Below are 143,282 nucleotides of genomic sequence, written 5' to 3' on the forward strand. Positions count from 1 at the left end.
ATAGCAAGAGGCTATAGGGCTACACTTAGTGAGTGCACTTTCTAGAAAAGTGCACGTCACCCGGATTACACTTGTTTTTACTCAGCAAGACTAGGAGAAACAATAAGGCTTCTGAGTTCAACCATGACACGCTTGGGGGCTTGATGGACTAGGGTCTTAGGGGTTCCCCATAGGAGTTCTACTCGGATGGGACCTAGGATGGCCCACAGTTTGTTGAAGGGCACGAGACAAGGTGCATGGACTTCAAGCTATTATAGATCAACTTAGTTGGCTTACTATAAAAGCTAGATTCTATAATAGGACTAGGACTCTTCTCTTATAACCGACTAGAACTAGATACGTGCCCTTACCCTCTTCTCTATATAAAGAGAGGTATGACACACCCCCTTGTAACCCTAACAATCATACAATCAATCCAATGCAAAAGGCAATATGCGTAACTGGACGTAAAGGCTATTACTCGACAAGAGAGCCCAAACCAGTATAAATTGTTCGTCTCTTATGTTTATTATCGAGTTCTATGTACATTGAAGCCCACTGAACACTATCTCGGGTACCCCCATGATGGGTTGTCGATCATCAAACACCGACACTTAGGAGCGTCCGGTCATGTTCTAAAGGCGCGTGCATGAGCTAGCCATTGGAGATTGACGGCTGCCTTCATACACAGGAGGCATGTGGTAGCCAATCTATGACTAGACCCTAGCACCTGCATGTCCGATCATTATGTGCAGTGAGTCCGATCGCCTCGTAGAATTCTCAGTGAAGGGGTATAACGGCTCTATTTTCATGGGGGCTATAAAACCAAGCATTGGTCGGCCTTGGACTGGTAGCTGAGCACCCTTGAACCTTGGTGGCTTATGTAGGTGTGCTTAGGAGCCCTCTAACTCACTTGTGCTTAATAGTGATCATTCGATCGAGTGAGTGAGTGATTCTAGTGCGTTGTATCATGAGGTTACATCGAGTGGCACTAGATGATTAAGTTGTAAGCCGGTGGTGCTTGTTACTCTTGAATGTTGTCACCTCCTAGATGGCTTGGTGGCTTGTGACTTTGTTGAAGCACGTGAGAAGATTGTGTGGTGCTCCAGAAGAGGATTTGTGAGGAGGATTGTGCTCACTCCGTGGGGATCGCGAAGTGAAACTCTAGTAGAGCGTGCTATTGAGCTACCCTCACTTTTGGGGTTGGTTCTTGTGGTGTTCGACGTGCGAATTTGATGGGTTATGCCAATTTATCATCGAACCACCAAGTGAGCGGTCGACATAACAGGGACTAGCATATTGGTAAGCACATTAATCTCAAGATAAAATCATCGTGTCATCCTTGTCTTTCCGTTGGTTTGTATTCCCTTTACACAAGCTTGTATTTACTTTCATATATATATTGTGCTTGTGTAGTCGCTCTAGTAATTAGTTAGCTTGTGTAGCTTGCTAGTCACCTTCTTGCTTGTGTAGTATAGTAGTAGCTCCTTTGCGTGACTAATTTAGTTTGAATAACCTTATTAGTCACTTTGCTTAGTTTGTGTAGCTAAGTAATTTATGCTCTCTAATTCGATATTAGTTGCCTTGTCATTAAGCATTGCTAGTGAGCTTAAATGGCTATGCATTTTTGCTTACTAGATCGTGTAGGAGCTCCCTCGGTTGTGTGAAATACTAGTGGCATAGGTTTGTGTGACCTTGCTCCTATAATTAATTAGGTGAGCTCTAGCTAGCCTGACATCTTTGTTGCCTTATTAGGATCTTTATAAGGTGTCTGTGAACTTAGATAGAGGGGTGTAGTCTTGGTTAGACCGTTAGTTGTAATTTCGCATTTGTTTCGGTTAGCCGGTGCGATTAATTTTTAAAAAAAGACTATTTATCCCTCTCTAGTCTACCATCTCGACCCTACACACACCCCATAAATTGCTCAATCAGCCAGATCGAGAGGGCCATCTAAGAACATAACTAAATCGCTGTATTTTTATTAGAAATTGTACTCTCTTCGTTCTAAATTATAATTCATTTTGATATTTTTGTATATAGAATTTGCTATGTACTCCATCCGTTCTAAATTATAAGTTGCTTTGATTTTTTTGGTACATCAATTTTGCTATGCATTTAGATATAATATGTCTAGATACATAGCAAAATAGATGAGCATCAGATACATACAAAAAAATCAAAGCGATTTATAATTTGGAACGGATGGAGTATTATTGTTTAGATACATAATAACAAAATAAATGTACTAAAAAGTCAAATCAACTTATAATTTAGAATAGAGTGAGTATCTGATATCGTTACATCGCAAAACCAAACGAAGACCATTTGTGTTATCATAGGTTGAACCAGACACGTTACTATCTTAGAGCTTAGAGCAACTCTGATAAATTTAGTAGCCAAATTTCATAGCATACCCATTTTGTAAAATAGAAAACTACTTAAAAAAGAAAAGGTCCACAATAACCTTGCTATTTCTTGTATTCAGATAATTGACGCCCGTGGTTGACTTTATATGGCCATCGAGGATAGCCAGCTTCCTATTTTACAAAGCCAGATAGCACATCTGTTGAGCATTTCTAACAATTTTCTAAATCCCTTTCTAACCCTTGGTTTTTAGCAAGATGAAAAAAAATCCATCTTCAATAACTCCTAATGCATCCTCCTAATCTTTTAGAACTTGGGAAAAGTCACCATGTTTCACGTAAAGTTAGAGCATCTCCAAAAGTACCCAATATTTTTTCCTAAAAATATAAAGTTTTATGACTTCTAAAAAATATTGAAAGAAATAAAAAGGCTATCTCCAAAAGTTTCAAATAATCTACTCCTAAAATATAGAAGACAATTTTACATCAGGAATCATATACTATTTCTAAATTATCCTAACCACTTTTATATATTATCTCTCATACATTTAGATCAGGAACTGTCGACAGAATATTGTCGGTAGTCCTTCGAGGGGTATCTCACGAAGGTAGATTGATCGGTAGAGGAGCATGAGATCAAGAACAAGAAGGCAACAGAGACACATGTGTTAGACAGGTTCAGGTCGTTAGTATGACGTAATACCCTACTCCCATGGTCTGTTGGTTTGTATTAGCTATCGTCTGATATTGCGTGTGTTTGGAGGGGGTCCCTACCTGCCTTATATAGTCCGGGGAGCAGGGTTACAAGTTGGTTAGATTCGAGAGATAACCGAAAAGTATTAACTGATTATAGGAATCTTGTGATCATACATATCCTAACAGATCTCATAGTATCTTTGGGATATCATCCAGATGTCTTGTGGAAGGCACCGACTAGAGTCGTGCCCCGTAAGGCTTTGTCTTGTGGGCTGGGCCTCCCCTAAGGGCGTAGTCCATGTGGTCTGCCATAGGTATCCGAGGTCATACCCCCACAGCTAGTCCCCGAGCACCTTGTACCCGTTGTGCAACACCGTCTTGAGCTTGTCCAAGCAGGTACGAACAAAGCCGAGCAGTCGAACTCATGGTCCAACCACCGTGATGAGTTACCGAGCAGTTGTGAGCAGCTGCTGAGCAGCATGTACTATTTCTAAGCAACAAGAACCGTAGCCGAGCAGCATAACCCAAGCACGGCTTACCATAAGGGTGTAAGGAGCTCAAGTTCAGAATCAAAAATTTCTTCATAGTGGATCAAGTGTGCCCACTTAGAGTCCGACCACGAGAAAAGGAGATAATCTTCCTCAGCTTCAAGAGGCGTAGGGTCTTCTAGAATAAAGCAAGCACATTCACCGCGAGGTAAAGTGTGCCCACTTAGTCTCCGAACCTAACAGTAGATGATGTAGTCATATGGTGCCAGGGTCCAAAGTAGAAGAATAGTAAAACACTAGCCGAGCAGGCAGCCAGTCCTCGAGCATAGCCCTAAAATGAGAGAGAGAGCACATTCATCGCAAGGTGAAGTGTGCCCACTGAGTCCCTAAGCCTGACAATAGGTGATGTAGTCATATGGTGCCAGGGTCAGAAACAAAAAAATTTAAAAAGACCGACCGAGCAGGTAGCCAGTCCTTGAGTCGTTTATGGAGATATCTGAAAAACTCCACCATGGAGAAAAAACTGGAGTAATGGTTGTACAGTTACTGTTACTGAGCCTCAATAAATGGTGGAGAAGTCGGCGATAATTCGACGAGTAATAACCAATGGCAGCGATAAATGAGCGACATGGGCTGTAGTTACACAAAAGCCTAGGCTGCGACCCATTAATCCGTGTCGAAGAATTCAGAGGGGCGCAAATTGTGGGCATGGTTTCCCAAAAACCCTTGAATGCGAGAGGGTGGGGAAAGTGCTTTATAACTACACCGTCGCATCCCGCGTTTATACCTTTGCCACTCTGCCATTCCGTCTTCATCCTCAAACCTCACGTTTCTAGATTCGCTTCCACATTCGCTTCCACTGCCAAACCCCAATCACATCGGAGAGATGGCGCCAAAGAAAGGAGCTGCCAAATTGAAGAAAACAAGCCCTAAGAAGGCAAGTGCCGGCGTTCGGTAGGACGAAGAGTGGGTGCCATCACGAACAAGAGAGGCGGAGCTTAACAGATTGGTGGAGGCTGGCATTCTTCCTGACCATGCTACCACCGGATGGTGGCTGTCCCTCGGTGAGTCCTTCCTAGCACCTCATACCAATGAAGTGGTGGTATTCAAGGATTATTTCTAGCGCGGGTTGGGATTTCCTGTTCATCCATTCCTAAGGGATCTATTGGAGCTTTGGGTGGTTAGTCTGTGCAACCTCCATCCCAATACCATTCTGCACATCTCAATCTTCATCCATTTTTGTGAGGCATATCTCAGAATCCTCCCCCATTTCAACCTCTTCTGCTACCTGTTCTGGCTGAAAAAGAGAGGCAACGGTGGTTCCAAAGTGGTCGGTGGGGTCTACCTTCAGCTGCGCGATGGGATGGTGGATGAGTACCTTACTGTGCCGCTAAACACATCATTAAAGGGGTGGAACAGCAGGTGGTTCTACATTAAACAGAGCCACCCAGCCGTCCGCTGTGATGCCGACCACATCCCGGAGAGTCAGAGGAGCTGGTCGGAGATGCCGAACAGCGCTGACATGGAGCAAGTGAGGGAGCTTCTTGCCTTAATAAGGGGCGTGAGAACCAATGGTGGATTAGTAGCCGCAAGCTTTATAGTACGCCGCGTGCAGCCCTGTAAAGAGAGAGTGCATCCAGCCTTCGAGTTCAAGGGGGAGACCGACAGTACTTGGGAGAGGCCAGAGATGCTGTCGAGGAACATTTGTGAAGAGCGGGCTGTAGAGCTATTCGCTCCATTTTCCTCTTTCAACATGTCAGGGTATACGAAGCCCTTCAACTGCAAAAATCTACGTCCTCAGGTAAATATCTCAGTTGTGTATTCTTGATGCTTTTTATCCTTATTCATTGCCGAGCAGTGGACTGATTTACCTATGCGAAGATCCACTCATAGGATAGGGTAGTGTACTTTTCAAGTGTGCCAAAGGGCAATTGGCCACTAGCTGTGGATGCATGACCACCAACTCAACCTGAAGGAAGTGCCATCGGCGTCTCGTCGGATTCCAGCGGCACGGATGTTGGTCGAACGAAGAGTTCTCCCCTGGTGTCGGAGAAAGCCTAGGGAAGAGGGTAGTGGCAGACAAGCCAGCCTAGAAGAGGAGGAAGATGGTGGGTGCTGCTCCTATCAAGCCAGGTGGCATCTCGCTTGGCGATGATTAGACCAGTCGAACATGAAGGACCGTTGTGTTCGACTGGTCTAATGATGATGAAGTTCTGATGGATCCTCCACTGAGCACGAAGGAGCCTCCAAGTAGCACTCCCATGGGGGAATCAATCAAGGGAAGGCAAAGAAGTCCCTGAGCCACAGACAAGGGAAGTCCCCGAGCAGTGGACGAGGAAAGTTCCCGCACAGCATACGATGGGAGTCCCAACGGGGCAAATGACGGGAGTTCCCGAGCAACAGGCAAAGGCAAACCCAGAGCAGCAGGCGGAGAGGGCCCCAAAGCATCAGGTAGAACAGAGGTCAACTATGGAGGTGCTGAGACCTCCTCCACAGAGTAGAGGAGTTGACCCTATGGCTGCACCTAGGGGCTCGGGTAGGCACCGCCGGTTCAACAAATTAAACTGGCAGACCAAACCATAAGTATCCTTGTCTTGGAGTTAATTTGTTGTAGTTTCTTAACTTTTGTGATGACTAATGAGCTGACTTGATGTAGAGCAAGGTGTACGATGGATCTAGTCCCACCCATCTAGACTAATGAGCAGCCAAAGGCTGGCTTTAGGACGAAGGGAATGTCAGTGGACCCCATCCTGGAGTCCCCGGGTGCGTGTTAGCACGCAGCGGAGCTAATTGCCGCCATTGGCGGACTTGGCAGCGGCGAACAACTACCGTTGATGGCAAACGAGTTGGTGACTGCACCCTCGGCGATGGTAGGAACCGCCAGGTCTTTTGGAGTAGAAACTGTAGTTACCAGCATCGCATTAGAATCTAGAGCAGACAATCTTGTGGTGCCGAAGAAGCAGATGGCGCTCCTCGAGGCATCGGAGGGCATGGTCAGACCCGGTATCCGGCCACCGAGCCCCAGGTGGTGCCTTCGGCTACAGCAATGGAGGACGAGGTAGAGAAGATCGAGCGTGAGGAACCTTGACCCCAAGCTGTCTGAATCCTCTGAAAGCACAGCGATGACATAGTAATTGTCGAAGAGGAGGACACCACTAGGGAGTTTAGGAGACTGGAAATCGCCATTACCAAGGTGACGAAACATATCAAGGTTAGTACTACGTCTGGAATGCTCCGCTTTGACATTGGGAATTGGATTTCAACATTGTCATTGTGCATTTGCAAGAGATAACTCAGACTACCAAGCAGCATCGCCAGCTGATAAAGAGGATGGAGCCCCTCATTGAGGAGAACGAAAAACTCAAAGAGGCGGTGAATGTCTCAAAGAGAAACATCTAGAGGGCCCGACATGAACGAGACCTTGCATAGTCCAATGCGTAGGACCTAGAATACCAAAGGGGGGTCCTATCTGAGCAGCTGGCGGCTATGTCTGAGCAGCTATAGAGCCAATCCAAGCAGCTATGGAGCCAGTCCGAGCAGCTGGCTGCTATCTCCGAACAACTGAGGAGTGCCTCCGAGCAGTTGGAACAGAAATCCAAAGAGCTCAGAAGTGTATCCGAGCAGAAAGCAGGTACAATATATCGGCAAATGCACTTGGTATTGCTGAACAACCATATTTTTGGTGGTAACTATTGTGCTTGTAGAGCAAGATGCAGAGCTCGGCCAACTATGCCAGGCCATCGAACAACTTCGATAGAAGGTGAAAGAGTCTAAGTGAGCAGACAAACTGGCCGAGGAGCTGAAAGGTGAATACCTCCTAGTCAGAATTACTGTCGAAGTAGTTTCCTTATATGATGGAACATTGTAACGCTTGCAGGCTACCGTCATAAAGCCAAGGCACAGTTTGATGTGCTGGTATAGGAGGCCAGGACCCAAAGGGATAACTTTGATGCTGTAGTCACCGCAATTAAACCGGTGCTTGATTATGTCGACCTGGAACCGGGTATTTAGCTCGACGGCAGGCAGCAACATTCGGACACCATCATCTAGAGGTGCAAGGCAGCGTGGGAGAACTTCAAGAGCTTCAACCGCGATGCCATTGTGTTCATTGCTACTCATGCCCTTGCGGTGGTTCGGTCCCATTACCCAACCATCGACCTTTAGGCGATAGGGGTGGGTTCACCGAAGGAATGAGCGATGTGGAGACCCAGCAGTTGGAGGATTAGGTGGAGGACACTTTGAAGAAGCTGGTCGCCAATATAGACCTATTCGGTGAGATAGATGGTTATGGTGGAGCTCGGTGATCTGTTCAGAGATTGTCATCTATAATATCTTAATAGTGTAGTTAGAATGCGCAAAAGCGCAAAAAACAATTATATATGTGAGGAATGTTACAAGGTGCATGTGTATGCAGTTTGCTTGTATTTTCGGTGAAAAAAATCCTTGTAGTGTTGACCATGATGTATTTATATGGAGTATAAGTAGAGTCCGAGCAGTTAGTTCGATATTGACCCCTATGGCCTCAGCTAGCCCATAGTCCATAACGTCGAGCGCGGAGCCCATGCACGTGTAGGAGGAACAGGCGTGACCAAGGAACCGCAGTCGACCACCCATAACACAGAGCTCGGAGCCCGTAGCATGTGTAGGGAGAGATCGAAGACTGGGTCTTATCCATAGAGAACAGAGCGAAACATGTGCTGCTCGGCGATTATTGAAATAACTTGGAGATATAGATAGTATAAGCGGCGTCTGAGCAATTAGTTCTATGCTGAGCTCTTGGCCTTGGCTAGCCCAAAGTCCATAACATCGAGCGTGGAGCCCGTGGACGTGTAGGATGAACTGGCGTGACCAAGGAACCACAGCCGACCACCCATAACACAGAGCGTGGAGCCCGTGGCAAGTGTAGGGAGAGATCAGAAACTGGGTCTTCTCTGAAGAGAACAGAAAAGAAAGTTTGTTGCTCGCTAATCGGTGAAATATCTTGGAGATTTGGAGCAAAGTGTTCGATGATTTGGAGAAGACTTATTTGGCAATTTTTGGCAAAAATATGTCGATGATTTGGAGAAACCGTTCGGCGACATTGGAGAGAACCGTTCAACAATAACATTGGAGATTTAGAGAAACATGGTCGGCGTAGTTATGTCTATTTCATATTGGAGTTAATTATGGAGTAGCATAGAGCTTGGTGACTGTAAGTGGGGGTTAAACCACAATGCAAAAAAAGTGGAGACAGGTTATGGAGACCAAAACTTTATTCAACATAAAGTGGAGAGTACATATCTGGAGCATTTCAATGATAGAAACATATAAGGTGCTCGGTGTGCCACAAATTGGGAACATCAATTCTATCTAAGTCACATAGGCGATAAGACCCTAGTCGGGTGACCTCTTTGATAATGTAAGGCCCTTCCCAAGGGGAAGCGAGCTTGTGCATCCCTTTGGTTTTTTGTTTTCTGTGAAGAACGAGGTCACCGACAGCAAATGAATGACCTTTAACATTGTGGTTGTAGTACCTCCGCAAGCCTTCCAAATATTTGGCTGTGTGGACGTAGGTTATTAGGTGTTTCTCCTTGGCCCTGTTGATGTCCTCTATTCGAACAGTTGTGGCATGCTCTTCATCAAAGTTTTCCACCCTAGGTGCTCGGAAGGCAATGTATGCTGGTAGGATGGCTTCTGAGCCATAGACTAAGAAGTATGGAGACACATTAGTGCTGTGACTAGCTTGAGTGCGCAGTCCCCAAACTACAGCTGGTAGCTCCTTGAGCCATCTGCCCAGGTGCTTTTCTCCTTTCTTATATAGTCTCTTTTTAAGGGCATCAAGGATCATGTTGTTCGCCTGTTTGACCCGTCCGTTGGCTCTAGGATGAGCAACAGAGGCGTATTTGATGGAGATGCAATGGTCTTCATAGAAGTTCCAAAAGTGATGGCCAGTAAATGTAGTTCCGAGGTTGGTGATAATGCTATTCGGGAGATCGAATCTATGGATGATATCTTCAAAGAGCTCGAATGCTTTCTTTGCAGTAGCCAAGATGAGCAGTTTATACTTAATCCACTTAGAGAACTTATCAATAGCGATGTATACATACCAGAAGCCACCTAACATTGGCTTGAAAGGTCCAATCATATCTAGTCCCTAGCATGCGAAGGGCTAGGAAACTGGGATGGTTTGTAGCTCTTGTGCCGGCACGTGTATTTGCTTGGCAAAAAATTGACATCCTTCACAACGTCATATAAGGTCTTCTGCATCGGAGATAGCTGTGGGCCAGTAGAAACCCACTCAGAAAGCCTTGCCGACCAGTGTTCTCAAGGCCACGTGATTGCCGCAGGAACCAGAGTGAATTTTGAGAAGTAGCTTCACTCCCTCTTCTTAGGTGATGCATTTCTGTTGAATCCCTCCCTTGGTACTTTTCCTCATCAAATTGCCGTCTACTAGCACGTAATGCTTACTTCGATGAATTAGGCATTCGGTTTCAGTCTTGTTGGCGGGTACTGGTGAGGTACTTGATGAATTGTTCCTTCCAATCAGCGGCTGACAAAGGTATCGATAGTACAAGCTGCTCGGTGGGGGAACTTTCTATACTTCCTTATCTTCCTTAATGGATGGCGCTAGGAGATCTTGAACAAAGACCCCCGATGAACTCGTGGCGTGAGAAGAGCCCAACTTGGATAAATGGTCGGTGAGCTGATTTGGTCGCATTCCACATGGTGGTACTCGATGCCATAGAATTTTCCTTCAAGTTTCCTAACTTCGACGCAATATGCACCCATCTTCTCGCTGGAGCAAGACCAGTCTTTGTTAAGCTGGTTGATGACCAGCGCGGAGTCCTCGTATACCATGAGGCATTTGATGCCGAGCTCAACGGCTATACAGAGTCCATGGAGACATGCTTCATATTCTATGGCGCTGTTGGAGGCCAGAAAGTGTATCTAGAGAATATATCGGAGCTTATCCTTTGTTGGTGTAATGAACACAATGCCCGCACCAGCACCGTTGATGTTAAGGGCGCTGTTGAAGTACATCACCCAGTGCTCGAGGCAAGTGGCGGCGATGGGCTCTTAGATCTCGGTCCACTTAGTGACGAAATCAACAAGCGCCTAAGACTTGATGGTAGGCCTGCTTCTGAATTCAATGGAGTAAGTGCCGAGCTCGACAACCCACTTAATGATATGGTCGTTGGCCTCTTTGTTATGGAGGATGTCCCCTAGAGGGAACTCGGAGACCACGGTGACCTTGTAATATTCAAAGTAGTGGCGGAGCTTACACGATGTGTGGGGGATATACCCCCGGGTACCACAAGATGGTATATGGGCCGCACCATCCGAGGTGGCCCGGCCCATAAGATCGAGGCATGCACAGCAAGATTACAAGTTGTATTAGATATTGTAATAGTACCAAATAGGATACTTTACTTATAACCCTCCTCCTCTAGACTATATAAGGAGAGGTAGGGGTCTCCCTCAGGGAGGACAATCCATCTACACCTCAATCAATACAGAATAATGAGACACAAGACATAGGTATTACGCCAACACGACGGCCGAACCTGTATAAATCTTGTGTCTTGTGCCTCCGTAACCATCTGGTTCCTGATTACACGCACCGTCTACCGATAATCTACCATCATGGGCATGCCCCTAGATGGACTGCCGACCATATTTCGTTGACAGTGGTGCGCTAGGTAGGGGGTGTGCGTGCTGATCCATGGTGAACTAGATGGCAGACCTTGATTCCACCGTATGGCGACAACTTGGCGACGGAATCAATCTACTACGGATACAACTTAGCGACCTCCATTACATACCGACGTCCATCTGATCCTCTCCTCGGCTGAACTACATGGCGGCGCTTCGTTGAGATCCCATCAGGCTCATGATGGGCACGCAGGGCTCCAGTATGTATGCATCTGCACGGCAAGCAAACATGCATGGCTTCAGGATCCAATTCCAAGAGATCGACACAGATACGTTTGCTGGCCAGGCCTATGATCTACAGCAACATGCAAGGCTAACTTGCATGTACGGGCGTATGCACATATACAGCATATGCATATACGAAGGATGCAAGCCAATACAAAACAAGCAAGCTGGTGACGCGTGCAAGCCAACTTGCACCTATGTATGCACCATACACGCAAGGCGATTAATCAACCAGTTAGCAATCAAGAGCACATACGCATCTACAAGATCCAACCGGCTAGGAGTCATACTGCATGCTTTCACGTACAAGCTAGCAAGCAAGGTCTTGATCAGGATTCGGTGGCCACGTCTCTCTATCTATCTCGCTCATCACTGTGTTTCTGACACGTCGTCTGGAGGACTTGCAACGATGGCCGAGCACTAGCATGTGCAGTCTCACGGTGCAAAGGCCGTATCCGAGGAGTGCCACACTATCACCGACATCATAGTCTGGCTCAGGATCATGGTCATGGTGGGCGTGTGGGACTATACGCTATAGGACTCTATTTGACTATGTCCATTCTACTCCAACATGAGATCAACTCTGTTCCAGCCATCAAGCGAGCTGCTAACCGAGCTCTGGCCATGTCAACCACCGACCATGTCGACCATGTCTCGAGCGGCTCCGCTGAGCTCCGACCACGTCAACCACGTCTTGAGCGGCTCCACTGAGCTCCGACCACATCGACCACGAACCACGTCGACCATGTCCCGAGCGGCTCTACCGAGCTTCGACCACCTCAACCACCAGACCACGTCGCAATGATGATCGCCGTGAAGAACGGTGCTATGACAACTGCGACCACCGTCATGACGACAGGTCAGAAAGCTTAAGCACCGGACAACTTCATCACCGCCAACCATATTTCTATCCAAAGATAAGTACACTTCTAATATTTATATTTAATACAATTTTCATTACGATGTTTCTCCACAAACGTCCTCGTCATGATTATTCTTCAAATAACGTTTGTCCATGTATACAATCTTAAATATAACATACAACTATACTTAATGCAAATCCTTGACCAGTCATGTTGACGCTCGATGTCTCTAGAAATGGCCCTGTGGCAGAACCGCCTAATTTAATACCTCACAGGAGCGCTTGTCTTCCATTAGACACTAAGCACTCGAGGGAGAATAATAAATTACTCGGTTCCATCGGGCACACCCCAGGGGAGAACCCGAAAATCCACATTTTTGCCATCAGGATCACAAATGAGAGAATAAAGCTTACATCATTTGTAACCAATTCTTATATCACTTTACATGTACATCAGAGTATAACATTTATTATTATAATAGCGGAATGTAATCATATTATGAGAGTTATAAACAATTTAATTAAACAGCGGAATAGAAACATGTGAACAGAGTTACAGCGGAAATAAACATCTATTAATGACATGATAAAGTATTGATATATAGACTACGGCAACAGATTATGAAACTTTCATTTATAAAAGTATTTGGTGAGAGTTATAAATAACAACTATGATCGCAACGTAAAGAAAATCCTCTCTGAGCCCACGAGGAGGAATCCACACACAAAGGTCAGCTCAAGCGTCCACCTGTCACCTGCAACAGGGGAAAATAAAACCCTGAGTACTCAATTGTACTCAGCAAGACTTACCTGATAGGAGAAAAGAAAAGACTCTAAGGATATGCAAAGCTATTTGGCTTGTGGGTTCATTGCATTTGCAGGAAGCATTACTAAACGTGAGTCCTTATATTCGATTTTTATTAAAAGCTGCATTGGTTCATTAACTAACCATTCTATATAAGCACCTGTGCTACTTTCAAGCAGGTGGTAAGCAATCAAATTTCCTTTGTCCACCTTCCTTCTTCCAGTTCTTACTATGATGCTAAACCGTAGACAAGCCGTACTGGATCGCCCGGTGATTCGTGAATCAATGCCCCCAGCTAGGTACCCCGAAAATACACGCCCCGCTTGCACCCCAGGCACAAGCAGGATCGACCCATCACTCTCCTGTCCCGGGTGTCCAGGTCCCCGTCCAAACTGGGACTCTAAGCCCCCGCCCCTGAGTTCCGGACTCAGTGCGGTGCAAGGACCTCCTCCACCAAAAACAAACCCTAACAGTCGGTCCAAAAAGAGCCAGATCCGCGACAAGAGAGCAACAAGTCTTCCAAGCGTCCATACACAAGTATGTGCTTGGGATAATAAGTCTGTGACCTGCCTAGAGTCATATGCACGATCGGTCCTTAATTGACCAGACAGGGAGAAACGGTGTAACCAAGCTATGACCCGCCTCCGCGGCGACACAACTTTTTACACCCACCAATACCCAAACCACATCCCTGTCTGGTCACCATTTTTCTTTCCACCATTTTATATATTCCAAGTGATAATCATATAGTAACATATTTCCTATATCTCGCGAATGACAGGCAATCACTCGACTTCTACCGGAGTCCTATAGCATAGCAATCTACACGATCCTGTTATACTAGTAAGACTCATAGGGTAAAGATATATATGCAAGTGGTCTCATTCAACTCCTTAAAACTTATTGCACAAATATAATTTAAACTATAGAAAGTAGGGGTTATGCACTGGGGCTTGCCTGGGAAAAATATAATCAGAAGTTAGCTTTTCACCATGGCAACATGATCTTCAAAAGCACCATTCCTCCAGCAACTCCCGAGGACTCCGTGATCCATCCATGTACCTATATGATATGCATGTGATGCAATGCAAAGATGTAATTAATCAACTGCAATCGTGACTCGTAAAATACGAGGTACACCTCCCGAGTTAACGGGCTAGTTCTAACGATGACCGTACTTAGGCTACATATACACTTTGTCGGATAAGACGCTATTTCCCAACGATTAGTGTAGTTATATAAACCAACGGTGTTTCTCTATTCCATTCTTTCCATTTGATCTTTATTCGGAATCATTATCTACCTAGCAAACTAATTATTATTGAGCTACCAAAAATTACAGTGAGTAGATAATAATATTAGTGGTTTACCGTCAAATTTTTAGAGTCAACACTATTACCGATTTATCCCGGAAATTCCTACAAGTTCATCTTTTAACAATATTAAGCATTTTAAAATACTTATATAGCTCCCAAAAATATTGCCAAACTTTGTGAACAAAATATCCTAACAGATAGAGCATAATTTTAGGAGACTAACAAAACTGGTTTCTCAATTTTTGGATACTTACACAATTTTATCTTGCTTTTACAAGTTAGCTAGAAACATATATTAGCAAAACATTTATAAAAATAGAGAGCCGGCGGCCACGCCCTTCAGCCCAGCAGCGCAAGAGCAGCCCAGGCGCTGTAGTCCTCGGTAGACCGGCCCAGCGCGCGCATAGCCGATGGCCCAGGCGGGGCACGCGGACAATGGCCCAACGGCCGGGAGTGGGGCAGCGGCCCAGCACAGGCAGCGGCCTAGGCGTAGGTCACAGCGTGGGCGGCCCAGCGGAGACCGGCGGGGCGCGAACGGCCCAGAGCTCAGCAGCGGCCTAGGCATTGCATTTTTGCAGAAAACCCCTTCTACGATTGTCCAGTCGCCAGAACCCGATTTGCACTATTCAAATGAGTCGAGTACTTCATAGAAAACACCCTACGTATTTCTATTTCTTGGATTTCTCACCTTCTCACCTTCCTTCTTCCCAGGGATAGAGCACATGGAACAGAGGAGGGAGGCCAGCCGCCGGCCTCGGAAATGGCTCACCGACGACGGCACAGTCGTGGGGCGGCCCACAGAAACATCCACAGCTCCGGCCACATCCAAGAACGGCAACCGCACAGCCAGGCGGGATCGGTGGAGCGCTCAGCAGCGGATGCGATGTCCACACCATCGTGGACACCGCCCGCATGAAGCGAGGCGCCAAGGGAGAGGCGCGGGGCACCATATGAGACGCCTGAGCAGATGTCTCCACCGTGCGGTCTTCGTGCGCTAAGTGCGCCTACGCAGTCGAGTCATGAGCTCCAGGATAGGGTGTCTGCCACTGGAATGAATAGCCACGCGGAGCTCGCCTAGGAACCTTCCGCCCTACACCTCCGGGATGCCCCTAGAATAGCGCATTGTGAGGACGACGCTATTGGCGGTGAGCAGGCAGACCAAGCCCGGTACGTGGCGGAGCTCCCATGGGATGAACGCACCGCCTCCTGCGGCGTGAAGGGGGAGACATGGAGGCGGGGTGGCCAGGCGAGCGCTTCGGCTATGGCTGTCGAGACTGGATTCCTAGGCACAGCGAACCAGGCGCGCGGGACATAGGAAGGGAGCGGCTCGGACTGCGGTGCAGGAGCAGGGAAAGGAGGCACAGCGCGGCGGTGGTGTGGCCTACCCACGCAAAGGATGGTAGGCACGGTCGAGGAGCTCTGCGAGGCTCGGCGCTAGGAGGTGTGCGGATGCGGGCATAGACGGGCTAGCGGCCGAGGAGCAGCGCTCGCAGCGCGGCTGACGACGATGGGCGTAGCCCTGGCGGCAAGATCGTGGAGGAGCCGAGGAAGGCACGGCTGCGGCTCAGGCGCTGCGGCATGGCCGAGCGCGGGTGGCCGTACCAGGGCGTGCATGGGGAGGAAATGAGAAGGAGCAGCGCTCATGGCCTAGTTCAGAACGGTGTGGCTACCGGCGGACGCTGCAGGGAGCGGTGGAAAATGACTTCCATTAACAATGCAGACTGGTCACAGCAGCACGGGCACCCGAGTACAGACGATGCGACCGGGGGACCTGGCATGACATGCTGGATTAGAGCGGTCAACCCCGAGCAGTCCCTCCGACATTGGCTAGCGGGGGCAAGCGAGGTAGGGGCATCCCATCGCCATTGATACCGGGCCCCAGGGGCCAAGCGGCCGGAACAGTGACCAACACGACTTTTAAAACGTCGACCAAAGCCAAACAAGTAAGACAACTTATTATATGTTTCCTATTAGGATCTCATTAGCATGTTTTCTCCTAACATAAACTCACCTACAATGTTCGTTTAGTTTTTCTTAACCGTAAAAGCGACTCATGTAAGGTTAGCTTTATCATTGCATGTGAGTTTAAAATTTAAAATCCATGGAACTCGTGTTGATAATTTCTCTTAAGCCTAGATCACGGTGCTAAGTAAACTCATAACACCAGAGGTGTTACAACCAACTCCCCTTAAAAAAAATCTCATCCTGAGATTTGAAACTGGAAGCAGAAAAGGGGAAACACGATTACATTCCGTAGATCAGGGACTACACGAAATATTACATGACGTCGAATACTAAACCACACGGAGATCTAGGGATACATGGTGAAGAGCAACTTGGTACAACCGAGACTTAATCTAGAAGTCAAGATAGATGAGGACAATGGAGAAACAACAAGATAATGATTATCCAAAACATGGCGTAGCACCAACAGATACAGAAATAGTCGACTGAGAAGTAAAACATCGTGAATCCTAAGGCCAACTAACCAAGGGAACTTGAACTTCTTTGACAAACTGGATCCCTTCTTCTTCTCAGATCACACCATCACCTCAGACAGACGAACTTAGCTTCAAAATGACGGCCGGATCTCGTAGCTATGCGTCGGAACGCGAGGGGAATGGGGATGAAGAAGAAGAGCAAGGACCAAGGGTTACTTATAGTGGAGAATGGAGGTGGGGAGCAACACATCGGAGTGGAGATAAGATTGGACATGTTGCGCTCCCTGCGTGAGCGACGGAGGGGGGAAATAAAAGGAGAGTAGGGGAGGTCTGCACGACGAGGCAGGCGTGCGGGCGGTTGTGTCACCAAAAGAAGAAGGAAAAGAGAGGGAAATGGAGGGGGTCCGGTATGGTGAACGATGGTGTAGGGTAGAGAGCCGACCAGATGCTGGGAAAGGAGAAGTGCATAGTGCACAAAGATGGCGAGCACTGCACGATGCCGCGGCCACGCAAAAATGGGATGCTACCGATCCCGACACAGACGGCGTTCACAGGGCACGCAGCGAAATGACCCAGCATGCGAAGCACGGTCAACTAAAAACAGGGTTGGGACATGACGTCCACTCTGACTTTTGCAACTACTCCCGACTATCCACTGCTAACCTTCCTCGACCACATCCGTATTTTCTGTAAACCTAGATCATGTCATACTTTCTTTCTCCAAACCATCTCCTATTTACCTTGAAAGACACTTTTGCATCCCCATTATGGATTTCCCGTTTGAACACCTGAACATTTTCAAGGAGAAAACTTTTAAACAAAATGGTACGGTAGTGTAACTTGGTAAAGGTACTTGGTTAACAACCTCGATACCAGCGCGTGCCGAGCAGCGTCACATGTGGCAACTGTTCTACACGGAGCCCTCAGTTTCGTCGCGGCACCATAAGCTTTTAACCAGGCAACTATCACCAACTTACACGCCATGAAGGCGGTGGGGTCATAGACCACAGAGTAAGGGAAGTATTGCAAGGAAAAATTCAAACAACAAAAGTTCCCTTCACAACAAGGGACAAGGAGTTCAAATCCAACAATGGATTTATTTTAAAGAAATTCAAGTGTTCTGCTGGGGGCATCCACAGTTAGCCGATACAGTGTCCTATATTATCCAATCACGGCTGATCTGCTAGTATCTGAATGTCAACTTCTCTTGTAACCTGCTTTAATATCGCCCATAAAACTCTTTAAGCACCTCCAACGAACTTAAGGTAGCTGAACGCAGTAAACACAGCAAACTAAATAAAATGCATGTTCCAATGGTCTCATACGGGTACATCATACAGGCATTCAGGCTCCCATTCATGACACGACATTCACCTATGGTCGGGCGAGCTCAACAACTACGGACGATGAACAATAGGCAAGAGTACAATACTGGGGGAAACAGGGACAGCAAGCACTACTACTATGGGTACAGCATCCCAAGGCAACTAGTCTACATCCTCGCGGGGCAGCGGCTGAGTGAGAGGAACCAAGGGCTCTTCATCTGACACTTCCGAGGGTGGAGGTGCGGGCGGTGCTATAACACCCATTCTTGTTCTTTTTGGCGGGTGGATAGGGATCCCTTCAAAGATCGGGGCATCCTGCCTTCCAGCAGCCAACGTCCTCCGTTCGGCCCTAGTGACAAGATAGGCCACCCATAGCTGATGGACATGCCAATCTTTAGCCTCCTTCAGAGCTTCTGACATGGTAGTCTCCTGGCTCTCCATAGCTGCAGCACTGGCATGCGCTTCGGCGAGCTACACCTAGAGCATCCGGTTGAAGATCTTGGCTTCCTCAGCACGTCGAAGGCACGCCCTCAGCTCCAAGGCTTGACGGTCGTACTGCTCATCCAGAGCGAGCAGGTACGTGGTCAAGTGCACCATGGTGGGACTATCCTCTTGCACATCTCGTCCTTGCAAAGCCTCTATGCGGGCCCTCCACGCCCGCCGATTCTTGTCCAAAGGAGGAAAGAACCACATGGGGGTACAGACAATGGGCTCCTCATAGATCTAGCAGAAGTACCGCAAGGCTTTGTGGCCCACAACTTGGTAGGTGTTGACAAAGCGAAACCCAGTTGTGGTCACACTCCAGGCTTCAGTGAGGTCGGGGAACTCTTCACTCTTCCCGATGTAGACGGTAACCTCACACCGCTCAGTGCCATGTTCCTCATACTCACGGCCCTCATACTCGGGGCGATCATTGACTCCAAGCTTTTGCAGGGTGGCATGCAGGATTCTAGGAAAACTCTCAACGTTCAGGTAGTAGGTACTAACCCAGACTCCTGCCATCTTGGGCGGTGGTTGCAAGGAAGGCTGAGCGAAAAGCTGGCTCAAAGGAAAAGCTAAGTGAGCTAAAGTGCGCCAAGTGGTGGTACCAACGGCTAAGCTAGGCTCTACTTATAAAGGCGGAGCGTTCAGTGGTCCTGGTGTGGTTCACTAGGGTTCCCGCGCGGGGTCACTACGATGAATCGACCAAATTCCGCACGTTCGAGGCGAGCGATGTGTGGTGCCATTACTGACTAGTATGACTGCAGGGCAAGGGTCCGATAAGAGCATAGAAAAGGGGTACAGAGAGACATGGGTCGCGACCGGCGTGAACCATGGTGAACACGAAACACGAAGCCATAGTGCAGACCTAACTCAGGAACAGGAACGGCTAGCCACGCGCAACATGACACGCGTGACACCTATGGATGTCGTATCTACAAGCAATACGAGCGCTATAATGCATAATCAGGATATGCATGAATGCACGGCCTATATGTCCTTGCACTGTTGCCAACATATAGGGCAACCGTTCTCAAATTTGTTGGCACATCGTTCTCTCCTTGTAACTAGTCGATACTATCGAACTATGCTCGAGTCAGTGTACCTACAGAAAACTTGATCAATCCTATCTAAGTTAGCTGAGTGCCATCTATCCTGGATACATAACCATAGTAATAGGGCTACTCATATAACATTGCATGTAAACGTCCTAACTTTTTGCAACAATGGGTTGTCAAATTTTAGTTTAGAAAAGGTTTTCGAAGCTTTATTTCCTCATTTATGCTCTGATACCACCTATGGTAGAACCGCCTAATTTAATACCTCACAGGAGCGCTTGTCTTCCATTAGACACTAAGCACTCGAGGGAGAACAATAAATTACTCAGTTTCGTCGAGCACACCCTAGGGGAGAACCCAAAAATCCATATTTTTGCCATAAGGATCACAAATGAGAGAATAAAGCTTACATCATTTGTAACCAATTCTTACATCACTTTACATGTACATCAGAGTATAACATTTATTATTATAATAGCAGAATGTAATCATATTATCAGAGTTATAAACAATTTAATTAAACAGCGGAATAGAAACATGTGAACAGAGTTACAGTGGAAATAAACATCTATTAATGACATAATAAAGTATTGATATATAGACTATGGCAACAGATTATGAAACTTTCATTTATAAAAGTATTTGGTGAGAGTTATAAATAACAACTACGATCGCAGCATAAAGGAAATCCTCTCTGAGCTCACCAGGAGGAATCCACACACAAAGGTCAGCTCAAGCGTCCACCTGTCACCTGCAACAGGGGAAAATAAAACCCTGAGTACTCAATTATACTTAGCAAGACTTACCCGATAGGAGAAAAAAAGACTCTAAGGATATGCAAAGCTATTTGGCTTGTGGGTTTATTGCATTTGTAGGAAGCATTACTAAACGTGAGTCCTTATATTCGATTTTTATTAAAAACCGCATTGGTTCATTAACTAACCATTCTATGTAAGCACCTATGCTACTTTAAAGCAGGTGGTAAGCAATCAGATTTCCTTTGTCCACCTTCCATCTTTCAGTTCTTACTACGATGCTAAACCGTAGACAAGCCATACCGGATCGCCCGGTGATTCGTGAATCAATGCCCCCAGCTGGGTACCCTGAAAATACATGCCCCGCTTGCACCCCAGGCACAAGCAGGACCGACCCATCACTCTCCTGTCCCGAGTGTCCAGGTCCCCGTCCAAACTGGGACTCTAAGCCCCCGCCCCTGAGTCCCGGACTCAGTGCGGTGCAAGGACCTCCTCCACCAAAAACAAACCCTAACAGTCGGTTCGGAAAGAGCCGGATCTGTGACAAGAGAGCAACAAGTCTTCCAAATGTCCATACACAAGTATGTGCTCGGGATAATAAGTCTATGACCTGCCTAGAGTCATATGCACGATCGGTCCTTAATCGACCAGACAGGGAGAAACGGTGTAACCAAGTTATGACCCGCCTCCGCGGCGACACAACTTCTTACACCCACCAATACCCAAACCACATCCCTGTCCGGTCACCATTTTTCTTTCCACCATTTTATATATTCCAAGTGATAATCATATAGTAACATATTTCCTATATCTCGCGAATGACAGGCAATCACTCGACTTCTACCGGAGTCCTGTAGCATAGCAATCTACACGATCCTGTCATACTAGTAAGACTCATAGGGTAAAGATATATATGCAAGTGGTCTCATTCAACTCCTTAAAACTTATTGCACAAATATAATTTAAACTGCAAAAAGTAGGGGTTATGCACCGGGGCTTGCCTGGGAAAAATATAATCAGAAGTTAGCTTTCCACCATGGCAACATGATCTTCAAAAGCACCATTCCTCCAGCAACTCCCGAGGACTCCGTGATCCATCCACGTACCTATATGATATGCATGCAATGCAATGCAAAGATGTAATTAATCAACTGCAATCGTGACTCATAAAATACGAGGTACACCTCCCGAGTTAATGGGCTAGTTCTAACGATGACCGTACTTAGGCTACATATACACTTTGTCGGATAAGACGTTATTTCCCAACGATTAGTGTAGTTATATAAACCAACGGTGTTTCTCTATTCCATTCTTTCCATTTGATCTTTATTCGGAATCATTATCTACCTAGCAAACTAATTATTATTGAGCTACCAAAAATTACAGTGAGTAGATAATAATATCAGTGGTTTACCATCAAATTTTTAGAGTCAACACTATTACCGATTTTTGCAGAAAACCCCTTCTATGATTGTCCAGTCGCCCGAACCCAATTTGCACTATTCAAATGAGTCGAGTACTTCATAGAAAACACCCTACGTATTTCTATTTCTTGGATTTCTCACCTTCTCACCTTCCTTCTTCCCAGGGATAGAGCGCATGGAACAGAGGAGGGAGGCCAGCCGCCGGCCTCGGAAACAGCTCACCGATGACGGCACAGTCGCGGGGTGGCCCACAAAAACATCCACGGCTCCGGCCGCACCCAAGAATGGCAACCGCACGGCTAGGCGGGATTGGTGGAACGCTCAGCAGCGGATGCGATGCCTGTGCCATCGCGGACGCCGCCCGCACGAAGCGAGGTGCCAAGTGAGAGGCGCGGGGCGCCATACGAGACGCCTGAGTGGACGTCTCCGCCGTGCGGTCTTCGTGCGCTGAGTGCGCCTACGCAGTCGAGTCACGAGCTCCAGGATAGGGTGTATGCCACTAGAATGAATAGCCACACGGAGCTCGCCTGGGAACCTTCCACCCTGCGCCTCCGGGGCGCCCCTAGAACAGCACGTTGCGAGGACGACGCTGTTGGCGGCGAGTAGGCGGACCGAGCCCGGTGCGTGGTGGAGCTCCCGCGGGATGAACGCACCGCCTCCTACGGCGTGAAGGGGGAGACATGGAGGTGGGGCGGCCAGGCGAGCGCTTCGGCTATGGCTGTCAAGACCGGATTCCCAGGCATAGTGAACTAGGCGCGCGGGACATGGTAAGGGAGTGGCTCGGACTACGGTGCAGGAGCAGGGAAAGGAGGCACGATGCGGCGGTGGTGTGGCCTGCCCGCGCAGAGGATGGCAGGTACGGTCGAGGAGCTCCACGAGGCTCGGCGCTGGGAGGTGCGCAGATGCGGGCATAGACAGGCCAGTGGCCGAGGAGCAGTGCTCGCAGCACGGCTGACGATGATGGGCGCAGCCCTAGCGGCAAGATCGTGGAGGAGCTGAGGAAGGCATGGCTGTGGCTCGGGCGCTGCGGCATGGCCGAGCGCGGGCGGCCGTACCAGGGCACGCGTGGGGAGGAAATGAGAAGGAGCAGCGCTCATGGCCTGGTTCAGCACGGCGTGGCTACCGGCGGACGCTGCGGGGAGCAGTGGAAAATGACTTCCATTAACAATGTGGACTGGTCACAGCAGCACGAGCACCCGAGTACAGACGATGCGACCGGGGGACCTGGCGTGACATGCTGGATTAGAGCGGTCAACCCCAAGCAGTCCCTCCGACATTGGCTAGCGGGGACAAGCGAGGCAGAGGCATCCCATCGCCATTGATACCGGGCCCCAGGGGCCAAGCGGCCGGAACAGTGACCAACACGACTTTTAAAACGTCGACCAAAGCCAAACAAGTAAGACAACTTATTATATGTTTCCTATTAGGATCTCATTAGCATGTTTTCTCCTAACATAAACTCACCTACAATGTTCGTTTAGTTTTTCTTAACCGCAAAAGCGACTCATGTAAGGTTAGCTTTATCATTGCATGTGAGTTTAAAATTTAAAATCCATGGAACTCGTGTTGATAATTTCTCTTAAGCCTAGATCGCGGTGCTAAGTAAACTCGTAACACCAGAGGTGTTACAGGCCCTGTCTTCGGCTCCTCCCTACATGTGCACGAGCGTCTGCCCTCTATGTTATGGGTGGTCGGCAGTGGCTCCTTAGCGACGCTTTGTTCTTCCTACACGTGCACGGGCTCCGCGCCCCGTGTTATGGTTAACGGGCTAGCCAGGGCTGAAGACTCAGCTACTAACTAATCGGGCAGTTTATATTAAGTATAAACACAAACTTCACATTAACACTGATGTTTACAAAGCACCAACTGCTTTATCACATCATGCTCATTTGCAAATGACTGCTGAGCGTCATACGCTATTTCTTCACCGCTGATTTTTTCTCCATAATTTATTATTTTATACATCATGTACTACCATTCTACATATTTATATTGCAGGAATTTTGAGCTATGCTCGGGGGCTTCGTCGCTCGCTTCTCGACCTACGCTCGGGGACTACCTCGATCACTCTCCAACCGTAGCTTGGGGACTTCGTCGCTCGCTCCTCGACCTGTGCTCGGGGACTGCCTCGATCACTCTCCGACCATGGCTTGGGGACTTTGCGTCTCGACTACATGTGACTGGCAACTCGCATATAGTTGGGATCTTTTTTCTCCTTTAGACCTTGCTACAAGGCTCATACCTCGCCTTCTAGCAAGCTTGGGGACTACATTGGTACGATGCACCTATCGGTGCATCTCGTATCGCCTGTATGATGATTGGATTCTCAACTTAACTGGGAATTCTTTTTAGACCCTAGCACCACGTGCCTACATCACCTACTACCAGGCTTGGGGACTAAGTGGGCATACTTCACCTTGCAGTGAATGTGTTTGTTTTTCTTTGATGATCAAAGATGCTACGCTTCAAGACACCCTTATGTTTCTTCAAAGAAACCCAAGTGGGCACACTTCCCAGGACAGAATTTTTTTTCTTTCTTCTTAAGAGCACCATACATTCTTCGGACAACCTACTTCTCCGGCGACAACGGTGGTCGGAGATGTCAAGAACTCAAGCCTCACTATTCGGAGAAGGTTAAAATAGCATGTCACATCAGAATACATGGTGCTCGGGGACTAGCTGTGGGGGATATACCCCTGAGTACTACAAGTTGATACATGGGTTGCACCATCCGAGGTGGTTCGGCCTGTAAAATCGAGGCGTGCACAGCAAGATTAAAAGTTGTACTAGATATTGTAATAGTACCAAATAGGATACTTTACTTATAACCCTCCTTCTCCAGACTATATAAGGAGAGGTAGGGGTCCCACTCAGGGAGGACAATCCATCTACACCTCAATCAATACAGAATAATGAGACACAGGACATAGGTATTATGCCAACACAGCGGCCGAACCTGTATAAATCTTATATCTTATGCCTCTGTAACTATCTGGTTCCTGATTACACGCACCGTCTACCGACAATCTACCATCATGGGCATACCCCTAGATGGACTACCAACCATATTTCGTTGACACGATGTAATCAAGATGGCATATAGTAGCTTTTGGACCTGAGGATAATGAGTTTTGGGCTCGTTAAGGACCTCGCTGATGAAGTATACCAGACGTTGCACCTTATAGGCATGCTTGGCCTCCTCGCGTTCGACCATGATGGCTATGCTGACGACGCGGGAAGTAGCGGCGATTTAGATCAGGAGAGTTTCATCTGGCCATGGCACCGTCATGATTAGAGGCTTTGTTAGGAACACCTTGAGGTGCTCAAAAGCTATATCTGCCTCTTCCGACCAGTAAAAGTGCTCAGAGGCCTTGAGGAGTTTGAAGAATGGTAGCCCTTTTTCGTCGAGGCATGATATGAAGTGACTTAAAGCAGCCATGCAGCTTGTAAGTTTCTGTATATCCTTGACGCATGTTGGCTGTTTCATGTTGGTGATGGCGGAGACCTTGTCAGGGTTGGGTTCTGAAGGGACCGTGATGCCTAAGAGGGGGGTGAATTAGGTAACTTAAAAATTCTAACTCTAAACTATGGCCTATTTTTCTTACCCTAGCAAAACCTATGCAATAGATAAGCTATCTAGATGTGCAACTATGGTTTTGCTAGTGTGTTGCTATCTCTACCGTAAACGTAATAAAGTAATCAATGTAAATGTGGAAGCTAACGAGCAAGGTAGAGATATGCAAACTCCCGTCGACGACTCTAATATTTTTACTGAGGTATCGAGAAGTGCGCAAGCTTCCCCCTAGTCCTCATTGGAGCCCCTCGCAAGGAATCCCTCACAAAGGCCAAGCTCCCAGTTGGGTAACTCTGTGGATAGCCTCAGGCCTTCCCCACACGCAAGTGGCTCTCCGATGTGCCTCTCAGCAAGCCTCTCCCAGATGCTCCCTACCGTCTTCACTATCAAGCTTCCGGCCAAAACGCCGCAGGCCTTGTTCCCTCCGGTACACGGTGGCGGCCACACCACAAACGCAGTTGGTGTGATCTCGCAAGACTTCAAGCCCCTCTAATGTACAATATTTGTGCTCGCAAGCATGGGGTGGCAAAAGGTATGCAAACCTCACTAAACACTAGGCAAACACCTAGAGCAAGCGCATAGGCGGTGGTCTAATCAACCTAAGCACTTCGCAAAGCACTTATGCTAATCACCTAATAAAACACTAAGCACTATGCATGTGGAGATCACTCAAATGGTGTATCAACACTCTTAGTATGTTTCCTCAGCTCCACACCACTCAAATGGCCAGTTGGGGGTTGTATTTATAAGCCCCACTAAGAAAGTAGCCGTTGGGGTCGAATTCTCGCAAAACTGCTACTAATCGAACGCTGAATCGTCCTGACCAGACATGTCCGGTCATCCCGACCATTAAACTGGCAAAACATTGATCAGACGCTGGCTAGCGTCTGGTCGCCTGCCATTGGACGCGTCCGGTCATAGATATGCTGCTCTAGAACCTTTCTGTACTCGATCAAACGCTACGTTCCTATGTCCAGTCGGTTGCCGCCAGTGTCTGGTCCTCACGTCTGGTCGCCTGTCTGCTGAGCCATCGGTCCAGCGTCCGATCGTGCTTCCAGCATCTAGTCCTTATGTCCGGTCGTGTCTGCGAGCTCGTTTCTTCATGATCTTGCATACGACTTGGTTCCTATCTTCATGCTTGGACTTTGCTTGATATCTTGGGTCTTTTCTTGTGCTCCTAAGGTCTTGCTTAAGGTGTTGATCATCGGATCATCACGTCGCCTTCATCCAAGTTACGTCTTGCACCCTGTTGGACTACAAAACAAATACTTGCAAATTCATTAGTCCAATTTGGTTGTGTTGGTCATCAAAAACCAAAATCCAAAGTAAATGGACTTAGGGTCCATTTTCCTTATAGGTTCGATGCCACAAGTGCTAACAATGTAGCCCAGCAGTATATCGGATGGAACTCCAAAGATGCACTCTGAAGGGTTCAACTTCTATCGGTACTTTTTTAGGTTGGTGAACGTGTCTTTAAGGTCGGTAATAAGATTGTCGGTGGTACTGGACTTGACGACCACATTGTCGATGTAAGCCTCGACATTGCGGCTGATTTGTTGATTGAGGCACATCTAAATGGCCCTTTGATAGGTCGTCCTAGCATTCTTGAGTCCGAAGGACATGGTGGTGCAGCAGTATGCACCGAAGGGCATGATGAATGATGTCTTGATCTGGTCTTCTTCCTTGAGGGAGATCTAGTGATAGCTAGAGTAGCAGTCAAGGAAGGAGAGCAGTTCACAGCTAGCAGTGGAGTCTACAACCTCGTCTATCCGAGGCAAACCGAAGGAGTCTTTAGGGCAGTGTTTGTTAAGATTAGTATAATCAACGCACATTCTTCATTCCTTATTCTTTTTTCGAATGAGAATAGGGTTTGCTAACTACTTAGGATGATACACTTCTTTTATAAATCCGGCAGCTAAGAGCCATTTTATTTCTACCCTAATAGCCTCCTTCTTGTCTAGCGTGAATCGGTAGAGTTTCTGCTTGATCGGTTTGGCGGTAGGCGAGACATTCAAGGAGTGCTCGATCTTCTTCCGTGGTACCCCCGGCATGTCTATAGGTTTCCAAGCAAACACGTCGGCGTTGGCATGTAGGAAGGAGATGAGCGCGCCTTCCTATTTGGGGTCAAGGTGAGCCCTAATCTTCACGGTCTTGGAAGGGTCATTGAGGCCGAGGCTGACCTCCTTTATTTCCTTGGACTTAGTGAAGGCACGAGGAGGCTCTAGCTCTGGGATCTCCATGTCGTCGGCGGGCAACGTCTTGGCTTCGGTGACCACGCTGGCCATCTAGATGGAGAGGTTGGTGGCTTTGGCGAGAGCGAGACTCTCTATCTCACAGGCGTAGGTGATAGAGAGGTTGGCCCGTAGGGCCAGAACTCTTGTAGGCGAAGGCATCTTTAGCACCAGATACGCATAGTGCGATACAGCCATGAACTTGGCCAAAGCTGGCCAACCAAGTATGGTGTGGTAGGCAGTGTTGAAGTCAGCAACATAGAAGTTGATGTGTTCGATGCGGTAGTTGCTTACCGTGCCAAACTGTACTAGTAGGGTGATCTCCCAAGCAATTTAGAGGCCCTACCAGGTACCACACCCCAAAAGGAGGAGTCAGAGGGTGTGAGATCTAATAACCCAAGGCCTAGCTCCTTTAGGGCTTCAGCGAAGAGGAGATTCAAGGCGCTCCCACCATCCACGAGCACCTTTCTGAAAAGCACCTTCTTGGATGGTTGCATTGAGGACAAGGGGGAACACCCTATTTAGGGGATGTCCGCCCACTGGTCGACCTTGCTGAAGGTGATGGGTACCTCGGACCATGGGTGATAACTGGGGTTGGCGGTGTCGTCTTCCGTAGTGATGGAGAGCACCCGTCGTGCGGCGAGCTTCCATTCTCTTCTGCTTTCGGTGGAGACGAGGCCTCCGAAGATGGTGGTAACCACCTTGTCATGGTCCTAGAAGGCATTGTTGTTGCCCCCAGGTGGTCGTCGGCCTCTGGCTCCATTGTTGGCGTCATCTTCCAGCTTTTTGTCCTAAAATTCCTTAACCAAGCCAAGGTAGTTCTTCATCTTGTGTTTGGCGTTCTTGTGAAGAGGGCACGGGCCATTGAGGATCTTTTGGTACTGCTTGTCATAGTTGCGCTTGGCGCGAGGTTGATTGATGGCGACGATGATGTGGTCTGGCCAGCGGCGATGATTTTGGCTAGGCTTAGGTCCTTCTGTTCGACCATGACTGTTGTCATGATGGTAACTGCGGTCGTCGAAGTGGTGGTCATTGTGGCATCGGTCATCGGGGCGGTTGTCGTAGCGGCGTGGTGGGCGATGGGTGCTCGCATCCTCGTTGAAGCGCACATTGACTTCCTTGGTGTTGGCATACTAGTTAGTAGTAGTGATCATCTCGCCAATGCCTATGGGTGGCTTATGGTTGAACTTGGAGTGAAGCTCACGATGGTGGAGTCCTCGGGTGAAGGCGGTGATGACCTCAGCTTCCGTGATGTTGGGAATAGAATTCCTCATCTTGGAAAAACATCGAATGTAGCTGCGGAGGAGCTCAGATGGCTTCTGGTTGATGCGGTTGAGATCATGCTTGGTGCCCGATCGAGTATATGTAGCCATATAATTGTCAGTGAAGACTTTTTTAGCTCCTCCTAGGATTTGATGGAGTCCGAGGCAAGGCTAGTAAACCAGCTCATGGCAGGTGGCGTGAGCATGATGGGGAGGTAGTTCACCATGACACTGGTGTCTCCTCCGGCAGCGTGGACAGCAGTGGCGTAAGCCTGTAGCCACTGTGTTGGATTCATCCTTCCCTCGTAGGGCTCGACCCCAGTGATTTTGAAACCATAGGGCCATTGGAGTGTTTGGAGCGTCCTCGTAAACGCTGGAGGCCCTCTGGGGTTGTGGTCGACATCGGTTGCAGCGTTGCCGGCATCAATCTGCTCGAGAGTTGAGTCTAGGTTTCTGTACTCCTGTTCGTACTCCTGGCAGTGGCGTACTTTGTCTTCATGGCGACCGAAGCGACGTTGCTTGATACGTCGTCATGCACTCGAGCGTCCTATTCGACCTCCTGGTCATGTTGGCGATGGTGTTTGGCGTGGTGGCCCCTGGCTCCCCCCTAGAGAGGTAGTGACTGGTCGGCAAAATGGCTTTGACTAGGGCGGTGATTGGATCTTGATATAGTTGATCGGTGAATCATGCTCATGTAGCACGAAGGTCTCTGATCCTCGTGAATCTCATTAACCTGACAGTGTGCCGCTTTAAGCATGGCGGTGACTTTGGCGAGCTCGGGCGTCTGCGAGAGGTGGATGAGCTCGTTGGCGGCCACTGTCAGATTTGTGCTTGGAGTCTTGAAGATGTTGTGGCCGTCAACATGGAGAAACTCTTCGTTGAGGTCGTGGTGGAGTGGAAGTGGCCTTCCTTGTGAGTCGAGCCGATTATTTCGAGTAGCCTCGGTCCACGCAATAGTTGCCTTGTTTTCTCGATGCTACGCGTGGTTGACGTTCTGGTTCTCATGAGCGACACGTTCCTCCTTGGTTTCACTATTTCAAGGAGGGCTATTGATGCTAACGTTGAAGATCGTGCCACCCCGGAAGGGTAGGAAAAGGAGCTGCTCGGTGAAGGTTTCGATGAGGGTCTCCGTAGAGCCCTGAGACTCGGAGCTCGAATTTTCCTCCGAGATGGTCTAGAGGGACGCTCCGGGGCACCGGCCTATGTGTAGCATGTTGATGGCTGGCGGAGGCTAGACGGCGAGCTGGTCGATGAGTGGATGGACATTTCCCACCTGGTCGGCGAATTTTCCCCTCAGGGCGTCTTGGTAAGTAGCGGCGATGTTGGTGAACCTGAAGGGCAGAGCCGCAACTCCTAGAGTTTTTCGAGCAACCTCCGATAGATCTGGATCGGAGGGTGGTCGGTGCTGAACCAAAGTGTCCAGGGCCAACTCAGCGACGGATAGGCAATTGACGAGCTTCAAACCGACCTGATCGATGGATTCGATCAGATCGTCATTATTGATCTACCTCCTCTGGTAGCAAAGAAGTGGGCGTCGGGTCATTGATGAAGGCGACCTCAGAAGTGGATCCAAGATCGGATCTGTAGTTGCAGGCGCGAGGGTGGTCGGCGTAGAAATGATCTGCATCGGCTCAAGGAGCTTTCCGACTCCGTCAGCATTAATGACCCACGAGATGGATCTGACCATGAAGATCTAGTCGGGCTGTGGAAGGAACGAAGAGCCTATAGAAAAAATCATCTTGTTCTATAAGGAAACAGCACGCACAACCTCTACCTGGTGTGCCAACTATCGATAGAATATCGTCGGTAGTCCTCCGAAGGGTATCTCATGAAGGTAGATTGATCGGCAGAGGAGCGTGAGATCAAGAACAAGAAGGCAATATAGACACACGGGTTAAACAGGTTCAGGCCGTCAGTATGACATAATACCCTACTCCCGTGGTCTGTTGGTTTGTATTAGCTATCGTCTGATATTGCGTGTGTTTGGAGTGGGTCCCTGCCCGCCTTATATAGTCTGGGGAGCAGGGTTACAAGTCGGTTAGATCTGAGAGATAACCGTAAAGTAATAACTGATTATAGGAATCTTGGGATCATATATATCCTAACAAATCTCGTAGTATCTTTGGGATATCTTCCAGATATCTTGTGGAAGACGTCGACCAGAGTCGTGCCCCGCAAGGCTTCGTCTTATGGGCTAGGCCGTCCCTGAGGGCGTAGCCCATGTGGTTTGCCGTGGGTATCCAGGGTCATACCCCCACAAAAACTCTTTCGTACTTTTTAATCTTTCTATGCTCTTTCACCTTTAAATTGGCCGATAAACATGCACGGGAGAGAAGATACACACAACTCGGAAGTGCGTAACTTTACGCGGAACAAGGTGACTTTTCTCAAGTTCTAAAAGACTAGGAGGATAGATTTAGAGTTGTTGGAGAGAGATTTTTTCTCATCTTCCTAAAAATCAAGGATTAGGACTGGATTTAGGAAACTCTTAGAGATGCTCTTACATGTTTCCGAGTCACGCGTATCTTCTCTCTCCAGCACGGGTTTGTCGGCCAATCTAAAGGTAAAAGGGCATAGAAATAATAAAGAATAGAAAATGGTTCCTAATGCAAATGTACAAGAGAAAAATATATAAAAGTGGTTAGAATAATTGAGAAATAATATAGAATTTCTGATATAAAATTGTCTTCTATATTTTATAGAGTGGATTATAAAAAAACTCTTGAAAATAGCCTTCTTTATTTCTTCTAATACATCTTTATTTCTTCTAATACATTTTTAGAGTTGTAAAATTTTATGTTCTTAGAAAGAAAATATTAGATACTCTCGGAGATACTCTAAACCTACTTTTTATTATATAAATTCTAAAATAGTCTTCAAAATAAAAATAGTCTAGCCGTTGAAGTTGCTCTTATATACGAGCGAGCTGTAGTTCTCCTAAGTTTATGCTGTAGTCTTTTTTTTTTCTTTTTAACTTTAGGTACCGTGAATTCACGGTAGACACCTTCACTTTTTTTTTCTTTTTTCATTCAGCTTGCGCCTGGCCGGCTTGTAAATGGACTGTCGGCACAGCAAACCGGCCCAAAAACCACTAGAAAACAATGTCACGTAGAATACAAGAGCTATTTCATATTTACGTACAGACAAAAAGTAAAAAATTCAATATATATTTTTATCTTCTCTGATGACATGACTAAAAGAAAAAGATCAAATGAGTGTATAAGAGAGATAATGACCCTAACTCAATATAGGTCTCGCAAAACCTATTTTTAGATTTGAGTGTCCGTATAGTTATCATCGGAGATAGTCTAACCCTTAGCGCACCAGGATCCTACTGTTCGCACGCCCGGACGCCCCGCCGCCGCCGCCATCCCCCTCGCCGTTGCCGGTCGCCACCCCCGAGTTCTTTTTCTTCCTCCTCGCTCTTCGAGCATTCGTCTCCCAGTCTCCCGCAACTCAGCTCAGGTACGTTGCCCGCCCGCCGCACACCCTCGTCGCTGTTCATCGTTGCACGCTGGTGCTTCCCTCATTTCCCCAGAACCTCGGATTTCGCTAGTTGAGTTCCTCTCGGACGCTGGTCGTCTCCTTCCGACTTCCGTTTCCCTGTCCCATCTCTGTCCCCGACTGCAGCCGCGCTCCCGCCGCCTCTATCCATGGCAGAGCCGACCTCCAAGTCGAAGCGCACCAAGAAAGCGAAGAAGACCTCGGCCCGGGGAGGTGATGGTGAGGACATGGACGCGCTCAAGTCTGACGTCGCCACATTCGCCTCCTCCCTCGGCCTCCTCCCTGGCGCCGGCGACTCCAACGGCGGCTTCGATGACTCCGACTTCCGCAAGTCCGGCCCCATGAATAAATCCTCAAACCCACCTTCCAAACAACCCCATCAAACCCCTGATAACACCGCAAACCCCCGTCTAAACCCTAGACCTACCAAGAAGCCACACCCTCTCGAGCTACGTGACCCCTATGCTGCCACCAAACCTGGTGCTGTCAACACGAATTACCCGCTGATGAAGGCGGCAGCACTCTCAGGGCAGTGGTACACTGATGCCAATGAGCTGGAGGCGAGGGTCCTGGGCGGTCGTAAGCAGGTGCCTCCAGCTGTGGGGCTTCAGGAGATGCAGGGAATAGTGGAGAGGAAACGAGAGCTGGCGGAGAAGCTCATGGCACAGTATGCGAGGGAATATGATGCCGTGAGGCGGGGGCATGGTGACCTGAAGCTCCTGGAGATATCAGCAAAGTCTGGTACATCAGCTGACAAGGTGTCAGCGTTTACATGTCTTGTCGAGGACAATCCAATTGCAAACATGAAGGCACTTGATTCCCTCCTTGGTGAGTTGCACTACTGAAATGCTATTGGCTCTAAAAATAAAAGGCTGTAAAGAGAGTACAAATTGACTATACTGTTTGGCAATTTGCAGTGATTGCAAATTATTTAACTTCATCGCAATGCATATTGAACAAATTGTAGTTAGTATGACCTTTTATACTAGAAAAACATTAACTAGATGTTGTGAAAGGTTTTGGAACTAGATTCATCAAGCCAAGATTTGCTTTGTATGGATCCATCATACTATTTGGTTTCTCAGTATAGCAAGGCTTTCACATCCTAACAGTTTTGATGATATCACTTATTTTGTGCTCTCATGAACATGCTAAGAAAATCATTTTATTTGTTGAAAAAAATCACAACAGGTATGGTAACATCAAAAGTTGGTAAGAGGTATGCATTCACAGGATTCGATGCAATTAAGGAGTTATTTCTCATGAGGTTAGCATCTTCTCGTGTTTTCTGAAATTTCGTTGTGCTTTTGCCAGTACCCAAAATTTATTTGTTCTTTACAGCATTTTATACCAATCTTCATGGTGTTTGCTGTTTGAGTGATGCAAACTATGTATTACAGTTAATTACCCTTTGTATGCATTGGTTTCTTTTCTTACTGTGCCATTTCATGTGAAGCTCTGCAATCCTGTATATCATCCCAAACAACATGTGAACCACCCAATTGTAAGTTATAATATTGTTTGACGGCGCCATAGTAATTTGTTTGTTCCTGAAATTTTGGTTACACTAGGCCATCTTGCACCATTCATTTCTCTGCCCCTCTTCTGGGTGGATTTTTTTTTCCTCTCATCTGATTCGTATTCTATGTTATTATTACACACATTGTGCTCAGAGCTTGATTGTGCGATAGGAAAAATGTAGGATTGAAATGCTCCTGTCAACAACAATCTACTACTTTATTTTTAGGACTGTGCATGGGTGGGTTTAGATGGATTTTTGACCCACCCGTGATTACATGTATTAGCTGGGTTTGGACTGGGGGGATATGTTGGGTTATGTGGATCTGATGCAAAGTGGTGGCGGGGAACGACGATCTTTGCAAAGAGCACGATTTAGGTCCATAGAGAGCATTACAAGCTAGCTACAGAGCGACGTCAATGATGACGACGTCGTCAGAGCTCACCGTGCACTCATTTGCTGTGTAGCGGCCTTCCTCACTGTCTCCAACAAGCCTAGACCTAAGGCCGCTGACTTGGTGTCCTAGATGTGCGCGAACGCGACGAGCGACTTCTTTCACTTGCGCCTGGCCAAGGAGCGTGTCGATGCTCTGATCAAACAGGTGAAGCACGACGACGGGAGGCTTGTGCGACCTGGCGCTGGTGGCCATCTACCTTTCTAGGCTCCCTGAGGTGGCCAGAGATGTTAGTATTGTTTGCGCTTCGCGACAACGCGGTGAGCATGGGCGACGTGGCTGTGGCGTGCTGCCTTCGGTACTGCTGGGTGGACTATGACGGTTGACGGCATGGTGCACATCATGCCTGAGTGCCGTGGCATGATGGGGCACTACAATCTTGACAGAGGGTGAGTTGAGGCCCATGATGTGTTTGTGTACTTTTGGTGTGTGGAAAGTGGACAAACTGGTGGACGTGGCCCATGATGGACATCTTGGCGCTGATGTCGATCACGTTGGTGTAGTCCGGGTGGTAGGTCTGGCTGACCACGTCGATGTCATCCTTGTCAGACCATGGAACTTGTAGAAGATGTTTAGGTGCATTAGGGAGCCCTTTTGTGTCTTGTCGTAGCTGTGGACATGGGAGTCTTCGTCGGTGATGGGCACGGCGTTGGCAGAGATGCCGAACGCGCCATTGAGCTCCACGGTGACGGGGTTGACAGCATCAATGCGGGTGACTGACAGCCCAGACACGGCTCTATACACCCACCATGCGTTCTTGGTAGCATCGACGTTGACGGTCTCGCCGTCGAGCACGATCTTGACATGGTCCTTGTCCTCGTCCTTGTCCCACTCTTCCCATTAGGCCGATGGCTGCATCATGCTCGATGTTGGCGACTTCAATGGTGATATGTGTGGAAGGTAGGTGACCCATGGATCTAACGGGTCTAACCCATTCCAATCCAACCCATGTATTAATCTTTCTCGTGGATTGGATTGGGTTTTGGTCGTGTGGGTTGCTCAACCCATGCATAGGAATTTTTATGTCACACAAGCAACTTCAGTTATATGTTGGGCCCGCCCCATGATGCTTCTTGAATCTGGTCCATGTACCAAGCTAAATGTGAATTGAATAATTTTGTGAGAATGGTGTGCAGTTGGGTGTGGCAATACCTATTCCCAGAAAGGTTTTGCAATAAGACAGTTTTAGTTGAATGTAAATGATCCATTCATATGTTTATTTTGCACATTTCAATAATGCTAGTAGTGATGTTATTTTAGTGAATTTAGTGAATTCAGACAAAAGTGTTAACATGCAACACATATGCTGAGAACTACACTAAAAGTTTTTTTATGTACTTTGTAATATGCATTAGAAGCTGCTTAAATAATCTTGTAGTTTATATGATGAAAAGTTTGCAGAACCAAAGTACTAAAAGGTTACAGACAGAAATGTTACAGAATAAATTGCTGGTGGGTTACAAGGATAAACCTAGCTGCCTAGGTATAGATAAGAACGGAAAAGGTTTTTTTATTCTAGTTGCTTTATAATCTTTTCTCTACCTTTTCAGGTTGCGATACATGAAATTTCATCTGCATAAACTATGCTGCATGTGAATAAGTGACTGAGTGATGGTCGATGGATATTATGTCATAAATTACTGTTTAGAACATTAGCTACACTATTTTTTCATATAAACGTCTAGTTCTTATTTACTGTATTGTTATTTTTGTGTGTCATATTAGTTATTTGTTCATTTGCCTGATAGGTTATTGCCTGATCGTAAGCTAAAAAATCTTATCCAACGCCCGCTAGACATTTTACCTGAAACAAAAGATGGGTACTCACTTCTGCTCTTCTGGCATTGGGAGGACTGCTTAAAACAGAGGTATTTCTCACTGCACTACACCTTACTAGTTAACATGCATTTCAGGTAAATGCTTTGTTGTATTGACTCTAGACGTAAGTGTCAAGTCTACCAAGAGTGTGATGTACATCTGCAAAGAACACCGCTCACCAGGAACTAAGAACAGTTTGGTAACATATACATCAACAGAAAGAAATATGTAATTTAGCAATTGTTTCTGCTTAAAAAAACATTTTGTAGGAAAAAAGTTTGGCTTAGTTTAACACTGTTATGCAATGAAGATGTTGCCCTTCTATATATGTTTTCGAAATTCAATTGCCAGTGTTATACATGCCCCAGTCATTGGTGTGTTGATGTTTTGTTCTAATATACCAAGATGCTTTTGGTATTTTTTGCACAAGAAAATGTTTAACTGGATTAATTGGTAACTTATACTATGAATATGTGGCCTTGGTGGAACCAAATATTGAATATACGGATTGAGAAAGGGAAAAGATTCATTATTAGACACTCATCTGCATGAACTTTTGAATGCATCAAGATAAAATAATCTTTTATGTTCTTGATGATTTTATCATTATCATGCTTGGTTTCAACTCTAATGCTCATATTAATATTAATTGCAGATACGAAAGGTTTGTTATGGCACTGGAGGATGCGGTAAAAGATATGCTGCCAAATCTTAAAGACAAAGCAATGAAGGTTAGCTCAAGTTGTGTAATCTTTTATCTTTGTGAAAACTTTGTACCATAGTCGCATAGTTCCCGAATCGATGGGGATGAGGAACAGGGTTAAGGAACGTGGTACACTACTTGAGAGAGGTTTTTACATGGGTGGGTTGAAAATGTCCCCGCATACTCGGGTCAGGGATGTGAGGGTCAATGCCTTCAACCCCGTTTTCTGTGACTATGCACTGTACGTTGTCTTAAGGTAAAACTATATTTCAGCATACCGTATAACAAAGTTGATTGGGCAACTTGTGCATGTACAATTGCACAAAAACGCAGGAGAGCTGCGTATCATTATTGGTGCATGTACAATTGTTTCTTGTAACCAGTTGGCAAACTTTGAAGATTGAACACAAGATACTAGTTCTAGGAAGTATATAATATAAATTAAAGGTACATGGAAATTGCCGTACCTTTAAATTACTTAGGCTTAGTTTCTAAGATGTAGGACTTGCATACCATTCAACTACTACTGATTTTTCTTCTTTACAACTTCAGATTATTTTCCTTGACATGAATGGACACGTTTTTATTAACATATATGCAGCTGGGGATACCCTGCCATAGGAAGTTGTGGGACTGCAGGGTTGCACTGGTGTGGGTGGCAGAAATAACAAAGGGACTTCTTGTGTTCCTTCTCAATTAAGCAAAATTAGCCTATGGTCTCTATGACAGTAAGACTCAATTTAGAGATAGAACAAGCTAACAACCTTATCTTTAACCTGGCACATGCTCAAGAGGCTGGGCCCCACCATTTTACACCCATTAAAACTATCACAAGCTTAAGGTCGGAGCTTGTGACAGTAAGACTTCTTGAACTTGAGGTTGGCATACCCCTGCTTCAGCAGTTGGGCCGTCGCCTTCTTTGTGCGGTTGGAGCTGACGCGCATCGGTGCAATGGCCTCCCACGCCTACTTAGCAGAGTTCTTCGCCCCCAACGGCTCCCTGTACTCCACTGGCACAGCAGCGAGGATAGCCTCCAACGATGACATGTCTTCTTCGTTGTCGGTGCTCTTGTCAATGGCATTTCAGAGCCGTCGGGCCCACTCGTCATAGTTGGTGCGAGTCAGCGTCGGCCAACTGGTGCCGCTGACCTCCCGCACCGTGCGCACGACGACCTCCTGTCGTGGCTGGGCAGCCACAGCAGTGCCGCTGTTGTCGCCCATCTCTGAACCGTCCGTCATCGTCGGCGGTTAGTCCGGCTACAGCGCCTGTACGGCTCCGATACCACTTGTTGGTCCCTCGGCTGCCCTGCACAGGTAAGCAGTAAGCTTACCAGCACACTCACTCACTATGGCTAAAGGTAGAAGAAGATATTGGGAATAGCTCACACACAACACAAGCCCAGCGCTGGCTGAAAGCTCTGCTTCTGGATGTGGCAAACTAAACTGCTCTTTTGCATTGCCTTAGGTGTGATATATATACAAGTGCTAGTACCTCTACCAGGTACATAGTTGTTGGTGAGTACACCAACTACCTACTCCTAAGGTACACCAATTACTCCTAGTACTAGCAGTACAAAGCTTAGATCAGCCCACTAACAAGACATGGCTGATGTAATAGCTACCAACTAATGTACTAGAGGTGGCCTATTGCCATACTGCTACAGCAGTAGAGACTGGACAGCCGAGCTGACCAAATGCCAACTCTGCTGCAGCAAGAGAGAGAGATTAGTAGCAGATTATGTCTTACACCTGCCTGAACAACATTAGGAGCAGTAGTGAGGAGGCTTGTTCATTGATTTACATGCTGATGCCTGATAACATCCTCTCTTTATACAGAGAGGTGTACTTCGTCTCTGAAACATCCAGGGAGATCTAATCTAATAACAAACCATATGTAGAAGATAGTAATGGAAATCCCTCAGTTTCTTAACTTACTAATCTGCTAAGGGGCAAACAACATAATATGGCATGTGCTATAGCAATCTTGGGACCTTGATGCAAATGCTCTAGCCTTTTCTGTTGTGGGTGCTAGGCGGTGGAGGTGTGATGGCAGTGGTGAAGCTTGACAGAACAGCAAATTCCTTGCCTTGCTGACCTCACCTCCCCGGATCCTATAGAAACAGGGCACATTGAGAGATAGAGAGAGGTAGATTAGGATTTCATTCTTGCCTGGCTTATTCCTTCATCCTTGCTCCCTTTTATAGAGGAGCTTACAATCAGTGACAACATAACTTCAAAGCGAGTGTAAATGGCAAGCTGTAAATCATGCATGGCACTTTCCTTTCCTGTGCCAATTCTCTTGATCAAGCTGATGTTCCTGCCTGTCTCTTCTTCTTGCAACATTCAAATATGCGGCCCTATATAACATTTCCATTTTCTCCATAGTTATGTAATGATGAATCTGGTTTTGATCATGCTTATTTTATATTTTTGTTTATTGCAGACGGTTTTCATGCTTTTGAAAAGTAAGTCAGAACAGGAACGTCGTTTGCTCACAGCTCTTGTTAACAAAGTGAGTTACCTTTTTTCTACACTATGTAACTCCATTTTCTCTCTCTTCCTTTTTTTTTCAATTTCAATATATGCAGAACTGTTATGATCTAGATTGAAAACAACGAAAAATAAAATACATTATATTATTTATGAGCAACATTGCCTAAAGTCTTACTAGGAGTGACATAATTTTGCTCATTTTTGTTGCAAAATATCTATTGCAGCTTGGTGATCCTGAAAGGAGAGCAGCATCGAGTGCTGCATATCTGTTAACATGTCTCCTGGCTGCTCATCCTAATATGAAGGTAAATGCTGTGGGATTCTGGTATGGCACAGATTGTTTGTTTTAATCTAATTATGTAATATTTTGCATGCAAAGCTGCACATAAAATTCATATTCCTTTTGATCTCATTGAACTCTTTCAATTTGCAGATGGTCGTGATAGATGAGGTGGATTCTTTTCTCTTCAGACCACATGTTGGGCTTAGGGCCAAGTACCAGGCTGTATGTAATTGTTAATAGCACTTTCTATGCCAGTATTGTTTCAGAAATTTCATAGACAACATCTTCATTAGTATTGGATTTTACTGAATTATCTACCAAAACTGCTGTCTAATTATTAGAAATATGATTTATATCATGATTTTTAGCCTTTTAATTGGTGGCATCTCAACAGGTCAATTTCTTGAGCCAGATTCTTCTTACAAACAAGGGAGATGGGCCTAAAATTGCAAAACGTTTGGTGGATGTCTACATTGCGCTGTTCAAGGTTTGGATGCCTTTAAGCTTTGTATAGTTGTTTATGCTTACTGTGTGAATAATTTGTTACCCTTTGTCTTCCATTATTTAAGTTTTATTACCCATCACATGGGCATCTCTTGTAAGAATTACCTTCAGGAGCATTTTGTGGTTTGGTCAATGGGGAAGTCTGTGTAGCACATGGAAGGTGCTATTGTGGCACTTCAAGTTTGTACAGAGATGGGTGTGATCATCTAGGGAGGGGAACACACTGGTAAAAAGCATCACTCAGGTCTGGTGGGGGTAGTGACATATTATATTGTAATCTTTGAGCATCTGGTCGTGCTTTGTTTTGGTGCTTGGAACATTGCAAACCATCAAGTTGATGTGTTTCACTAGTAATTATTGCTGTCCAGCCATCATATGTAATTTGGGCTTGATCTTGTCATCTTTTGGTTTTATTGCTTTTTGGTCACATCTATTTGCCATGTACTATTTCTCTAACTACTGAAGTATGCAAAAACACATGTTATTTTTTGTTAAGATGTTTTTTTCCTGGAACAAACCCAGCTGTACTTCATTTCTTTTTTGCCATTTGGTTTGTCTCATTTTGACATCTTTTACTGTACTACTTCTAAGGTTTGACAGAAAGGATAACTCAAGTTATCTTGTTCTGTTGCACAATTATGCTAGGTACTAATGAGCTCTGGTGATACCAAAGGAGATATATATAGCAAGGACAGCAAGAAAAAGGTAGAAAATGGAAAAATAGAGGGAGGAAATAACAAGATGAAGGACTCCAGATCCCATGGAAACAATGAAGTGGGTTCAACAGCAGGATCAGATTTGGAGCTGGACTCCAGAATCCTCTCTGCACTTTTATCTGTATGTAACCACTCTACAGATCCCTGTATCAGTTTCTTATTTATGTCCCATCAGCACCTTGCTCGTACACCTTGTCTTTGTTTATTTTTGTTCAAACTGGTGCTTGATTTGTTTCTGCAGTTCATTTATTAATTCTTTCATCACATGCAGGGTGTAAATAGGGCATTACCATATGTTGTGAGCTCAGAAGTTGACGATATTGTGGAAGTGCAGACACCTATTCTTTTCAGATTGGTGAGTTTTTTAGATAATGTTATGAAGTACCTTGCTAAGTTTGTATTTTTTGGACAAAGCTTTCCCAAACTAATCATTTTGGTTTCATGTAGGTGCACGCTGAGAATTTCAATGTTGGTGTTCAGGCACTGATGCTTTTGTTCCAAATATCTACAAAGAATCAGATAGCAAGTGACCGTTTCTACCGTGCATTATACGCAAAACTCTTGAGTCCTGCTGCTGTTACTTCCTCAAAGGTTCCTTTCTTATGTGCATTCTGAAGTATTCCTGGTTTTACTTTCTTAAGAATTTGAGTTGGCTGTGTTCCATCACAACTATGTTTGATTACCCAAAGGTGCCCTTACCTAGACAATAGCTTTGAACTCTGCATCCTTGTACATTTAAGTGTCTCACTATATTTTATCTGATTCATTATGTCTTAAATATTTCAGCCGGAGTTATTTCTTGGGCTGTTGGTGAAAGCGATGAAGAATGATGTAATGTTGAAGAGAGTTGCTGCTTTCTCGAAGCGGCTGCTGCAGGTATGTTGTTTTCTAGTATGATAGCTAATCTTCATGATGAGCTCTTACATATAGATATGCTGTTTGAGTTTCTAATTACTGAATACTGATACACATACCACTACCACTATAAAACAGCTAGCTGTTCTAGTATACTAAGGAGGCATGGAATGCAATTTCTGTGCTGCAAACAGTTATGTGATTGTAAAATATTGAGCTTCTGTATGCAAAACATGGGTTGTTCTACAGTGGCATGCCTGCAAATGGATGGAATTATACTCGTCTTTTTCGAATTGACAGTGTCATGCTGTTAATTTTCTGCAAAGTAGTACAACAACAGCAACACAACCAGATACTTTTGCCCAACCAAGTCTGGCTAGGCTATAGATGAAACCTACAAAGAGCAACAAAGGAGATATAGATGTGTATAATGTATGTAAATTGAAACTAATGATGATAATAATAAACGTAAAAGGAGATTGATTTTCTAGATGTTCAAGTATATGAATGTTAATTTTCACATGCTCCTGTTCAAAACTAAACTTGGATGTTCTTCCTTCAAGTCTCCTTTATTGCTTTATCTGACCTTGGATTCGGTGGACCCTGCTTCTCCTTGCATTGCCTTGTCATCATGCCCTAAAGTTACGCTACAAGCTGGTTTTACTCTGTTGAATGTCCAAAGCATCTATTTGACTATATATCGGTATTGGACTAGCTTTTCTTCAATCGGTGCCACACTAACCCTATCATGTATAGCGTAGCTTTTGAAAGTGTATACCATCATTTTGAATTCAATCTGTTCATGTATGATCACATATCCTCTGCAATATATTCATTTCGTACCATGTAGCTGTTGGATGTGCATTTAGTAAGATATCATTCTGCATCATAATGCTCAGCAAATCTAATTGCTGTACCGTATAACCCACCTTTTAACTTTTGTGGTCCTTTTTTTCCACAAATGATGTGATATGCTTGACGCATTATCGCCCATGTCGCTTTGAGTCTATGGCTATTAGGGAGGGCAATGTGGAACAGCAGCCCACCAATTCATGGTGAATTCACATATTATTAGGGGATCTGGACTGGGAAGTTTTATTCTTGTTGGCCATCCTCACTAACAGATATAGCACTTACTCTCGCAAGAACCCTCATTGTGCTATACTTGGTTCATGATTTTATGGTCTTTTTTACAATGCTATATTTGATACTTTGAAATGAATGTAGGAGTGAAAATGTTATTCGTTTTTGCATTGTGTGCTTTTTATATAGCCCTTTTGACCACTATTCGAGGTTTGTTTTAGCTTCGTTTTGGGATTTGGCCCTCAAGATCTGAAACAAACAAACAAACCATATGATTCTAGCAGTCAATTGTCAGAACCTAAGGCTACCTCTGCAACTAGAATACACAATCTGGTATCGTGATGCTTCTGTGATTGAGCAGTTGTCACTAACGGTATTATGGACCCCAAGACCTCACCACATCAAACCTAATCCAAAAGCTAGTATAACAGGTGACAGCTCTAGAGAATTATCTTTTCCAAAGCCACAGTCCAGAAGAATTTACCATGATATGAGAAGAATTTACTGAAGAGGATGAATAGGAAAAGTAGTTTGAGATCAATTTTCATGTTTTGCTCGTTCTTGCTCTGGACCCTCCACCTGGGTTCCATGGTTGTTGAACATACTTGTCAGTCAAAGCAGTGCGCTCTCCATCACGGGTGTTAAAGTACAGTTGAGAGCAGTTTAGTTCTAGGTGTCAATGAAACCATAGAATAAGACAAATAACAGACACTGAATATTCTAATTTTACCGATGCTATGTTTATTACATATTTAGATATTTTTACCATTACTTATGTAATTGCTTTTGGCAGGTGGCTCTTCAACGGCCTCCTCAATATGCTTGTGGATGCCTTTTCATTCTGTCAGAAGTTCTTAAGGCAAAGTCGCCATTATGGTATGTGACTAGTCGTTTTAATCAAAACATGTCATTTATCTTTCATGATGATATAATTTTCATCTAAATCTTCAGGGGGATTGTGCTTCAGAATGAATCTGTTGATGATGGTGATGAACACTTTGAAGACATTTTAGAGAGTCCCGAGGACTCTTCTATTGCCTCAGCAGTGCTAGATAAACATAATGAAAAAGTAGCTGATCATGAGAAACACAACCTTGATGCTGCTGGTGGAATTGATAGTGTAAAACAAGTAAAATTGGTAGATGAGAACAATGCATCAATTGACGCGTCCAGACAACATGCATCATATGATCCACGACACAGAGAGCCTTCTTACTGGTATTGTCTATTTAATCTCATTTTTGTGCATGGATCCTAAATTTAAATATTAGTTCTTTATTTTGTTGAGGCTTGAAATATGTGATTGTTATTCACAAGTACCCCCCCCCCCCCCCCCCCCCTACCCTGTTTAAAAATATGGGTATGCATGCATAAAGCATTTTTTTTGTTATTGGATGAATTGAGTCGGCCTCTTCTGTTTTATGAACTATTTCTGTTTGGTAGTGTATTTGGTTGTTTTTCTTCATGTTTGTTACAAAAAATGCAAGAGTTGGTTGAACATATGTACCTTTTGCTTTGTCAGCAATGCAGATCGTGTCAGTTGGTGGGAGCTAACAGTATTGGCTTCACATGTGCACCCTTCAGTTTCTACTATGGCCAGAACATTGCTATCTGGCAACAATATTGTTTATAGTGGTGATCCACTGACAGACCTATCACTTCCTGCTTTCCTTGACAAATTCATGGAAAAGAAACCAAAAGGGAACCGCATAGCTGAAGGAAGATGGCATGGTGGATCACAAATTGCCCCAGCTAAAAAGGTTAGCCCTTTTTACTTGGATTCTCTTTGTTGACTCTTAGGCTATCTCCAACAACACCACCCAAAATACAAGACTCATTCGTCCTTTAGGTAGCGCTACAGGCAAAAAGTTCAATACATATTCGGCATCTTCTCCAACAACAAGACCCAAAAGAGAATCCTTTCTGCAAATGGGTTTCTAGGAGAGAGGATGCCCATATTTGGGTTGTGCCTCTCAGGCAACTCAAAATAGGTCTCCCGTATAGGGACTCTGTTGGAGGCTGATTTTGGGTCTCTTGCTACCCATTTTTTGTTTGAGTGCCCATATGGGTTCCTTGTTGGAGACAGTCTTAGAGTTGTTTCTCTACATCTAGATTACAGATGACCTGTTCACCATTCCCTCCAATCACACGTGATGCTTTTGAGAAGATATGCTCAAAACTTCGACTTAAAATTTTAGTTTCAAAATTTGAATGTATGTGTGTAGATTGTCTTAAATACTGAATGCTGTCAAACACATTTTTTTATCCCTTGCTGACCTATGCCTTTGTCTTCAGCTTAACCTGAATCATCATCTCATCGGAGAAGAGCTTCTAGAATTGGCAGAAAATGAAGTGCCTCCTGAAGATATTGTTTTCCACCGTTTCTATTTGAACAAGACTGGCCCTGTTAAACCTAAGGCGAAGCGGAAGGACTCAGTTCTTGATGAAGATGCGAGGGAACTCTTAGCTGACAATAACGCTGATGATGCTAGTGACGAGAGTGGAGATGAGATGCAGGATCTGGGAGATGGGTGGACAGATGACGGAGAATATGACTATGATGACCTTGACTCAGATGCATTTGAAGAGGAAAAGGATTTACTTAGAGATGATAGTGATGTGGAATTGGATGACATTTCAGATGATGCTGCATCTAGGGACGAAGGATCAGAGGATGACGATGACATTTCTAGTCTTGCGGGCTTAGATGCTGAAGCCCTTGAGAGTGCAGGCGATTCAGATGGCAACTTAAGTGATGACGAGGTGGTTGATGCTGGTAAGGGTGGTGGCTCTTATGCAGAGAAAAAGGGGGCAGGGAGGAAGCATAAACGTGGTGTGAAGAGTGGGTCGTCTCCATTCGCAAGCCTGGAGGACTATGAACATCTAATGGGTGGGGATGCTGATGCAACAACAGCGAAGCGGAAGCGCAAGGCAACAGGGAGAGCTGGTGGTGAGAATAAACCAAAGTTGAGATCACGAAAGAAAAGGTCGAGGAGTTCAAAATGAGAAACAAGCCTTTTTCCCTAAACATTTTTAAAATGTTCACCACGATGGTGTTCATTACATTTTTGTACTTCTGGAAGGCACATGATTGGGTAATGCTAATTTTGAGCCGAGAATGTATTGAGATTAAACTATACAGGTGCTCTCATATAGTAGATCTCATCACACGCATAACGCATTTATACGGGCTTAAAAAGGGTACTATTTTGCTCCGTTGTATGTTGCGTTGTTTTAGAAAGAAAACTAGCCAAATCCGGGGGCGTTGCAATAGATCCAAAACGAAGGATCACTATATGACCAATGCTACACCCGCGCCGCCGGATCCAAAACGATGTAACACTTTATATAGTTACATGTAGGAGACCAATGCTGCACCTGCGCCGCCGTAGCCTTACAAGGGGATCGGTGCTGCTGCGAACAGGCAGCTGAGATCGGCAAGTATGGCAACAAATATTAGTGTTTTGCTGCAAACATGCGGCTGAGAAGGGCACATTCCAACAAACATTTTATGCCAAAACGAAAGTTGAATAGGGTAAGGATGGGCAAATGTTACTCCCTCCGTCTAAAAATATATTATTGCTCAAGAGAAATTACCTATTATGTACCTAAGGTGAACCTTACTAATCTCAAGCTGATATAAGCCCAATCTATTGTCCAAGAGCTAAAACATAAGTTTTCTAAAACATTTTTAAAAAATCATAGAACATCAAATGGTAGTAGTAGTAAAGTTTTAGTCCTTTATAGACAAGCGTTTCAAACGGAAATGGGTTAACCTGGGAGAAACAATCCACAGCCAGGAAAAAGTGGCAAAAATGCAGAAGGGTACAAATAAGCTTATATACAAAGGCATAGATGAAGGGGCAAAAAAAAAACTCATACAAAGGCGAAGGCTTGGCAGTCTGCGCTTGTCTAGCAGTTGCAAGGTGCACAGGAAAACCAGTCTTTACAGCCATTACACTGAATAATCTTTCATCCAGGCTCCAGTAACAAGGAACTAACGCGGAACTCTTGCACTCAACCATCTGAAATGTCAACAATTTCACCTCTAATTGGTGAATCCATTGGAGAAGACATAGGTTCATGACCAGTTTGATTTCCAGCAACTCCGTTGCTAGCCACAGGATTAATTGAGCAGGATCTTTCTTCAGGTTGAGAAGCTGGCACAATTTCAAGTTTGCCATTGTCCTTGGGAGCTAGTGCGCAAGAACCAACCGTATGAGAAGTTGAGCTGCCAAACTCAACAACATCGTTGGATTCCCTGGCTAGAGACATTTCAAGTAATCTTTGCCGGCGCCTTCTTTCTGTTCGCTTATTGATCAATGGCACCTCATCTTCATCCGACTCACTAAGACAATAGTAATTCAACCATTCAATTATTACCGAGTAGGAACCATACCGCTTGCTTTGTTTCCTTTTCTTCCGTCTGCTGCATTCTTGGTTATCTAGTACAGCTGTTCTAGGGCGTTTTGGTGCTTCCTGAACAGTTTCTGTCCTTCGAAGGTCAGAGCTAACATCCTTTGAAAATTTGATTTTCTTATTAGACCCGTCTTTTGAAGAGGAATCCAGTCCTGAACAGCCAACTGCATTATCAGCAACATGAAGGAACTCCGTAGAGGCATCTTCCCGCTTGTTTCTATTGCTTCTTCTGCTCTTATTTGATGTGTGTGTGGGGTGCCAACTTGTACAGGCAGGTTCTTCGACCTTGACCTCATTGAATGCTTCTACAGCTGAGATTATCAAGAACAATGAGCAATCTCATAACTCTGTACAAGGTACATGTAGCATACTAGATATGTCTGCAGACTCCGCATTAGAGAGCCATCCCCAGGCATTTGTAGAAAGAAAATGGTCTACTTTATAATATAATATATAATTTGAACTGGTAGGTCTTTAGTTAATTACCTTCCGAACATTTTAGTTCTAGACCTCCTGGTGATGATTCTTGAACTCTACAATAATTACCCGAGCACCGCTGCTTGTGTCTACAACCAAACATCCAAATACATTAATCTGGGTAGTCTTAAACATTCAAAGCATGAATCCAACACGTGCTCATTTGGTAAGATGTTCTATCCAAAGAGTTATTATGCTTTGGATTTGGAGTAATCCAAATATAATCTTTGGAGTTGAATATGAATAAGGCACAAAATATGTAGTTAAATTGGCATATCTATACCTAATATTAAAGAGAGAAGTGATTCTTCTGTCCGTATTTTTTTACTTCCCATAATGCCCTCATGACCCTCCCTCTCCCGTATGTGACGCCGAGTTAGAACAATGTGCGTCCAGCGACAGTACAAAATGTGATCCACGTGTCAAGCAACGATTGGAACAGATGACAGTCAACGAATAAACCTTCAAGCCGCAAATCGCCCATGTGACCGCGCAACAAGTTATATGTTCCGTTGCAATGCATGGACACATTTGCTAATCTATTATAATTACTACAGCTGAAATTATTAGACTTAAACCAAAAACTTCATACATGTCATCAGCTCAATCATGTTGCTTCTCTTTCATAACAAAATCCGGAGAGACCATGACTTCAGATCCATTGATATCCAACTAAGTTCTGATGGCATACCTGCTATACATCCAAACCCACAAGCTTCTTTTTTCAAGGACACATCAACTTCCTTTTTGAATACGTGACTTAAAAAATGGTTTGACAACTACCAAATTTGAACTTAACTATCTGTGCCCCTAAATTGTACATCAGCAATGGCTTAATTGCATGTATAAACCATAATTCAAACGTGTGCTGATGTGTGCCTGTCATTGTTGGAATCAAGGCAATGATCTTTGCTGAAAAGTTTCACTATTATCTTAGATTTCTGCAATCAAAGAGTTGTACTCTTATTTTTTACAGACTAGACAAGAAACGCCAAATATTGCAATGAAGTGCATAACCATACCTATGCCAGTGACAGTTAGAATTATGACATGGGTCATCTAGACCTTTTCTCTCAATGCAGTCATCACCAGAAGGTCCTCTCATATTGGTTGACTTGATAAAATCTGCACAAATTTGACACTGCACAGGTTGCCAGATGTTAATGTGAAAAATATAGGTTAAAGTGTGCTTATTGCAGTCCTGATTCTTACTTTGTAGTGATAATATTTCTTATGGGTCTCATGGAGCAGAGTTATGCTGTAGCCATCAACTGGTCGCTGAATGTAATTAATCAATGATGTTAAAAAGAAATTGATCATGGAGCAGAGAATAGCTGATAGTTGATGCAGGACTTCAACTCACATGGGGATCAGCTACAGAACTCAAATTGATCGTATTCATCAGTTTCTGAAATTTTGCACCATGATCACTGCTTGTTCATAATTTCAAAATCAATCAAAAAGAAATTATAATCTCATAAGCGTATTAAAAAAAAATAAAGTCCTATTGAACAATTACCTATGGTTACTGTTGTTGTCTTTGATGCAAATATAGGCATGAATCATCTCATGAAGCAAAGCATTCTTCAGATCAGATCCATTATGAGATCCACATAAGGATTTCGAAAGAAGTATTATACAGCCACCGCCTCCAGGATAATAGTCGCATGTACTTACATCACTGCAGGAAGATAATTAAGAAACAAAAAACATCAATCTTCTGCTAAAGTCAGCTAACGGGTACTTCAATGACATACTTGGGGGTGGCAAACAATATACAATTATTTCAGATTATAATACACAAGTTGCACTTCAGAAATTCATTTAGCTGTAGTGCAGAATTAGTAGTCTGATGCTAAGATCATTCACCCTACGTATGCATTAATGTTCTGCATTTTATGCGGTGACTTTAAAATGTACCATAAGCAAATTATCCAGCTACAGCACATGTATCAAGGGGCAGGCCATGCAGAAACATTTTGGAAACAAATACTGGAAGTGGTCAATGTTATTCATCATAATCACACATGTACACCACTGAAATATGCAAGGAGAAGATGTAAAGTTGTAAACGATCAATGTGCAATAGAAGGGAAAATGCCCGGTGTTTATAACAAACCTAATGCAAAGATCACATAACCGTGTCTCAAAAGAAAATTCAATGAGAATAAATAATTGTTTATGGTAGATGATTCCTAAATTACCACCGGGGATATTCGAGAGACCTTCACTATATAGCATGACAGGACAAATCTCAACCCCCACACCCACCCCTCCACACACAGAGCCAAAAAAAAAATTTGACTTCCCAAGCAATCAAGATCCAGCATCAAAATCATAGTTTTGGGGCTCAGAGCTGTCTGAGCTTAGTTTAAATGCTTCGATCAAACCACGAACACAACCACAAAATATAATAAATGCAGGTCATAAAACAAGCATATTAGAATGTGTTGGCAATATAAACAGTCGGTAAGTTGTTTGGTCCCGAACCTTTTGATCCATTCAAATAGTGCCATCGATGGCTCATATCTTGTGTAACTGACAAGCACCATTTACCATGTGTGCAGCTCTGAGAAAAGGTATCGATGCAATTGACCTAACACTGTTTTCTCTATTGTCCCTTTCCTCTCCAAAGTTCAAAAAGGCGACGCCTTGGCTCCGCCTAGGCGCGACTAGTCGCTAGTCGAAGGGTGCCCGCCTGGCCTATGGGGGTAGGCAGACATCTGGGCGCTAGGCGGCGCGGAGGGCGAGCGCGCGAAAAATTGCCGCAGCGGGCAAGCGCGTGAAGACTTCCCTCGCAGAGGCGGACGCCGCGGCCGAGCACGCGCGCAGCTGGCTTCGGCCGCGCGAAAACAGGCGGGAAGGATAAGAGGGAGAGGACGCACTTCCCGCCTGCCATTTGCTCATCCCCGCCGGGCGCTCCCCTCCCCGCCAGACGTGCTCCTCCCGCCGGGCGCTCCCCTCCCGCCGGACGACCTCCTCCCCGCCGGCGCCGGTCGTGCTCGTCCCCGCCTGGAAGGTCGTCCCCACCGGTCGTGCTCGTCCCCGTCTGGAAGCTCGTCCCCGCCGGCGCACCCCTCCCGCCCCGGCCCCCAAGGTCAGTCCCCCTGCTCCTCTCCCCTGCTCGAAGCTCCCCTCCCCTGCTCCTCTCCCCTGCATACTGAATGAATGGATGGATACTGAATATATTCTCTTCTGTGAATAATGAATGAATGGATGGATACTGAATCTGTCTTTTGTGATTGCCTGAATATATTTTGTGATTGCCTGAATGTATTATTGATTGACTGGATGTATTATCGATTTCGATTGACTGAATGTCTGATATATAGGTCACTGAAATCTGAATGTTTGCTCACTGAACTCTGAAACCTAAATGTATGCTCTGAACTCTGAACTCTTGAATGTAGAATGTTGTGCGCTAAATTGGCAAAACGCCTAGAAAACGCCTTGAAACGCCTAGGCTGGCCTAGGCTAGCCTAGGCGCTAGGCTTGGGGTCAGCGCCTAGAAAGCGCCTTCTTAAACTTTGTTCCTCTGATAAAAAAAAATCATCTACCTATGCCATCATGGCAACACTCCAGCAAAAGAATTCAGTAAATGAACAAGTAAATCGATGAAATCTTCAGAGGCGAGCAATGTTGGCCACGTGCAGAGCTTAGGTCACATACTATGTTCAGGGTGCAATTATTTTGAAAACTGAGTATTCCAAATATTCTAATGAGCAATAAGGTGTTATCCTGAATCCTGACTTTTCCAGATGTGAAGCTGAGATTGGTAGATTGACGAGACGAAGGGACTAGCCCGTCTTGGTCAATTTCCAGAGGGGCCAAATAAAAATCATTCACGGCAAGGTTCTCCCCAATTTGTATCGCAATGTATCAAATCTAGTTATAAGAAATATGAAACAAGGGATAGCTTGCAACCAATCATCCGAACCCTCAATTTTGTACCCCGGAATTTGAACCCCTATGCCATTCGAATGTGTGAAAGGGGGGGGCGGCACTCACCAATTGGGTAGTGGGTCCTCGGTCCATGAGACGGCGCACGAGCCGAGGGAATCGCGGAAGTAGAGGGAGTTGTAGTGGCAGAAAAGCTCGGAGACGTCCGGCGTGCCTCCGCTCCCGTCCGGATCCGAGCTCACCATGGCCGGATTAGGGTGAGGTTAAGGGGACCGTCGACGAAGACGGTGGACGAGGGTTTAGGCAAAGCCACCACCCTCCGAGGTCACGGGGTCAGTCAGGGTTCTGGAAGTGTGTTTAGCCATTTGCTGATTTGCATAATTGCAGGGGTGGTTCCGGTGACGATGCTGGGCGGATTGTCGGGAAAGATGGGAACGCCCCTGGATACCTGACGGGAATTTGATCTATCAGGACATGCAATAGGCTCATATCTTTATCTATGAGCATTTAAATAGACAAAAATCTATCCCCGACGGATATAGTGGATACGGGAACGTTTTCTGTTTATCCGTCCCTGTTACCCGTTGGGGAACCCGACTATTTGAGCTGTCATGCGAGTATTAGGCCTAAAGAAACTCAACATAGGTATTTTAACCCAAATCTGAACAATTATATATATAGTTTGTGTGTTCTAGGAACTCTAGTTCAATTTTTCCTCACCATCTCTACCAGCAACACAAGCACGCCTGTCTCACGAGTGCTCGTGCCCCTCGCTTCCTCAGTTCGGTCTCTCTACCATCTTTGCTCGTCCTACCCGCAACCTCGCTCCTTCTCCTCGGCATCTCCGAGACTCCGACACTTTATACCCGGGTGAAAAAGAAACGTCTTCGATTGCAAAGCTACGTCCCCAAGTGTCCTTGTTTATCGGGTATGCGGTACTCGTCGGGTATCTGTTACCCGACCGATGTCCGACGGGTACGGAGATGAACAAAAATCTATACCCGAGACAGTTAACGGGGACGGGGACAGAATAAATTCTCCTTAGCGGGGAAGAGAACGTTCCGACGATACCCGACGGGTATATCCCCGTTGCCATCCCTTAGTCGGGCCGCGCCCCTAGGAGGCCGTCGATAAATGCAAGACGAGAGATGGGATGAGTAAAGAGAGGAGAATAGAAAAAAATATTGAGGCACTGAGACATAGGTCCCATATATTATTGGATAGAAAGTAGATGAAATTTCTCTTAATCTGCTACAGCACACTTCCTCGCCAACTTCAATCTTATTTTCTTAATTTTTGTATCAGTGTTTTAGACTTCAAAGGAGATGTTCAATTTAGTGAAGTTGCTTTAAGGAAGATAATAATCGATCATGTATGAACATAATGCTCATTTCCCTACAATTTAGCAATATGAGCTAGAAAATAGAAGACATTGCATTATGGGGTTAGTATCAGCGCCAAGTGATGTAAATCTTCTTACAAAGGATGAAGTACACGTAAAAAATGTATAAAAATGATACTGTAAATAGCACCAACAATAATTCTTCCCTAATATATTAGGGGACTATTGGGACGCACTAAGGCCTCGTTTAGATCCGGAGCTAAAGTTTAGGAGTGTCACATCGGGTGTTATATGGGAGTGTTTGGATAGTAATAATAAAACAAATTACACAAGTCCTCAGTAATACGCAAGACGAATTTATTAAGCCTAATTAATCCATCATTAGCACATATGTCCACTGATGCATACAGGTTCCATGAGCACCCCTTCACAAATGGCATGGTACCTCTTCTTCTCATTCCTTGACATCTTCAGCTATACTCTCTTCCTCAAACTGTATTGTGACTGCTCTTCTAAGTACCTCCACTGACTCAAACAACATTCCAACCTTGAAGATAGGATTGTGCATATCTTCGGATCTAAAAGACCTGAATCTAAGCCTGTCTTGGCCTCCTCCATCTGAATCAGGCAGTTGTAATTCATCATCAGTGGACACATCACTTCCATCATCACCATTCACCAGCAATGCCTTCACTGGACATCCTTGCCCTGCCTCTGTTTTCAGTACATACCTTCTTCCCTTTCACTACTACTTCATCTATCACCTCTTCATCAACATTGTCCATGAATAAGTTGTCATCATCAATTTCAACCTCATAGTCTGAATCCACAAAGTCACCGTCTTGCTCACTGTCAGTCCCACCAAAATAATCTGGTTCACTTCCACTTGGCCCAGGACCACCTTGTACATTAGGAGGTCCTGTTTTGGGTATGTCAGCATAAAAAGATGACAACTTCTCACCTTCCTTTCTTGGAATGTATGTCTCCTTCTGGGGGCTAATTACCTTAGGCGGTGGGTTAATTGGTTTGGCTACAACATCATCACAATTTAGACTATCCAGGTTGTTTTCATGATCTAGATACACCACAAAGTTCTTCACTCTATGCAGTAAAGAAGCCATTACTAGTGTGTCTGAGTCTTCAAAAACCAACCTGAGCCCATTTGATAGTCTTGCCAGGAAGCAACCAATGAAACTTCAGATCTTGATTCCTTGGATAATTAAGCTAAAAAGCAAAATCCTCTAAACATATCACAGACCATGTATCCACCTCACAATGATCAAATCAATTCACTTGCTCATTGAGATACGCTTTGTTGGATCCATGCCCAACAAAAAACCCACCAGGTGGACTTCAACTGTGAACTCGTCATCAGTATTGCCTATATTACGCAACCAATCATCAGAAAACCCCAAATCAGCCGCCTAAAATCAAACAAACCAAGAAACCCTAGTCAGACACTACAACACATTCTAAAACAAACAGACATCTACAACCAGATTGGTTCATCCTACGATAATCTAAATAAAAGATTATGACTTCCATACACAAACTGTATTTTGGAGGTGGCTCCCTTTTCTAGCACAACCTAGCCACCATCGTCGAAATTCAGCGCGATCAGAACTGGACCCCAAGGTCTAGCACCACCCCGCACCTGTCTTCTCCCGCATTGGCTTTCGTGTTGCTGTCGATCCTCAAAGGCCGCGGACCGCAGGCTCCTTCCTCCGCTCACATCCTTCTCTTCTAGACAGCGCGCTCGAGAGATTAGGTGTGGAGGGGAATGAGACGGAGAGACACAACCAGAGGGTGAAGTGCAAAATTTACCCCCACTCATTGCGGGCAAGGTGTATGGGCAGCCACCATGGACAGCCACGTAGGCTACAAACCTGGTTCCCACTTAGAATGGACCCTCGATGTTTTACCACCGATAGCCTACCACGGGGGTACCTAGGACAGTTGTTCGGGCTTCGACGAATAGTGGAACTTGGTGGTTACACAAAGAGACTTATGATTTATACTGGTTCAGGCCCTCGACTTGGTCGAGTAATAAACTTACGTCCAGTTCGGCGTTAGCCTGTTTGTGTTGTATTGCTTTGAGTATTGGGTGTATTCAGTCGTTTACAAGGGATATCCTCACCAGCCCTTTATAATCCAGGCGCTGAGAGGAGTTGTTTGTGTTCTACTCGGATACGAGGTCAGAGTCCTAAGCTATGCTTCGGGCGCCTTTCCTTGTATAGTCCGAATTGGAGTTTTTATCTTGCACGTTGCTTTGCTCCGTGCTCTTCTTGGCGATTAGGCTGTGGGCCTTATTACCAAGGCCCACTTCCCTATAGTACGGTCTATGGGGGGCTCGTAGGGTTCCCCATCGATAAGCCCCCGAGCATTTTATGATTAAGCTTCAAGGGCCGAGTTATTGTAGACTTGATCCGGGTTCTTCTTGAAGTGAAATCTTGAGATGGTCTTCTTTGATTCTTCTTCTGATTGATGTGCACTTTTGCTAAAAAAAAGTGCACTCAGTGAGTGCAGCCCCCGAGCCTTAGCTGTTTGGCACAAAAAACTGGAGGGTCTTTCTATCTCGATGTCCTCCGAGTTCTTTTCCTTAGAGTGCAGCGAGTGCAATTTTTCATTGAGTGTAGCCTCCGAGCCTCTTGTTTTTTGGTTCAAAAAGCTGGAGGGTCAAAAAATTAAAAATGTACTTTTCTGTGGCGGATACTTGCAGCCCCCGAGCCTTCTGCGGGTTCTTTTCTTTCAAAAAGAAATCGGATGAAGGGTCTTGATGTGTTGTCGTTTGTTGTGGTCTTGAGTTCTTGTATTCTTGGTCCTTCGTCTTTAAATCCGAGCCCCCGGGCATAGTTGAAGCGAATGCCGAACCCCCAAGCTTAGTGTTTGACTAAGCCGTGATGTTCTTCTGAGTTGTTTTTATTCATCCAGGTTGTTTTTAGACTTCTCTGGTTCTTGATATACCTCTTCCAGGTTGTTTGCACTTCGTCCAGGTTCTTTCTAAACTTGTATGTACCTCATTCGGGTTGTTTTCTGATCACTCCAAGTTCTTTTTTGTCTTGATTTCTGTTCCCAACTTGTTTGGGTTGTTTTCCTTCGATATGGATTCTTTTTTATCTTGACTTGATCTCTATCTCTCCTTGTTGGGGTTCTTTTCTGATCAATCCGGGTTCTTTCTAAGCTTGTCTTGGTTCTTGTCGCACCTTGTTGGAGTTCTTTTTTTTATCAATCTGGGCTCTTTTTAAGCTTGTCTTGGTTCTTGCTGTACCTCATCAGGGTTCTTTTTTATCAAACTAGGTTGTTTCTTGACTTATCTGAGTAAAGTAGCTCTCAGGAGCGTGTTTTTCCTGATCTCATGGTACAGATGTAGCTTTCCTTCTTTGTTGGTTGTGGTTCCGCCTTGAGTAGAAAATTCTTTCTTCAATTCTTTCCTCATTCATAGATATGCTACTGTGTGAGGTTGAGCAGCCGCCGGGCTTTTGTATACTTGATAACTTTTGCGTTGGCAGTTAGAAGAGTTCTTGTGATGTGGCTTCCATGCTTGCTCTATCTGCCTGCGGAGGGTTGCAACCTCGAATTTCACTGGGTTCTTTGCTGCCACTCTAGAATGATCTCCTTTGCTTTCTTTGTTGAATTTATCAGATCTTGTACCCTGTTGTAATCCCAGTATCTTCTTGATCAGAGGAGTAAAAGATTATATTGTCTGAGTTGTTGTCCGACTTGTTTAGAGATGTGTCCGTGCTCTTTTTGTTTCGGTTGCCTCTGTGTAAACGTACCCGACTTGTAGTATATTATTTTTTCAATAACTTTCTTGTGAACGGATTGATAGTCATTGTGGTATGAACGGACCGTTGCTCTTCTTTGGTGCGCACTATAATTATTGCTGTAACGGTAATTTTTTGTGACCGTTTTCACTTGGGTCGCGTGGGCCGTGTATTTTTCCCTTTATAAAAATGACTACCCTATTACTGTTGCTCCACTTGCCTTTGCAGTGAAAGATTCCTTAATCCTCGTTGCTGAGAAAACCCTAGCATTGCATCCACCGCTTCAAATCTCTTGCTACTACTGCTACTACATCTGGCCCTTGCTTTCGATTAATGGTGAAGAACAAGGGCAAGGGTGAGTTTGTTGACGAGGAGAAAACTCTTAGGCAAATTGACAATCCCGAATTCATGGCTATGAGGTGGATACAGAAGCAGTTCCTAAAGCCGACAACGCAGGAGGCGGAGCTGGACTTGTTGGTTGCCAACGGGCTCATCTAGGAGATATTTCTTTCTAATTTCTCTTCCCCTGGTGAGCATTTGATTTTGTCTCATTCTCCTGATCAGTCTGTTCTTTTTATTCCTTTTGTGCGGGCGGGGCTCTGTTATCCCCCCGTCTGACTTCTTGTTAGAGTTTCTTGGATCTTATCAGATTCAAGTTCATCATCTTACCCCAAACAGGGTTCTTTTTCTATCTGCTTTCACACATTTTTGTGAAGTTTTTCTTATAATTCCACCTTGTCTTCTTCTTTTCCGCTACTTCTTTCATATGCGGCTCTCTGATTCTAAGAACCCTTCCCTCTTTGGTTGCTGCCTTATTCAAACCCATCAAGGGGTGACTTTTCCTTCTCTTACTCTTTCTGATTCTGTTAAAGATTAGGCTGAAAAATGGTTTTATGTCCCAAAACCAGCTCCTTCTTTTTCTTCTGATCTTTCTGTGACTCCGAGTGCTTTACCTATTTGGAAGGATAAGCTTTCTGCTGCTGAAACTGCTACTCTCAAGCCTGTACTCGCCCGAGTTAAGGTTTTGTAGCAGTTGAGCTTAACTGGTAACTGCATAGTTGTCAGCTTTCTGCGTCGCCGGGTGCAACCTCTCATGCAGAGGGTGCACTTTGGTTTTGAGTACATTGGTTCCCTAGATCCTTCTCGGCTTATTCTGGACACCGAGTTGTCTGAAGAAATCGTCCTTGAATGGTTGGGGCAGATTCTTAGTGGTGTCTCGGTGATGCCCGCCCATGTGGACGAGTATGATGCTGCTCACCCTCCTCCTGAGGTATGCGTATGCCTTCCCAAGTTCTTTTATATCGGGTCTTTTTGATCTTATACAGATTTTGTCTCTTTTATGCAGGACTATGGCTGGGCTTTTAAGCTCGTTGTCCCTACTGCTGCTGCTGATGATGTGGCCGAGGAGGAGGCTGAAGAAGATGAAGATGATGCTGTCGCTGCTGCTGGCAACGTGGTTAAAATTGTTGTTTTAGGGCCGGGTTCTTCTTCTGTCAGGTTGTCTATTGGCTTATTTGAAGGTCAACACCCATATGTTGAGTATGCTCTTGATCCTCGGACTGCTTGATATATCCTATTATCTAGGAAGCGACGGACTGAGGCTGCTTCTAAGCAGTCTTTGCCCAAGAGGCGTCGTTCAGCTCGTCAACACCCTCCAATAGGTAATATTCTCGTAGGTGAGCTTGTGCTGAGCCTTTCCCGAGTTGTTTTCCTAGTTTTGTTTTGATTTATCTCGCTAATCCGAGCTCTGTTTGTTGCTTTGATAGATGGTCACTCTGTTATTGTTCATGAGGAGGAGTCTGATGATAACGTTCCCCTTACTCCTCGCCCGTAAGTTTTCTGCTGTAAATTTCCTTGTGCTTGTCTTTTTGCTCATTTTCTAAATAACTGAATTGCTTTTTTCAATATAGTCGTAAACCGACACCATGTGCCCCTTTTGTGACAGTTGTATCTGCTTCTGTTCTGGAGGCCATCCCAATCTTTTCCTTTGAGGTGGTTGAAGATGATTTGTTTGATGTGCCACTCCCGAATCTTGGCTTCTCGGGGGTGGCAGGTAGCTTCAAGAAGGTTATCAAGTAAGCTCTAGCTTCTTTTCTCTTTGTCCTGATAATTTTTGCTTCTGTCTTTGATTAATCCAGGTTCTTTTTCAAATGCAGGCCTTCAGAAGGTATTTCTTCCTCCTTGGCTCTTGATGCTGGGGATAATTTGCAAGATTCTATTGCTGGTCAGCTTCTTTTTTGTTTTGTGCTTTTACCTTTTGTTTAGTCTCATTTTTGCTAAACAAATTCTCTTTTTTGTAGCTTCTCCTCCTCGTGCCCCTTCTCCTGTAGCACGAGTTGAGGAGGAGGCTAATGCTACTCCAGCAACTCCCCCCGCAGGGCATCGGGTTGAAGAAAGCTTGAGTAGCCCATTTGCTGCCCCCTGGCTGCCGGTTGTGTTGTCCTTGTTGGACATCCCGGAGTCATCTGATCGTAATGATCGAGTGGAGGAGCCCGTCGGGAACAACCCTTTTTCCACTGCTGCTGTTGGAACCGTTGATGCTGGTCAGCTTTCTTCTCCCTCGCCGAGCACTCTTATGCTGACTCAAAGCAGAGAGGAAGTCACTCAGCTGGGCCGTGTTGAGCGGTTGGCTGAGGTGCTCTCTTTATGGGAGAACTTTTCAGGCGCATATGACGCCAAACTCAAGGTATCCAAGTTCTTTTTGACTTTTGATATTGGTTTCTTCTGCTTCTGTCTCACATATTTTTGCTTTGCAGTCTTTACTTCAAGATCAGGATGTCTTGTTTGGTCCTCATGAGGCGCAATTTACTACCATTACTGAGGCTAATTTGAAAAGAAAGGAGGATGAGCTGGCTTAGGCTAAAGTTGGCCTAACTTATGAGAAGGAGCAGCGTGCTCTAACGGAGGCCGCCCTTAATGTCAAGGTGCTTGATACTGAGAAGGCACGTGATACCGCTTAGGCTGAGAATTCTGACTTGAAGAAGAAGCTGGCTGGTAAGTTAATCTTTTGTTGATTGGCTGCTTTCCCTTGTTTTTGCTCTTTTTTCTTTTCTGAGTTGTTGATTTGCTTTCTTTCAGCTCTTGCTCATGAAAAAGAAAACTGGTTGAAAGATAGGGAGGCGATGACTGACACCCTCCATACTTCACAAAATCAGGCTGAGTCTGTAAGTACCCTTGCTGATTTAAAACTGAAAGAAACCCAAGATATTCTTGCTCAAGCAAAATTGATATGATCTGGCGCTGACCAAGATCTTGTTCAGGCCATAAAATCTATTTAAGATCTGTAGGCGAAGTTGAAGGCTGCCCATGAGCAATTCTGGGCTCTTTATGCTACGGTCGCTCCAATCATTGCTTCAGTCTGTCAGCGAGAAGATAGAGATCTAGGCCTTGGAGGCATAATACCGGTGCTTTCTTCCTGGTTTTATGATTTTGTAAGGGGCGGCTTTCATCGATGCATCAACAATGTGGTTTCATATGTCCGGGTTGTTGCTCCTGCTGCCCCTCCTGGGCGGATTACTGAAGCTTCTATAATGGTTGAGTTTTCAAGATAGTGGGAGGAGGCCAAAGTAGAGCTTAGTGGTCTATCAGACCAAATCTTGGATCAGATGAATGTGCTTCCTGCTGTGCCTTTAGCTCCTTAGACATTTAGTGTAATGAACTTATGGTTTCTTGTAATATATACTTTTTTCTGTGCATATGACCAGGCTTTGCCCTGCTTTTGAATTTGTCTTTGACTGCTATGAGCAGGCTTTGACCTATCTTTCTTTTACCGCATTTGTGTAATTTTTGAGTAGTCCTTCCATTTTGTGTGACTGGTTTTGTCGCTCTTCGGATAACAATAATCGACTACATGTTGATATCCGGTTTGTAGAGTTGTTTTTTTGCCACTCTTTTGGACGTGGGATTTGATCATACTGCTTTCTTGAGTAGATAGCCATCCTTGTAGGGTTGTTTCCTGCCACTTCTGGGGCGAGTTGGTCGGCCATTCTTGCCAGATTGTACAATTGTTTCGGCTGCTCTTGGGCCGAGGCAGTTGGTCATGCTGTTCTTGGAATATGTAGCCAAGTTGACTTTGATCATGCTGCTTGTTGGGCGAAGTTTATCGATCATACCGCTCTTGGGGTAGGCGACCGAGATGTAAATTTGTAGATGCTGCTTGCTAGGCGAAGTAGTCGATCGTATTGCTCTTGAGGTAGGTGACCGAGTTGTTGTAGTGATTGTGCCGCTCTTGGGGCAAAGTAGTCGATCGTACCGCTCTTGGGGTAGGCGATCAAGTTGTATATTTGTAGATGCCTGCTTGTTGGGCGAGGTAGTCGATCGTACCGCTCTAGGGGTAGGTGACTGAGTTGTTTTTGTAGATTGCGCCGCTTTTTGGGTGAAGTTGTTGATCGTACCACTCTTGGGGTAGGTGACTGGGTTGTTGGAGTGCTTGTATCGCTCCTTAGGCGAAGTAGTCGATCGTACCGCTCTTGGGGTAAGTGACCAAGTTGTTGGAGTGTTTGTGCCCCTCCTTGGGCGAAGTAGTCGATCGTATCGCTCTTGGGGTAGGCGACCGAGTTGTTGGGGTGCTCGTGCCCCTCCTTGGGTGAAGTAGTCGATCGTACCGCTCTTGGGGTAGGTGACCGAGTTGTTTTTGTAGATAGCGCCGCTTGTTGGGCGTAGTAAACGATCATACCAGCTCTTGGGGTAAGCGATCGGACCCATATAGCACAACCGTTTCTGAGTTGGCTATTTGCAGGGTAAGTAAGCAATCGTACTAGCTCTTGGGGTAAGCGATTGCGCCTGTTTAGCAACAACTGTTTCTGGGTTGAGCTATTGCAGGGCTGCCCCTTTTTCCCCAACCTGATTATGGGTTGGTTCAGTCCATTGGATAGGGCTGTCAGTCAAACCATCTCTATATGGTTGAGTGACAAAAATTGCTCATGTAGCGCAACCATTTCTGGGTTGGCTGTTAACAAGAAAGCCCCTTTTTCCCCAACCTAATTACGGGTTGGTTCTGTCCTATTGGACATGGCTTATATTTTGAAGTCGTTCTTCTTGAAGAATTTCTGCTTTATTTCTCTTGAAGCTTGAGTATAATATGTTGTACTAATTGTAGATTCTTTTGAGTTGGCTGATATGCCTAGTATTCTTCATTGGTATTTCATCTGGAGTCATCAACTCGTATGTGCCGGGTCCTGTTGTGTTTTTCACGATGAAGGGTCCTTCCCATGGACTGAGCAGTTTGTGTCATCCATCTTTCTTCTAGATTAGTCGTAATACTGAGTCCCCTGGCTTTAGTGATCGGGGTTGAGTACTTTTGTCATAATGTCTTCGTAACCCTTGCTGATATCTTGCATTTTGGATTATTGCACTGTCTCTTATTTCTTCTATTGAGTCAATTTCTAACCATCTTGTTTCTTCTGCTTCGCCTTCTTTATATTGTTCTATTCTTGGAGATAGCCATATCAAGTTGGCTGGAAGCACTGCCTCTGATCCGTAGACTAGAAAGAAGGGTGAATAGCCGGTGGCTCTGTTGATCTGGGTTCTTAAACCCCATACTATTTTTGGTAGTTCGTCGATCTATTTTCCACCATAATCTTTCAAATCTTCATATAATCTTGGTTTTAAGCCTTGTAATATGAGTCCATTTGTTTTTTTTGACTTGTCCATTGGCCTACGGGTGTGCTATTGAAGCAAAGTCGATTTCTATCCCATAATCTTTTGCCCAATATTGAAATTCTCTTGCTGTAAATGGTGAACCAAGATCCGTGATTATTCTGTTGGGCATGCCGAACCTATGCATGATGTCTTGTATGAATTCCACTGCCTTTTCTGCACTGTATTTGACCAAAGGTTTATATTCAATCCACTTTGTAAATTTATCGATTGCCACAAATACGTATCCGAAGCCTCCTTTTGCCTTTTTGAGTGGTCCTACTTGATCCAGCCCCCAGCATGAGAACGACCAAGCTGGTGGTATGCATATCAAATTATGAGCAGGCACGTGTGATTGCCTGGCGAACATTTGGCAATTCTTGCATGTTTTGACGAGCTCTTCTGCATCTTTGAGTGCCGTTGGCCAATAAAACCTGGTTCTGAATGCTTTGCCGACCAGTGTCCTAGAGGCTGCATGATTTCCACAACATCCTGAATGGATTTCATCCAAAATTTCCTTTCCTTTATCTGTTGGAACACATTTAAGTAGCACTCCAGATGATGCTGCTCTTTTGTATAGTTTGTCTCCCACCATAATGTAGTTTTTGCTTCTTCGTATAACCCGGGTTGCTTCTGCTTTTTCTTCGGGTAGTTTCTTCTCTTTGATAAAATCAATGTATGTTTGTCTCTAATCATTTTGTATGACCATGATCTGTCTTGATTGGTCTGGTTCTTCTGCTTGATCTATTTCCATTGGATCTGTTGTCTCCTCCTTTTCTGTGTTCCCGGGTTGTTTGATAGATGGGGCTGTGAGTTCTTCTACAAATATACCAGGTGGTACTTTTGCTCTATCTGATCCTAGTTTGGCTAGCACATCTACTGCAACATTGGAATCCCTTAGTACATGATGGATTTCGAGCCCTTGGAATTTTTTCTCTAATTTTCTGACTTCTGCACAGTATGCATCCATATTGTCTTTTGTACAATCCCAATCCTTATTGACTTGATTGGTTACTATAGCTGAATCACCGTAGACAAGTAGCCTTTTGATCCCAAGTGAGCTTACAACTCTTAGACCATGTATTAATGCTTCATATTCTGCTTCATTGTTAGTTGCTTGTCAAAGTATTTGTAGCACATACTTTAACTGTCTTCCTTCTGGTGATATGAATAGCACTCCTGCTCCAGCTCCTCCTAACTTTAGGGAACCATCAAAATACATTTTCCAATGATCAAGTATTGGTTCGGGTTCTTTTTGACTGATTTCTATCCATTCAGCAATGAAGTCGGATAATGCTTGAGATTTGATTGCTGTTCTTAGTTTGAAGTCTAGGTTGAGAGCACCGAGTTCTACTGCCCATTTTGATATCCGACCTGTTGCATCTTTATTGCGTAGAATGTCTTGAAGTAGAAAATTGGTTACCACTGTAATCTTGTGTTCATGGAAATAATGTCTTAGCTTTGTTGATGATATCAACACTGCATAAAGTAGTTTTTGCACATGTGGGTATCTCACTTTTGATTCTGTTAGTACTTCGCTTATGTAATAGACTGGTCTCTGCACTTTGTAAGCGTGTCCGGGTTCTTCTCTCTCAACCACAATTGCTGTGCTAACAACGTTCTTAGTTGCTGTAATATATAGCATCACGTCCTCTTTGCCTTTTGGTGGTATCATTACTGGTGATGATGCTAGGTATTCTTTTAACTTTTGGAATGCTTCTTCTGCCTCTTCTGTCCATTCAAATTTTCCTGCCTTTTTCAATAATTTGAAAAAAGGTAGCCCTTTTTCTCCTAGTCGGGAGATGAATCTGTTGAGTGCTGCCATGCATCCTGTAAGCTTCTATATGTCTTTAACTTTCTTTGGAGGTTTCATATCCATGATGGCTTTAACCTGCTTTGTACTTGCTTCAATTCCTCGGTTGCTGACTAGAAATCCGAGTAGTTGTCCTGATGGGACCCCAAAAACACACTTTGTGGGGTTTAGCTTCCACTGCCATGCTTTTAGATTCTTGAAAGTCTCCTCTAGGTCTTCTATCAATGACCTGGGTTCTTTTGTCTTGATTACTACATCGTCAATGTATGCTTCTGCGTTCCTTCTGACTTGATTTCCCAAACAAGTTTGAATTGCTCTTTGATATGTTGCTCCTGCATTCTTTAGCCCAAAAGGCATTGATTTGTAGCAATATGCCATAAATGGTGTATTGAACAATGTCTTGCTTTGGTGTTCTTCTCTTAGAGATATTTGATGATAGCCTGAATAGCAATCCAGAAAGGATAATAGAGCTGATCCTGCTGTTGAGTCGATGATTTGATCAATCCTTGGTGGAACATATGGATCTTTTGAGCAATGTTTGTTGAGGTCTGTGTAGTCAATGCACACGCGCCATTCTTTTGAATTCTTCTTCTCAACTAGTACCGGGTTGGCAAGCCAATCCGGGTTGATTATTTCTCTAATGAATCTCGCTGTCATGAGCTTGGTGATCTTTTTTTTGACTGCTGCTTTTCTGTCTAGAGCAAATCTTCATAGTTTCTGCTTAATGGGTTTGGACCCTTTGTTCACATTAATTATGTGCTTAGCCAACTTTCTTGGGACCCCTGGCATGTTGGCCGGCTTCTAAGCGAAGATATCTTTGTTGTTCCGAAGAAAGTTGGTGAGCGTGAGTTCCTATTTGGGATCGAGATTTGCACTGATGATTGCCGTCTTCTCCGGGTCACCAGTCAATAAGTCAATAGTCTTGGTAGCGGCTTCTTTTGGTGGTGCAAAGTTGCTTGGCTTCTTAGCTGGTATTTGAATCTCATCCGGGTTCATTTCTTTGGCTAGTATTGCAATCTCCTTTCCTTCCTTTATGTCTTGTAATCTTTCGGATATTTGTACTGCTTGTACGTCGCAGTCATATGCTTTCTTTAGATCTCCTTTTAATGATAATACGCCCTTTGTTGTTGGCATCTTGAGTAGTAGGTATGGATAGTGTGGCACTGCCATGTATTTTGTTAAAGCTGGTCTCCCAAGTATTGCGTGGTAGCATGATTCAAAGTCTGTAACTTTGAATTTGATGAATTCCATCCGGTATTTGTCTGATGTGCCAAAGGTGACTGGTAGGGTTATCTGTCCGAGTGGCATAGCTGCTCTGCCAGGTACTATTCCATAGAATGGTGTGCTTGTTAGTGTCATTAGCCCTTCACAATCCAGATTCATCCTTCTGAGAGTATCTGCGAAAATTATGTTGAGCCCGGCTCCTCCGTCGATGAGTACTTTAGTTACTGCCACTCCTGTGATAGTTGGACCTAGTATCAGCAGGTAGCATCCTGCGTTTGCTGCACTGGTCCATTGGTCTTCTCTTGTGAAGTGGATGGGATACTCTGACCAATCTAGATATCTTGGTGTGGCTGGTTCAGCTGCCATGATGGCTCTATGAGCTAGTTTTTCTTGCCTTTTGCTTCGTGTGTTAGGAACACCTAAAAATATAACTGCTAATTGGTGTTTGGGTTCTTGATAATCTCCTTCAGCTTTCTTTTCCTCCTTCTTGGATTCTTCTTGTTTTTGCTCCGAGTTGTTTTGATTCCTATTTTCTCTCTTTATGAATTGCCGCTGAAAAGTGCTGCATTCAACTAACTTGTGTCTGGTTCCTGGGTGTATGTGACATGGCATGTTCTCTATGTTTTTTGGTGCTCTTCCTCGGTAGTTATTACTCCAATAGTTGCTATTACTGTTGTACCCGCTGTTGTTACTGTTGTTGTAGTTGCCATTGTAATTGCCACCGTTGCTGTTGTCATTGTATCTTCTCTTGTTGCTTGTGGTTGCCACCATGTTGTCTTGCCTCGGCCTTTTGTCTTGCTGTCTATAATCAGGTCTCCTATTTTCTAGGTTGTCCCTAGCAAACCGATGCCGAGTTCTTTCTTCTGATGAAATCAACTTTTCAACAACCCTCTTGAAATCTTCATTTGTTCTTGGGTTGTCATTGAAATAGTCTTTGTATTGCCAGTTTGCTGAGATTCCTTCCGCAAAGGCTTCTATCACTTCTCTATCGGTAATGTCGTGGACTTGAGCCCTGAATTCTCTGAATCTTCTATAGTATTCCCTTAGACTTTCTCCTCTCCTTTGTCTTACTCCTTTCAACTCGGCTGCGGTCATTGGATGGGTAATAATGCATGTAAAGTTATTGCAGAAAGCTTCTTGCAAGTCTTCCCAATATCTGATTGATCTTGGTCTCAATTTGTCAAACCATTGTAGTGGCATTGCTTCGAGGGCCATTGGAAAAAATAGAGCCTTGATGTCGTCATCTTCTCCGGCTAACTCAATAGATTGGGAATAAACTCTTAGCCATTGTCTTGGTTCTACTTTGCCATCGTACTTGGAATGATTTGCTGGTTTAAATTTGTGTGGTAGTTTCAATGTTTGTAGTCTTCCTGCGAAACAAGGGAATCTGTCGTATGGTTCTATTCTTCCGTAGTCTGGCGATCTTGCCCTTCTGTAATAAGACCTGTCTTCTTTAAACTCGGATTCTCTGTAGTCATCTTCTTTGTCAAATCTTCTTGATATTTCTTGGTAGCGTTGGCTCAATTCTGGTTTGCCTCTTTCTTGTTGCTTTGAGTAATGTTCCTGCCTTCCATTAGCATCGACACTTTCTGTTTGTCCTAGCCTTTGAAAATTTGATTTTTTGGGTGGTTGCTCTCCTTGTGGCTCTTGTGGAACTTCTTCGCTGAGTTGTTCTTCTGATCCCCCGACTTCTTTCTTCTGATCTTCCTTTGTTCTTCCGTTGTTCGTGAGAGTGTACAACTCCTTTGTTAATTCTTCAATTCTTTCCCTTTTTGTACTTTTTGCGGCTTCTCTTTCCGCCTTCTTTCTGTTGTATCCCGTTAGTTTCGCCTTGTACTTATTCTAGATTTGCTTCCTTTGTTTAGCCCTGTTCCTTCTTCTAGCCTTCAATTTATTCTTCTTTAGTCTTGCTAGCCTTTGCTCATCATTTTCGTTGCTGTCGCTTTTCTCATCCGGCAAGATGTTGCCTTCTGATTCGTCTGAAGATTTTATATCTGGTATTTGTGGTGGTTGCAAAGATTGTTCTAACTGCTCCACCATGTATACAGTGTACCTCTTCCGAGCTCTTCTTGTACGGTACTTCATCCTTCGTTTGGTTGAGCTGTCGGTAGTTTCTGAGCTGAATCCGAGTTCTTTTCCCTCTTGATAAGGTAGTTCTTCAATGTACGTGCTAGTCTAGGCTTTGCTTGAGGTGAAAGAACCCGACCAATGCACCACACAGTCTTGTGGGGTAACTGTCATGATCATCCCTTCTTGTGCTCCTTCCAGGAGTATTTTTCTTGCTGAGTTCATCTTGCCTTGGGTAAAGTGCTGGTAGATTGACGTCGTATTGTATAGTTCGTACGTTACTGAGTTCTTTTTGGAGTCGTACGGGTTGTATTCCTTCACGATTGTTGTTGTGTCTTCGAGTCCAATTAAGTGTGGCTCCTTTGTTTTGAAAATTGCATCCGAATTGGGGTTGTGCTCCATCTCCTTATCCGAGTTGGAGTCATGCTCCATCTTCTTGTTCGAGTCGGAGTCGTACTCCATCTCCTTCTCAGAATCAGTTTCGTATCCGCTTTCTTCTCCTTTCCGAGTTGGATTCGAAGTCGAAAGTTTCATCATTTTTTCGATGAGTTCTTGCTCGACGGGATTGTTCTTGTCGTCGAATTCTTTTTCTTCTCGGAGATGGGTACGCAGCTTGCCGTCGCCGCCTGCCTCGCAGATCCAGGATCCGAAGATGAAGGTTGTTCCCGCCGAATAAGTCATCTTGAGGTCAAGGTCCGCCGAGCTCTCGAGAAAAAAATTCGTCGAAAGCCCCTACCTAGCACGCCAGTTGTCGATGTTTTACCACCGATAGCCTGCCACAGGGGTACCAGGGACAGTTGTTCGGGCTTCGACGAATAGTGGAACTTGGCGGTTACGCAAAGAGACTCACGATTTATACTGGTTCAGGCCCTCGACTTGGTCGAGTAATAACCTTACGTCCAGTTCGGCGGTAGCCTGTTTGCGTTGTATTGCTTTGAGTATTGGGTGTATTCAGTCTGTTTACAAGGGATATCCTCAGTTCCTCACCAGCCCTTTATAATCCAGGCGCTGAGAGGAGTTGTTTATGTTCTACTCGGATACAAGGTCAGAGTCCTAAGCTATGCTTCGGGCGCCTTTCCTTGTATAGTCTGAATTGAAGTTTTGGTCTTGCATGTTGCTTTACTCCGTGCTCTTCTTGGCGATTGGGCTGTGGGCCTTGTTATCAAAACCCACTTCCCTATAGTACGGTCTATGGGGAGCCCGTAGGGTTCCCCATCGACAGGGTCTCACTCAGCGACCGCGGAGCAAAGGGAGAAGCGGCGCGGCGCAGAAGAGCTTTTTGCTCGCAGGGGTAGCAGGGGTAGGAGGAAGAAGGATAAAAGTGTCTTTGTTCAATAATATTTATTGCTTTTAGTTAATTTTAGGAGGTGTAACTAAACACTCTTTTAGAAAATTTTAAAAGGTTATCTAAAATTTTTAGGAACTAAGTTTAAGGAGGAGGACGGGACCGAACCGGGCCGTAGCCCAGAACAACAGTATTTCAGATCCACATGTTGCGGATAGCGCCAACGACCACTCGCTCACTCTGAGCGGAGTACAAACACGCTCAAGAAAGTCAAAGCCAGATCTGGAGTTCTGCAGTCTGCACCGCTCTCTCTCACTCATCGTCATCGACCCCCACCACCGTAGTCGTATAGACGTGAGACGCCAAAATCCCAAATCTGCTGCGAACTTCCTAAACCTCAGCGATGGCGGCATCGCCGTATTTCCTCCTCCTGCTCTTCCTCTTCCATCCATTAGCTGCACTCGCCTCCCTCGCGCCGGCGCGTTCTCAGGCACCGCCGCCGCGGGTGCCTCAGAAAGTGCAGGTGTGGCCCAAACCGGTGTCCATCTCGTGGCCGCTGGCGGCATACACGCCGATCTCCCCGTCGTTCAGCATCCGCGCCTCCCCGTCGCACCCGTCGCTCCGTCACGCCATCGCGCACTACACCCGCCTCATCCGCACCGAGCGGCACGCGCCGATTATGGCCCCCGTCAACTACACCATCGTCGGCGTCCCCATCCGCCTGCTCGCGCTCTCCGTCTCCGACCCCGACGTCCCGCTCGGCCCCGGCGTTGACGAGTCCTACACGCTCTCGGTGCCACCCAATTCCAGCTCCGCTGACATCTCCTCCGCCACGCCCTGGGGCGCCATCCGCGGTCTCGAGACCTTCTCCCAGCTCGCCTGGAGCAGCGGCGCCGCCGCCGCGGGCGGCCAGCCGATCGTCCCCAGCGACATCCAAATCTCCGACCACCCCCTCTTCACCCACCGCGGCATCCTCCTCGACACCGCACGGAACTACTACCCCGTCCGTGACATCCTCCGCACCATCCGCGCCATGGCCGCCAACAAGCTCAATGTGTTCCACTGGCACATCACCGACTCCCAGTCCTTTCCCATCGTCCTCCCCTCCGTCCCTAACCTCGCCAACTTCGGCTCCTACTCCCCCGCCATGCGCTACACCGACCAGGACGTCCGCCGCATCGTCCGATTCGCCGAGGCCTTCGGCATCCGCGTCATCCCTGAGATCGACATGCCCGGTGAGTGAGACCTGATTCCAAAATACTGTACTGGATCCTGCATTTGCTCTTTTCTATGGTTGCAATCTTCAACGCAAAGACTTCAGGGCACGCGGGGTCGTGGGCGGGCGCGTACCCGGAGATCGTGACCTGCGCGAACAAGTTCTGGGCGCCGACGGCGAAGCCGGCGCTGGCAGCGGAGCCCTGCACGGGGCAGCTGAACCCGCTCAATCCCAAGACGTACCGCGTGGCGCAGGACGTGCTGCGCGACCTGGCGGCCTTGTTCCCGGACCCGTACCTCCACGCGGGCGCCGACGAGGTGAACACGGCGTGCTGGGAGGACGACCCCGTGGTGCGGGGCTTCCTGGCGGACGGCGGCTCCCACGACCGCCTGCTGGAGCTGTTCCTGAACGCGACGCGGCCGTTCCTGGTGCACGAGCTGAACCGCACGTCGGTGTACTGGGAGGACGTCCTCCTGGGGCCCAAGGTGTCGGTCGGGCAGACGGTGCTGCCCCACGACACCACCGTGCTGCAGACGTGGAACAACGGCGCCGAGAACACCAAGCGCATCGTGGCGGCCGGGTACCGCGCCATCGTGTCCTCCGCGTCCTACTACTACCTGGACTGCGGGCACGGCGGCTGGGTGGGCAACGACAGCCGGTACGACGTGCAGGAGAAGGAGCACGACGGCATGCCGCTGTTCAACGACCCCGGCGGCACGGGCGGGTCCTGGTGCGCGCCCTTCAAGACGTGGCAGCGCATCTACGACTACGACATCCTGCACGGGCTGACGGAGGACGAGGCGAGGAGGGTGCTGGGCGGCGAGGTGGCGCTGTGGTCGGAGCAGTCGGACGCCACAGTGCTGGACGGCAGGCTCTGGCCCAGGGCCTCCGCCGCCGCCGAGACGCTCTGGTCCGGGAACAAGGGCTCCAACGGCAGGAAGCGGTACGCCAACGCCACAGTCCGGCTCAACGAGTGGAGACACCGCATGGTGGCGCGCGGCATCCGCGCCGAGCCAATCCAGCCGCTGTGGTGCCCGATGCACCCGCGCATGTGCCACCTGTCGCAGTAGCAGCATCGTAGAGATAGCTTTGCTGCTTCCTGCAATGGACTGAAACTGGATATGCAGTGCAGGGAGTGATACAGGGGCAGACAGGGAGTCGGAACTTGGTGCAAGAACCTTCGGCATCGATCTTCGGATCGAGGTCCGAATGAATCAAGAACACAATAAAACCAACGCATCCCCAATGTGACATGACCATCTTTTGGTTTCATCTTGGTCTGCTCATTCGTGTCACGAAGTAACAGGTGCATCATTGGCTCTGCACCAAAAACGTCCCAACTCCCAAGTTAAACGAAATTGGAAAAAAAGAATCATTAGTAGATTTTCTGTTGGCTTGTCCAATAATACATGAGTGGCACACATGTACTTGATACTCGACTTGATGATTTGTATGCAAGTACTGACGTAAAGTAGGGGGGAAATTAGGACTCAGAAGTCTACATTCTTTCGTCTAGCTATTTGATTGTGATGTTGAAATCCAACGTCTCTGGAGATGAATTTATGGTGCAAAACAGAAATGACGATGCTGTCCCTGGTAGCTTCACGAAGTTTCCTACTCTTCCCGCAGTTTACACCTCAGTACCTCATTGTCCAGCCAGCATAACAGCACTCGAAAATGCATGATGCCCCTCGTTGTCGTTGTTCGATCAGATATCAGAAGATTTGGGACCCTAATTAGTGGCAAACCATTCATTCAGTCGTTTGGTTGCAGAATGAGTAGTCATGAAGATTGACGAAACAGTATTTCTTCAAGAGATCATCAGCATGGCAGGACCCGGCCCCTGTTGTTTGTGCTCATTGGCGGCGTGGCCATCGTAATAGCGTCCTGTCATGGATTACCATGAAGGCAGTGTCCTGCTGGTTATGATGATGGCACTTGATTTGGAATGGATGGTGAAAACGAAGTGCGGTCATTTTTTATTACCAAATATTGTGGTCTAGACAAGAGATATCAGATCAGCAGCTCAATTTCCACATTCGACATAGACCTTTGGACCAGTACACGAAAGAAGAAACCCAAACAGGCAAGGATATAACTTATGTGTCAGACAGAATGTGAATTTTCCCCCCAACAAGGATATGCGACAATACAGATTTCACCGAAAACAGTCATTCTCCACTTAAACGGGAAAAAAATCCAGCGCCACAAAAACGTGGAATTCTTGCACTTGTTTAACCCTGTCGCAGCAAAAAACTATGACAAGATTGCCAGGAAATAATTCCAACACTGCTGCCATTTTGCCACCATAGCATAGCAGACAGATTGGAGTAGACGATGATCATCTCCAGTGCCGTAGGCCCTATACAGTAGTCATCGCAGCAGTAGTTGTTCACAGCTCCACCTAGTGATTTTTGTCCCTCCGGGTCGATTTCCGTCCGACGTGTGTAGTGTAGCGCAATCCATCGGTCGCTGTCTGCTTTCTGAAGAATGTTCCGGTTGACGCCGCTACGCTGCCTTGTCCTCTTTTCTTCCCTTCTACCCTGCCGCACGCCCTGATTCCGTGTGCAGTGGTTCAGACCTTTTCGGTCCTCAGGCTTCTTCCCTGCGCAGAGATAACTGCTTCGGAACTCCAGAGGTAGAGCGAGAGGGCGTCAGGAAGGGAGGGAGATGAGAGAGACCATCAGCATCCATATCGGGCAGGCGGGCATCCAGGTAGGGAATTCTTGCTGGGAGCTCTACTGCCTCGAGCACGGTATCCAGCCTGATGGCCTCATGCCCAGGTGAGGTCCTTTTCCGTTCCAATTTCCGCACTTTCTGTTTATCTCATCCATCCTTCAGAATTCTGTCGATTTTTGATCTATTTGAGATAATTCTAGCTCAGATAATTATTTCAGATAGGGTTACCTTCTGGGTTCTTGTAGCACTAGACTCAAAAAGGTTGTATTTTTTGGAGATAATCCTGGAATATTCATAATCCTGAGGACAATCTTTACTCGTGGATAACAGCCCGAAGTAAAAGCTAGAGAAACTTTGTTTGATGCTCTGACCTCTAAAAATATTTTCTTACGAGTTGATGACACCCCTGCGTTCAAAACCACTTTCTTAAAAAGTTAAAAAGGGACGTGATCGGATAAAAAAAAACTGCATATTAAAGAAGCTCATGTTTTCTGAAACAAGGAGGATAAGCATGTGACATGCTAGTATGCTACCGATTTCTGTGTCCAACTCACCTATTTTACAGCATCCAGTTTCTCAACCTAGGCTGTTTGCTTGCAGTGACACTTCTGTTGGGGTTGCGAGGGATGCATTCAACACGTTCTTCAGTGAAACGAGCGCAGGGAAGCACGTTCCAAGGGCCTTGTTCGTCGACTTGGAGCCCACTGTGATTGACGAGGTGAAAACCGGGAAGTACCGCCAGCTTTTCCATCCTGAGCAGCTCATCTCACACAAGGAAGATGCTGCAAACAACTTTGCCCGTGGACATTACACAGGTGTGACATGTCCCTCACCCTGAGCCATTTCCTGGAGAACGGAAAATGTTTTTTGCAATTTAAAATGCAATATTGAATTGAGTACAATAATTATTGGGGTTTGAAAGCCCTATCTTGAATTTTGGTGCATTGCAAATGCGCTAACCTGTTCGCTTGAACTTTATCAGCCGGCTTATTAGCTAGAATCTACAGTATTTTTTTCTCACAACAAATCAGCTTCAGCCGGCTTTAATACCAGCCGAACAGGCCAAATTTGTGTGTTTGAATAGTACTAGCAAGTGGCAGGTAGAACTAATCCACTACAGTTTGGATATTATATAGGGGCAGGATCTTATAATTTAAACATTCAAGATTCAACCATCCTATGACATGATTTCTGTAGTATTGTCCATGACTTCATATCATACAAGAAACATCACTTCCTTTACCTGGGGCACTTATTTTTAAAAAGATCACAATGCTTTGGAACTGTTCTCTGCTCTTTATTAATAATAACTATCCTGTTTAGGGATCGAGTAATATCTGAAGTTTTACAATATGTTTTTCTGCTGCAGTTGGAAGAGAAGTAGTAGATCTTTGCCTTGATCGGATAAGAAAATTGGCAGACAACTGCACTGGTCTTCAAGGTTTTCTGGTTTTCAATGCTGTTGGTGGTGGAACTGGCTCTGGCCTTGGTTCGCTACTTTTAGAGCGTCTATCAGTAGATTATGGTAGGAAGTCAAAGCTCGGTTTCACCATCTATCCTTCCCCACAGGTATCAAAATGATAATTTGTGACCATTTATCTATGCATCATTTGGTCATCATAGTTACTTATGCAGTCAACAAGCCCGCTCGTTTTAACTGGCTGCGGCTGCACTAGCACTGTACTACAGTAGTTTGTAGTTTTGAAGCCGCAGCCGAAAGTAGCTCATGTTTCATTGTGGGCAATTAATTACAGATTGAATTACCGTCTCAAGAAAAGAATTGTAGTATTCAATGTGAAATATTAAAAAGAAATCACTTCAATGGTAGATCTGAATCGTGATTTGGCAAGACTACCGATACAAAAAAAGTCCATCTTGTCATCAGTTTTGATATACAAAAAAAGTTCAATGGTGTGAGCGAAGAACATTCATATCAATGTTTATGCCCTGTCAGGCTGTCACCATGAACAGTCATTCTTGTTATTGCCCACATAGTGGTTAATAGTACAATATCTAAATCTGTATGTTTGGGACAAGGGTGAGTAAAAAAAGAGTTAATTTGCAACATTACTATTTACGTATACCTAGCTAAAGGCATAGACTTGCCTTCTCAATCAGATAACAAAAGCTTGCAAAGGAGGTTTACCTGTCATTGTAACGTACAAGAACTCTGTACTGAAACCATTTCCTGTTGCAGATCTCAACTGCTGTGGTCGAGCCTTATAACAGCGTGCTCTCCACACATTCCCTGATTGAACACACCGATGTTGTTGTGCTTCTTGACAACGAAGCTATCTATGACATATGCAAGAGGTCCCTTGACATTGAGCGTCCAACATACACCAATCTGAACAGGCTTATATCTCAAGTTATATCATCTCTTACCACGTCGTTGAGGTTTGACGGAGCCATTAATGTTGACATAACTGAGTTCCAGACCAACCTTGTGCCTTATCCCCGGATACACTTCATGCTCTCTTCGTATGCTCCAATTATCTCAGTGGAGAAGGCCTACCATGAACAACACTCTGTTCCTGAGATCACAAATTCTGTGTTTGAGCCATCGAGTGTGATGGCAAAATGTGATCCCAGGCATGGTAAGTACATGGCATGCTGTTTGATGTACCGCGGCGATGTTGTGCCAAAAGATGTGAATGCTGCTATCCATTCAATCAAGACCAAGAGAGCAGTGCAGTTTGTTGACTGGTATATGCTCACAACTCTTACCAATTTATATAAGATTATAGATTGTCTTCTAGCAAAAAGATAGCTGCACGAGACATGAACATCTTTCTCTGTTGCCTTATTCACAGGTGCCCTACTGGCTTCAAGTGCGGGATAAACTACCAACCGCCGACTGTAGTCCCTGGAGGGGACCTGGCCAAAGTGCAACGAGCAGTCTGCATGATCAGCAACAACACAGCCGTGGCTGAGGTCTTCTCCCGTATTGACCGCAAGTTTGATCTCATGTTTGCGAAGCGTGCGTTTGTTCATTGGTATGTCGGTGAAGGGATGGAAGAAGGGGAGTTCTCCGAGGCAAGGGAGGATCTTGCGGCACTGGAGAAGGATTATGAGGAAGTCGGAGCTGAAGTTGAAGACGATGAGGAGGAAGCTGAGTATTGAGTCATCCCGTCTAGATGCATGGTTATTTTCCTTTGGTACCAGTCAACAAGGCATGCTTGGGTTGCATGGTTGTACCTCCCATTTCTTTCCTTGTTTGTTATTGCATTACACCTGTTCATGGTTGGCAGAGTAGAAGTGTGAAGATTGGTTGAACTGGTATGATGGTTTGAGATCAAATAAAATAAGTCTTAAAAATGTCACATTAAAAATATATTAGTAGAATTAGTCACAAGAAACATACTTCCATATCGTTATACTATACTCACAACAAATTATGTTATAAACGCTAAAGTCATAAGAGACCGTTTTGATAACTTCATATCCTAAACGATAAACAGAAAAAAGAAGGGTCCCTTGTTGTGCAATGCATCGGAAGACATGAGGACCCCTTGGCAATGGGTGAGGATGGATGGCATAGAAGATGCATTTCTTGGTCAATGGGCAACTTATTTCAGTGAGCATATTGACAACAAGACACACCGTGATACTGTGGTATTAATATGAGATGACCATAGGAACAGCACACAACGAAAAGCTAGTTCAGGACATTTATAGGAAATCCACAAGGTATCCATGGAGGCGTTTGGTTCTGTTCACTGAATCTCTTGGTTCAATGGATCAACGGGTGTACAGTTCTTCTTGACTCTTGAGAACGAGAGAAAAAAAAAATGCCCCAGTTACTCGCCGGAAAATGCTCAACAACAAAAAAGACATCCACGCTATCATATTGGGCCTTATATACTGATAATATTTGTTCAAGTATCGTACTCCCTCTCTCCCAAAATAGAAGTCGTTCTCGTTTCCCGAAAAGTCAGCCTTTTTTAACTTTGAACAATTATATATAAAAGAATATTAATATTTATAATATATAATTAGTATCATTAGATAGGTCGTTGAATATACTTTCATAGTAAACTTATTCAGAGATATAAATGTTGCACACATTTTTCTACAAACCTAGTCAAAGTTGAAAAAGTTTGACCTGCACGTATTCCATAGAGACTTTCTTTCTGGTACGGAGGGAGTAATCACTAAATAAGTATGTATGGCCGGTTAATGGTGTTGTATTTTTTTTTCCTTTATATATCGTCTTATAAAAATGACGGCAAAGCTCTGGCCGTCCTTATACATGCAGAATTGTTTACAAATGACTTCCATAGATATAGTACTAGGAACTGATTTCTGAACTTTAATTTAACAGTATGAAACATTGGATGGGCCGATCGATTGGTCAGAGAAGTACCAATAGTGATAGAAATTTAGAGAGACATTTTTATTATGGGAACAAATAGGAGAAGAAAAAAAGCTACTGCAGCTCCACTTCCAATTAAAAGGTAGGGTTCTAATGAAGATGATAGCGTGCAGGTGCAGACCTGCAATTGAACGGAGGCGGCGGCGAGGAGCATGCCGAACTGCCGATTCAGCGCAGATCACCCCTCATTATCCGACGCATCATCCATCTGCCTCCCTCTCGGAGACGCAAGGCGACCGAGTTGGGAGGCGATGGAGGAGCGCGGAGAGCCGGAGACGAGGCAGCCGGCCGGAGCCCGGCGTTGTGGTTTGTGGAGGGGAAAGGGTTGGTCTGGTCTTGGTCACAGGAGATCGGACACTGACACAGTAGGTCCCACGTCTGTATCACCCACGGGCCAACTGGATAGCGGACAACTTTTTTTTTTCGAGACAACTGTCGGTGGTCTTTCTTAGTGGGCCGGATCCATTTTCATGGGCATCCTAATTTCTTGGTGGGCCGGATAGGTTCGTTGGACAAACAGCGAAAAAAGAAGAGAGGCAGGAAGAGCCGACGAAGCCGAAGCAGAGCACGACGGACGAAGAAAAATGGCAGGGAAAGCCGGCGGACTCAAAGGGGTTGCCCTCATCGGCGGCGGCGCCAACAGCACGGTCGCCGGGGCCCTCCACTTCTTTGAGGACCCCTCCACCAGTAGCCGATCTCTCGAGCTCTGTATGACTGTATTCCCTATGCCCGTCGGAAGTCCTACCTCACCTCTTTTCTCTGTTGGTGCTTGCTCTCCTGTGGCTGCTAGGGTACACCGAGGTGAGGGGCAAGGTCACGGGCTTGACTCCGGGAAGGCATGGATTCCACATCCACGTGTTCGGCGACACTACCAACGGCTGCAACTCAACCGGTGCGCCGTCGTCTTTGCCTATTATGGTTGCTTATTTTGTCACTTTTGCTGTCGAATTGGGAATACTACTAAGATATAATAACGAATCGCAATTGTACTAAAGTCTTGAAGCGGCTCAGCTAATCCACCAAGGTGTATATTGGGGATTAGAATTTCGTGAACTAAATCAGTTGTACAGTAAAGATGTAGCCATATGGTAGGTTTATATGTTAAACAAGCGTTGTGCAGAATTGCCAGTTATATGCATGTTTGCATTGAACAAGTGTCGTGCAGAATTGATGGTTATATATATGTATACTTGTTGCTGTAGCAATTTTTTCTTATTGTAGGGGTTAGTGCTCCTATCTCTCCAGCAAAAGATTTACTAAACCTTCATCTCATCTGTTACAAATTCACAATTGCTAGTGAATGAAACTACTTGAGCAGCTATTGATGAAATGGACAATCACTTAACATTGGTAAAAAATAGAGTTTTGTGAAATTCAATGTTTGCTATAGCTTCTATTAGTACTTCATCCTTGCCTTTGTGGTACTCGTGTACTAGTACTAGAAATTAGAATCCTGCAGCGGCTAGGTGTCAAATGTTACATCATTACTATGTTGGAATTTATCCTTTTGTAACACTAACCATGATCAAGGGATAATGGGATATTGAATGCCTTCTTGAGAAAGCTATATTTGAAGTATATGCCTTAGTATCTCACAATGGTTATGCTATATACAGGCTGATTTCCACCGTTTTTATGCTATTCTGACAATTTTGTTGGCTTCATAGGGCCCCATTTTAACCCTCACAATAAGCCCCATGGAGCTCCATTTGATGAGGAACGACATGTGGGTGACCTGGGAAACATAATAGCCAACGAAGATGGTTAGTACTAAGCCTAGTCTAAGATCCTGGTCGGTACGAGGGATGTATGTTTATGAAATATTCCCTGTATCCTAATAATGCTTCGCATGCTTATTTCAGGAGTTGCAGAAGTGTTCATAAGGGACTTACAGGTTCAGTCATCTTGAAGGATGTAATATAATCCTGTTAATATTGATCAACTGATAACCTATCTCTGCTGCTTTCTGAAGATTTCACTGAGTGGGCCTCATTCCATACTGGGAAGGGCAGTTGTTGTCCATGCCGATCCTGATGACCTAGGGAGGGGTAAGCATTCTTGTATTATCAGTGCTATATTGTAGCTCTAAAAAATTGAAGATCTCTCCCCCATTATGCCTTATATGTTCATCATTAATGTAGATGGGACCCTGTCTTTCATGAAATATTTTACTCCCTCTGTCCCAAAAAGGTCATTTAATTTTGTCAACTTTGACCAGGTTTATAAAAAAAGCACCAATATTTATCATACAAAATACTCCTCCATTCCATATTATAAGACGTTTTAGCTTTTCTAGATACATAGCTTTTACTATGCATATAGATATACACTATGTCTAGATATATAGTTAAAGTAATGGAAAAAGTCTACTTAACCCCCCACCTATCATACTTGGTCTACTTCACTCCCTCAACTATGAAACCGTCTGTTTTACCCCCAGAACTATCTAAAACCGTCTGTTTTACTCCCCGGGGTGGTTTTCAGGGCGGTTTGCTACAGTAACAGAGAGTTGCTACAGTGATGGTGGGATGCTACAGTACCATGGTTTTGAATTTCCTTTTTTTTTATTTATTTTTGGTGAATTTTTGAAAAATCATAGTAAATCATAGAAAAATCATAAAATGAAAAATCTAATTTTATTGGACTCTACATGAGTAGATCTACATAGTGAATATATAATACGGTATACTTTAGTACAAATTTTTTTTTACTGTAGCCTTAGATTAATTGGAAAATCTAATTTTGTCTGTAATTAATTGGAATAATTCATAGCTGCAGCTTCTATGGTCCAATTGTGGTGAAATTTTTATGGTACGCTAATTATTGTATGCTTGAACTATAGTAAAAATTTCGTACTCATTGGACTATGTATAACTTAGTTATAGATAAATTCTAATTAATTACAGACAAAATTGGATTTTACAATTAATCTAAGGCTACAGTAAAAAAATTTGTACTAAAGTATACCGTATTATATATTCACTATGTAGATCTACTCATGTGGAGTCCAATAAAATTAGATTTTTTATTTTATGATTTTTCTATGATTTACTATGATTTTTTAAAAATTCACCGAAAATAAATAAAAAAAAATTCAAAACCCCGGGAACTGTAGCAGCCCGTCGACACTGTAGCAAACCAGCTGTTACTGTAGTAAAACCGCCGCTGAAAACCGCCCCAGGGGGTAAAACAGACGGTTTTAGATAGTTCAGGGGGTAAAACAGACGGTTTCATAGTTGAGGGGGTGAAGTAGATCAAGTATGATAGGTGGGGGGGTTAAGTAGACTTTTTCCTTAAAGTAATGTATCTACAAAAGCCAAAACGTCTTATAATTTGGAACAAAGGGAGTAAGTATCATTAGATTCATCATGGACTATATATTCATAGTATGTATATTTGGTGCCATAAATCTTGATACTCTTCTCTATCAACATGCTCAAACTTAAGATTGTTTTACTTAGGACAAAACTAGGATGGCTTTCTTTTTGAGACAGAGGTAGTATTGAATGCTCAATGGAGATTTTATTGCCAGCTAATATCAATGTCATTTGTTGCTCATCAAGTGTTGTCATTCAGTCATGGCTGCTGTGGCTTCAAGGTAGTACTTGGAAACCACGAACTACTAGTCAAAATTTTAATATCTATTTATTTTTTGTGCATAAAATTGGCTTCATGAGATCGTTTCCTCCATTGAATCTCATTAGCAGTTACAGTGATAGCATTGGCTAAACAAAATCATTCATAACGGCATAGATGCGAAAAAACCCATTTCCAAAGTTGTCAAATAGTAACACATTGGAATTGAATGCTTATGAGTACTGGCTACAACAGTACAGTCTACAGGTTCAATTGCTACAGATATATCGTTTCAATGCTACAAGTGGAGAAAAAGTTTTTTTTCATGTTTTTATTACCTGTTTTTCACTCATTTTTATTTAACGAGCACTTGTACCTGGTTTAGATCCTTGTTTCCCATTGCCCTGCTGCACTTCGAACATAAGTATTTTAATCCTTGTTTCCCATTTTCTGGAACAATCATCACACTTCAGATTCCTGAATAATTGTTCCAGTGTGAGGCATCCTCACATGTTTAACTGCTCCTGACCATGTTCCTTTAATACTTTGATTTTGAAGGTGGCCATGAACTCAGTAAGTCAACAGGAAATGCAGGAGCTAGAATTGGATGTGGTAAATGCCAAGCCTTTTAAATTTGTAGTGTTGCTAATTATTGGAAAGGGACTGACATTTTTCTTAGGACCCGTTTGGCATAGCTCTAGCACTGAGATCTATGATGGATCGGTAGTTTTTAGACTAATTAAAGTGGTTTAACTATTTTTATTTAATAAAAAAATATAAATAAAAATGAGTCATGTAACTACACTTAACATGTCTGCAGCTCTAAATCCAGTATTTCCTAGACCTATAGGTGATCAGCTCTACAGATTTCCTAGAGTTAGAGCTCTGCCAAACAGGGCCTTAATAACAAGTTTTGAAGCAAGCATAACAAAAAGTTCAAAACTAGAAGTGTAAATGCATAGGTTCTTGTGAAATGGAAGCTGCTTTACGTTGCATAAATAAGCCTTATGATCGTTGACACTTACAAATACATTTGTCAACAACTTGCAGGTATCATTGGAATTCAGTCTTCAGTTTAACAAATAACAGCCTAGTACCACCACAAAAAAAGGGCAAGGCAGTATATGCAGTATGCTGGTGCAGAGACATGGAAATGACGTTCGTTGTTCTGGACCGTTTCAAGACTAAACATTTTATTACCCTTATTGTCTTCAGTCATGTATACAATAATCTTACAGTCAATGAGAGGAAATTGCTAATAAGATATTGCATAGCCTTATATCACTGGTTATCAGTAGCAATAAGCCTATATGTAAAACTTTTTGGAAGGGAAAGCTAAGGGTGCTGCTTTTGAATTTGTACATCAGCAATGTTTTTATGCTTCCTCTGGAACAAGGAATCGAACGCAAGTCAGCCTTTTGTGAGTACATACTCTGTAGTTCTAACTTGGTCATCTCTTCTTCTCGTTTGTGCCATGGTCAAGTGGCAAACATGGCATTGTTGTCTCAAATTAACTCCGGTTCCACAAGGTAACCAAGGAAACATTTTTTTTCTTGTGATGGCAAATTTGGCCATGGATTTACTTACAGTGTCCGCTGATATTCTCGTAAGTGTCCGTCTACTTCACTTGCATCCTATTATCAACTTCAAACTTGTGCTGGATGCCAGTGCTAACTGATTTTAAAATGTTCATTCACTGACCCACCCTATTTTTTTTTATCAGCCTTCTTGTTGCACAGGAATCAAATGGCAGGCATGAGGCAGCTTATGACGTCCAAGCACCAGCCGCCCACTCATCCTTGCGATGTGAGATTCCAGTCCCAAGACACTGAACGCTACAGCTTCGTAAGGGAGAAGCAGACAAGAACAAGAGAACAGGCAACGTCAATACGGCTGAAAGGACGGTAGCTTAGTTTAGCCTCCGCTGATACTGGTACCAAGGTCAGCCCTCGCAAGAAATGCCTCGACGGGAACCGGACACCCGGGAAGACGTCAGGCGCGAGCCGTGCCCGCCCGTTCGACCCAAGCGTGCCCCAAACAACGATGCACGCCGTCTCGGCGCGACGCGCGCACCCGTCGGCATCAAACTTTGCGCTGGACGGGACCGGTCGGCTGAGCCCGAGAGGATCGGAGGACGGCCTTTGGAGCCTTCTCCCTTGGGCCCGGGCGGACGCCGTGCGGGAGCAACGGGATGCCGTGGGGCCGTAACGCCGGCTACGGACACCGCCCGCGCCCCGGCCGATGCCGCCGCGGAGAAGCGGCTCGTGGACTTTCTGCGTTCGAGATGAACGAAGTCACGGGCTGACGCGCCCAGCTCGCGCTACTCGGCACGGAACGGAGGCCCCCGACCACCGCGAACGTGCGCGCGCGCGCGCCGTGGTTGGCTCGCTCGTTGGAAGCTTGAGACGAGTAAAGAAAGAAACACGCCCCCGGGTGTCGCGCACGGGCGTACGTGGCCGCGCCCGGGATGCCTGGAAAACGGCTGGGGGCAGCCGGGCGCGCGGGGTCGACTGCGTGCGAGCCACGGCGCGCCCGGCCGGCAACGTCGTCCGTGCGCGATTGGACGGGGCGATACTATTATCATCGCTTGTCCTCTCGCCTGTGCGTCCGTGCGAGCGTGCATGCACGGTTGCCGTGGCGACACCGGCGTTACAGGGCGCGTGTGTCCTCCGTCCGATGCGCCGGGCAGGCAGACCGACCGTTTCTGCGGTTCGAGGTGCTGCTCGACCGTAGCGTCGTGTCTCTTGAGGTACGAGTACGAAGAAGGGACTGGTTGGCCCGTGACTTCACCAGCTCGCATGCATTTTTCTTCTTCTATTTGCCCGCGAGAGATCGGGCCAAAAGCACACGGTACAACGTTCTACATTTTTTTTTTTTGCTATATGAGCACGTCCTACACATGTACGTGCCAAAAGCTAGTACTACCTAGAAAAGATGTCCGCTCCTAAGGATCCATAATACTTTATACATGCACGGTCACATACCAATGCAAGACGAGAATTGATATAACAAGAGTTATAGCAACACAAAGTACTACATAGAAATACTACACGCGTGGGTATGAAAGGAAGAGCAATTAGTCAAAATTGCCTTTCATTTCGATTCTTGTTTTTGGTTTACGGTTGTAGTTACCAAGGTTGAGCTCACTCACACTCTTCTTCATCTTTTGAGATCCTTTGGAAGTAATCAAGGTGGACTTGCCCAGAGTAATGATCAAATCCAACTGTGCGAGTGCAGTCGATTACCAAGATCTAGCTCACATGTCTGGAAAGATGAGTTACACACACTGGTCCACGTAGATACTATGCACACTCATCGTATATCTGTCAGAGCTACACACGAAATCCAACAAGACTGTATTTCCAGCACGCAGTACACAGCAAACTAAGGGCCAGTTTAGTTCCAAAATTTTTGGCAAAATGGTCACTATAGCATTTTCGTTGTTATTTGGTAAATAGTGTCCAATCATAGTCTAATTAGGCTTAAAAGATTCGTCTCGTGGATTTCGTCTAAACTGTGTAATTAGTTTTATTTTTTATTTATATTTAATACTTCATGCACGCGTCTAAAGATTCGATGTGATGGGGAATGTGAAAAATTTTACAAAATTTTTGGGGAACTAAACTGGGCCTAAACGAGATGTAAATCATGTGAAAAGATGGACTGTTCAGCCATTTATCTCTTGTAGGTCCATTAACTTTTTGTGCTGTGTCATTCAGGTCCATTAACCCTGAAAGTGCAGGTTTGGGTACATGAACTTTTAAGTTGTGCTATTTAAGTCCAAATCTGTCCGTTTAGGGATTAGATCCTACGTGGCAATGCATGACAACACCATAGGTCATGTGAGGAGCACTCGAGGGTCCTTTGCCATTCATTTTTTTTTACCGATAGCCCCCTATGCTTTCCATTCCTTCACTCTTCACCCCTTCCTCTCCCTTCCTTGGAAGACATCGTCGTCCGTCCGGGCGCTGGGTGGTCTGAAGACGATGGATGGCGCCGCGTCACCCCACTTTGGAAGCTTGTATCTCTCCAACCAGGTTGAATTAGATTTTGGCACTTTAAGCAAAGTTGGAGATCTCGCGTAGCTCTACAACATTTGTTACTACCTCTTGTGCCAAAACTAAACGGATTCGGAGTTAAGAGGGGACAAAGATTGATGTTTCCGTGTATTTTTGCGGTAGTATTGCATGAATACAGAACGCGGCCTCAGGGACGACGGCGCCTGCGGCTGTGACCTGCTCCACGGGGTCGGCGAGGTTGTACTTGGGCGGGTCGTTCACCGGGTCGAAGTTGCCGAACCTCAGGAGCGCGGTCCGGGGCCGGAAGAAGGAGTTGTTGTTGATGGACGCCGCGAACTTGGTGCCGTTGGGGCCCTGGCACGTCTAGTTGGACGGGCACGAGTTCGTGCCGAGCCCCACGGTGAAGAGCAGGTGCCGGTCCACCGCCGTCGGCACGCGCGCCGGGTACCGCGCGCTGTTCAGGCTGCGGAAGTTGCGCAAGAAGTTGGCCACCGCGCCAGTGTCGTTGTACAGCGGCAGGGCCGGTAGGGGTAGGGGCGGCAACGTCGTCGGGGCGGCGTACTCGAGGACGGCCGTGGCGGTGGTGTTGTCGAACGTGCCCTGCATGTTGGTGTAGAGCGCGATCGCCATGGCATAGGCCGAGGAGGCGGGGTTCGGGGGCGTCGCCAGGAGCACGTTCACGGTCTGCCCCGGCGAGATAACGAGCGTGTTCACGGTAAATGGCTTGACGTAGTTGGCGTCCATACACGTACAAGCTCAAGGTAAAGCCCGGGAGGACGTACATGCTCCGGCTCATCAACTCCGCCCTCAACGACGAGCTCTTCTTCGGCATCGCCAACCACACGCTCACCGTCATCGAGGCGGACGCCAACTACGTCAAGCCATTTACCGTGAACACGCTCGTTATCTCGCCGGGGCAGACCGTGAACGTGCTCCTGGCGACGCCCCCGAACCTCGCCTCCCCGGCCTACGCCATGGCGATCGCGCCCTACACCAACACGTAGGGCACGTTCGACAACACCACCGCCACGGCCGTCCTCGAGTACGCCGCCCCGACGACGTTGCCGCCCCTGCCCCTGCCGGCCCTGCCGCTATACAACGACACCGGCGCGGTGGCCAACTTCTCGCGCAACTTCCGCAGCCTGAACAGCGCGCGGTACCCGGCGCACGTGCCGGCGGTGGTGGACCGGCACCTGCTCTTCACCGTGGGGCTCGGCAGGGACCCATGCCCGTCCAACCAGACGTGCCAGGGCCCTAACGGCACCAAGTTCGCGGCGTCCATCAACAACAACTCCTTCTTCCGGCCCCGGACCGCGCTCCTGGTGGAGGCGCACTATAGGCGCCGCTACACCGGCGTGCTCCTCGCCGACTTCCCCACCACCCCGCCGCACCCGTTCAACTACACGGGCACCCCGCCCAACAACACGTTCATGCAGCATGGCACGCGGGTGGTGCCGCTCGGGTTCAACACCTCCGTGGAGCTGGTGCTGCAGGGCACCAGCATCCTGGGCGCCGAGAGCCACCCGCTGCACTTGCACGGCTACGACTTCTTCGTGGTCGGCCAGGGATTCGGGAACTTCGACCCGGTGAACGACCCACCCAAGTACAACCTCGCCAACCCCGTGGAGCAGGTCGCAGCCGCAGGCGCCGTCGTCCCTGAGGCCGCTCTCTGTATTCATGCAATACTACCACAAAAATACACGGAAACATCAATTTTTGTCTCCTCTTAACTCCGAATCCGTTTAGTTTTTGTACAAGAGGTAGTAACAAATGTTGTAGAGCTACGCGAGATCTCCAACTTTGCTTAAAGTGCCAAAGTCTAATTCGACTTGGTTGGAGAGATACAAGCTTCCAAAGTGGGGTGACCCGGCGGCATCGTCTGAAGACGATGTCTTCCAAGGGAAGGTAGAGGAAGGGGTGAAGAGTGAAGGAATGGAAAGCATAGGGAGCTATCGGTAAAAAAACGAATGGCAAAGGACCCTCGAGTGCTCCTCACATGACCTATGGTGTTGTCATGCATTGCCACGTAGGATCTAATCCCTAAACGGACAGATTTGGACTTAAATAGCACAACTTAAAAGTTCATGTACCCAAACCAGCACTTTCAGGGTTAATGGACCTAAATGACATAGCACAAAAAGTTGATGGATCTACAGTGCATTTATCTCTTTTCTTTTTTTTTCCCAGTTCGCCCAAATGGAGCGAGAAGGCAGTGCATTTATCTCTTTTCTTTTTTTTCCCAGTTCGCCCAAATGGAGCGAGAAGGCATACTAGTGATCTTTCTCGGACAAAACCAAAGATGGATCCAGCCCGGACCACACGAAGCAGATCCTGCCTCTGGATCAGTGAAAGGAACTGCATCACTGTTGCGGGCGATCAATTGTTTTAGCAGCAGCAGCCGTCGCAAAAGAGGATTCAGGATTGCATCCCATGCACCCTGTGCTTTTGCATTGCTTCGCTTTACCAGAACTCGAGGAGAAGAAATAGGAGACCAAGCTGCTCACGCCTATGTTTGCTACTACTTCCAGTCCAGTTTAAATTTCAGTTTGGATCATCTTGCATGGTTCATCATGGTTCTCTTTGCTTTTTTTGTAAGCTCTCGTAGGAAAGCACAAAGCATCAACCCTGATCATCTCAAAGCAAAACAAACTTACGCGGAAAAATCAAAAGGTGTTTGGAGAGTAATGGATGCTTTGCAGCCTGTTCACTTGATCAAATTTGGCTTATAAGCCATGGCTTATCAGCTAACGAACAGTATTTTTCTCTCACACCAAACTAGCCAACAGTACTTTTAATCATGACTTATAAGCTAAACAAGCCCAAACAAACCGGGCGTTGGGCGTTTCACGGAGTGGCCGACAGGCCGGGTTACGGCAAAAGCTCCAAAAGGCAAAAACCGTCGCGGCTCTCCACGTCACTTTCTTCTTCCTCATCCTCAGCGTTTCAAATTTCTCAACGGTATGTGTGACCTCATAGGCCTGTCCTAAGTCCTACTAACCGATCATGCATCATCACCCATGGAGCTTTGCTTGCCGGTAAGCTTCTGCGTTGAACTGTGTGTGAGGCCGTGGACCCGATCGTCGTGCTGTCGTGTGACATTGTCGCGTGCTTCATCAACACTTTGAAACGAGTCCAACTATACCCTTGCTGTCGTATGATACGTACGAGCATTTTTCTTTTTATGCCAAGAGTTTTAAATTTCGGCTCGACGCAACCGCATGCTGAATCGATCGGAAATAATGGTGCAGAACAGTCGACCACGATGAGATCAGCAAAGAGTCCGGTGCAGAAAGGGGTCGATTTTACTCACATTTTTTGGGGACATTATTATACATGGCTTCAAGAATATCATAGGCACTAAGTACTGGAGAGAGAAAAAAAGTTGGCAAAAGATTAACTTAGCATAATATAGCATCGGATTTATGCTGTATGGAGAAAATTCTCCGGTCGCCATGCAGATGCAAAACCGAGATGAGAATCAGATCCTCTGCTGCTGTTGATAATGGTGGTGGAGCCCGGCGTGCCGACGCAGCGGCTGCTGCACTGGCTTCTGCTTGAACTTGTCGCCGACGATGGATATGAGGCCGCCGAGCGGCGGGCGCATCTTGGCGCGGTAGGAGATCTCGTCGTAGGGCCGGCGGTAGAAGCGCAGGTACGGGAGGAAGGACTCGCGTTCGCGCTCCACACGGCTGGCCTGCCCGTCCTTCCGGAACGCGAACAGCATCGACGGCGACTGCAGGAACGACGGCCGCGGCGTCCGCGGGAACTGCTGCGGCTGCTGCACTGGCATCGGCGGCGGGGTCTTGTTGGGGCCCTTGGCGGCGGAGGACGGCGTCAGTGGCGCACCCGCGCCGCGCGGGAACGGCGGCGGCGTGGCGGCCGTCGAGCGCAGCGTGGCGGGCGAGGCGAAGGAGAAGGAGCGCGCGGAGAGCGGGGACGCGCCGACCAGCGACGGGCTGCTGGAGGTGGGCACCACGGAGCGGGAGCCCACCGAGGTGGGGATGGTGGAGAGGTACCACGGCTTGATGGGATTGTCGGTGGGGGTGACGGAGAACCGCGACGAGGCCGACCCCACGCCGGCCTTCCCCACGACGGCCGCCGCCGCCGGCTCGTACCGCAGCGACGCGGTCCGCGGGTACGCCGTGAAGGAGGCGTCCTCCAGCGAGTCCTCGAAGTCCAGGGAGCACACCACTGCCGTCGCCGGCGCCAGCTCCACGAACGGCCGCACTCCCTGCACACACGCCCGCACAACATGCATGCCACTGTTACGTTCATCGAAAAGCTAGGTTGTGTTTTGATCAATGCTTGATTAGTTGATGCAGCACGACAGCACAGCACGTACCTTCCAGAGGACGGAGAAGAGGGAGGGCGGGTCGATGACGAAGGCGCGGTGGAGGCGGCCGGGGTAGTAGTCGGCGACGATCTTGAGTGTGCCCATGAGCAGGTTGAGAAAAGCCGACGCCGAGCGGAAAAAGCCTGCGCCGCAAAGAGAGATTCGCATCGTCTCGTCAATCATCGGTCAACTAACCCACTCCTCCCCTCTTTTTCCCCGTTCCACGGCCCGCACTTTCCCGCAGCGAGCTCAATCATTTTTGCTACTCCTACCACACTACTCGATTCAAACCGCACCGGCGGGAAGCCAGCGAGCTGCCGAGGGGAGGAGAAGAACGGCCTCCCCCCACCCCAAAGCGGTGTCTGCCACTGTGCAAGCACGCAACGCAGGCTACCACCCCAAAGCGTTCGCTCCGTCAAGACCCGGGGACCACGCCACGCTCGGAAGCAGCAGCGGCATGGCAACGCCGGCCCGACCAGACCCGAGGCCGCGGGGGACGACACGAGCCCAGGCGTAGAGTCGACGCAGCGCAGCGGCTGGTGCGAGCGCGGGGGTCGTGTGTGTGTGTGTGTCTGACCGTCTGAGAGCAGAGGCTTCACCGAGCCAGGCGCATGTGCGCGTGTGACCGGCGGAGGCGGTACCGCTACCCACCCGCTGCACTGAGTGCCTGGCTCCCTCACTTGCAAAAGGCATGCCGACGAATGCGAATGCTGCTTCTCTGCCTTGGTTTTTCTTTCGCTTCTTGAGGAGTAGCGGACAAATACTCCACCAAGAACGAAATGGACTATGGAGCGTAGCACACGCATTGTAGTTTGTATCGGTTCTGTCGCTGACAAGGATCGGCGGCTTACTTGCATCGAAGAGGAGGACGAACTGGTCCACGAACCGGGACATGCACGCCACGGCCACCTCCAGCGTGAACACCAGCAGCCGCACGAACCTAATCAAGCAAAGGCAAGTGTAAGAAGCTACTCCGTAGCAGGGAGAGACGGAACGGAGAAAGAGGAAAGCAGGAAGCGTCTGATTTGATGAGTGCTACTACTAAGTAGTTCTTACGATTTCTGCGGGTGGAACTTGGGGTAGTCCTGCTTGATTCGAAACACCTGCAAAACAGAAGCAAATTCCAGTCAGAGCTCATCAGCAGCTTCTGTGAAACTCCAGGAGTATAGCCGCAGACAATCGGCAGGATCTGCGCGTCCCGGAATGGCGTACGTACCACAACTGGGCGGCCGTCGTCGTCGTGGCCGGAGACGAAGGCCACGCCGTCGGCGAGCTCGGCGGAGAACTCGTCGGCCATGATGTGATCTGCTTGGCACAGAGAAAGGCCGGCCCCGTTAGCATCTCCACGAAACGAACGAACAATCATTCCAACAGAATAGCACCAACGAGTGTACTGTTGCGGGGACTGTACTTTGAAAACACTTCCTACTACTAGGAATGAACCAAATCGGCAGCGCAATAAATTCGGCGCGGCGGCACAGTAACTTGACTAGAATACACTGTGCCGTAGGTATCGGCTGCAAGAACAGACCACGGCTCGAGCACAGAACAGCATAGCAGCGCAGAGAAGCATTAATGGATATATACCAGCTTCCTTTTGTTTCACGACCCAACCACCGCAGATTTCTAAAAGGGAGAAGTAGAGAGGGTCCGAGTGTCCGACACGGAAGGCTCTCGGCAAATGTGGTGCGAGAGCGAGAGGAATGGAAGCTGATGAGCGTACCAGCTCCGACGGTCTCCCTCCATGAGAGGACGGTCCTCAGGTGCTTCGCCGCCTTCTTGACGCTCTCCCCCCGCGACCGCAGGAACCGCCCCACGCACGCGTCGTTGCAGTACTGCGCCTGCTCGCCGCCAGACAACAAGCTTAGAGAAACGAACGGAGGCAGAGATGGGAGCAAAGCTGATTCTCGGGCATCACCTGCTTCGCGGAGAGCGGCGCCTGCTTGCGCAGCAGCTTGCGAACGGCCTCGATCTTCTCCGTCTCCTTGGCCTCCACCTTGTCGATGGCCATCTCAGCAATTTGCACGAAGAGGAAGAAGAAGAGGAGGTGGGAGTAGAAGAGGGAGTGTGAACGGGGAAGCGGAGTGGCGAGAGAGAACTGGGAGGGAAAGAAGGGGGTGTCGGAGTGACCGACCTAGAGGAAGAGAGAGAGAGCATTATAACCCGGGCGGGGTGCCGTTCAACTCAGGAGCTTGCAGCCGAGAAACGGGAAAAGAACAAACGGCAACGGACGTTTGCTTGCGCATGCATCCACTTTTGCCGGTTTTCTTTTCTTCCACCCCCTCCTCCGTGATTCCAAGCAAATAATAAAGTGTAAAAGCAATCTCTAACAATTCAGTGCTTCTTACACCCAAATATAGTCAATTTTTAAATTACTATCAGATATAACCGAACAGCTAATAGCGTAGTCTTGCCTTCATATTTTGCGGGTTAAGACCTGGCAAAATGAAACCGGCTCAACTCATCAAGACGAAAAGCAAATGCGGTATATACAGTGTTAAGCAATAAACAACTAGTCTTGTATATTTCTTACACTTATTTCTCAAACCCCTCTCGTATTACATTATATACGAGTTGCTCCTACATAGACTACAATCTTATTCTTATGACAAATATAAGTATAACATATTCATGGATAAACCAGTACCTACAAATTCAAAATTGCTTAACTTTGTGCATTCCCGTTGGAACACAATACATACATTGAGGCCATGTTCGCTTCTCTTATAATCCGTCTTTTTCAGTCGAAACGGTATTTTTCTCTCACAACAAATCAGCCGGAACAGTATTTCGGCTTACTCTAAAACACTTTACTACGTATTAACTAAATGCAAACTACAAACACTTGCAAGTGTTTTGCAAAACATAAATGATCCATAAATCTAAATGTAAACTACCAAACTCTGCTATTACTCACCTACAAACCCAGCGGCTGCGGCAAGTGGGTCCCATTCAACATGTGCAATATCCAATCTATTTTTGCAACATTCAGATAAAACACTTACAACATGCGTCCGGAATAGCTGAAACACCTTGTCGGTGTTTCGAGTAAACACCAACTAGTAAATTTATATTTATTGCGCGTTAGGCCCGGATGGTGTGCTAAAAGACACAAGGTTTATACTGGTTCGGACAGAATGTCCCTACGTCCAGTTTGCTGCTGCTGCTCGTGTTATTAGCACTGAAAGGTTCGTAGTAGGGGTACAAACGGTCAAGAGAGGGACATGTCCCAAGTCTCTGATGAAAAGGTGAAAAGGACGTTGAGAGCTTGGTTGCTGCTCAACTATATGTTGTGTGATGCGTGATGTGTTGAATTGATCCGTCCCCTTAGTGGGGTGCCATGCCCTCCCTTTTATAGACCAAGGAGGAGCAGGGATTACAGATGGGAGAAAGAGAAAAAACTAGAGGCAGAGAAGGTCCTTCGAAGGTGTCGAGTCTTCCTTCGCCTTTGAGTCTGCCCCGCTGACATGGCAGACGCTGCTAGGGACAGCACGTTCGCTGATCTTGATAGGGCCGTGCTCTGACTTCGTTCAGCAAGTGGTCATGTCCCAGCCCACTCCGGCGGACGGCGCGACGCGCTGGGGTGCCGAGCCGCGACCCTATGGGAAGTAGATGACATAGAGGCCCCACATTCGTTACTGTAGATGACATGAGTTTCCTCCTGGACCGTAGTGGTTGTCATATGTTTCTGTCAGGATTCGTATTCGAGGGCAAATGCTAGCGCCCATAACGTTGTAGGATAAATTTCGGCGCCCACAACACTGTTTGGGCTCCGACATATCTGGAAGGTCTTAAAGCGTTCGTCTGGTCATATCCTAATGGTACTTTCCTGCAAGCGTGTAGGGTATGGTCCTCGATATTGCGGTTGACTTGAGTGTCCCGCCTTATCTGCGCGTGTAGTTATGAAGGAGCAGCGCACAGACGTCGGGCGAGGCTGAGCCCGCCCTCGGACGTCGGGCGAGGAGGAGCCCACCCTCGGACGTTGGGCGAGGCGGAGCCTGCCCCCGGAAGTTGGGCAAGGCCGAGCCAGCCCTCAGCCATCAATCGAGGCAGAGCCAGCCCTTGGGGGTCTAGCGAGGCGGAGCCTGTCCTCGGGCATCGGGCGAGACGGAGCCTACCCCCGGACGTCGGGCGAGGTGGAGTCAGCCCCTAGACGTCGGACGAGGCGGAGTCTGCCCCCAGACGTTGGGCGAGACAAAGTCCAGCCCTCAGGGGTCGGGCGAGGCGGAGCCAACCCTCGGACGTTGGGCGAGGCAGAGTCTAGCCCTCGGGGTCAGGCGAGGTGGAGCCAGCCCTCAGACGTCGGGCGAGGCGGAGTCTGCCCCCAGACATCAGGCGAGGCAGAGTCCAGCCCTGGGGGTCGGGCGAGGCAGAGCCAACCTTCGGTCGTTCAGGCAAGAAATGTAGTTGCGTTCTTGTCCGTTCAGAAGCATCAACGTTTGATGGTTATTAGCTCCTCCTCTTTGGGTACCCCGGTATTCTGTCCCCGACAATAGCTCCCGAGCCCCCGGGTGATTCGGACAGAATCGCCCGGGAGGTATTTTGATTCACCAGAGGGTAAGTGCGAGCGCACCCAACGGGTGTAGCCCCCGAGCCCTCGGGTGATTCGGATAGAATCACCCAAGGGGTTGACTTGCCAGAGGGTGCGCGCGAGTGCACCCGACGGGTGTAGCCTCCGAGCCCCGGGTGATTCGAATAGAATCGCCCGAGGGTATTTCGATTTGCCAGAGGGTACGCGTGAGCGCATCCGTCGGGTGTAGCCCCTGAGCCCCCGGGTGATTTGGATGGAATTGCCTGGGGGTAATTCGGGCCCTTCACGGGTATGGCTGTGAGATTTGGTATTTTGATAACTGGATAGTTCGATTGGAGTCCCTGTATCCCATTCACGGGGATCAGGCAAGAGTCAGCCTGGCTGAGACTCAATCATGGGTCGAGATACTTGTGGCACTCGTGTGCCTGGTTTTTGGCCACTTGCGGGCCCATCCTTCATCGTAAGGCTGCCTTGGGACGGTCGCCAAAACTGTTGATGGGCCAAACCTTGAACTCCTAGGCCTACGCGGGCCAGTGGAACGCTTTTTTGACTCGTATCCTTTTGTTGGTAAAGAGTCTTGGTCTACCCGGGAAGGCGAAACATCCGGTGCGACTTTGGAGGGAAAGGATAGGGTTTGCGGGCACATATCCCGCGTGATGACGTGGTGGCGAATCATGGCAGGCACGGAGATCCAGGCGGATGGTTGCCTTCCTCACATCCGTCACCCCTATAAAACCAAAGGGTTCGCCCCTAGGATTTCATACATTGCCTCCTTGCCTTTGCATCTGCAACCTCCGCCACCAATCACCTAAGACTTCCGCGTTCGTATCTCAGCCGCCGCCAAGCTTGCATCCACCCTCCCTAATCATTCAATGGAGCGGTGGTATAGATCCGATGTCACCCTCCAGCGCCTAGAGGGCCTCGTTCGCCGTAGCCTTCTTTGCACGTGGACCACCGTCGAGGAGTGGCGGCTGCCTAGCAATGAGGATGGGCCATCGCCGCCCGAAGGCTATGTCATGTCATTCGCTCACTTCCACGAGCGGGGATTCACCACCCCTACCCACAAGTTTCTTCGAGGGCTGCTGAATTACTACAATATGGAGCTGCAACACCTTACTCCTAACGAGATCCAACACATTGCGGTGTTTGTCGCCCTGTGTGAGGAGTTCCTGGGGATTAGTCCCCACTTCAACCTATGGCAGCACTTCTTCGCCGTCACCCTCCTCAAGAAGCTGGAGAAGAGGCAGGAGCTAAGCGTGCCGATGGGATGCACCGGTATTCAGCTCCGCAACAACCGGGTAAATGAATACCCACCGATGCGTTTGTCGACCTCCAACAAGGCGTGGCATTCGCATTGGTTCTATGTCAAGGATGACGTAGCCGCCCCCCTGCCAGCATTCACCGGACGCCTCATCAAAGAGGTCCTAGAATTGTGGAGGAAGTGGGGGGTCTGGACAAAGACAAGAAGAAAATCTAAGACCATCTCGCCGCCATCCGCATCCTAAAGGAGAGGGGCATGAAGGGGTTGAGGGTCATGGGTGAAATCATTTTTAGCATCAAGTTTTTAGCATCAAGTTTTTCATTAGCCTTTTCTAATGTATCACACTTAGCTAAGAGTGAATCATTTTTAGCATCAAGTTTTTCATTTGTAGCTCTACTCTTTCTAATGATATTAGTATATTTTCTTAGTATTTTGACAAGATCATCATATGTAGGTGAGTCATCATCATCGCTATCACTATCATCATCACTAGCACGTTCATCATCACTACTATCATCACTCTTAGTTACCTTGCGTTCACCTTTGGCCATAAGGCATAGGTGTGTAGAGGATGATGGCGATGGTGACGGTGAAGATGCAAGATCAATAGCAATGGCGGCCACCTTTTCATCGTCACTATCATCATCGGATGATCCACTTGATGAATCAATGTCCGTGAGCCAATCACCGACAATGTAGGCCTTGCCACTCTTCTTCTTCTTGTAGAAGTCCCTCTTTTTGCCATCTCTCTTCTTGTATGGCTTGTTCTTTTTCTTTTCATCTTCATCACTTGAATCATCTTTCTTGCTCTTGTTCTTGAACTTGTCTTTCTTGGGCTTTGTGCATTGATGAGCTAAGTGGCTAAGTTCGCCACAATTGTAGCAATCCATCTCGGAGATTGGCTTTTTTCTTGAGCTTGTGAAGAACTTCTTCTTCTTGCCGTCGAACTTGATGCCACTCTTGTTTAGCCTTTTTAGCATCTTGGTGGTCTTCTTCACCATGAGGGCAAGGCTTTCTTCATCATCTTCATCACTTGAGCTCTCATACTCAAGTCTTGCTTTGCCCTTGTCTTGGCTAGCTTTGAATGCTAAGTCCTTCTCTTTCTTCTTTGTAGAGGATGAGCCATCTTGTGGTGTGATGTGCATGTACATCTCATGAGCATTGATCTTTCCCAAGATTTGTGTCGGTGTAGCGGTGGAAAGATCACCTTGATGTAGCACGGTCACAATGTGTCCATATTTATCAATGGGGAGGACACTCAAGATTTTTCTCACAACATCGGATGGTGACATTTGAGTAAGTCCAAGCCCATTGACTTCCTCTACAAGAACATTTAATCGAGAATACATCTCATTAGCACTTTCTTTGGGAAACATCTCAAAAGAATTTAGCTTTTTAATCACAAGATGATAGCGTTCCTCACGCTCATTCTTGGTTCCCTCATGGAGCGCACAAACGTCCGACCATAGAGCATGGGCGTCTTTGTGGTTCCTTACACGATTGAACACCTCTTTGCAAAGGCCTCTAAAAATGGTGTTGCGAGCCTTTGCATTCCATTTCTCATAATTCACTTCATCGCCTTGAAGTTGTGCGGCATTCCTAGGTGCGGGGAACCCTTGAGAGGCGGCTCTAAGAATTCCAACATCTAGAGCTTCTAAGTATGCCTCCATGCGGATTTTCCAATATGAAAAATCATCTCCCTCAAAGATAGGAGGAGGTCCATCCCCGTGAGACATCTTGCTCTAAGCGATTAAGCTTAAAAACGTGAGCACGAGGCTCTGATACCAATTGAAAGGATCAAGATGCCCAAGAGGGGGGGTGAATTGGGCTAATTCTAAATTCTCTTGCAATAATCAAATCCTACGGATAGCCCAATTAACCCCTTGTGCCTAGAAAAGTGTTTGAATCAAACTAATGCACAACAACCTCTCAACCTATATTCCAAACTTACTCTAGCAAGCAATTCTATGGAGGTAAAACAAGTATTGAATTGCTCAAAGTAAATACTCAAAGTAAGAGCTCAAAGTAAGTAGAGAGAGAAAGGAACGCGGCGATGTTTTGCCGAGGTATCGGAGAGTCACCACTCCCCACTAGTCCTCGTTGGAGCACCCGCGCAAGGGTGTAGCTCCCCCTTGATCCGCGCAAGGATCAAGTGCTCTCTACGGGTTGATTCTTCGACACTCCGTCGCGGCGAATCACCCAAAGCCGCTCACAACTTGAGTTGGGTCACCCACAAGCTCCGCCGGGTGAACACCAAACTCCCAATCACCACCAAGCCGTCTAGGTGATGGCGATCACCAAGAGTAACAAGCACGAACTCTCACTTGACCACGCGAAGCCTAATGAGAAGATGGATGCACACTTTGCTACTCTTGATTTGCTAGTGAGGCTACTCTCTTGGATTCTCAAATCACAAACACCTCACTAGGATCTTGCTCTTCTTGGCACTCACAAACGTGTTTCTCAGCTGTTGGAATGAGCAAAGGATACTCCACTCACGAGTGGAGCTTCTATTTATAAGCCAGCCTGAAAAACGAATCGTTATGAGCTTCTGCGGGATGACCGGACGCTCCGGTCAGTTCAACCCGCGAACCAGCATTCAAGTGATGACCGGACGCTGTCAGGGTCCGGTCAGTACCGACCGGACGCGTCCGGTCGCTCTTGGATGCTTACTGTAAACGACCGGACGCTGGATACTCAGGGTCCGGTCACACTGACCGGATGCGTCCGGTCACACTTTTCCAAGTCTAGACCCTTACTGGAGTTGACCGGACGCTGGCCCTCAGCGTCCGGTCACATAACCTCCTAGCGTCCGGTCACACCAGACTTGATCTTCTCGGTCAAATGAACTGACCGGACCCTGCGGCCAGCGTCCGGTCAGTATTTGACCCTCCATTCACTTCCAACTTCCGAACATATGTGAATGAAGTTTGCTCCAAAGGATCTTAGGCATTCATAGGAGCTACCTAGAGCTAGTTTTAACAAGTGTGCACCACACCTAACTCACTAGACTCAACTAGGTCAAGCTACCCGTTCATACCCCCCTTCATAGTACGGCCAAAGGAAAAACAAAGTCCTAAACTACTCTAAGTGTCTCTCCAACTCCAATCGACACTTAGAACTAGTCATCCTTAACCTTGTCGTCCATCCTTTGAAAACCGAAACGATTTCCATCGTAGGGGCATGACAACTTCGATTGCCCAATCGATCTCCATTACCATGACCTAACTTAATTGCCTCTGCAAAACACACGTTAGTCATAGTAATCTTTGTATTGACATTAATCACCGAAATCCAACTAGGGGCCTAGATGCTTTCAATGGGCACCTACCACATGCGGAGAGTGGCGCCGCTGATGAGGCGTGCGCTTCCCCTACACATGATGGCACCTGGGGTGGTGCTTGACGGGACGACGCTCGCTGAGGGAGCGCTCTCTCCCTCCGAAGTGGCACAGCACATCAAGGAAGCAATGGAGCCCTTGCGGGACGACGCCAGCACCGCTCTTGATTTTGTGTGTCCGGTGCCAGGGCATCCTCTATTGCGGCTAGAACCGAGGTACATTGACTTCGTAAGTTCTCTTTCCCCGTGCCTCCTTTTTAATTGAACTCCCGACCCCTTGATGCTAACATTAGGATAGCGGGACCAGCCGAAGAGACTCGTCTTTATGGATTGCTCAGCCCCGCTATTGAAGGACCTACTCTTGGCGGCGGTGAATCGCGCCGTGGCTGAGTGTTAGAAGAAGACGAAGGAGGCTGAGAGGAAGAAGAAGCAACAGAAGTTGCGGGCACGGGAGCGAGGAGAGGAGATAGACAATGATGATGATGATGACGATGACGATGGAGAGGATGATGAGGTAGTTGCAACATTGAGTGGGACGACCTGGCGAGCGAGGATACGCTGACAGGTATCCACTCGTCCGTGCAGAGGCCTTTCCCGTTCCACGCGGGGGAAAGCATGTCCACAGGGCCGGTGGAGATGGGCCGAACCATCGGTCTTCCCTAAGAGATAGCAGGAGCGGGTAGGTCTACCGCCGTGCCCGAGGTGCCAGCGCAGTGGGGTGGCCCGGCCACCACACCTCAAGAGCTATCAGGGGTGGGCAGATCTGTCGTCGCGCCTGAGGTGTCAGTGGAGGCAGGCAGCTCTACTGTCGTGCCCCTAGATGCGAGGGAGGTGGGTCCCTCTACCTAGGAGCAGGGGCGGGTTCAAAATGGTCCTGCCCCGATGAGGCGAAGCAGAGACCTAGGGGTTCATCCCCCAAATGACCCCGCACCAACAGCGCCAATGTAAGCCACCAGTTCCTCTACTTTTTCTCTGTTTTTCTCTATTTTCATTATGACTCATGCTTTTTATGTTCTAACGACGTCTTGAGGCGGCGTGGTTTTTTGCCGGTGGCGCCTAAGAAGAGCGTCGCCATTCAGGTGAGATGGGGGCCATCGCCCGATGTTGCTCCTGTTTTGGGCAAGAGCGGAGCCGATGTTGCAGCCTCGTTGACCGGTCAGGCGCCGCCCGTGGTGGCGCCCGTGCCCTTGGCGGGTCAAGCAAATGTCGGGGCTAAAGGAGCGCCCTCGGAGGTCGTCGAGCAAACAGTGGCAGAGGTGATTCCGCTGCCTATGTCAGAGCGGACGGAGCTGCTGCTCGTGTTTGTGGCACCATCCGTGGTAGGCGTGGCATTGCAAGTCGAGGGCCCGGCATCGCAAGTGGAGGTGGGTGCGACTATGACCAGCTAGGCGTAGCCGGACGTAGCCGCAGTAGTGCTCGAGGAAGCAGCGCGATCCGTGCCATTGGCGACCCAGGCAACGGCACCCGAGGTGGGCTTGACAGAGGGGGACACGGCCAGAGGGTCCCTGAGCGTCATGGCGATGGTGGAGAGTTCTAGCGGGGGGTTGCCCTTGTCCCTGACGTCAGGGGGCAGCCGCTCGCCCGCGTGGGGTGAGTCAGTGCTCCAGTGGGAGGATCCTTAAGACCCGACGTCGATTCTCTTCTCGCTCGACGATGCTACCGAGAACATAGAGTGGGAGAGTCTCAACGAAGATATCTCGGCTATGATGGATGTCCTGAACCAGGCCAGGGGCATCCTGCGTGAAGTCATCATTCCCATTGGCTGGGTATTAGCATAATCTCCCCTCTCGCTTTCATCTTTCTTCATGAATTTTTGTGTTTTTGACATTGATCTTTTTTTAGTCCCTTATCTCTCATAGCCAGGAGAAATCTCGGTTCCTCCGCAAGCAAAAGGTGGAATGGGACCACCTCACTAAGGAGGCCTGGCTGTGCAGAGATGTGAGCGCCCAGCTTGCTACCACCCAATAGCGGGTGGCCGAGCTGACTCCCTTGGCTGAGGAGGTGGCCGATCTCTGATAGCGGGAGGCCGAGGACACCAAGAAGTCCTTTGATGAACTATCGAAGAGGGCGTGGTGGGATGAGGAGGAGGCCACCAGATTGCGGAAGGAGCGGGGTGAACTGCTCCAGTGGGATGCCGAGGCCCGCTAGTGGGCCCTCGACCTCCTAGCCGAGGTGGAGAGGGAGCGGGAGCTCAAGCTAGGAGCAGAGGAGAGGTTCGCGGCCCTGCAACAGAGGGCGACCCTGGACGTCGAGGCGATAGCCTGACTACGCAGGGAGCAGGACGAGCTACGCCAGACTATGGAGAGACTCTGCTTGGAGCGTGGCGCAACCCTCGAGAAGCACGACTAGATCGTCTGAGAGTGCGACGAGGCGCGTTAGGAGGTCAGCTCCCTCTGGGCCGATCTTGGAACCATGGTAGCCCGAAGGCTGGAGGCCGAGAGCATTTCTACTGGGCTGGTCATGGAGCTAACCAAGACACGAGGGATCCTTCAGGTGGAAAGCGATGAGCACGATCTTTGACATGCTGCCATCGGGGTGGTCTTCAATGACCTGGGGTGGCACGGCTGGAGAGAACCAGCTCACTTTGTGGCCTCTACTGCCGTAGACATCACGGCGTGGGTGCGCCAGCTTGAGGAGGACACTTTTCATGTCTGCATCACCCAAGCCTTTACTGTTGCCGGGTCCATCATTCACTGATGGGTCGGTAGAGCCCTCATGTGGTATTCCACTACTTCTTAACCTGCCTCCCGGCAGATGCTCGAGCCATTCGATAGGCTTGGGTGGCCCATTGGCCTCTCCTCGACGGAGATTCTATGGGTTTGGCTCGTGGTTAGAATCGAACAAGAAAGATCGAGATGTCCCTGTTCGCTTCTGAGCGGGGTCGAGCGAGGCCGCCGGGGCTCATCTATAGATGGCCAATGGGTCGGCTCGGCCTAGCCCGGCACGGGCCCATGAAAGCATGACCCGATAGGGGTCAGGCCGGCATGGCACGACGGACCTCCTAGGCCGTGCCGAGCTAGGCTTCGTGCCTGGCCGACGGCCGAGGCATGGCCTATTGGGCTATTTTTTGTGTCGGGGCGGCCCGGTAAGCACGGCCTGTCAGGGAGGCCGGTCCAGCCCATGGCCAGCTTCAGTAGGCGATGACGGCGTCGAGGTCGAGGGGGCCGCCGACCATGTCGGTGTCATCAGAGAGAGGAAATATCCATGCGTCGCCGCCGCTGTTCACTGGATCCGTCGAAGAAGGGAGGGAGGGAGGACGCGGGGAGCGGATCCACCACGAAGGAGGAGATCTGCGCCGTCCCACGCTGGATCCATGCCGCCCCTGCCTAGAGACGTTCGCGCTGGAGGAGAGCCACCCTACTCCGTGCCACCACCTTCTCAGGCCGGATCTCGCCGGCCGCTTGCAGGGGAGCATCACCGCTATAGGGGAGCGCTAGATCCCACCGCCTCCTGAGCCCATATCCACGTGCCACCACCACTGTTCACTGGATCCACTGGAGAAGGGAGGAAGGGAGGACGCGGGGTGCGGATCCACCACGGAGGAGGAGATCTGTGTCGTCCCGCGCTGGATACGCGCCGCCCCTACCCACGTTGGATCTATAACATATATAATGTATTTTATAATTATTAAATTATTTTTTAAGATAGCTTATATTGGTATTTAGACATAGATTTGAGGGCTATTTTAACTTTATAACACAAGAGGTGGACAATTTATAAACTAATTAAGGAGCCACTTAGTATTATCTTTATAATGGCAAAGCAACTTAAAAGATTATTTTGTTATTACTACTTTATCTTTTCATAATGATAGAGGTGGTTAATTTAGATGCAAATTTAGGGGTTACCTTGCACTATCTTTTATAATGACAACGGTGGTTAATTTAGACATAAATTTAGGAGTTATTTTAAATTATCTTTCATAATGGTAGAGGTAGGTCATTTTAGATGCAAAGTTAGGTGTTTGCTTTATGGATTTTTCGTAATGACAGATGTGGTGTAATTTTAGAAAATAGAATAAATTCAATGGCTATTACTGATGATGATGATTAGAGTCTACCAAATTAAAGGTAAGATTATGTTTCTAATTTATATGACAATTTTTGGGATTTATCCATTTTCTTAGGAGGTCTCGTGAAGGTTAACACCAAGACTCCACTAAAGACTTCAAGTTATAGTAATATTAAGATAGAGTAGATACTATGATAGCTTCATCATAATAATTAGAGTCTTCAGAATTCATAGCTTCATCAATACAATTGCCCCCTATTTTTAGAGACAGCTCTATTTTCAGCCGCCTCTGGAAACCAATTTTTAGTAGCGGCTCTATTTTCAACCGCTTCTAGAAATCGATTTCAGTCGTCTCTAAAAATAATAATAGCATAGTAAAATTTGAATTTTTCAAATGCCTTAGATGAAGAAAGGACCAAAACAAAAGTTTTGTATCACAAAAAGATATGCAACTTCGTAGTTGACAACTTTTTGATTTGAAATAATCTATGCATGAAAAATTATGTTTGAATTTCTCACACTTAAAATTCAAATTTTTCGAACGACTTAGGATGGAGCAACGACCAAAATAAAAGTTGTAGATCTAGAAAGTTATATAACTTTGTAGTTTTTAACTTTTTCATTTGAAATAATCTATACATGAAAATTCTAGTTTGAATTTCTCAGATTTGAAATTCAAAATTTTCAAACAACCAAAACCGAAGTTGTAGATCTTAAAAATTTATAAATCTTTCTAGTTGAGAACTTTTCCATTTGAATTCTTTTGGAGTTTCAAATACTCATTTCAAAACCTAGTAAAGATAAAATAAGGAGGACAAATATCCCAAATAGACGCAAGTATCGTATAGGTGAAGTGGTTACGAACATGTGACTCCTACGGTCATGGGTTCGAGCTCCCGTGGCCTCACAGCGCGCAAATAATCACGTCACTCGGGATGACGCGCACGCATGTTGCAACCTGGAGAGGTCTCTGTACAACCATTTTATTTTTTCAGATGAACTTTATAATTTCTATACAACGATTTACAAAGACGGTTCGAAGTAACATCTTTATAAATCAATTTTTAGAGACGGCTCTTGTTCCTCGCCGTCTGTAGAAATCTGAGATACGGCTCGAAAACCACCTCATACATATATAGCAGCAGTTTCATATTTGTGGCCTTCTCGATGTCATGTTTCTACTCGTATCATCAGCATATTGAAGAATTGCAACGCCATTCGGTATTACATGATCCACTAGTCTAGAAAACAACCCATTACTTTGTGCTTTATGTATCATCCTTGTCAGACAATTCGCCGAAAAGTTAAACAAGATGGGTGACAATGGCGAGCCGTCACTATTAATTGATGAGGTTTTTATTTAAGAAAAAGAAAAACACATTATTATGCCAATGGAGGCGTGGAGCTGACATGCGTGCACGACCTGGCTTCTACAAGCGACAGTAGTACAATGCTTCGTGCCACTTCGTTTCCTCTGTGCTCTGTGTAACACAACGTCACCGGCATCAGCAAAACGAAGCAGAGAGGCAGCCAAGCCGTGCGCATGCATGCATCGTAGCAAGATCCGGCGTTGGCTCGGGTGTCGCGCTCGCAGCGCAGCGAGCGGACAAACAGACCAAGCAACAAGCATGGCGGCTCATCACTCAGCGCCTGGCATGCATTGCACTGAGCTCGTTCGACTGCGTGACAGAGAGACGTACGTATACGCCGCTGCTGTTGGCACGTGGGGGTTCCCCTTGGCTAACTACCAAAGCTAGCAACAGGCAACCTGTGATCAGAGGGGTGTCCATTAGCGTCTCTGCTTGTCCCTGATTACTGATTAGCTATACGCCTATACCTAGCTCACACACGCCTGGCCTCTCTCTGCTTGTGATCTCGCGCGGGGCCGGGCCGGGCCGGCTGTGCTGGCGGGTAGGACAGCGAGAGCCTTGACGGCGATGGCAGTCTTGTGTTGGGTTGCAATCATGCACGCAGTGTGATCTCGGCTGGCGAGTGGCGACGACGTTCGATCGATCTGCCCGATTGGCATATATATTGGCTTTCGCTGCCACGCACGATGACACTACACAACCAACCACCATTATGTTTTTTCCCGCCTGGGCCTCGTCCGTCCGTACGTCGCTGAGGATCATATCGTGGCAGCTCATGTATTATATTTCTCCCACGGGCGTCCATTACTGTCTCCGTGACATTGCCATCTGCTACTGTTTCATCACGAATCTTCGTTGCCATCAGCCATGGTAGCTTGTGCAAGCTAGCAGCGTGCAATGATCGATCAGTTATGCTACGAGTACACTACACTCCAATCAAAACAGGAACGTACGCATGCATTTGTGTGAATTAAGAAGTGCAAGTGTAGGCATTTGTGTACCGCTAATAATAATAAATACAACAAGCTACTGATGTATCAGCTGATAGGCATGATGATTGAACTTGAAATTTATAACCAACAAGTGTTACGTTGCACAAATGATTGCTGGTTGATTGTGATCCGGTGTTTATTTGCAATAATTGTTGCTACTACTTTCCTTTGCTAGTTGTGGCATGAAAGCTTAATTAAGGCAATTGGTTGCGTGCGTGTGCGTCGCAGTGATGTACTCTCCCGTCGAGAAAAGAATTTAACTTTAGCATAATACCGAATTAGAGTATCTTCGAGTTTAACTAACCATATATGAATATATTAATTAATATTTATGATTGTAAATGAGTATTATAGATTTGTCAGCATGATATATATTTAGTATACATGTACATGTTTAGTGTCATAAACGTTTATCTATGTATTTAGTTAAAATTTATGTGCATTAATAAAAAATCTGTAAAAAATATATTCTTTTTTGGAGTGGAGGAGAGAGGAGGTATAGGACTACACATGGTTTGGTACAAGAATGCACGATCGACTGTCCACACGATGCGACAATAAGTTGACATGAAATGTAGTGGGCGACCAATAGAGGTGCACACACGCGATTGCACGCAGGCACCCGTGTTTAGTGCGCCGTGACGTATGCCTGATTTAGACCTGTGGGTAGGGCTCCTGTGCTTGAGCCTGGAGCCCTCATCCCCGTGAGCCAGCACGGCCAACTGGCCAACTGGGCAAGCAAGCTGGTACAGGCAGCACGGACAAGGATTTCGAAATGTGCCACCCAGACATGCGGGCATGCGGCGTCCCCGGCAACAAGCCGGCTGGCATGGCAGCTTACCTAACCCCCCTTTTTCCAGCTTTCCTCCCGACCCGAGTCCAATGCAAAGGTCCGTCCCCGTGCATGGGCATGCATGCGAGCAGCAAGCACGCCGGCGGGGACCCGTCGCCCGCCCGTCGACCAGACGCCACCGCCGTCGTGGGACCGACGTACGAGCCGGGGTAACATGCATGTCCGTGCGCCCACCTTTTTACGTACAATTCCCGACGTGGGGGAAGCTAGAAGGAAAAATTCACCGGCGCGCGCGGCGTGCGTGCGGTGCATGCATGCAAATATCAAATGCCTGCATGGGCCGGCCGGCGGTTGACCCATGGTGCCGAGGCGAGGAGACGGTGTTGGCCGCGAGCGCCGCGTCGCCTTGCGCTTGGCGGAATCCCGGGGGCCTGGCCGGGGCGGAGGACGATGATGAGACGGAGACAGAGAGCGGTGGACGGGCTTGCGCTGGCGCTGGCGCTGAGGTGCGGTGCGTCGCCCATTGGGGTTGGTTTTGGCTCCGCTCTGCCTCCTTTGTTTGGGGAAGCCTCGCAAGATCCAGCGGGTTCGCGTCAGCGCGCGTCCATCCGCGGCAGCGGTTGGCCCTGGCTAGTGGCTGCTGGCTACCAGTGCGCTGCGGCCTGCGGACCTGCGGTGACGCGCCAGCACCACCCTGATGCCCTGGTGGCCTGGTGGTGGTGGCCACGTACGCCGGCTGAGTGGAGGTGGAGCCCCGTGATTGCTCGATCTGTCGATGGACTGGATGGATCGATTGATTGATGGATTTGGTGGGTTCAGTTGGGCTTTCCTCCATCTCTGCCGCAATTCCATGCACGGGTGCTTTCTTCGTTGAGGCCTGGTAGATTCTAAAAATTTTCTGCCAAAGTATCTCGTCAAATCTTACGACACATGTATGGAGTACTAAATATAGACGAAAAACAAAACTAATTGCATAGTTAGGTGAGAAATCGCGAGACGAAACTTTCAAACCTAATTAGTTCATAATTAGATACTAATTACCAAATACAAATAAAAGTGCTACAGTAGCCAAACAGTAGCCAAATCAAAAAAAATTAGAAACTAAACGCGCCCTGATTCTCAACTTCCGGAACAGAAGACTGAGTTTTTATATTCAGATTTTTCTTATACGGCGTGTTTGGTTCTTTAATCGTTCCAAAAATTTATGTCATATCGAATGTTTAGATACTAATAAAGAGCATTAAATATAGATTAATTACAAAACCAATTACATAGATGGAGGCAAATTTACGAGATGATTTTTAAGCCTAATTAATATGTCATTAGCATATATTTACTGTAGCACCACGTTGTCAAATCATGAACTAATTAGGCTTAAAAGATTCGTCTCGTAAATTAGTCACAAGCTATGTAATTAGTTTCATAATTAGTCTATATTTAATACTCTATGCATGTGTCCAAACATTCGATGTGACAGAAATTTTAGACGCCCCAGTAGAAACCAAACACCCCCTAAGAATTACAATATACAACACCGAACACTCACAACATGCACACACTCGTTTCTATAAATACACGTACGCAAACCTTATCTATCTGGGCACCTTCGAAGAACTGAGCCCGCAGATCTTAAAATTCGGTTTCGGTTTATTAAAAAATTGGTGGTGCGTTAAACACAAAAAATCTGCTGACATGAATGAAGGTGCCTGTACCACCAGTATGTTGTTTTAAGAAAAAAAACATTGCTAGTGTGTTGCTGCAGACTACAGTACGCACGTGTTAGATTTATGGGATCGTTAAGAGCATAGATCTAGCCGGCATAATGGTTCTATTCAGGATAAAAGATATAGTGCATCTTAGTACATATAGAAATATAGAGAGACAGAGAGGGAAGGGTGAGATGTGAGACGTCACCGGGCATCGGAGGGTTTTGGCGGTGGAGCTAGAGACGTCCATGGCGATGTCGGTGATGCTGTGAGGGCGGTGAAGTCCGGCGCAGCGATGGTGATGCAAAGGCGACAGTGAAGTCGGTGACGGCTTCCCGTCGCTAGCAGCACGTTCTCTTTAAATAGGGTTAGGGTTTCTCTGTAGGTGAGTTACGGTGGCTCAGGTCAACCTCATACTTTATGCCCTAGCCCCCACCTCTCTTTTATCGTGCTGTGCGACGAGGGTCCACCAACCATGGAGCAGTTGGGGGCCCCAGATCAGGGCTCGGATCCAAGGGCCCAATGGGTCAATTGGTGGAGATCAAACTAACATTCTTCCCCTTGATCTCACCTTATGACTTAAACTTAACTTACTTTATCTTGTTCCCATTCCATCATAGATCAGTGCATAGAGCGTGCCTCATCGTCACGATCAGTTGCCATTAGACTTAACAGCTATAATGTACCTCTCTATTTTAAAACAAATACTCAACTAGACCCTTAGTATCTAGAAATCATAGGCTTTTCTATAAACCCATATCGACTGTGTGTTCTCTGAATGCACTGGGTGGTTAGCCTTTGGTAAGCGGATCCGCAAGTACTTACTCGGTACTTATGTGCTCAATGCTTTTAAAATGATTCTGGATTTTCTCCTTTATAACATATACCTTAGTGTCAATATGTTTGACAGCACACTTGACTTGTTGTCTTAGGAGTTAACTTACTTTAAATGGTAATTGTTGTTATCAACCATTATTAAATCTGGGTACAAATTCCTTTAACCTCCTTTTGCCTGTTCCATAAGCCTCATGTCAAGCTATACTATGGTATGCATCACTGATGACACCATAACTGTTTCTTCAGAGCTTTTCATAATAATACTCCAACTGCGAGTGTTAGCAACTGCTGTGGATTTCACTACACATCTCGTCAAGACTTAACTTTTATGCCCTCAACTATTTGAGAGCACTTATTCTTTCTTACTCAGCATGAGACCTATGATACTTTGCTAAATTACAAGACATTCTCAACTCCATTCCAGTGATCTATATCTGTACTAAACTTCTGCCAAAATATCCCGGATACGTTAACTATGTCAGGGTAAATTCTTACTTGTAATTGTACACTCATCAAGCTTCCAACAGCTGAAGCATATGGAACCATGTTCATTTGATCGATCTCATATCGATTCCTGGAACACTTAAAGTTTCCAAATCTATTACCCTTGACTTTAGGAGCAGGCGTAGGTTTACTCGCATGCATACTTTATTTCTTTAGAATCTTTTCTAAGTATGCCTTTGCGATAGTCCTAATACCCATTTTTCTTCTATCTCGATGAATTTTTATTCCTAGAACCAACGACGTTTCACCAAGGTCATTCACATTAAAACTTGAGGAGAAAACTTCTACTTCTCCAATGACAGATTAATATCACTACTAGTGAGTAGAATGTCATCTATTCACAGGATGCGGAAAAAGAATTTTCCATTCTTAAACTTTGCATAAACGTTATTGTTCTTCTTATTTTCTTTGAACCCAAACTTTCTTATCGTTTCATCAATTTCAAATACTACTGTCTAGAAACTTACTTTCAACCCATAAATGAATTTCCACAGGCGGCATCCTATATGTTCTTTTCTTTCATGACATAACCTTTTGGGTTGTGCCATGTAAACGTTTTCATATAAATCCCCGTTGAGGAATGCCATCTTTATATCCATCTGATGTAAATGTAAATCGTAATGTTCCATGAACACCATTATGATTCTAAAAGATTCCTTGCATAAGACTAGAGAGAAAACTCTCATTGTAATCTATTCATTTTTCTTTGCGTAAAGTATATTGTTACAAGTCGTGCTTTCTATCTTTATACATTCCCTTTGGAGTCACATTTTATCTTGTAGACCCATTAACAGCCTACTGTTTTTGCTCCATTAGGAATTACTTCTAAGTCCCAAACATCGTTGGTATTTATTGAATTCATTTCAACTTTATATCTTTCTACATTTCCTTTGGAGTCACATTTTGTCTTGTAGATCCATTAATAACCTACAGGTGCTTACATCGAATGGTTGGTTAATGAACTAATGCACTGCTAATAAAAATCGAATATAAGGACGTACATTTAGTAATGCTTTCTGCAGATGCAATAAACCCACAAGCCAGATAGCCTTGTATATCCTTGGAGTCTTTTTCTTTCCTCCTGTCGGTTAAGTCTTGCTGAGTACAATTGAGTACTCAGGGTTTTATTTCCCCCTGTTGCAGGTGACAGGTGGATGCTAGAGCTGACTCTTATGTGTGGATCCCTCCTGGTGGGCTCAGAGAGGATTCCTTTATGCTACGATCATAGTTTTCATTTATAACTCTCGCTAAAAGGTTTTATAAATAGAAGTTTTATAATCTGTTGTCATAGTTTATATAACAATGCTTCATCATGTCATGAATAGATATTTATTTCCATTGTAACTCTGATCATATGTTTATATTCTGCTGTTAAATTAAATTATTCATAACTCTGATAACATGGTCATATTATGCTATTATCAATAGTAAATATTATACTCTAATGTTGCATAAAAAGTGATGTAAGAAATGGTTAAGAATGATGTGTGCTCGACAAAACTATGGAATTTGGTGCCCTCCCTTGAGTACTTAGTGTCTAATGAAAGAAAAGTAGTCCTGGGAGGCATTAGATTAGATGGTTCTGCCACAGGTGGTATCAGAACATAAAGGAGAAAATAAGGCTTCGAAAACTTTTTCTAAAAAAAATTTGACAACAAATTCTTTTCAAAGAATAGAACGATTTTATACAAAGTTATATAAGTAGCCCTATTACTATGGTTATCTATACAGGATAGATGGCACTCTGCTGACTTAGGTAGGCTTAATCAATTTTTCTACAGGTACACTGATCCGAGTATAGTCCGATAGTATCGACTAGCTGCAGGGAAAGAACAATGTGCCAAAAATCTAAGAACAGTTGCCCTATATGTTGGCAACAGTGGAAGGATGTATAGGACGTGTATTCATGCATATCCTGGCTATGCATTGTAGTGCCGTATGGCTTGCGGATACACCCTCCATAGGTGTCACGCGTGTCGTATTGTGCACGACTGACTCGTTCCTGTTCTGGAGTTATTTCTGTACTGTGGCTTCATGCTCCATGTTCACCCGTGGTTCACGTCGGTCGTGACCCATGTCTCCCCATACCCTTTTCTGCGCTCTTATCGGACACTTGCCCTGTAGTCGTACTAGTCAGTAATGGCCTTGGACATCGCTTGCCTCGAACGTGCGGAATTTTGGTTGATTCATTCGTAGTGATTCCGTGCAGGAACCCTGGTGGACCATGCCAGGACCACTGAATGCTCCGCCATTATAAGCAGAGCCTAGCTTAGCCATTGGTACCACCACTCAGTGCACTTTATCTCGCCTAGCTTTTCCTTTGAGCAAGCTTTCCATTCAGTCCTTCCTTACCACCACCGCCAGGAATGGCAAGAGCCTGGGTTAGTAGTTACTACCTAAATGTTGAGGGTTTTCCCAAAATCCTACATGCCACCCTGCAGAAGCTCGGAGTCAAAGATCGTCCTGAGTATGAGGGCCGTTAGTATGAGAAGCATGGCACTGAGCTGTGTGAGGTTACCGTCTACATTAGGAAGAGTGAAGAGTTCTCCAAGCTCACTAAAGCCTGGAGTGTGACCGCAGCTAGGTTTCGCTTCATCGCCTCCTACCAGGTTGTGGCCCACAAAGCCTTGCAGTACCTTTGCCAGATCTATGAAGAGCCCATTGCCCATACCCCACGAGGTTCTTTCCACCTTTGGACAAGAATCGGTGGGCATGGAGGATCACATGGAGGCTTTGCAAGGGTGGGATGCACAAGAAGATAGTCCTACCGTGGTGCACTTGACCATGTACCTGCTTGCTCTGGATGAGCAGTATGACCGGCAAGCCTCAGAGCTGAGGACGTGCCTCCGTCGAGCCAAGGAAGCCAAGATCCTCTCCTGGATGCTCTAGGTGTAGCTTGCCAAAGCGCATGCCAGTGCGACAGTCACTGAGAGTCAAGAGACTACCATATCAGAAGCCTTAAAGGAGGCTAAAGACCGGTATGTCCATCAGCTAGGTGAGGCCTATCTTGTCACCAGAGCCAAGCGAAGGACGCTGGTTGCAGAATGGCAGGATCCCTTGATCGTGGAGGGGATTCCTGTCCACCTGCCAGAAAGAAGGAGAACCGGTGTTGCAGTGCCGCTAGCACCTCCACGCTCAGAAGTGTTAGAAGTAGAACCTTGATTCCTCTCACTCAGCCATTGCCAAGAGAGGAGGTAGATCCATAGCCAGGGAAGTAGAAGAATCTATTGAGCCAGGAATGAAGATGTGTGGTCCCAAGTAGATTAGTCGCCTTGGGATGCTGTACCCATAGTAATAGTGCTTTTCGTCGTTGTCTTCCAGTATTGTACTCTTGCCGTTGTTTTTTGTCCGTAGCTGAGATCGTCCGCTAGTAGGGAAGGTGAATGATGTGCCGTGAATGGGAGACTGAATGCATGTATGATGTACCAGTATAAGACCGTTGGAATATGTATTTTGTTTATTTCACTGTGTTTATTGCGTCCATCTACCCTTAAGTCCTCTGAGACGTGCTTAGAGTTTTCAAGGACGATGTTAAGTGGGTTACAAGAGAAGTTACCATTCAAATCCTAGCAGACCAGCCATGATTGGAGAACATAGGACATTGTATCGACTAATTGTGGATATCCTAGCAGAACATTTGAACCTCTTTAAATCAAATCCACCGTTGGATTTGAATTCCTTGTCCCTTGTTGTAAAGGGAACCCTTGTTGTATGAATCTTGCCTTGCAATACTCCTCTTATTCTATGGTCTATGACCCCACCGCCTTCATGGCGTGTAAGTTGGTATTAGTTGCCTGGTTAATAGCTTATGGTGCCACAACAAAACCGAGGTCTCTCTGTGGAACAACTGCCACATGGTGACGCTGCTCAACACGCACTGGTATCAAGGTTATTGACCAAGTACCTTTACCAAGTTACATCGCCATACCGCTTTTGCTACAAAATATTTTTCTTAAAAATATTTGGGTGTTTGAACAGGAAATCCATAACGGGTTGATAAAATAGTGTTCTCCCAAGGTAACAAGAGGAGGTGGTTTTGGAGGGAGCATGCATGTCGTGATTTTAGTTCATACAAGGGTTGGTACATATCGTGGTCAAGGAAGGGAAAGAAAAAGAAAAGTAGAAAGGAAAGTTAGCCTCGGGTAGTCGGGAGTGATTGGAAAAGCCTAAGTGGATGTCATGTCCCAAGACCTATGTTTAGTTTGACCGCGCTATGCAAGCTAGGTTATTTGGCTGCATGCCCTACGGACGCCGTCTGTGTTGGGTCCTTTAGCACCCCATTTTCACGTGACCGTGGCATCGTGCCGCACTCGCCGTTTTCGTGCACTGTGCGTTTCTCCTTTTCCCAGCATCTGGTCGGCTCTAGGATCCCACGCCTCATCCCTATACCAGACCCCTTCCCCCTCTCCTTTTTCATCTTTTGGGGACATGGTCATCAGCACGCTTGCCTCGTCGAGCGGACCTATCCTCTCCTCTCCTTATCCTCTCTACCGCTCATGCAGTGGGAGCGCACCATGGCCGTGTTTATCCCCATAGTATGAACCATCTGTGTACCACATCCACACCATCCCAACTTCTGGTGCATTGCGTTCCACCTCCATTCGCCTCTATAAGATATCATTGGTCCTTGCTCTTCTTCCTCATCCCCATTCCCTTGAATCCAAAGCAGAGCTATGAGATCCAGTCGCTATGGTGGAGCTAGGTTCGTCGGTTTGAGGTGATGGTGTAATCTGAGAAGAAAAGATCTGGTTTTGCTGAAGAAGTTAAAGTCTACCATTGGTTAGTCGATCTTAGGGTTCATGATGTTTGACTTCTCAGTCGACTGTTTCTGGATCTGTTGGACCTACGCCATGATTTGGATAATCTTCTTCTTGCTATTTCTCCATTGTCTTCGTCTATCTTGACTACTGGATTAAGTCTTGGTTGTATTAGGTTGCTCTTAACTATGTATCTCTAAATCCCCGTGTGATGTAGTATTCGAGGTTGTGTAATCATTCGTGTAATCCCTGATCTACGAAATATAATCGCGTCTCCCCTCTTCTGGTTGTTGCTTCGAATCTCAGGACGAGATTCTTTTTAGGGGGGTTGGTTGTAACACCTCTGGTGTTACGAGCTTGCTTAGCACTGAGATTTAGACATAAGAGGATTTATAGAAATGATTTTCTCGGATTTTAAAATTTAACTTATGTTTAAAAATGTCTGATAGAAAATAAAAAGGGCGAATGGCTTGTTTATTTGATTAAGCATGAAAAACAATTTTTATAAACAAAATTTGTTGAAAGTAAAAATTAGGCTATCAGCAAGATAAGAACTTCGTGAGTATGTTAGTATGTTTGTTTCGAGTATTGCTGTGATGTTTGTTAGTTTCAAAACTAGTTTGAAAAGGAACGAAAATGGAAAACCCGTTCACAGTTTGTGTCGATAAATAATTGTCAATTTGAAAAGTGATTTTTATAAAGCAACTAAAATATAGAATGTGTGTTTGGGGTTTTAATAAAAATTGAAATATAACTCGAGTAGATGAAAGCGCAACTTGGGTTTTGAAAAATAAATGCCGTTGCGTGTTCGTAGCCGCTCGTTTTACCTATCCTGCCGTAGCTAGCAAAACCATGCGACGCCCATGTGTTCAGCTGTCTATCGTGGTTTAATTATTAACTAGCGAGCGAGCTGATCCACAACGAGGATGGGACATCTCCCTGCCCTGTTCTACCGCTAGTCGATGACCCTGCGTGGACACGCTGCTACGATTCAATGCTTTGCACCAAGACTTTTTCTGTTCACCAACCGGGCCACGTGCTCGTGGTCGCTGCCCGCTTCATCGCATCATCTCTGTAGCCATGAATGCCTCTTGTCTTGTCTTGCCTCTGTTGCCTACCTTGCTGGTCTTGCCTACCTCTATTGTTTGACTTTACTTGTCTTGTCTGCCTCTGCCAAGCCGAGCCAGACCGGCCTCTCACTCCCTCCCTTTTTCTCCTATCGCCAAGATTGACATCGCCATCTCCTCCCTTGTGAGGCCGTGCGTGCTCCCGTAGCCGCGCTGGTCCTACAGCCCCCCCCCCGCATTGCCTACATCAGCCGCAATGCCACGCCACCACATTGCGCCCCACACCGCCTTACGTGCCCGTGCCTGGATGTGTTTCTGGGACAACACCGATGCTTTCTGCTTCCTCTCTGCTTGTCTTCTACATCGGGACGCTGTTGCCGCGCCTTCCGCCGCCGTCGCCCGATCTTCACGTGTGCATGTATGCCCCACGCCCACACCAGACCTCTGACACCACGACACTGCCCCTTCTGAGCACCTCCTCCATGGTCCATGCACCGCGACTGTGCCAACGCTCCGTCGTCGCTGCGCCACATTTATGTCCGCCCACGCCCATGGCCCGCTGCTCTAGCTGACCTCCTGCGAGCACCTATGGCCATTTCTGTTGCCGGCCACCGCACATGAAGACATGGTCGAACCCTGCTATGCCCCACAGTGCCACAGCCACCGTCCGCCGTTGGTCCCTCACGTGTGCACGCGGACTCCCTTGGTCCCACGCTGGAGCTGCAGCACCCCGCGACTGTCGTGCCCCGCCGTGGCTACGCCTGTGGCAGAACCTCCTAAATTATAGGACCCACATGCACTTATCACTGTCCAACGACCTTTGACAACTATGCATATGTTCCTGGTAACTTAAGAAGTCAGTCGGGTGTCCTCGGGGAACCCCGAATCATCCACGATTTTCGAGTAGGATCACATTACAGAGTCATTGCAGTATTACAACATTTATTCAAATATCAACACCAGAGTAAAAACAACGGAAGTCTTATGGTAACATAGTTTACAAACTAGTTGTTTCAAACCTTGCAAACTAAGTTCGATAATTATTACAAACCATAGTAGTAGTGGAGTGGCATAATTAACATATACATAACACACAAATTAAACATCCTGCCCAAGGATCACACATTTACTTCTCATCGTCAGAATGAACAATAGTCATGCAGCACGATCCAAAACAGATCTGCTCATGAGGCTCACCTACAACAAGGGTCAATGAACCCTAAGTATAAAAGTGCTCAACAAGACTTAACCGAAATATTAACTGATAACTTAGGAATGCAGGCTCAGGGATTCAAGGTATATCTTTAACAATGATCAAAGTTCTTTTGCATAAAAGCTCTTTTAACAAAATTCTTTATATAGAAAACTTCATAAGAATTATATACAAAGCTGACACTTTCTGCGCTGAGATCATGAAACTTCATATCCAACACCTTCACAAGCCTTATTCAAGTTTCAGTTATTAATTCTACGATGATGAACAGTGAAGTGAGTCTCCATAACCGAGGAGCAACGACGATTCAAACCGATTCAACCTAGCTGGGAATTTCCATACCACACGACATATGCAGGTCCCCGACCTACATATACCAACCTACCCTCGGATCCTCTAAAATAAGAACGGGTCCGCGCCACCCGAGAATACAGTACTCCACCATTCCAGCCCATGGCCACGTGGGTACACGCTATTCCTGCCATCTCTCCACTCCCAGTGCGCGAGTAGCCATTCTCATAATAGAATCACCAAGTTTAGGCTTACCAGAGTATGTGGTTAGTACTACAAATTCTCACCTCATGCAATTCAACAACGGACGTGCCTTAATCGACACAGGCGGAAAGAACCCGCTCACAAGACCTCCATGTCTCGTGGCTCACACACACCGAGTCCGCTCGGTCTAGATTTATTACTCCCCATTCCCATATCACATGATAACATAAGTAACCAAGGTTTCATTAGAAACTTGCATGTGATAGTTAATCACCTGACTTTATCGTTCTACGCATAGCTAAGCAAGACTAGGCATATACGAATTTAAAACTGGTAATATGGTAAATATGGAATAACAAGGTTGGTAATGCACCAATTAGGCTCTTACTTAACTCCTAATCACTTAATGCAGTAACGAGAAGCAAAAGCGAAATCAATTTGTAAAATACAAGGTAGGGTTGTATGCATCCGGGGCTTGCCTTCGTTGACGGAAAAGTCCGGTTCCTGCGACGTTTCACAAGTATTCGATCCGACCTCAACAGACGGATTAACCTCCTCAACAACTTGATTAACTACCACGTGTTCACCTTCGTTCACTACACGTAATAACAATGCCATGTTTAACATGATGCGGAATACGAAACATGATGCTCGATGATGGATGCAAAATTTAACAATTTGAATACAACTTTCCTTCGCGATACAGTTGCAAGTCAAACAAACTAAATCTTTTTCGTAACACATACATCAATTGTCAAGGATCATTATCAACAAATGACCCAAGGTCATCACTCAATCCAAAATTGCAAACAAAACCTAAATCATTAAAGGTTACTATTTGCTTTTATAAATTAATTATTTAATTCAAAATTATGAAATAAATCAACTTATTCTAATTGAGCTCAAAATTTTAGTAAATGGTCATTACATGATAAGTAAGTGGCAAAACAAATTTTATAATTTTTGGACAATTAAATAAGCCTAGAAAAATCATGGAAATCCATTTATTAATAAATTGAGCAATTTTTATCACATTCAAAAAGTGCTGAAAAACAATATTTCATATTTTTCTTAAATAATATACCCACAGAGGAGTCACACAAAAATTTTCATAATTTTTGGAGCTCTAAATAAATCTACACAAAAATAACAAAAACAGACACTATTCATTCAAATATGAAAATAGAAAAATCCATTTGAACGCTGAGTCACTGACAACGGGTCCCACCTGTCATCCCTAACCTCGCGCGTTTGACCACGACGGCGACGGCGCTGACCGACGTAAACTCATCGACGGTGAGTCCAATGGCGATGGGCAACGTACCAAAATGATCACCAAGACTAGGCACATCGATTGACGTCCCTATCAACACTGTTTACGGCCCTATACTAGCTTGTCGTCGGCCATGGCGGACGCGGTGGCACGACAGCGCTACGCTAGCGGTGTGCGACCGGTAGAGCTCAAACAAGGGATCTAGGAAGCACCAGTGGCTCACCCCGAACGCGTTGAAGCAAGGAGTGAGGTTGAAGAAGCAACGGAGAGCCATGACGACGATCACGGTGATCACGGTGGAGCAAAGATCGTCGGTGAGGAAGAACCGGTGACTGCAGCGATCAAAACGAGCAAGCAACATAGGATTAAGCACCACAGCATCGAGACAAAACCGTAGGTACACCGATCAAGGCCAATGGCTCACCGGAGTAGGCTGGCCACGATGAAACAGAGTCTCGGGTGAGGTTGCCGACCGCGAGGAAGAAAGCGACGAACGACGAACTCACGGTGAAATCAATCGACCAGAGCTAGCTGGCTAGGCGCGTAAGGAAACTGCGAAGCTATCTAGCACTATGCCGCGACGACGTAGACGCAGGTTCGACGGTGAGGGCTCGATGGAGCTGCGGCGGCGGTGACTGGAAAACAGAGGAGAAGAGAAAGCGAAGAACGGCGACGGTGGCTGGCTTATAACGCAACCAAGGAAGCGCAAAGAAGCCATGCGGAAGCCTTTGCCATGCCAACGCGATGCCCAGACGGCCACGCGCGCGACTGGAAGCTAACCGAAGCTCGCCGGTGGTGTAGCGCAAGCGGCGAACACTGTTCATCAAAATTACAGAATTGCCATTCGCCAAATTTCACAAATTACTCCCAAATTTTCATAACAACTCAAAAATCTCCAAAAACAAAAGTTGTTCAAAATCAAAAGTTCTACAATTTTGCTTTTATAACCATCAACTAATTCGGTCTAGATTTTGAAATGAACTTTTGAATTTGAATAGGGAAATTTAACGAATTACGCCTTTTTGAATTACTCGAAATTTTTCTAAACAACTTGAAAAACTCTAAATACAAACTTTGTATAACTTGCCAAGCTCTACACTTTTGCTTTTGGGCTCAACCCCAAAATATGCTTAAATTTTGAAATGGATTTTTAGGGTAGGATTTAAATGCTGAAAAGCGGGGTTTTCTCGAAAAATTCAAAATCCAAACAAACTTTGAACTTGAGTCGAACAATATAATGCAACACATACCACATAAATATAAACTTGTATTCGTGTATGCATCTCAAAGTTTTCACCAAATGCCAAATATTTTGCAATGCATATGATGACATGTCAGATTTTAATATTTAAACACCCGAGGTGTTACAGCGCCACCACAGCATCCCCGCCGGAATCAACCTTGCCTAGGTGCTCCTCTGCTCTGCTCTATGGCCACCGCTATGCGTGGTCCTGATGCCTGGCACCGCCTTCGGCCGTGCCATGACCGCCTTGGGGTCGCAAAGGGTCCCGCGCTAGGAGCCAACCATCTCATCGTCGCCGTGGCGCCCTCCCCTACTAGACCCGACCATCGGTGAGGCCCCTACACGTGTTCCTATGCTTTGGACTAAGTGAAGAACAGAGGGAGGAGGGTATGAATCAGAGTAGAAATTTTGTTCAGGGTTCTAGGTGTAAAATACATGACTCAATTAAATAGTCCTGGTGGATCTCGAGTTGAATAGAGGTAAACGCATGGACATTTTTGCATAACCGCCAGTTTCGTTTGGGCATGCCACGCTGGGCTAGCCTGTGGTCGCCCCGCCTAGGCTGCCTTGGCCGCGTGGGCTAGCTGGCTGGGCTGCTCACGCCCCCCTGGTTGGGCCGCTGGCCGCATGCCCCGCCTGGGCTTGCCGCGCCGTGGGCCATGGCCTAGGCCGTCGACCGCGCGCCCGCTTGGGCTGGCCTAGTGCCGCACGTGTCTGGGCCACGCGTCCGCGTTGGGACTGCTGGGCCAGTTTAGTTGCCGCTGGCCCTTTAGTTTTCTAAATTGATTGCTAATTTGGTTTTGGTAATAAACTTGTAAAATTAATATAAATTTGTGTAGTTGTCCAAAAATTATGAAACCAAGTTTGTTAAGTTTCTAAAATCATGATCTATCTAATAGTGTATTTTGTTCACATAGGTTAGGCAAGTTTTAGGGTTGCTCTAATTATTCAACATGCTTAATATTATTAAAAGGTGAACATGTAGGAATTTCCGTGATAAATCAATGATAGTGTTGACTCTGAAAATTTTATAGTAAATTACTAATATTATTAGTTGCTCACTGTAATTTTTGTAGTTCCAGAATAATTAGTTTGATAGATAGATAATGATGCCCCATTTTGAATAAAGATTAAATCGATAGAATGGAGTAAAGAAACAACTTGGGTTTGTACAACTAAAATATTGGTTAGAAAGTAACGCATTATTCGACAACATGGATACGTAGACCAGCATTAGAGCTATCTCGTTAGTTTGTGAGGCATGATCAGATTTCTAAGCATTTTGGCTGTCGTTGATTATTTACATCTATGCATTTGCATCAATGCATATCATATAGGTATGATGATGGATCAACGAATCAATTGAAGGATGATTAGGAATCCAAAGATTGTGTAATGGTATTCTCTCCAGGAGATGATACAATGGGCTTTCTATTCAGTTGATGGTGGATGATCTGAAGATGCATACTAACTTTTTAGTATATATGTTACCCAGGCAAGCCCCGATGCATAATCCCTACTTTTCTACACTTTAAATTATATTTGTGCATTAAGTTTTAAGAAGTTGAATGAAATCCACGTGCATATATAAATCTTTATCCTATGAGCCTTACTAGTATGATAGGATCATGTAGATTGCTATGCTATAGGGCTCCGATAGAAGTCGAGTGATTGCCTGTCACTCGTGGGAGATAGAAAATATATTACTGTATTATCATCACTTAGAAAAATATAAATGGTGGAAAGGAAAAATAGTGATCGAGCAGGGATATGGTTTGGGTATTGGTGGGTGTAAAAGGTTGTATCCTGTGGCCAACGGGGCATAGATTAGTTACACTATTTTCCCTATCCATGTCGGTTAAGGACCAGCCGTTGCATAAGACTCTAGGCAAGTCACAGACTTATTATTCCAAGCACATACTTGGGTATGGGTGCTTGAAAGACTTGTTACTCTCTTGTTATGGGTTCCGGCTCTTTCCAAATCGACTGTCAGGGTGGTTTTTGGGTTAGGAGGTCCTTGCACCATACTGAGTCCGGGACTCAGGGGCGGGGCATGGAATCCCAGTTTAGATGGGGACTTGGACCCCATGACAGGAGGGTACTAGGTTGGTCCAACTTATGCCTAGGGTACAAGCGAGTTGTGTGTTTTTGGGGTACCCAGCTGGGGGCATTGATTTGTGAATCGCTAGGAAATCTGGTACGACTTGTCTAAACTCTAGCACCGTAGTATGAACAGAAAGATAAAAGATGAAAAAAGAAAATCTGATTGCTTACCACCTACTTGAAAGTAGCATAGGTGCTCACATAGAATGGTTGGTTAATGAACACTGCTAATAAAAATCGAATATAAGTACGCATATTTAGTAATGCTTCCTGCAGATACAATAAACCCACAAGCCAGATAGCGTTCCATATCCTTGGAGTCTTTTCTTTCCTCCTGTCGGGTAAGTCTTGCTGAATATAATTGAGTACTTAGAGGTTTATTTCCCTCTGTTGTAGGTGACAGGTGGATGCTAGAGCTGACTCTTGTGTGTGGATCTCTCCTGGTGGGCTCAGAGAGGATTCCTTTACGCTACGATCATAGTTTTCATTTATAACTCTCACTAAAAGGTTTTATAAATAGAAGTTTTATAATCTGTTGTCATAGTTTATATAATGATGCTTCGTCATGTCATGAATAGATATTTATTTTCGCTGTAACTCTGATCACATGTTTATATTCCGCTGTTAAATTAAATTGTTCATAACTCTGATAACGTGGTCATATTCTGCTATTATCAATAGTAAATATTATACTATGATGTTGCATAAAAAGTGATGTAAGAAATGGTTAAGAATGATATAAGCTTTATTCTCTTATTTATGATCCTGATAGAAAAATATGGATTTTTAGGTTCTCCCTTGGGGTGTGCTCGACGAAACTATGTAATTTGGTGCCCTCCCTTGAGTACTTAGTGTCTAATAGAAGACAAGTACTCTTGGGAGGTATTAGATTAGGCGGTTCTGCCACAGGTGGTATCGGAGCATAAATGAGAAAATAAGGCTTCGAAAACTTTTTCTAAAAAAATTTTGACAACAAATTCTTTTCAAAGAATATGATGATTTTATGCAAAGTTATATAAGTAGCCCTATTACTACGGTTATGTATCCAGGATAGATAGCACTCTGCTGACTTAGGTAGGCTTAATCAATTTTTCTACAGGTACACTGACTCGAGCATAGTCCGATAGTATCAACTAGCTATAGGGAGAGAACGATGTGCCAAAAATCTAAGAACGATTGCCCTATATGTTGGCAACAGTGGAAGGACGTATAGGACGTGCATTCATGCATATTCTGGTTGTGCATTGTAGTGCCATATGGCTTGCGGATACGCCCTCTATAGGTGTCACACGTGTCTAATGGAAGACAAGTACTTCAGGAAGATATTAGATTAGGCGGTTCTGCCATAGTTATTAACCTTCATTACCAAGAGGCAATTGATTTTACAGGCTCCTGTATCACAAGATCCTTGTTTACATTATTCATCTTCTTCGAAGAGACAACAACAGGTGTTGTATAAGTCATATAACATCAATAGATATTGAGAAATTCATTGTTTTGAATCACTAAAGTGGGCACGTAGTCCCGCTTCTCTTCAAGTCTTAGGTCTCTACATACCTCTACATACCATACTCCCCTAGATCTTTCTATCTTTTTTTAAAGATAGTGTATCTTCAAATATCTTATTTTGGGTTTAATCTGTTAAAATCTCATATGACGTTTTAAGCACCACCTTAACATCTTTAAGACTGACTGTGCTATTTTCCTATCAGAACTTTAAAAGGTCTAGGAATTTAGCTATTTCTCTACTTAGGGGTATCATTGTTGTAACTGTTGTACTCCTTCGATGGTCACATTCGTCTTAATTAATCTTTAACTCACTCTTAATGAAGAGTATCTTTCTTAATTGATCTTTATATTCCCTCCCTCGAAATATGGCATGAACTTTACTGCCATAATTTCGATAACTATTCTGAAAGCCTATAAATGAGGAGACACTTATAACTTACTTCATTCACATGATTGTGTCATGTAAATAAAGTTATTTCTTGATCTATTTAGGAGTACACTTTCCTTAATTTACTTTAAGAACTCAACAATGTCTTTTATTAGCAGTACTTTTGCAAGTCATGCTTGCATCTTTTTCTTATCCTTTGGTTAGTATCGACCATGACGATGCATTTCTATTATGCCATGGTCAATACTAGGATAGCCTAAGAGTACCTAAACTTCTTCCGCTATGCGGGATACAAAATATGTGAATCATCACAAAACTTGTCCCGATATGTAGGATTGACTAGCATAAGTACTATGCCAAAACTTCTCCTCATACGGGATGCATCTATACGAAAACTTAGTCATAACGACTAAAACATTCACTTATGCTTCATTTTCCAATTAAATCTTTCCGTTGGTTCCAATTTAATCAGAAAATTAATAAACTAACAAAAAACTATCCTGAACTGGCTTGCCTCAAGCCTTTTTATTCACATACCCCAGCATTGCAGCCCGTTGGTATGCAGCCGAGTGATCTCGTCTGTTAAAAATAAAACATACAATATGCTTCTACATCAATTCTACATCACCGTTGTGCAAAAAATAGAATTAATGCATAAAACTCAGAAATTAACTTGAAATCCATATAACTACTCTTCAAAATTAAATTCTCCCATTGGTTCGAATTTAATTGGAAGATGATCAACTTCATTGTAGCGGAAACATTTTAATAAAATACATTCTATTAGTTCAGGAGCATTTCTTGCTCCTTATCTACTCTCAAAAAAATTGACCATGTTGGTGTGAAATCTATCAAAGATTTAAACCTCAAACTTAAATTCATTATAATATTGCCATCATCAACTTTGATCAGAAAATGATAATACCATAATCTTACATAAACAAAAATGGACTACTCCTCTAATTAAATTTTTCTGTTGGTTCTAATTTAATTAGAGGATCAACATAATCATAATTTTCTAAATACAACTACTCTTCAAATTAAATTCTCCTGTTGGTTCAAATTTAATTGGAAGATAATAAACATTAAACTTTGTAGTGGAAACATAAGAAATTCTTTATCTACTTTTCAGAAGCATTTTACTTTACTCATCTACTCTCTAAAAAATTATCCCGTTGGTTCAAATTTTGGCAGAGATTTAAAACTTGACAAAAGTCATCGAAATTTGCTTCTGATAATTATCAAAACTGCTTCTGAAAAAAAAAACTTAAAACATTAGCAACTGTTCATTTGGCCTGGCCTATGGAAAAACAACACGTGGTCCAGCTTCATAGCGTAGTAGCGCGTGGCCCAGTCCAACGAAATCGGCCCACGCCGAACGTGTGTGCTGCCCTCCCCCGCGCCCAGACCACAACCTAGGCTTGGGTCGGGAATTTGGCCCACAGCGCGTGCCCCGCACCGCTCTGCCTGGGCCAGCTACCGGTCCAGCGAGCGTCGACCATTGATCTCAAATCCGACGGTAGGGCGTTGATCATGGCGGAACAAAACCCCATGGCACCGGCCTCTCCCAAAACTCTAATCGCATTTCTTCCACTCCCTTCTTTCTCGCACTGGTGTTAGCAGCGGCGGCCATGGTGGCCGTCGCGTGTCAGTGAGGAAGGCAGCCACCGAAGCAAGTTCGGCTCCCCTTCCTCCTCTTCCTTTCTCTTCCCTTTCCCCTTCTCTTCCTCAGCACCGCAGTAAAAAAATGACCACGATGCGACGACAACCCGTAGCGGCCAGAGAAAAGGAAAGTGGCGGCACCGCTACGGGGCCCCTCACCGGCGTGTGTGCTCGCCCAAGGCTGAGCGCGTCGCCATCGAGCGGCCTTGTGGCTGTGCCCTAGATTCTAAGCCCACATGTTGGCATCTTGGTGGCGAGCGGTGACTTGGCTATCCATGCGGTGTCGGGTTTTCTTCCCGCGCAACAGCGGTGCGACGGTTGTGGAGAAGCCATGGTTGGTCCTCCCCTTTCCGTCCTTGGTTTTCTAGGGTTAGGGTTTCATATTTGGGGATTCCTAGGGTTCATCCGAATCACCTCCTTCTAAATGCTTCTTGTTTTCTACCCTAAAGACTAGATCTATACTTAAACCTTTCTATGGTACCATTGTTAGATTTATTGGATCACTAAGAGCATAGATCTAGCCAGCAAAATGGTTCTATTCGGGATAAAAGATGTAGTGCATCTTAGTACATATAGAACAATAGAGAGACAAAGAGGGAAGGGTGAAAGGTGAGACGTCAACAGGCATTGGATGGTTTGGCGATGGAGCTGGAGCTATCCATGGCGATGTCAATGATGTTGTGAGGGCGGTGAAGTCTGTCACAGCGATGGCCCCCACCTCCCTTTTATCGTGCTGTGCGACAGAGGCCCACCAACCATGGAGCGGTTGGGTGCCCCCGATCAGGGTGCGGATCAAAGGCCGAATTGACCGTTGGGCCAATTGGTGGAGATCAAACTAAGAGCACGTTGTGGTAGAACTGCCTAATCTAATGCCTCTCGGGAGTGCTCGTCTTCCATTTGACACTAAGCACTCAAGGGAGAACACCAAATTACTCGGTTCTGTCGGGCACACACCAGGGGAGAACCCGAAAATCCACATTTTTCCACCAGGATCACAAATGAGAGAATAAAGCTTACATCATTCTTAATCATTTCTTACATCACTTTTAATACAACGTCAGGGTATAATATTTATTATTATAACATCAGAATATAATCATATTATCAGAGTTATAAACAGTTTAATTGAACAGCAGAATATAAACATGTGATCAGAATTACAACGGAAATAAATATCTAATCATGACATGATGAAGTATTGATATATAAACTACGATAATAGATTATGAAACTTTCATTTATAAAAATATTTGGTGAGAGTTATAAATAACAACTATGATCGCAGCGTAAATGAATCCTCGCTGAGCCCACCAGGAGGTATCCACACACAAGGGTCAGCTCTAGCATCCACCTGTCACCTGCAACAGGGGGAATAAAACCCTGAGTACTTAATTGTACTCAGCAAGACTTACCCGACAGGAGGAAATAAAAGACTCCAAGGATATGCAAGGCTATCTGGCTTGTGGGTTTATTACATTTGCAGGAAGCATTTCTAAGCATGCGTCCTTATATTCAATTTTTATTAATAGCCGCATTGGTTCATTAACTAGCCATTCTATGTAAGCACCTGTGCTACTCTCAAGTAGGTGGTAAGCAATCAGATTTCTATTTTCCATCTTTCATCTTTTAGTTCTTACTACGGTGCTAGAGTTAAGACAAGTCGTACCGACTCGGCGGTGATTCACGAACCAATGTGCCTAGCTGGGAGCCCCGAAAACACACGCCCCGCTTGTACCTAAGGCACAAGCAGGACCAACCCATCACCATCTAGTCCTGGGGTCCTAGGTCCCTATCCAAATTGGGACTCCAAACCCCCGCCCCTGAGTCCCGGACTCAGTGCGGTGCAGGGACCTCCTCCACCAAAAAATAACCCTAGCAGTCGGTTCGAAAAGAGCCAGAACCCATGATAAAAGAGCAACAAGTCTTCCAAGCGCCCATACCCAAGTATGTGTTTGGGACAATAGATCTATGACTTACCTTGATGGCTTATGCAATGACCGGTCCTTAACCGATACAGATAGGGAAAACAGTGTAACCAAGTCATGCCCCATGTCTACGGCGATACAACCTCTTACACCTACTAATATCCAAACCATATCTCTACCCGGTCACCATTTTTCCTTTCCACCATTTAAATTTTCCAAGTGATAATAATACAGTAATATATTTCCTATCTCTCACGAGTGATAGACAATCACCCGACTTCTACCGGAGTCCTGTAGCATAGCATTCTACATGATCCTGTAATACTAGTAAGACTCATAGGATAAAGATATATATGCAAGTGGGTTTCATTCAACTCCTTAAACTTAATGCACAAATATAATTTAAACTGCAAAACGTAGGGGTTATGCACTAGGGCATGAGTGGGTAAGATATATATTAAGATATATATTAAAAGTTAGTATCTGTATCTTCAGATCATCCACCATCAACTAGATAGAAAACCCATTGCATCATCTCCTAGAGAGAATACCATTACACCATTTTTAGATTCCCAATCATCCTTCACTTGATCCGTTAATCCATCATCGTACCTATATGATATGCATTGATGCAAATGCATAGATGTAAATAATCAACGACAGCCGAAATGCTTAGAAACCCGATCACGCCTCACAAGCTAACGCGATAGCTCTAACGCTGGTCTACGTATCCAAGTTGTCGAATAAGATGTTATTTTCCAACAATTGTTTTAGTTATATAAACCCAAGGTGTTTTCTTTATTTCATTCTATCGATTTAATCATTATTCAAATTAGAGCATCATTATCTATCTAGCAAACTAATTATTCTAGAGCTACAAAAATTACAGTGAGTACCTAATATTGTTAGAAGCCTACTATAGAAATTTTAGATCCAACACTATTACCAATTTATCATAATAATTCCTACAAGTTCATATTTTTACAATATTAAGTACCTTAAATTAATTATATAGCTTCCAAGAATATTATCAAACTATGTGAACAAAATATACTAACAGGCAGATCATGATTTTAGAAACTTAACAAAACCAGTTTGTCATTTTTATGATTTTCCTACATTTTATTATCAATTTCCAAGTATTCAGACGTTTGTTGAAATTAACAAAACACCGAAAAAGGAAACTAAAGCTCCTTGGGCCCGAAGCGGACCAACTCTGCCTGGTCCAGCGAGCAAGCAGCCTAGGTGGGGTGGGGCGCACAGCGCGAGCGGCCCAGCCATGGCGGCCACAGGCCAGCCCAAGCGCGGGAGCGGCACACGGCCCAACGGGGAGTCTGGCCCGCGAGAGTAGACCGGTCAGAGGCCCAGGCGGGGCGCGGCCAGCGACGACCGGCCGGCCCAACGCGCGGACGCAAGTAGCCCAGCAAGCTGGCCCACACGCGGTCTGCCCCAAACTAGCCTTGTGATTTATGCAATAAGGACCCTGCGTTTTCATGAATTTAATCGCGGTCCAGAGTCCTATTTAAATGAGTCACGTATTTCATAGTAAAGACCTTGTATAAAAATTCTGCTTGGATTTATAGCCTTCACTTCATCTTCTTTAGACAGTGGAGCAGAGGAGGTCCGGCCGACGGTGAACCCTAGCCGGGAAGGACACGGTGACGGCGGGAAGCCCGCCAGCGAGCGGCATGGGAGATCACGCGACCACGGGCAGGCTACGCCAAGACCAGAGCTAGCCCCCCGGCAGCCTGCCCACGCGAGCCGTGGCGGCGACAAGCTGGCAGTGGCGGTCCGGATGGACGAATGGAGGCAACGGTGCGACAGCGGTTGAGGGCAAAAGTGAGCATGGCTCAGGTAGGGGAAAGCGGTGGAGGCTCGGCAGAGCACCGCCAGTGATGGCCCAGCCACGCGCACGGCGACCGCGGCGGGCGGTAGCGCCCCGGCAGCTGGAGAAGGGGCACGCTAGCACGGGTGCTCTCACGAGTCCACAGGAAGCAATGACGTTGTTCTAGAAGCACGGCCAGGCACGGGTGCACACGGTGACCTGATGCGCTGTGGGGCGTAGCGGACGCGGCCACTGTGATGGTGCGGGCGGTTGCGGCGATGGGTGCATCACCGGCCACGAGCAACAGGTGAGCCATGCGGATGACGACGGGGTGACGATGGCGCTTGGGAGGATAGCTGCTGCGGTGCGGCGAGGAGGGGCGCAGCGCGGAGCAGACCGTGGGGCACGGTGCTCACTCACGAGGGAGGCAGGGTGAGGCGTCGTGGAGTAGCAGGGCAGCGCCGTGGGCACGAACGCACGGGAGGGCAGCGGTGTGGTGCTCGTGGAGTGCCGAGCAAGAGCAACAGTAAGGGCTCGGAGGTGACCCGACCTAACTTGCCTTGGCGCGACGACTGAACGACAGTGGCAAACGTACAGGCGCAGACACCTCAGTGGCACGGCTAAGCACAGAGGCATACAACGTTGCAGCGGTGTAGGACCACGACACGACATGAGCGAGTGAGCTGGACTAGCTGGGTGACGACATTTACACGTCTCGGCCATCATTGGTCGCGTATGCATTAAAGGCTTGTGGTGTTCGCGCTATATGGCTTAAGAAGACGTGCCGCGATGTACCGTGACAAGACGGATCGGCTTTGGCTACATGCGGACAGCGACAGCGGAACTACGGCCTTGTGCAGAGTCCGCCACGCAAAACCAACGTAGAAGGCAATGCGGGGAAAGCGGCGGCATCACGACAAGGCCATTAATTCGATGGGACAATGGAGGCAGTGGCTACAGCTTCGGCAAGGCCCATGCACGGCCCGACCGGCAGCCAGCAAGACCGGTCACAGGCGCGACCAAGGCCAGGACCGGCAGTAACGTGCACACACGGTAATTTTGGCTCAGGTCGACCAACAACGAACAATGACGAGCACTAAATCTAAAGCAACGCGAAAACTGCTAATGATCGTGATTGTGGCCCACTAATGTCGCGGCACTAAAGTTGTTCTCATCAGCTATCCTACGGAGCAATCCGCACAACAAACGGGCCACACGAGAAGAAGATACCAGCACACCAACCTGGGTTCGTCACTTGGGCACCAGTTCGCGAACTGAGTCCCGTAACGTGGGCTACAGCGCGTTTCGAAAGAACTTCGGGATATTTCTGGGTAACCCCGCAACGTCAAACCAACCTACGAACTACACCAAGCCAAGGTACTCACCGTGAACCATCAAGCTATACAAAAACATGGATAATTTGTTTTATCATTTTATGTGAGTTTTAAAAAAAACTTTAAAACATGAGAGCTTGGTTAATTAATTTCTTTTAGGCCTTGATCAAGGTGCTAAACAAGATCATAACACCAGGGGTGTTACACACGTACTCCTCCATTGCTTCCATCGGGCCGTGTCGTGGGACACCGGGGCGAGAGCTGATGACAGCAAGTAGTCAATCTAGCTCTGCCTCCTGCAATGCATGCACTAGAGCCAGACTACAGTATGCTAGGGGTCGGTGTGGACGAGGAAGGGGCGTCCGCGCCTGCGCTGGGGTGCGGGCACCGCGGAGGCCCGCTCGCGGCTGCGAACACCGCCGAGCCCTAGCCGCGGTGTGCCGGCGGGCGAGCACCGCGAGGGGCCGGTGGCTGCAGGACCACATCGAGAGGGAGGGAGGGATGAGAGAGAGAGAGAGAGAGGCGCGCACGGCCGAAGGAGGAGAGGGGCGAGGAGGGGGGCTATCCACCGCCGAGGCCCGCCGGGCGTGCCGCCACGCTGGAGGGCGGTCACCGCGCGAGGCCGGCTGGTGCGCTGCCACATCGGGAGAGGGAGAGGGAGAGAGAGTGCACGAGCATGCGCGGGTGCGTCGCCGCCGGTCATGGAGAGAGGGAGAGATTTCTAGAGAGTTGGAGAGAGAGAGAGAGAGAGGTAGAGGAAGGGGAGAGAGTTTTGGAGAGATGGAGAGAGGAGAGGAAAGGGGGAGTAGGCAGTAGATATTTTGTTCCTATGAGCTAGAGGGGAAGAATGGATACCGTAACTTTAGGATCCAACGATTAAAATCTTTTACAGTGACATGGCGTGGGTCTCCTAGCACGGTGAACCTTAGGATTGTAGGGGCTAATTACCACCATTATTTTCATCTCGGCCAGCCACCATGCATTTTGCGCGGTAGTACACAAAAATCTATACCCTGTTCACGTGAACTTATTCACAAATACTTTTCAGTTATAGAACAGTATTTTCTCTCATAATATTTTAGCATATGCATCACCATAAGTTAAATTTCAGCATCAGCGAAACAGGGTGGTGCACATGGGTGCCACAGGCTGCCAGCAAAGCCAAAACAGGCGGACACACATCCTCTGTTGACCGTAACGTTCCAGCTTACCGTATTTATCCCCCCGAGAAGCTCGATGCTGAACGAGGCGTCCTCAAAGTCCTTTGTCGGCAATAAGATGATGCAAGGATAAGCAGCAGTTTTCAGTCAGTCCAAATGGCACTCTGCGCGCTACTGGCTCCGATCCACCACTACTGGCTATGCTCCACGACTAGCTGGGAGATCATCAGCGAGAGCTTAGCTGCGTGCATGCATGCGGTGTCAGGTAAAGTTGCCCACAGCGTCAAAGTTGTCAAATAAACAATCACCATTATTCTCCGTCAAGTACCAGAGGTGGTCATTGACGTGTCTACAGGAGCCTCGTGTCGGGCTTAGACGGTCAGCTACAGTTGTTTAGCTGCGCTAGTGCGACGTACTGGTACGCGTGCCGCTGTTAGTACATTCTTACTGGCCTCTTGTTGACAAATTACTCCATGGTTTTCCCCCCATCGATTGTACTAATTCCGAGTGGGCGGCCGGCCTAATAAACGTAATTCATCTTGAGTCAAAAATAGAAAGCGAAAACCATCCAGATCAGCTTACGCAAAAACCGACGGGGTGGCTCATCACGCGCGCGCCCCAGACGCTGCCCATCCCGGCATCCCGCAGTCGTCGCGAGCTAGGAATGTTCCAACTCTGTGAGTAGGATTACTGTACAAGAACCCTGTTGCGAGGGTCGCACTCACATATACTCGGTCTGTTCGCTTAATCGTAAATAATCGTAAATTTTCAGCTAGAACAGTATTTTTCTCTCACGCCAGTTTCAACCCCAACCGAACAGGCTGGCTATAGGTTGAGTTGGTGCTAGTAGCGTAGCCTGCTACAGCCTAGAGCTGCAGTCTTACCAACCATGGTCCCTGGTCCATGGGGGCGATCAGATTCAGACCATGCAACCCCACGGGTCGCAATACCGCGTGCACCTTGCACTTGCATTGCAGCCAGCAGCAGCGAAACAAAAAAACATGAAACGGAAATTAGGTTCCTGCACTGCGGTGCATGTAGTCTGCAGTGCAGCGGCATCGCATCTTGCTCTTTTTTTTTCGGAGTCAGAGATACCACTGGGGCCGGGCACAGTTACGGGGCGGGCCACCGCGGATCACGCGGAATGTCGGGCCTGGGGCCCAGGTGTCTGCACCCCCCTACCTCACCTAAGCTATCTGGCTAGTGGCTGCTACAAGCGTGTAGCCAAGTTCTCGACTTCTCATCATGCAAAGCTAGCTAGCTAGCCTGCCTGCTGCGTAATGTAGCCATACAGTAGCTGCTTAACCACTGTCCTCCAGCTCAAAGACGACGTGCACTGTACACACTAGACAAGACCAAAAGTGCGAATATTATATAGCTGTGGATCCTGCCGGGGTCAATCGCTGCGTGGACGTGCTCCAACATGCCGTGCAAGGATTCGGGCATCATTGACAATTATGCCTTGCTCTGCCCAGTACCGCAGTGCCCATATCATCTTCCTCCCCGGCCCGTTTTTTCAACTGCCAAAATCGTCGGCCTCGGCCCCATATGCGCGTGGGCTTGGGAACCTGCAGTGCAGGTCCCAAGTCATGACACGCCCAGCGGCCAGCGCATGGAACCCCTGGGCCCTTTGTCTTGTTCGTTGTTCCTTCTCCCCCTGCATGCAGGTGCCGTCCATTGGTTCTCTCACCCGCCGGCCGGCAGCGACTTGCTATGACGATCGAGAGCCAACGCGGCCAAGCTCACCATCATATGCCGGATCTGGGACTGGGAGTAGGTCAGGTTCAAATTTTGAAACAAAAACTGCAGGTGCTGTCTGCTACCTACAAGTCCTCGTACGTGAAAGTCCACGGTGCAAGCGATGAGTGACGACGACCGGCACCAAAACTGGTCGCCCTATTCCACACACCTGTTTATTTGCACTTTTCAATGCAAGGATTTGGTCTCCGAATTCAAACTTAATCCAGTGACGCACAGAACGGGAACTGTACAGAAGAGAGTAGTACGTGTTAATCCTCTCCTGCATTGCATGTGTTCTTTTTCTTGGGTTCTCACTCCTCATCTAGACACGAGGATCTCTCACTAGCCCAACAGCATGATTACGGCTACTGCGTGGACGGGTGCAACGAACCCAATCATGCCACTAATCTTACTACCACTTGCCCGCGCCTGTTGTCCGTCCAGCGTCCACGTCCCTCTCTCCCTCAGTGGCCTCAGCTGGGCTGTAGACACGGCCCCCGGTGTGCGGCCGTGCGGGTTTTCAGCGCACACGGGGGTACGTAGGAGTAGCTTTGTTGGGTGGACTGACTCGACGGACGTGCTGTCCGCTCGGGGCGAGCAGCGACTGCCTGTGCCTGCTAGCTCCCCGTGTCCGCTGGGCCACCGGCTGCTCGCCGGCGCATCGCACCCGAGACGACGGCGGCGCTCGGCACCCGCGCGGAAAATGGGTCTCGTGTTCGTTTCTTCGTTCATGCGCGCCGCTGCGGTGCGAGCCTGTGACTGCGTGGAGTTGGTGCAATCTGCAATGACGCGGCCTGTCTGTACCGACCAGAGGATGTTGTAATAATTATTGGCGCGGGCTGGCGTTGAACGTAGGAGGCGCTGGGAGGGGGTCCCGATTTGGTATCTGATGTGGGGGGTCGCTTTATTTGTAATCCGGGGTTTGAACTTCTCTACTTTGGGAGTGATACGTACAGTACTAACATGGCGCAGTTGTCAAAAGAGGGAAGACATGCTGGTGTTGTGTTGTAGTACTCCGTACTACTGTCTACTGTGGTGATGCTGAAAGTATCCACACGCTGCACTCAGACCTCAGACGAGGGAAGAGAGGTGAGGGCGAGCAATCATTTGCTCTGATTTTGTCCTCAGTAGCAACAGCAACTTGTCGGGTCTTTTAGATGTTTATTAAACTGCACAGTGAGCCTTTGCTGCATGTGTTCTGAAAAAGAAAACAGTACTCGATGGATCACAGGCGGCTGCTTATTAGCCACGTCTGATTTCTCTGAACGGTCCCGTTGGCCCACGCCACCGAGAACGGACCGAGCGAAAGTCAATGGAAGGCGCAAATCCGCATTTCATCCCCTTAGTCCTTGACCATCTCCAACGGTAGAGAGCCCATGTACGTACCAGGCCACCACCAGTAGTATAGCAGACCGATCTGCGACTGCACAGCCCAGACGCAACAAGGGCCTAGGCCGCGCGGCTACGCGGAGACCAGGCCAGGTGCCCCAGGCCCAGCGGCGGTCCCCCGGCTTCAGGACTCTTCCAGCGACCTCGGATTCAGGCGGCGACGCCTGTCGGCGAGCGCGCGCCGCGTGCCTGCCCGCGGTCTCTCGTCGTCTCCAGAAGATGCGCCCCGGATACTCGCCTTTCCCCGCTTCTTCTGCCTCCTTCCACCTCCTTCTCCCCACTCCGTGCCCCCTCGGATCGCGCGCGCACTGCAACTGTTGTTCTCCTCTCTGAAGAAGCGTCACATAGCACCGCCCGGAGATTCCCCGTCCCGTCGCCGTCGCCTGACCAAGTAAGTAATGAGTAATCCCCTGAGTCTCCTACACATCTTTACTTCGAACTGCCATTACGTTAGTTGGAGCAATGCTTTGTACCTTGCCATTCCATGTTAACTGCGCGCCCACATTCGGGGCCGCAAGATTTCGTGCTAGGCCACCATTGCGCGTTTGTGTTACATTTCCACTCGGAGCACACCGCGGTTAAATTGTGCGATCCTTTGGTGTGGATGCTGGCTTTCTGGTGTTAGCGGATCACCTTGCACTGAACATGGAACGGGGAAGGGGGAACTGAACGAGGCACGCAGTTTCAGAGACTTATGTGTATTCCAGTGACTGTGCGAATGGTCGAGGGAATTGATCGCCTTGGCTTCCTAATCGTCGCTTCCTTTTTGTTGCGAATTCACATCTGTGATTTATTCGGCACATTTACGGTCGTGTAGGAATTTAGTCGGGGAATGTGGTGCAATATGTCAGGATTGGTCCAAGATCACTATCTGAATATATATGTAGGTCGAATAACGTGACTGAGCTTGTATGGTGTACGATGGAAGCTTTGTGCCTTGCATCAGTTGTAGCCGGGCAGTACAAAGCTAAACCTGAAGTTCGGTGGCTTTCTTCGTATTAGCCATGTCTCCAAATGTCTTCATGCTGTAGCACTCAGCTATAAATGCCAAGATGTTACTTATACTTTCTGTCATGTCTCATTTCTGTTAACCTCGGTGTGCCACATAGCCGCATAGGGCTTCGTTCCATGCTGTTTGTTAACCTATTCACTTCTTTCACGTTGGTTTCTGTACATTTGCTGCCGTAGCTTTTGTGTTTTGCCGCTTGTTTCATATTCATAATAACTCAAGCTACGATTTTCCAGTCTCAAGCTTCTTTGTTCCAAAAAAAGAATTGTAGCAGCAATGTATATCTGATGCAATATTGTTTGTAGGATGGCTGAACAATTCTATACTGTGGCATCGGATAGTGAAACCACTGGGGAAGACAAATCACAGCCTTCATTACCTGATGTTGCTATTGGCATTGACATTGGGACTTCCAAATGCAGTGTTGCTGTTTGGAATGGCCACCAAGTTGAGCTCTTAAAGAATACCCGTAATCAGAAAGGGATGAGGTCATATGTCATGTTCAAAGATGATACTCTTTCAGCAGGAGTTACTGGAGGGGCAGCCAAGGAAAATGCACATGAGGAAAGAGACATCTTATCAGGAAGTGCCATATTCAACATGAAACGCCTGATAGGAAGAATGGACACTGATGAAGTGGTTCAAGCTAACAAGACCCTCCCATTTCTTGTGCAGACATTGGGTATCGGTGTGAGACCGTTTATCGCGGCACTCGTGAACAACATGTGGCGATCTACAACCCCGGAAGAGGTCCTTGCCATCTTTCTACTTGAATTGAAGGCCTTGGTGGAGATGCATCTTAAACATCCTGTGAGGAATGCTGTGCTTACCATACCAGTTGCATTCAGTCGATTTCAACAGACCAGGATTGAGAGAGCCTGTGCAATGGCTGGGCTGCATGTGTTGCGGTTGATGCCGGAACCAACTGCTGTGGCGCTTCTGTACGCTCAGCAGCAGCAGCAGCTTATGCATGACAATATGGGAAGCGGCATTGAGAAAATTGCTCTGATATTTAACATGGGTGCTGGGTACTGTGATGCAGCCGTGGCTGCCACAGCTGGAGGTGTTTCTCAGATAAGAGCATTATCAGGATGCACAACTGGTGGGGAGGATATACTTCAGAACATAATGCGCCATGTTCTTCCCAATTTTGACAGTTTGTATGCTGGCCAGACAGTGGATAGAATCCACTCGATGAGTTTACTGCGAATTGCAACTCAGGATGCAATTCACAAACTGGTTAACCAGGAAACTGTGGAGATCAATATAGATTTGGGGAATGGCCACAAAGTGTCCAAAGTCCTAGACCATTCAGAGTTTGAACAAGTCAACTGGGCAATTTTTGATAAGTGCGAAAAGATCATCAACCAGTGCTTGGTTGATGCCAAGTTAGTACCAGAGGACATCAATGATGTCGTATTGGTTGGAGGCTGTTCGAAGATCCCCAGAATCAGAAGCCTTGTCCTGGGTTTATGCAAGAAGGAGATCTCTTACAAGAATATAGATGCTCTAGAAGCTGCTGTTTCAGGTGCTGCACTGGAAGGAGCCATCGCTTCAGGAGTGAATGATTCTTCAGGGAGCTTGGATCTTCTCACAATCCAGGCAACTCCTATGAACCTGGGAATCCGTGCCTATGGTGATAGCTTCGCTGCAATCATTCCCAGGAACACGACAGTTCCAGCAAGAAGGGACATGCTGTTTACAACGACACACGACAACCAGACTGAAGCCCTAATTGCTGTGTATGAAGGAGAAGGGGAACGTGCTGAAGATAACCATCTGTTAGGATACTTCAAGATCACTGGAATACCAGCAGCCCCTAAGGGAACAGTTGAGATCAGTGTATGCATGGACATCGATGCTGCCAATGTCCTCAGGGTGTTTGCAGGGGTCGTCAAGCCTCAAGGCCCAGCCATTCCGCCCTTCATCGAGGTGAGGATGCCAACGCTAGACGATGGCCATGGCTGGTGTGGGCAAGCTCTGGCAAACATGTATGGGAAGACTCTCGACCTTGCTGTTCTTCCAAAGAAGCTGCAGCCATGATATGTGCCTTCCGTGGCCCGGTAAGTAGCTGGTGTGCGTTGTGCGTACGCGGTGGCTACTCACTGTTCGGTATTCACTGTGTTTATGGTCCCCTGTCCTTGTGTGGCCACTGTTTATATGCTGTTGGGCAGTCTACAGAACTGAACTACCAGTTTCATCCTTGTACAATAACGTGTCTCTCGTACATGTGAAATGAATGTTGCGCATGTTTGGACTTCATAGTTTGCTGCATTTGTTGAGTGCTGGTGTACAGAACGAAACTTTCAGTTTCATCCTTTGTTTTGTTAGTGCTGTATAAACTCGGGAGTGCGTGAGGATGGCTTGGGACAAGATATGTGTTGGAGATAGAGTAGCATGGAGAAGGGGAAAGAGGAGGTAGCCGGAGACAGAGCAGAGGATTGGGTTCGAATTATAGTTCATTCTCTTCATAGTTGAATTCAATACAGGGGCACGTACAACGGGTCTCTTCACCCCGTCTCTACGATGCCAGTTGAGTCTCCGTCGTCTCGTGAGGCGACGGGTCGAGCTCGTCGCCTAGGCCGAATCGTCAGCTCGAGTACGCTCGCTGTCGCCGACTTGAGGGCACGCGGATCCCGTGCACGCACGCGCGGGAACCTCGCCTTCGCCTTCGCCTTTGGTCGCGCCGGTGTCCGCTCGCCCCGTTGTTCACTGTCTGGACGCAGCGGCAGCATCCATCACCACCACTGACGGGGCAAGCACTCGGCGACGGCGACCTCCTGCATGGACGGATCTGGAGGATGTGGTGTTCCTGGCATCGGTCGCTCCTACTGAGTGACTTTTTGGGTCTGCTTCTGAATATTTGCTTTTTACCTAGGTACCTATTCACAACAGACCTGTGAACAGATCTGTTAAATTTCTCTGTTAAGCTTGCTGCTCTGTTAAGCTTTGGTGCCTATTAAATTTCTCTGATAAGCTTGCTGTCCTGTTAAGCTTTCCACCTGATTACTGAAACTATGTAAACAGGTATGTTGAATCTTGCTGTCATCTTTCCATATGCTGTTATCTGAAGGTTGCTGCACTCCCATGCGTAACTGCAGCACTAGAAAGTGTGAACCGCAGCACTAGCTAGTGTGAATATGTTTTCAGTGAATCTCTCCCCTTCCTGTGTAGCATCTGTTATCCTATCTGTTTGTTGCATAAATTTCAGTTAAGTTGCTGCCATGAATGTTTCTAAATTTTCAGTTAAGTTGACGCCATGAATATTTCTGTATTTTCAGTTAAGTTGATGCCATGAATGTTTCTGAATTTTCAATTCTGCAGGTACTGTGAACTTGATCCTATCTTCAGGTAGAGTAAGTGCCTGTGAGCACTGTGATGTTATTTGCTGCCATTTCTGAATCTTCAGTTAAGCTTACTGGTGTCTGTTAAGCCACTGGTTTCTGGATGTGCTGCCATTTTTCTAAAAACAGAGAGACTGAGGTCACTGGTATATAGCATCTGTTATCTGATTATTTCTAAAACTAACTCTTAGTGTGAATCGAGTATGTCTACCCTGTATGATCGTGTGGAGGTTAGCATGTGAGCTTTTAGTGTGAATCGAGCATGTCTACCCTGTATGGTCGTGTGCTAGTTACAGACTGCTCCCCTCCCTTCCACTTAGACAAAAAAATGTTACACTTATAAACTATATTGATGTTTTTTTTAAACATTGTGATCATGTGTGTTTTATCCGTTTTCTATCAACTAGCAACATGATGATATACAAAACAGTGTTTATGATTGATCTTAGCTACCTGCAAAGCATTAAAGAACGTGTAGACAGTGAAACACTGTCCATTGTACGAACTGTCTTTATAGCTACATGAATGCTATATTCGAGGCTGCTGTAGACCAGACCACCCCTGTCCTCGGGTTGTACATTGGCCTCGTTCGCTAGTCTAAAACTTGACTGAAACTGGCTGAAAAATACTGTTCCGATTAAATTGTTGTTCCAGTTAAAAAAAATCAAACATGCCGCGCGTGGGCGGTGCCAAGGCGTACTCGATCTCGCTTGGCTCACGCACTCAAAGTATTGACTCAATCAGGCCCGTAGACCTTGACGTACGACACTCACTGGCCTTGACGCTACGAGGCGTGGACCTGGGCCGCCTGGCAGATTCGGGCCCAACCACTCACTCCTTCAGCTAGCAGGTACCGTAGTGCTTGTTGAATATATTATGGGCTTGGCCCGTATAATATTTAATAAATCAAATAAAACTCTATGGTACGTAACATTAAACGTTGTATGGTTTAATACCATATAGTATTTTGACTGAACGTTGACTCAGCTTATATGGTTGGAAATTATTCATCTTAATTGAGAAGCTGAGAAAATGACAAAGGGATGCCCCGCGCGCGCGCCGCCAGCCGGGCCGTGGCCGTGGCAGGAGCGGGGGAGTGGGCATTTGGACTGACAGAGGACTTCGTATATATGGCTGCGACGGAAAAGGAAGAAAGACAGCGGAGAATCCCAGGAGACGAAAAGCGAAAGGGACTGCCGCAATCAGTTCGCCTCCACCATCACCACATCTCAGCAGCCCCATGGCTTTCCCGTCCCGTACCTCTGCGCGCACAGAGTAGCGGGAGAGTAGGTGCCTCCGGAACCCTCGTCCGCCTGAGAACCTTGCACAGGGTAAGCGACGATTAGGTTTTTGGGGAGCGATCCGTGACTGCTCGTCCACGTACATCTTCTTCCTAGAAGTGATCGCCCTCGAAACTCGTCTTCTTCCTGGTGATCGCTTGCGGAACACGTCTTCTTCCTGGTGATCCGTTCATAGGACTGCACTGTGAACACTGTCCTGCATCGACTGTGGTCCACAACTTCAAGCAACGCACTATATCGACTAGTGCGAATGGAGCCTCCGATGCCCTCGGCATGGGACCCTTCGCTGGGTACACTCTAATCTCTATGATTACCGTATTTTGTGTTCTTACTATATCCATCTGTATGTCATGTTTACATGATGTATCGTTCATTAGAGATATGCACATGCATATATATGTCGTCACGAACCTGCTGATGCTATATTTCTAGATTAAATTAACCATGAAAATGCCTAAATCTCTAACAATCCAAAAACCTAATCTTAGACAATTTTCTGTCAGTGGTTTTGTTGCTGCTTTGAAGCCAAATAATTTTAATGGCAAGAATTTTATGATATGGCGTGCCAAGATGGTATTGTGGTTGACTACAACGAACTGTTATCACACCACACAGGGAAAGCCTGAACAGTTTACTTCTGAGAAGGAACAAAAGTTTTTGGCTGCCGATAACCTGTTTTGAGGCGTCGTAATTAGTGCATTTCATCCTAAGTATGAGAAAAACTACATATCTTGCACATCAGACAAAGAGTTATGGGATGCTCTTGAGGCAAAGTTTGGAGTTTCTAATACTGGTAGTGAGTTGTACCTTATGGAGCAGCTGTATGACTATAAAATAGTTGAAAATCGTTTTATAGTCGAACATGCTCATGAGATATAGGCGCTAGCAAAGGAACTAGAACATTTCCCATGTTTGTTGCCCGACAAGTTTGTGGTCGACGATATAATCGCTAAGCTGCCACCTTTTTGGAGGGATTTTGCTACTTCTCTAAAACACAAGAGACAAGAGTTTAGCGTGGCTAAGTTTATTGGATCTCTTGATGTCAAGGAGAGGGCGAGAGCAAAAGACAACCGTAGAAAAGAAGTTGAGTCTTCCGCTGCCAATATGGTGCAGAAGAAAAACTCATTTGCATCCCGTAATAAAAAGAAAAAGAATATGCAAGAGAACAACAATGCAAAGCCTACGCAAACTACATAGTTTAAGAAAAAAAATAACAAGAAAGGTGGAGGTTGCTTTGTTTGCGGGAGTGATGAGCATTGGACAAGTGCGTGCCTAGACCGTAAATATAAGCAAGAAAATAAATTAGCAAACACGGTGATTAGCGAGACTGTAGGAGGAACATCTAGGTATGGTGATTCTTTAGCTTTTGTTCTTTCAGTTTGTCTTTCACCTGAGTGGTGGATGGACAGCGGTGCTAATATTCATGTGTGTGCTGATGTTTCTTTGTTTACTTCCTATCAAGCCGGCAGGACTAGAGCCTTGCTGATGGGAAACGGTTCGCATGCGTGTGTTCTTGGTCCTGGTATGGTCGTTCTGAAGTTTACTTCAAGAAAGACGGTGCTATTAAAAAACATGCAATATGTCCCTTCCATCAAGAAGAATCTTGTTAGCGGTTCTCAAATATGTCGCGATGGCTTTAAAATTATGCTTGAGTCCAATGAGTGTGTTGTGTTGAGAAATGGAACATTTATTGGAAAAAGGTTATGATTACGGAGGCTTGTTTCGCTTATCTTTGCTTGATGATGTGTGTAATAAAGTAGTGAACAATGTTAATATTTCGGATAAGTCAAATATATGACATTCACGACTTTGTCATATTAATTTTGGCTGTCTCACGCGGCTTGCAAATCTAAATTTAATACCAAAATTTAACTTAGTCAAAGATTCTAAGTGCTAGGTGTGTGTACAATCGAAGCAACTGCGCAAGCCTTGCAAGGTTGCTGAGGCGAGGAATTTGGCACCATTAAAACTCGTTCATTCTGATTTATGTGAAATGAATGGCGAATTGACTAAAGACGATAGACGATACTTCATGACATTTATAGATGATTGTACTAGATTTTGCTACGTGTATTTATTGAAAACTAAAGATGAAGCGTTGCATCATTTTAAAGTCTATAAAGCTGAGGTAGAAAATCAACTTGAGAAGAAAATCAAGCGTTTACGGTTCGATCATGGGGGAGAATATTTCTCAAATGAATTTTCTGAGTTTTGCGCGGTGCATGGAATTATTCATGAGAGGACGCCACCATACTCACCACAGTCCAATGGGATTGCAGAGAGAAAGAACCATAGTCTAACTGATTTGGTTAATGCCATGTTAGAGACTGCAGGACTATCTAAGGAATGGTGGGGTGAGACTATATTGACACCATGTCATATCCTAAATAGAGTGCCCACAAAGAACAAAGAAATTACACCATTCGAGGAATAGGAGAAAAAGAGATTAAATCTCTCTTACTTATGAACTTGGGATTGTTTGGCAAAAGTGAATGTGCCAATAAACAAAAAAACGAAAGCTTGACCAAAGACTGTTGATTGTGTTTTTCTTGGTTATGCTATTCACAGCGTGAGTTATAGATTTTTAATTATAAATTCTAGTGTTCTTGAGATGGTTGTTGATATAATCATAGAATCTAGAGACGCTATATTTTTTGAGAATGAGTTTCCCATGAAAAATGCACCTAGCAATATTGGTCACGAATTTATTATTCCCCATGAGCATGAAAATTTTACTCCGATAGAACAAACTGAGGAACCCTATATGCAAAATCCTGAGGAGGATGACACTATAGTCACTAGAAAAAGTAAGAGACAGATGACTGCAAAGTCTTTTGGTGATGACTATATTGTGTACTTTGTGGATGATACACCAACGACCATTGAAAGAAGCATATTTCTCTTCTGATGCTGACTTATGGAAGGAAACAGTACGGAGTAAGATGGATTATGTTATATCTAATGGAACTTGGGAAATAGTTGATCGTCTTTATGGGTGTAAGCCTATAGGGTGCAAATGGGTGTTCAAGAAAAAGCTTAGGCCTAATGGTACTATCGAGAGGTACAAGGCAAGGCTTGTGGCCAAGGGTTATACTCAAAAGGAAGATGAGGATTACTTTGATACTTATTCACTAGTTGCCCGATTGACCACAATTTGAGTTTTGCTTTCCCTAGCAGCCTCTTATGGTCTTATCGTTCATCAAATGGATGTTAAGACAACTTTTCTAAACGGAGAGTTAGAGGAGATCTATATGGATTAGCCAGATGGGTTTGTAGCAAATGGTCAAGAAGGTAAGGTGTGTAAATTATTAAAGTCATTATATGGCCTAAAATAAGCTCCTAAACAGTGGCATGAGAAGTTCGACAGAACTTTAACATTTGCTGGCTTTGTTATGAATAAAGTTGACAAATGTGTGTACTATCGGTATGGTGGGGGTGAAGGAGTTATTTTGTGCTTATATGTTGATGACATACTGATCTTTGGATCCAGCCTCAAAGTGATCGAGGAGATGAAGAAATTTTTATCTAAAAATTTTGAGATGAAAGATTTGGAAGAGGCTGATGTTATTCTTAATATCAAGCTTTTGAGAGAAGGTGATGGTGGGGTAACTCTGTTACAATCTCACTATGTGGAAAAGGTGCTGAGTCGCTTTGGGTTTAGTGATTATGAACATGCTCCTACACCTTATGACCCTAGTGTGCTATTGAGGAAAAATTGGAGAATAGCAAGGGACCAGTTGAGATATTTCTAGATCATTGGTTCAGTGCAACAAGGCCTGACATCTCATTTATTGTGTGCAAGCTGAGACAGTTTGTGTCAAACCCGAGAGATGATCACTGGCGTGCTCTTAAAAGAGTGATGCGCTATCTAAAGGGCACTATGAGCTATGGTATTTGTTATACTGGACACCCGAAGGTGTTGGAAGGCTATTGTGATGCCAGCTGGATCTCTGATGGTAATTAGCTTTATGCCATAAGTGGATATGTGTTTTTGCTTAGAGGTGGTGCTGTTTCTTGGAAGTCTTGCAAGCAGACTATCTTAACGAAGTCTACAATGGAAGTAGAACTCACAGCATTAGACACCGCTGGCTCTAAGGCTGAGTGGCTTTGTGATCTCCTTATGGATTTATCGGTTGTTGAAACCCATACCAGCTATTTCTATAAACTG

The 143,282-nt window shown here is 46.3% G+C and overlaps 7 protein-coding genes and 1 pseudogene across 8 annotated transcripts; 6 read left to right on the forward strand and 2 right to left on the reverse strand.

The window, feature by feature from the left end:
* The first annotated feature begins 32,318 nt into the window (after positions 1 to 32,318).
* Positions 32,319 to 46,044, forward strand: LOC136535460 (protein SLOW WALKER 2-like). Its single transcript, XM_066527723.1, has 17 exons — positions 32,319 to 32,441; positions 32,607 to 33,308; positions 33,672 to 33,747; positions 36,202 to 36,321; positions 36,927 to 37,002; positions 39,417 to 39,485; positions 39,691 to 39,771; positions 39,900 to 39,971; positions 40,144 to 40,236; positions 40,899 to 41,090; positions 41,241 to 41,324; positions 41,417 to 41,560; positions 41,756 to 41,845; positions 43,701 to 43,783; positions 43,859 to 44,125; positions 44,430 to 44,667; positions 45,203 to 46,044. The coding sequence occupies exons 2-17, from the start codon at positions 32,630 to 32,632 to the stop codon at positions 45,911 to 45,913; spliced, it is 3,075 nt and encodes a 1,024-aa protein (XP_066383820.1). The 5' UTR covers positions 32,319 to 32,441; positions 32,607 to 32,629; the 3' UTR covers positions 45,914 to 46,044.
* A 577-nt stretch (positions 46,045 to 46,621) lies between these two features.
* LOC136540385 (uncharacterized) lies at positions 46,622 to 52,121 on the reverse strand. 2 transcript variants are annotated; one of them, XM_066532386.1, is made up of 7 exons: positions 51,812 to 52,121; positions 49,323 to 49,484; positions 49,167 to 49,233; positions 49,016 to 49,081; positions 48,826 to 48,944; positions 47,813 to 47,892; positions 46,622 to 47,637 (listed from the first exon to the last, which is right to left on the reverse strand). In XM_066532386.1, the coding sequence occupies exons 1-7, from the start codon at positions 51,946 to 51,948 to the stop codon at positions 46,925 to 46,927; spliced, it is 1,344 nt and encodes a 447-aa protein (XP_066388483.1). In that variant the 5' UTR covers positions 51,949 to 52,121; the 3' UTR covers positions 46,622 to 46,924. The 2 variants fall into 2 exon arrangements, with proteins under 2 accessions (XP_066388483.1, XP_066388484.1); XM_066532387.1 differs by lacking the exon at positions 51,812 to 52,121 and adding an exon at positions 50,294 to 50,735.
* A 16,979-nt stretch (positions 52,122 to 69,100) lies between these two features.
* On the forward strand, positions 69,101 to 71,304 carry LOC136535470 (beta-hexosaminidase 2-like). The gene is made up of 2 exons (XM_066527733.1): positions 69,101 to 70,070; positions 70,157 to 71,304. Exons 1-2 carry the CDS (start codon positions 69,239 to 69,241, stop codon positions 71,119 to 71,121), a joined length of 1,797 nt encoding a protein of 598 aa, XP_066383830.1. The 5' UTR covers positions 69,101 to 69,238; the 3' UTR covers positions 71,122 to 71,304.
* A 953-nt stretch (positions 71,305 to 72,257) lies between these two features.
* Positions 72,258 to 76,053, forward strand: LOC136535479 (tubulin alpha-2 chain). The gene is made up of 5 exons (XM_066527740.1): positions 72,258 to 72,834; positions 73,331 to 73,545; positions 74,100 to 74,299; positions 74,928 to 75,436; positions 75,544 to 76,053. The coding sequence occupies exons 1-5, from the start codon at positions 72,722 to 72,724 to the stop codon at positions 75,851 to 75,853; spliced, it is 1,347 nt and encodes a 448-aa protein (XP_066383837.1). The 5' UTR covers positions 72,258 to 72,721; the 3' UTR covers positions 75,854 to 76,053.
* A 1,523-nt stretch (positions 76,054 to 77,576) lies between these two features.
* Positions 77,577 to 82,036, forward strand: LOC136535487 (superoxide dismutase [Cu-Zn] 2-like). The gene is made up of 7 exons (XM_066527747.1): positions 77,577 to 77,792; positions 77,896 to 77,997; positions 78,773 to 78,868; positions 78,968 to 78,999; positions 79,078 to 79,153; positions 81,240 to 81,293; positions 81,732 to 82,036. Exons 1-7 carry the CDS (start codon positions 77,690 to 77,692, stop codon positions 81,758 to 81,760), a joined length of 492 nt encoding a protein of 163 aa, XP_066383844.1. The 5' UTR covers positions 77,577 to 77,689; the 3' UTR covers positions 81,761 to 82,036.
* A 3,407-nt stretch (positions 82,037 to 85,443) lies between these two features.
* Positions 85,444 to 86,430, forward strand: LOC136537360 (putative laccase-11; annotated as a pseudogene).
* Positions 86,431 to 88,035: 1,605 nt separating this feature from the next.
* Positions 88,036 to 91,154, reverse strand: LOC136540386 (SEC14 cytosolic factor-like). Its single transcript, XM_066532388.1, has 7 exons — positions 90,952 to 91,154; positions 90,757 to 90,874; positions 90,250 to 90,338; positions 90,090 to 90,136; positions 89,885 to 89,973; positions 89,043 to 89,176; positions 88,036 to 88,931 (listed from the first exon to the last, which is right to left on the reverse strand). The coding sequence occupies exons 1-7, from the start codon at positions 91,042 to 91,044 to the stop codon at positions 88,179 to 88,181; spliced, it is 1,323 nt and encodes a 440-aa protein (XP_066388485.1). The 5' UTR covers positions 91,045 to 91,154; the 3' UTR covers positions 88,036 to 88,178.
* A 42,525-nt stretch (positions 91,155 to 133,679) lies between these two features.
* LOC136540387 (heat shock 70 kDa protein 8) lies at positions 133,680 to 136,659 on the forward strand. Its single transcript, XM_066532389.1, is given in 4 exon segments — positions 133,680 to 133,703; positions 133,705 to 133,749; positions 133,751 to 133,851; positions 134,775 to 136,659. Coding segments are annotated over 4 exon segments (1,908 nt in total). The 3' UTR covers positions 136,513 to 136,659.
* Positions 136,660 to 143,282: the final 6,623 nt, after the last annotated feature.

The sequence above is a fragment of the Miscanthus floridulus genome, chromosome 2 (genome assembly GCF_019320115.1).
Source record: "Miscanthus floridulus cultivar M001 chromosome 2, ASM1932011v1, whole genome shotgun sequence".
In the NCBI taxonomy this organism is placed as follows: domain Eukaryota; kingdom Viridiplantae; phylum Streptophyta; class Magnoliopsida; order Poales; family Poaceae; genus Miscanthus; species Miscanthus floridulus.

Coding starts and splice junctions, on each gene's coding strand:
- LOC136540385 (XM_066532386.1), bottom strand. CDS start 51,948: ATGGTGAGCTCGGATCCGGACGGGAGCGGAGGCACGCCGGACGTCTCC. Junction 48,945..49,015: donor AGAAATATTATCACTACAAA/GTAAGAATCAGG, acceptor CAACCTGTGCAG/TGTCAAATTTGTGCAGATTT. Junction 47,638..47,812: donor AGAACTAAAATGTTCGGAAG/GTAATTAACTAA, acceptor TGATAATCTCAG/CTGTAGAAGCATTCAATGAG.
- LOC136535479 (XM_066527740.1), top strand. CDS start 72,722: ATGAGAGAGACCATCAGCATCCATATCGGGCAGGCGGGCATCCAGGTA. Junction 74,300..74,927: donor CCATCTATCCTTCCCCACAG/GTATCAAAATGA, acceptor TTCCTGTTGCAG/ATCTCAACTGCTGTGGTCGA. Junction 75,437..75,543: donor GCAGTGCAGTTTGTTGACTG/GTATATGCTCAC, acceptor CCTTATTCACAG/GTGCCCTACTGGCTTCAAGT.
- LOC136535487 (XM_066527747.1), top strand. CDS start 77,690: ATGGCAGGGAAAGCCGGCGGACTCAAAGGGGTTGCCCTCATCGGCGGC. Junction 77,998..78,772: donor CAACGGCTGCAACTCAACCG/GTGCGCCGTCGT, acceptor TTGGCTTCATAG/GGCCCCATTTTAACCCTCAC. Junction 79,154..81,239: donor TCCTGATGACCTAGGGAGGG/GTAAGCATTCTT, acceptor TTGATTTTGAAG/GTGGCCATGAACTCAGTAAG.
- LOC136540386 (XM_066532388.1), bottom strand. CDS start 91,044: ATGGCCATCGACAAGGTGGAGGCCAAGGAGACGGAGAAGATCGAGGCC. Junction 90,339..90,756: donor GAGGGAGACCGTCGGAGCTG/GTACGCTCATCA, acceptor TGTGCCAAGCAG/ATCACATCATGGCCGACGAG. Junction 89,177..89,884: donor CGTCCTCCTCTTCGATGCAA/GTAAGCCGCCGA, acceptor TTTGCGGCGCAG/GCTTTTTCCGCTCGGCGTCG.
- LOC136535470 (XM_066527733.1), top strand. CDS start 69,239: ATGGCGGCATCGCCGTATTTCCTCCTCCTGCTCTTCCTCTTCCATCCA. Junction 70,071..70,156: donor CCCTGAGATCGACATGCCCG/GTGAGTGAGACC, acceptor CAAAGACTTCAG/GGCACGCGGGGTCGTGGGCG.
- LOC136535460 (XM_066527723.1), top strand. CDS start 32,630: ATGGCAGAGCCGACCTCCAAGTCGAAGCGCACCAAGAAAGCGAAGAAG. Junction 39,972..40,143: donor TTAGGGCCAAGTACCAGGCT/GTATGTAATTGT, acceptor GCATCTCAACAG/GTCAATTTCTTGAGCCAGAT. Junction 41,325..41,416: donor CACCTATTCTTTTCAGATTG/GTGAGTTTTTTA, acceptor GGTTTCATGTAG/GTGCACGCTGAGAATTTCAA.